Source organism: Trachinotus anak, unplaced genomic scaffold, assembly GCF_046630095.1.
Source record: "Trachinotus anak isolate AG129_WGS33_773 ecotype Australia unplaced genomic scaffold, CSIRO_AGI_Tana_v1 ptg000034l, whole genome shotgun sequence".
NCBI classification, from domain to species: Eukaryota; Metazoa; Chordata; class Actinopteri; order Carangiformes; family Carangidae; genus Trachinotus; species Trachinotus anak.
In genome coordinates this window covers 3,245,882-3,378,801 of record NW_027273885.1, presented here as the reverse complement: position 1 = coordinate 3,378,801, position 132,920 = coordinate 3,245,882, and the positions used below count along the sequence as shown (strand labels likewise).

Sequence of the window (132,920 nt, the reverse complement as noted above, 5' to 3'; positions counted from 1 at the left end):
CTAATTCTTAAGACTTTCAGTCATCCAGTCATCTGCCAACGCAAACAGGAAGACGTGTCAAAGAAAACACCTTGATAGTGTGATTTCAAAACATAAATCAAGACGTCACAGAGAGTCAGTCTCATGTTTGAACGAGCCCTCGAGCCAAGTGTCGGTAAACGTCACGACAGCGGACGAGGTAATCTCTGTCTGGCACTGAATCTGTAACACTGCTGGCTACACCTGTCTGTAAAAGAAACAACACCTCTACAACTGCATTTTAGTCTTTATAAGACTGGTTTTATTTGCGTGCATACAAAATTATAAATAACAGTCCTCTCAAGATGGCGGAACAAGGTGTGGATTTAAGATCTCTGCATATTAAACCTTGTGATCCTCTTTTACATTAATGTAAACACATCAAAGTCTGACTTGAGTCTTGTGCTGTCCTTCTCCTCCTATGGTGACAATCATGTTTGTCAAAATGCCCATTTGCATTTTCATGCATTTTAACCGACTTCTTACCTAATGCTGACGGTTGTTGTTGTTTACCAACCTCCATGAAACTAAACAGTAAGTAATACACATTTAATGGTTTTCAGTGCAAAGAGCTCCAGTATGAATGGGGCCCAGTTTGACACTTGAACCTAGTTTCAGATTTACTGTAGTCTGTGTGGACACGGCAGACAGAAACCAGACTCCAGATTAATGCTCATGTCTGCTGGATGAGTCACACAACTGTTTTCTGACACATTCATTATATGTCGGATGATGTGTCAGCGTTGTGTTTACCACGTTTCATTGTCCCTAAGTGGTTAAAAAAAAAACCAATTAATACTTTTTTCGTTGCTTGTTTTTGTGAGCAATATCACTGTGTTATCATTATGTGAATCATTAAATTATAGTTTTAAAATTGAATTAAGGTTGCTTGCAGTGAATTAAACTATTCCTCATTTTCCTTGGGGCACCCTGAAAGTCCCTGTAAATCCCCTGTGTAGGTCCTTATAGACCCCACTTCGAGAACCAGTGCTTTCCAGCAACAGTGAGTCAGCAGGTGATGTGGTATGACCTGCATGAATCAGAGTGGTATGAAATGAAATACTTCAGCTGTCAGCACAATACGTCTCTCCATCTGTCTCTGCACAGCCTCCCATAATCCACGCTGATCTTTTTCACTGTTTTGACAATGACCACATATGTTTTACTTCTCCGGCTCTGGCTCCCCTCTGTGCAGAGCTGAGGTTGTAAACGTCCAGTGCGATTACTGCAGAGGAGAGGTCACACACTTTTCTTCTCATCTGCTCCTCAACCAGTAAAACTATTTGTTGATATTGCAGAGACATTTACAAACACGCTTCTTCCTCTGAGCAGGGAGGTTGCCTCAAATGATTAAGTGCGGATTCAGTCACCTGGTGGGCTGGAAGACATGCAGGGTTTGTGATATATTGCACACTTGCAGACTAATATATATCACAGTTGATAAAGGCCAAACATCTGCAAAAAGTAAAGAACAAGAACAGACGAAAGCAGCTCTTTCCTTACTGATACCTTTGGATCTGAGGGTCCTGAAGACTATAAAAAATAACCAGCAGAAAATAGCCAATGTGAATTCACCAGTCAATAAAGTTCTCGCACCCATGCTTCAAAAACAAACTGGCATCCACCACAGCACTTGTTTTCTGAAGTTAAAGGCACTAAATGTAAGCTATGCTAACGCTACAAAGCCAACATTAGCATTAACAGCTATTTACTTACCAGTCTAGAAGAAATGTTGTGAGTTCAGCATCAAACTTTATTGCTTTACTTCCCAAAGAGTTGTCTCCAGCAGTGGAAAGCAACCCTCTTGTTTTGCCTCTGCTTCTATCACGCTGAAGTTAGCATGCTAACTAGCTAGCCCTGGCCTGGTTGGACTGTCTCGTCACTTTACGACACCGAGTCGCTGAAGCGTCCGGGCTGCCGGGAAGAAGCAGCTGCTCAGAGGACGTATTATAACCTCTCGTCTTGTAAACACAGCGATGGCTGGTAAGTAAACAGCTGTTGATGCTAACGTTAGCAATGTAGCAAAACTTACAAATAGCTCCTTTAAACAATCAGTCATTCGTTAGAATACAAAAAATCATAGATACCATTAAAATTTATATTATTCCACAACTTTTTCAAGTATATCTATTGTGTATCTACAATTATATCCATTTGAGTCAAGAGAGCAAAAGACTTTTATTACTTTATATTTATTTATTTGCTGCTCAAACTACAACTTATGGACCAAACTAATAACAAAATATGGTGAATAATGCTCTGCTATATTTATCGTCTGTTTACTTTCCTGGCAACATCCAATATCAATTTCTTGTGATACTCTGATAGTTTCCTATACTCATCATAACAGAAGTTTTATTGCCCTGCTTCTCATTGTGTTCGAACATTACAACAGGGAAACAAAACCGAAAGAAAAATGACAGATGTAATCAGCCCCAACACAGATCTCTGGCTGTGATAAGGGCCTTCAGGTGCACGAAACGTTGCACAATAAGTCAAAACAAGGACAGACAAACGGCGGTTGAATGGATGACACATTCTGATGTAATGATGGTTCTCACACAGCTCTATCTCTGTGGCTTTAACGGGAAAACATGACGACTGCGTGATACAGTTCATAAAATGTCAACACACAGAGACAAAACAAATCCAGTGCACCTTTATGCATTCGTAGGAAAATGGGATTATTCAATATACAGTACATGCATCTCAAAATATCCTCTATAAATCCCCAACAATGACTGTTGCACCAGCTTTAGTGTCGTAAATGTAAATATATTGTGTACATTTTGAGTTGTCATTGAACTGACTTACAGCTGCTTTGGGTATCATATTAGATTTTTAAATTTACACCAGGAAACATGGAAATGTCAGATGCAAATCTTTATTCAAATCTGTTTTTTAGCAAAAAGCAGGAGCTCACCAACACGTTTTCTGTCTCCTTCTGGCTCTTCAGAAAGGTCACCAGTGCTTTTAATTTCAACACATTTTTTGCAGCTGGCAACATGAAAGCAGAATTGAGTGCCGCACTTAATTGGATAATGTTTGATAAATGCTCATTAGGGAATATGCTGTTTAAAATTAAGCTGTTAATTATAGGTATGTTAGTATGAACATAGTGAAACTGTATAGCTAAAAATGTCAAACCTAACCACACACCCCCTTAATCTCTCCTCTGTCATCATCCACATTCCCCTATACAGTATCTAATGGGGTTAGAGTTTGTACACACACACATACACACACACACACACTTATATATACATAGTCAAACAATACCCTTCCTGCGTCAGCTTTATCCTCATTTCACCAAAATTCACACACACACACACACACACACACACACACACACACACACTGACTGCTGGTTACAGACTGTAAACATTAACAAGAGGGCTCTGAGTTCACCCACAGAGAACAGTGTACGTCACCACCACTTTAAACAGAACGCAAATATGTCTGCATTCCCTCAAACTCCCATAAACACACACACACACACACTTGCAGATGCATCCATTACATCCAAACCCTGCAAACTGATCTTAGTCTAAACATGAAATGAGTCAGGCAGCGTGTGGGTTTGTTTAAAATGACACTACTGCAGATAATCATTCAATTATTCATTCAGTGATTAGACTTAATACAGTTTCATGGTGTTCAGGATATAAAGTTCACTTCTGAGATGATTTTAATTATGTAACCTGTGAATGTACATTTACTTATGGACTATACTTAATATATTTATGGTATTAATTAAGTATGGCAGCCCCCAAAGGACAAAGCACATAAATGAGAGAAGGAACAAACATTAAGGGAAACATGCTCCAAATAGAAAAATGCAACAAATATAAAAAGTCATGCAGCAACGTTACAGATGCTTTTCCATATGCATCATACTTAATGTTGATAATCATTTTTTTCAGGTGAGAAAGTAACATAAACTTTAAATGTGCTGCATTTGATCGTATGATTAAAAACTGAAAAGACTAATTGCATGAAGAAGATTATAAAAGAACCTGTATATTACACATAGTCACTTCGTCTGTTATTGATATAAAAATACTGATTTGTGAATGCAGAACTGTTGCCTATAATGAAGTGTTACAATATTGTTGAATTAAACTTTTACTTATTGGTAAAGGATCTGAATACTTCCTATAATGCATTCATGACAACTTGCTTAAGGTAGTTTATTCAGATGCTCAGTATCGTAGGAGAGTTGTTCAATGGCGTCTCTCACTGTGACTCACTCATATATCTAAATTCAGTGGAAAACTTTCAGTGACATACAGTAGCTTCAGTTTTGCCTTTGTGAGGTATGATGTCCAACAAACAAGCTGAAAACAGCCATGAGGGTGATTTATTTATCGTGACAGTACATATGAGCTGCATGCATGCATGATTTTTTAATGACATTTTGATACTGTTTTCTGTCCTGGTTGCTGCTTTTGGAAAAAGCTCTCTACCCCTGAATGTTTTCCAGCATTCTAGTGTGAGATAATACAAACCTTATGCATTTTTGGAGGCACTATTCCAACAAATTCTTGCCTTCACAGTATGAAATCAACAAGTCCTCCAAGGTAATGTCAGCAACATCTGCAACCAACCTGCAAGAAAACACAGACAAGTTTAAAGGACGACTTAAGGATTTGTTTATTTGCAGGAGTATTCAAACGCTCACTGACGGACTAGCACGCCGCGTTCAACATTAACACACGCCACGGCTGAGTAATTAACATTCAGACACATTCAGCTTTCCTACAAAATTATAGAAATCATTAATCTTATAATTAATTGATGACAATGTATAATTATATAAACTGGTTTCTCAAGAGATGCATGACATTTCTAACAATAACATAACCAAGGGTAACGAAATACAACTACCAGCACCTCTAAGCTAATTATATAATACATCATATATCCTGTACGTAACCCCCCATAAAACTAAAACTTGTACTTTTTACACTTTTGTTTATATTCAGATTAAACATGATTCCTCCTGTTTCCCTCTGCCTCTTGTCTTTATGCTGCACGTCATCTAATTACCTCTAAATATGAAATTGGTGTTGATCTTTTCATCAAACTCTCAGCAAGCAAGAAAATAAACATATTCCCCAAAATATTCCTTTAATTAAAAAAGACTGCAAAGCCTTGCTAGAAACCAGATGCCATGTTTTGTCTTTGTAAAACGATAGACCTTGTAAAATGAAAGATTTTTCTATTTATGGCCACCTCTCTCTGCACTTTCCCAGGGCACCCAGCCAGGTCATTCCTCTTTACATCAGTGTTTAACTCACACTCTGTAAATTCAGAGCAGCTTGGCTCTGATGTCTCTGCCTGGAGACCAACAGTGAGACACAATAGCACGCAGCAGATCGTACCAGGCAGTAACGTTGTATGTGTCGTCAGGCTGACAGACTGGCTACCTGCTGGCTTTGATCCCAGGCCGCTGACACACAGCGCTGTTCCTGTCTGTCAGCGTTAGCAGACATCACGTTTCACCCTGAAAACAGGCCTAAAAACATCATCCAGCTCGCTTCGTCTTTCACCCCCACCACATGACATCAGAGTTTCCATGGGAACCTGTCACGTCTAAACACGGCCACAGGGACGGCAGCCAAGTCATGATGTCACTGACGCTTCAAAGCTCAACTTTAATTACCTGCATGTGGGGCTGAGAGAGCAAAAGAGAAAGAAATGTATTGTTGTTCTGTGCAATTAATATAAATTAGCTGCTATTGTGTCACGGTTGGACTGACTCCTATTAAGTTCCACAAGTGTGGCGAAGTAGAGTCAGTGCCAACAAGGCCACCCAGTCTTTTGAACTGAATTGACTGAAGTGGATAAAGAGGAGGATAATGTCAGTGTAAAGTCCTTTTAAAACCTCAAACACAATAACAAGCTGTGACAGTGTTAAAACGATCATTTGCTAACGCCCAACCCAATCAAAGTTAGGTTTGTTCAGTTAATACCAGTCCCATTTCTAACTGCTGATTGGCTGGGCAGCCTGGTGTGACAGGTAAGACCTCTGCCCTGAGTGACAATGGATAATGTGAGAAAAGAGATAATAATTTCTGCATTAATGATATCATACATTTCTCTGCAAATTTTCTTTTAACCATTTCCAGTTAAAGTAATTTATTTTAGGATATATTACTTATATATTATATTACTTATTTTAGTGATTATAACTATTTATCATTTTAAGATATTATATTTTAGGATGCTGAAACATGGAGTTCCGCTGAACAAAGTTTTGTTGTATTGTTTTATCAGTGCAATGACAATAAAGTATCTATCTATCTATCTATCTATCTATTTTTGCCAAAGGAAACAGGAGATGGATGGATGGATGGATGACCTATTATTTCCACCAGCCCAACCTAAAATTGCAGGCTGAAACTGTCTCTGTGGTGGATGCTGACTTTCTGCGTGGGACAGAGCTTTATGCCGGGAACAGGCAGCCTGTGTTGCATCACTTTCCACACATAGAATTTGCAGGATACGTGAATTTTGGATTTTTTTTCATTATAAATGAATTTCTGGTTTATTTCTGACAGAAAATGTCACTGAAACACCACTGTCTCCACATGCAGCTGCTAAAATGGAGAAAAAAAATATATTTTTCATGTAATCATTTTCATATTCAGGCTAGACATTGAAACTAAAGTGAAAGGTGTCAGTTTATGTAATATTGCTGGTATGTCAGCCGGTGTTTTCCCTGTCTATTTTTCTGGGAGCTGTCACATGAGAAAACTTGGCCAGATGCCGAATCTCTAGATGTATCCATCATGATTGAATTTAATACTCATTTACCAGAACTGTTTTAAAACAAATCAGCTGGAAACATTAAAAAATCAGGTGGTTATGGTTTTAATATTTCAGCATTAGCTTGCACTAGTTAGCTACAGCTGATAAAATCTGCTCTTTGTTGTTTTTGTAGCCAACAGTCATCAGCTAGAAATGAGACGTCTCTTTCTCATCGGTTCAAAAATTACTTCAAGTGATAAATTTGTTTGCCAAACAGCATTTTATGGACCCCGAGAGCCCGAGGAAAAAGCTTCTCTGGCCTCATGGACCCTTTGGGCAGAACTACAAACACTACGTCTGTGAGACACCAGGCGCTGCTCATCACAGGCTGAGAGAGTCTCTGGAGAGGAGGACAGAGGGTGGTTGAAGTATCACAGACAAAGGGAGCTGGAGGAGTGATGACAGAAATTTGAGATGTGAGCTGATCCAGGCAGAGAGCAGGGGAGGAGAAGGTGTCTGATATACATTTTGATAGGGTTAAAGAGCACAACAGGATTAGATTTGTTTACATCAAACAATCACGCAGGGTCACTTATGGAAACTTTCAGAGTCAACATTTGGTTTATTTTCACGGCATCATCCATCTTCAGCCTTCAAACGCACAAAGAATCCTCTGCTCCGCGCTAACGTCTGTTTCACATTAATCGGCCTGCTGCCTCAACTCAAGAAGCTTTATTACTTTATTGTTTTAACAAGAAATGTGGATGAAATTACTGAACACGAACTATGAAGCCTCTCTATTACCACTGTGTGTGGATCATACTGTGCATGTAACTGAAGGCAGCAACGAAATACAAATATTTCCAAGGACCTCTCAGATCGCAGGTCGTCCCAGAGCCACACTATGAAAAGTGCAAAGATGTGATAGGAAAGAAGGGAGGAAGGTGTGAGACAGAGGGAAACAAAACACTTTAAGTTAAGATTTTCCTTAAAGTAAAATAGTTGCACAAACCACCCTTAAATCTTCTCCTTAAGGTTTCCTTAAAATGTTCACTTAAGTATGCAAGACTTTCTCCTTATCTTAGTATTATACTACCAAGGAATCACTTAAATTCAGCTAAACTAAAGGTACCTCAGAGTCTGAGCTCTGAGGCTGAGTTTATGGTGATAAATGAAAATGAACGCATTCCAGGAAGAGCGGGAGAGCGAGAGACTCTGTTAATGACGAGGAATTGATTTTACATCACAGATTTCACCATCTGCTGAACCCCATGAATTTCCCATCAAAACAACAGGATGAGACACTTCTTCTTTAATCTAAATTAGTGATAACTTTTGTATCACTTAGGTATCTCAAGTGCTAATGGCAGCAAATCAACGGTTTCCATGGAAACTGTATAATTTTAGGGCTGTAAAATTATTGTTGCAAATCCCTTAACTTTTTTCCTTTACCAAGGAAACCTTTTGAGAGATTCTGTGCTACACCCTTAAGTAACTTCCTTGGCTAAGGAGAAATTAAACTTTAAGTGTCATGCTTCAGTAGAAAACTTTTAGTGTGTTAGGTGTTTAGTGCAACTGGCACCAGGACTTTAACAGAGGGGGGAGGAGAGGAAGAGATGGAGGCGCCACAGTCTGCAAACTCAGGCCAAGCTCCTGAGATCACCGGCCTCGATAATTACAACCCTGCAACCTCTGCTGCCCTCCGACAAAAACACACATATCGTCCTTCTGAAGAGCTTAATTTCCAATAACTTCACTCACTAACACTCGCACAGCGGGAAGGATTTTGTTAGGATCACAAACAGGGTTGAAAGAGATTAGAGCTTTGCATCATTTATAGTGTATGTAACAGAGCAGACCTGTATCAGCTTGATTTCCAGCACCTATTGTGTGTCTTGTGGGTGTGGTTTTTATGTGCGGGGTGGGGTGAATTGCATGGTGATGGGCCGATGGTGTACAGGTTAGCTTGGATGTGACCTCCAGTCTGCACTAACACACACACACACACACACACACAGTTGCTCATCTCCTCTTGTGTGCAGTGTGGGGGGGGGGGGGGGGGGGTTTGTTATGACGTTCACTGCTGGTTTCCACCACATGGAATCGGCAGAGCAGCAGCTGGGCTTTATGATATATATATATATATATATATTTAAAACTATACAGTCTGTTTTCTTTTTCCCTGCCTCCTTTTACATCAGTTGGTCAATTCTGAACAGGGGATTTTACACATTTCTGCATATTTTATTCCCCATTTCATGACTTTGCACGTCATGGATTTTGTGCTTGTGTGTATGTTTTAATCAGTACCTGACAATGTTGTATGATGACGTCCTTTATGATGTTTTTTAGTAACATTAATATTCTCTTATTTTTTTATTAGGCTTTTGCTCAGCATGCTTTAAAATTATTTCAATAACTCAAAAACTCACCTCTTTACTTTTTTATTAAGGCTTAAATTTGCGCATACTCAAGGGCATGGCCTCTTTAAGTGACAGTGCATGCACGAAGACTCCGGTCCACCTCTTTGCCATTTTTGGATTAGCCAGGATTTAGGGGTGGAGTCAGGCAATGCCAAGATGGCAACAGTGGAGCAGCTCACTCTGAGCTTTGAAACTGCTCTTCACCGAGGCAACTTCCATCTTTATTTACAGTCTATGGTCTGGACATGGCTTGACTGTGAATAGTTTTCATTGGAACTACTTTCTGCCCTAAGAAATAGTCCCTATGAAAACCATTGACAGCATGTTCTGTGGATTATCCAGTTTATCCAGGTTATCTAGTATTTTTGTCCAAGTTCATCTGATTTATATTTAGTGGCTCTTCCCTGAAAGAAGACAGTGAAGCTCTTACACTCACACTGATGCTCCCTCCAGAGAGGAAAGTGATATGAGAGACAGAGAACAGGCGGAGGGAGACACAGTGAATGAGTCTGGACGGGGTGTCCTCTGCGGGATGGCGTCAGGATTAGATAGGTGTGGAAGTGGACATGCCCCTAATGTAAACAGCAGAGAGGACGCTGGGAACTGCTGTGAGGATGTGACCTCAAGAACTGGAACTGGAAGTTAAGAACAAATGGAAAACGAGAGAAGACGCTAAAACACACACACACACACACACACACACACACACACACACACACACACACACACACACACACACACACACAGACCCACACAAAAAAAATGGTTATTTAAACTGCTTAAGTGTAGTGTTGACCAAAGCAAGAATAAACACACAAACATACACACGTATATATGCACACAGTGGGGGACAGACATGCATTTTTCCCAGGAGCCAAACTTTTCAATCAGTGAGCAACTTTGAACGCACAGTGATTACTGATGACTGATTGGTAATCAAGAGTGTGTGTACGTGTGAATGTGTGTGTAAGTTCAAGATGATGTCATTCACACAGACTGAGCCAAAAACATCTCAGTCATATCCATCAATTGTTCTGTCACTGCAATCTACACACACACACACACACACACACACACACACACACACACACACACTGTTACCTCACAACATTACCAGATCAGCCCTTTGCTTGGCAGTAAGACCCTGATTCAGCATTACATCACCCTTTCCTCGTCCAGGCCCTGCAGCCAAACACACACACACACACACAATCAACCACACACATTCATGCATACATACATGAACAAAGCTAATTAGCAGAGTTATTATACAACATCCATCAAGCCGAGCTATTTTTACTCAAAGCTAAAGTTTGGAAAGATGACATCATTTGTAGTTTTATCAGGAAGACTTTTCATGTGAACATTTTCCTGTATTTAATTTTATATCATGTCAAGAATGAACTTTGAGCCTCAGATTGGAAAACAACTTGAACAACAAATCAGAGAAAAACTTTTGCATTTCCATGATAACTGACCAAACCGCATCTCAAGGCTAAGGATGAACTTTGAAGCTTTCATACCCTCACTTTTTCTTTAATTCACTTTAACCAATCAGATTTTGCCTCATCCTCTGTTAACCAATCATGTTGTTGTTGTCCCAGTTAAATGTCTTGCTCTCTGGCACCTGAGTGATCAAACCCACCTCCATCTTCACCTCCACCACCTGTTTATTTATATAAAGTGAATCATTTCTCAGAGTATGTGGGATAGTTGGCATTATGAACTAACCAGTGATGGGGGTAAAAAAAAAGCCTGGAGCCTCTTGTATGTGACGGAGATGATTATTATTGTATCCATCACCTGAACATCACCATGCAAACCATGCATCAGTGCAAGATTATTTGTTTTTTCAAGTAGCTTTTGATCCCATGCACCTCTCAAAAAAAGTTCAAAGTGCTGCTTGACACAGAGTAACCTTGATTTTTGGAGAAAATCGTAGAAAGCTACTGGCTAGCTCGCAAGCACTGACACGACCACAGAGAGAACTGTTGCCAGTGTTGCCTGATTTGTTCACTGTGAGTGGATCTTTGCCATCAGGCTCTGAAGGAAGAGCTGAAACATGTCGCTCGTGCCAATGTTATAAAAGATCTTTCTCATATACTTTTATTGGAGTTTTTTTTTAAATTATTTTACTTTTATGTGCTAAGTGTGTGGTCATAACCACGGAGCCATACTTTTACTGTAGGTGTGTTTAAAAAAGGCAACACTGCATTTGCCACCACTGCATTTGGTAAAAACACAAGGTCAAGTGTTTACTCTCAAATAAAAGCAAAAAAAAAAAAAAAAGGCCCCAACACTACTCAAACAAACCACCATCAAATGAATGACATGTTATTTATTATATTCACGATTCTACCACTATAGATATTAGAATCCATAGTGTAGTACTGATCAGTTTTACAATATTTATCATATCAAAAGTTACACTGATAACCTGACGTGTAATTTTTTTTTAACATCTGATTAAAAAAACTATAATATATCTAATAGTAAGCTAATGTGTGACCACAAAATAAAAACATTGTTTAAAAAAACATGAGCACAGTGTCTGTAACCCTCTGTGGTGATATATTAATATTTGTCTCATCTTTAGTTTCTATGTGTCTGTCCTCCTGTAAAAGACAAGCTTTTGTTGCTAGGCGACATCTAGTGGCCGTAGTAATTACGCCAGGACCGACGGGAAAAGTGCGGTGACGTAATTTATAGCGCGACTGTGGTTTCTATTATCCATGACCGTTTGTTATTATTATTGTAACCATGACAACATGAGGAAGTACTTATCTTAACCTAACTCACCAACTTTTCCTAAACCTAACCAACCCATGAGATATTATATGATAAGATGTCTTGACCTGTGCGGTTCCTCAGGTAGCAGGACTGTTTGGCTGCTTCAAATATGGCGGTCGCTCTTTATCTCTGTGTCTCTCAGTCTGTACATTTCATTCCCATCTTCACCTGAACTCCTCAGGTGTGGCTCCAGCTGTAAAACACGCTGTCTCTAGGAAACAGCGCCTTTACTGTCCACTACCTGCTTATTACCAAGACAGCTGAGACATAAAAATGATGAAGTGACATTTCCTTCTGCTACAGTAAATATCACCCTGGTGACAGGCTGAACATGTGACTCCTGCAGGTGACTTTTACCTTGTGTAACACTCATTTCCTGCAGTATATTGACGTTAATGTATTTTATGACACTTACACTGGGATCTGCACAGCTCTTAAGTTCGTCTAAATGTTTTGTCAATGTTGAACATAAAACTCTGTGGGTATTTCCATGTGCTGGAAACCCTGAATCACATTGGATCACATCACTTTGTATCTCTGTGAGGATAATTCAGTCCAGTGACTCATGGTGGGATCTGTAAACTCTGGAGGTTTAAACATTTCTGGATCAACCCTTCAGTGACCCGCTGTTCTGTGCAGGCTGCTCTCTGAGTTAAACCTCATCTTAATGAGGAAGAGGAGAGGACAGAGGACATATACAGACTGGACAAAGCTCTGCAGTCTGTTGTGTAATAATGTAAATGATGTTGTGGGGCCATTTGCAGCATCTGCTTTTGTTTCCTTTGACCTTTTTAAACCTTCTATCAGTTAATGTTACAATTAATGTCAGTGCTTTGGCAAAGCATGTAAACCATGATGTAAGCTGTTAAATTCACTTAACACAGTATTGAAAAGCATTAACCAAAGCCAAGGTGGGAGTAAGGCTACATCCAGATGTTTTCACATGACTGTTTCAGCTCTGTATCAGAAACGATGTCATTCCATACTAACACACCTGAAAACGCACACATACATGACCATTCACATACAGATTGTCTATGCTGCAGTTGATTAGATGCACAAATAACTACAAACAAGGAACAGCAAAGACAGTTGTAGCGTTAAAAATCAGAATTTAGCTGCACAATTTAACACTAGTAAATCATTATTCATGTTGCTTTCAGCACTGGTAGTCGGGGCTGAGACAGTCAGGCTTCAAAAACAAAATGTAACTTCTCAACATAAAGAAAAATGCTAATATTTAATTTTCAAAAAAGTCAAGTTCATTCAAGTCATCTGTCTCAAGTCTAAGTCTTGAGTCTAAGTATTAAACAGAGACCACATGAACCAGCTGAAGAGTTCAATGAAATGAGATAAACAGGAAAGAGCAGAGGAGACAAACATGGAAGAGGAGGAGGAGAAATGAAACAAACATGTCAGTAGCAGAAAACACGGATTAACTTTTCTCATTAACCAAAACAAGTGTCACAAAACTCAGTGTCTGTCTGTTCCATCTTCTCGCAGCACAAATGAGGTCACTCAGGAGGAGTTTTATCAGGACCCTGGAGAGCCAATAAATCAGGAGTGTGTTGTCTTTGTACTGTGCATATAGCTGTGTGTGTGTGTGTGTGTGTGTGTGTGTGTGTGTGTGTGTGTGTGTGCAACACAGACACAGACATGCAGAGAGAAAGCGTAACGATTGTATTTCCCTGAACGTCCCTTTTCACTGTTTAACAGTCTGGGAATCTGTCCTGCTGACCTTTCCCGTGTTACGCTGTACACACGCGCACACACACACACACACACACACACATCTGGCCTCCTCATTACAAATTAAAACTGAGCCTAATCCCGGTGTCAGCGGGGCCCACGGTGCGGTTGGAACATGCAGTGTCACCACAGAGCCTTGAACCTTGAGTTATTTAAATCATCTCTCAGTATGGATTCATCCTGAATACCAACTAATCATATAATCATAAAATCACTGATGGATTCTGCTGAAGGAATAGTTGGACGTCTGCTTTTAAATTATAGTGTGCAGCATGTGGAGAGATCCGTCTTTCAACCTCGTCTTTTTCTGGACATCAGTCATCCTGCTGACGAGGCAGCTTTGGTGATTTAATCAAAGAAATCTTGCATTTAGGGACGTCATGGAATAATATACACATATATATTTATGCCAGCGTTCACTTATTCACACACACAGACATAATAAGAGGTAAGTTGGAGAAGAGGTTCCTTATGTCCAGAATTGTCCTGAGGTGTAGTTGCTGTTTTCAGCTGGACCAGAGAAAGACCTGGTTTGGTCTTATTGAGCTGGAAGAGCCGACACATCGCTCGGTCAGGGCCCGTTTAGTCTTGTTTTTCAGCGTGCAGCATGAATGAGGAGCTACAGTTACTAACAGAGCTACAGTTACTAACAGCAGGAGGTGGTTGGTGGAGGTGGCGAGCCTACGAAGCCTTTAGGTAAGGTGCAGGAAAGATGGTGGTTTTGCTTAAATGTAAAGAAGAATGTTGTAACTTTGTCTTTATTAAACCAGACCAGGATCTTTCCATAACCTTTACCAAGTCTCTGTGAGTCTAAACTGAACCATAAAGACTTTAATTTACTGGAGTCACGACAAGTGGCTGCACAAAAGTTGCACAGCCTCTGTTTAAACACACAATACGTAACTTCTGCCACTAGAGGTCTCTGAGTCAAAACGATAACAAAAGATGGTGTTTTGGTGTGAAGTACTGTGGGATCATGGGAGTTGTTGTTGTCTCCTCCAGACCAGGTGAATATAACCAGTGAAAACAATGAATAAAGTAGTGTCACATTTAAAGTCAGTGCTTCAGTGATGCTGTACTGCCCTAACCTTTGTTTAGATTGTTTCTCTGATAACTTATGATCCTGACGTTCAGGTGGTTTTTACCAGCAGCCGAATTATCCACAGAAGTCTCCTCCTCTCCACAATAAATGGACCAGGGGATTAAAACTAGTAGAATCATTGAATAAAGCAGTTTCACTTCAAAAATCAGTCTTTCACCAATGCTGTTTGGTGAACACAGGATGTGTCAGAGCGGCTGGGAGCTGAGCTGCCTAACATTTGTTTAACTTTTTTTTCTGAAACAGCCCTTTACCATGATTAAAAATCACAGATTTATCCGGTTGGAGAATTGATGGAAACATTGGGAATAATGTAAGAACACAACACAAAAATGATCTATAACATAGGTCTGGTCATTTTTAGACATTTTCATTTGAAAAAGTTACATTATTCTAACTTGAGTCCAGCTATACTTTCTGCTTTGAGGAACACAAACACAGGTCAATCACTTCCACTTGACCTCGGAAAGATCCAGTGTCCCCTCAGAGTCTGAGGGCCACACCGAGAGCAGCTCAGAGTTCAGTTTTCAAATGTTCCTGACCAACATGAGGACGAACCTGTTACTGTGTTGACATCAACAAACAACACTTTACACAGCGGAGCGCGGTATCCATGGATCCTCTTCATCATCTGACTTATTACCTTTCCCCTCAGTGGACGCCAGCATCTTTGAACTATCCATGACACACTGAAACCTGGCTCTACCCTGAGAGTGTTTACACCCTCTGTGTGTGTGTGTGTGTGTGTGTGTGTGTGTGTGTGTGTGCAGCTGGAAGCAACTGTTACAGAGGCATGACACATAATGAAGACATTTTAAACTCCACTGAGGAGTGAAGTGGGGTAGTCAAGCTGGCACACACACACACACACACACACACACACACACACACACACACACACTCTCTCTCTCCTGTCTCTGAAGGCCACTATCAATTACAGTTATTCCCCTTTAGTTTCCATGTAAACACAAACAGAGAGAGAAATAAAAGATAAAAATACTCAGTGTCATTAATCTCGAAACAATTCCTTCACTATCACGTCCCGATTTGTTGCTCAATGAGTCGCCAGTGCGTCAACACATACATTTAATTGCGCTACACAAACACATACACAATCTTTTTTGGCAACAGCTTCCCCCAAAACACAACCAGGACGTTCCCCTGTGAGCTGATTAGGTTATTTTCACGATGCTCTCTGCATAGCTATGCAATGACACAAGCTCATTTTTTTACGATCTGACTTAAATGTAGTTTGCTGCACCATATAAATCATATTTCACTCTCTCTCTCTCTCTGTTATGCAACTGAGATGTTCCAACATGAAAACCCACAGCGTCCGTGGCTGCTGGCGGATGGTAGCACATCGTCAGCCAGGCCAGAAACTGGATGCATGAGCTCATCGCCTCCAAGCTGCTGCATGTACTTTTTTTATGACTTGGTGAGACTTCATGCAACCTGACCTCACCTGGCAGGGTGGAGAGTTGAGTCTGAACATAAAACGAGAGAGTCAAGGTCTGTCAGCAAGAATGGTGATGGAAATTAGCTACTTTGCTTTTCCAAACACCCTTTGTGTTGGGAATCAGTCCGGTGTTATTCCTAATCTGTCACAACAGCTCAGGAGAGCAGAGCCAGACGGCTGGACCGCCATTACAGCTGTTTATTATTCAAAGATCATAAGGACCACCGCGCTATTAGCTCCGAGACGAAGTCAAGAGAGGGAGACAGGAGAGTGAGCGGTGAAGAAGAAATAAAAGTGAAGTATTTGTGGTGAGGAGGAGGAAGGAAAGAGGAGATGAGGGAGAGAAAAGGAGCCACAACACACACAACCTAGACAGTGAATTTTCCATTCGCTCTACATGAAGTTTTACATTGTGTGTGCAGTAGTTAAGTGTGTGGCCAGTGGTTCAGTCACAGAGGTTTGTGAGCGACACACACACACACACACACACACATACACACATACACACACACATTTATAGGACATTCCCTGCTCTTGACATGAAATTTCCACTGAGTTTAAGTTACCAGTGTATCTGTGGGAGCACAGCAGGATCAGTCTGCTAACCTTATACACGCACTGTGACACTTAGGCAGTGCCCTCATATCAGCTGACTGCAAGAGAGGGGCGTAACTCTAAAGCTGTGTCCCAGTTCAGGGGCCGCATCCTAAGAGGGCGATATCTACAAAGGTGTGGCCCTTTGTAGCCGTCTACTGTCCTCAGCTCAACCTTGTTGTCCAAATATGATTTCTTCTGGTTTCAAAAAACCCAGATGGCGACAGACAAATTACAAAGTGGAGGCTTCAAAACAGCCACTTGTCTGCAGACTGTAAGAGAGGAGCGTAACTTTAAAGCTGTGTCCGAGTTCAGAGGACGCTGTCTATGAAAGTGTGGCCCTTTGTAAGCATCATAGACTGCGAATGCCAAACTGATATGATCTGGTCTACGAAGGATTTTCTCCTTGTGTTACCAGCTGTGCCCACCTTTAATGTTGCGTTACAACATGTAACTTTTTTTACAAAAACTTGAGATTTTAAGGACTTGGTTTTTAACATCTTAACCGTTTACTATTGAACTGAGTTCAAACACAACACTTACATTTAAAAGCTAATCCTCAGGCTCTCTGTCGCTGTTGTTTGCTTTTATAACCGGCACACAATGAATCTTGGGATAGGCTGGGTCACAAAGGATCAGAAAACATCAACAACACAAGGGAAGTGTTTCCAGGGGACACTAAAAAGTGATGAACCTGCTGGGACGCGCTTGTTGTTCAATGATTTGTGGATCTTTAAGTTAAAAGCACTGAACGAGTGAACATAGATGTATCATAATATTATAATTAGGGCTGTCAGGATAAGTGCGTTAATCGCGATGAGATTAAGGATTAAGGATTCTTTTTTTAATCGCTTTCCGCCAAAGATGATTTATTTTCCACCGTCCAGAACACAACGTTCTAGAATCTTTGGCTGCCACTATTTTGACCCTTTGAGGCACCCTTACTTGTTGTCTAGGCGCCACAGACACTTCCTACAAAGATTTTACATGGCGGAGCAAGATATTTAAAGGCAGGTCATGTCTATGGGAACAAAAAGTGTTTAAATTGTTTAAGTCGTTGGTGAAGATCGAATGAGTTGGAAAATAAAAATATAATTTACCCAGAGCTCGTCTTCGACATCTTCATAATTACACGTCAGACATGCTAATGTTAGCTTGTAGTTCAGACAGACTGACGGTGATGTGTTGTCAAGCAAGAGAAAACAGTTCTGAAATGTAAAATAATAGAACTTTATTCGTGATAAAACATGCGATTAATTAATTATAATTATAACTAATTATAATACATTAATGCAAGTGCGTAGCAGCCAGGTTCATCACTTTTTGGTGTCCCCTGGAAACACTTGCGTGATGTTGTGAGTATTTGCACCTCGTGTTGTCAGACTGATGAAGATGTTTCTGAATTTATTTGTGTTTTGTGTTTTCTGACGTTGTTCTGAGCTCTCAGGGCCACAGCTGTTGGATGGATTGCCACAACACTCCCCAGTCCAGATGACTTTGGTGATTCCCTGATTTTTCCTCTTAGCGCCACCCTGAGGTTTCTGGCTGAAACTTCCACCACATCTACAGTGATATCATCTGATCTCCAGCACCAGTCCCGGCCTGCCCCCCGTCAAACAAACCAGCTTATCATCTTATGATCATCTGACTGGATAATTACACAGAACTGATAAAACATGCAGTGTCTCAACATTCATCTGTTTCTCTGAAACAATCACTTGTGACAGACAGATCCTGTAGTTAGTCTGTTCATGTTGCTGACCTGAGGCTGCCTGCTTGCATTGGTCTGTTTCTCTGCCTAATAAAGCGAAGCCTTCCCAGCAGAACTGTAAACCTCTGTTCAAATGTCAGGACCAAACCAGACCCTCAGAGACCTGATTGTTTTTTTAAGGCTGAAACCAATATAGAGGCATTTTCCACTGAAGCTGCCACGGCCAAGGTCTCTGCTGATTTTACTGTTTTTTAATTAGGCAGTTTTCATGCCAAATATAGTATTCAGTGTTTCCCAGGGTCAAAAAGCCCCTGAAATAGCATGTGAGGAAGAATAGAGTTATATCATCTGTGATGGGCAAGTCAGTCTTAGACGTATTCTGCTTGTTGAATAGCATCAAGTTTCTTTTTTTTGGATTAGTAGGCATTTTGTATATTTACATCCTGTAGCTTTGCTGAACAGGTCTCCACACAGCACTTTTCCCAGTAATGCTGTGTCATTTTCATCATGTACAGTGAGAGTGTTCAACCATCAGATCAGATTGTACGGCAGAAACCCAAAGACAATAGACCTTTAAAAACGACTCTATCGAAGGCGTTTTTGGCCTCCACCTTGCATTTTACATTATCTATCAACAAACCACTCATTTATTTATTCATGGTAATTTTACTGTGGTGTCTCAAATTGCTCCACTTGAATCTTATCTTAAAATAGTGATGGTATCTGCTCGGGCAACCATCAGTGTTGATCCTGGAACTGATTGTTAGCGTGTGTCTGTGTCTTTAGAAGGCCTCTTGGTTTTTTCTCTCTTCTGTTTGGTCATGGCATTTCTTCAAAGAACATCAAAAGTAACGTCTGTTTCTTTAATTAATTTCCTTTCTTCCCTCTCTAACTCTTTCTTTTTCTTGCCCTCTGTGCCTGGGAGACAGGTTTAGTGCTGCTCTACTCTGTTTGTCTTCTCTGAACATTTGTGATAAAATCTGGGCCACACATGCACACACACACTCTTACGCCTCAGGGTGCACGGTGCTGGTGGCACACACACAAACACACATCTGGAATCAGTCTAAGGAAAAGTCTTTTTATCCCTGTAGAAGGCCTCAGACCTGACTGACCAGTGGAGCTGCACTGTAAATCCCAATTTGCTCACTCAACTTAAAGGTTTATTGGAAACGGCTTGCACACAAAACTTTTAGTTTAGTGCAGTAACATGAAAGTTATGAAAAGAACTGTATCATATGACCCGTTATCTCGAAGTTTGTCAGTTCAACAGAACAAAACACAAAAGTTTTTTGAGCATTTAATTCTACATCATATTAACCGGTATCTTGTACCTCTTATCAGGTCTGATCTAGATTTTAAATTGAATATAAAGTTTAATATTTGAAACACACATTTTACGGCACCACAGCGTCATTCATTGTCATAGAGCAAACTGAGGTGATTCCCTCTGGTTTCTAAGTTTAGAGGAGAGAGCTGCATGTTCATAAATATTGACCAAAGTATTCTGGAGCACAGGAAGAACAAATGTGAATCCTTAAAAAAGGGTTGTGTTCAGTACATAAAGTTTTTATGTCATTTTAACAGCCCTTAACATTTGTGTGGACCTTACAATAAAATCTTGTGGCACAGATGGATTGGGGTTTACATTGTTCCCTCTCTGTGGACATAAGTGGACTCTGTGGACTGTGGAGTTCCTCATCATCAGGCCGCTTTAAAGCTTTAAAGAGATTTTTAGACGTCGGCTGGAAGTTTTACAAGAAGCTTTGCTTTTACTTGTATTTATGCAGAGTTGAGTGGATGGACAAGAAACAGGATTAATTGGACAAAACACTTCCTCCATTGTTTCACCTCAGTCCAAAGTTTCACTTAGAAACAAACATTTTTTCTTACTTCTTCAGTCACATGTTGACAAAACTGTAAAAACTGCTGCATAATATAATACTTTTTCAAATCAATGTACCAGTAATAATAATAATAATAATCTTTGTTATCTTTATTTATTATTTTTATTTATCAATTAAAAAGTGCTTCAAACAAGGCAACAACTTCAAAACAAGCAAATCATACAAACAAAGCCTGTAATAAGGAAATAAAACAAAGAAAACCAATGATAGTGTCACCAGCTAAAGAGCAAACTACAAAAATCAAGTCAAATCAGGAAAAGCTCTGTGATAAAAGTTTGTTCTAAGAAGAGATTTAAAAGAGGACGCTGATTCTGCTGACCTGATTTCTCCGTCCACAGCTGAGCTGCCCGAGGATCTCACGCTACATCCTGGCTCATGTGCAACCAAGAGAGGTTAAGAGCTTTAAAACAGATCTTAAAACCAATTCTAAAACACACTGGGGGCCAATGAAAGGAGGCTAAAATTGGCATGATGTGGTTACTTCTCTTGGATCTTATTAAAAGTCTGGCGGCTGAGTTCAGTACAGTCTGGAGCTAGTTGACAGACTCAGGTGAAGAAGCTGTTGGAACGAGGTGGAGGCCTGAGGAGACGAAGGTGTGTAAACTGGTCTCTGGGTCTTTGGAATAATTCTAAGATGATAAAAACAAGACTGCACAGGTTTAGAGGTGCGGGGCAGTTACCATCAGACCAGAAGTCAAGATCCAAGAACAGGTTTGATGTGTTCCAGCAGAGAACCAGCAGAGAACCAGGATTTGTTTTGCTCCGTGCTGGGAACCAATCACGACGATCTCTGTTTAGCTTGAGTTTAGCTGCAGAACAATTTGTGACACCCAGTTTTTGACATCACACAGGCCGTCATGTAGTGAACTCAGCCTTCCAGGATCAGCGGCTCTGACAGGCAGATACATCCGAGTGTCATCAGCATAAAATCGAAAGGAAACACCTTGTCTATGGATAACATGTCCCGGGGGAAACATGCACAGAAAACATCAGAGACCATCTTGATGTCTATAGCTCAGACCACACCCATTTTCAATGTAGTCTTCATTTTGTGCTCAGCTACACATTTGTAAAGTTTCCTGACTGTATCTTGCACAGTTGTGACGTGACAAAATCTTTCCACAGACATATTAACACCTGCCGAGTGCTTAAAGCCACCTCTGAGGTAGTTCCAGTACAGTAGGTTTCTTCAGAACCACATTTTGTTGTACTGTCACAACTGAGACTAAATTTTTATTTCCTACACAGTCCCTCAGTCTGTTGGAGAACAAGGATTCAGCACAAACCCGTCACCAGCAGCCATTAAAAGATCACTAGTCCCCCAAGAAGTGTGGTCTCAGTGATATGATGCTAATGAAAACCAGACCAAAAACTTTCAAAAATATTAATGTGTAATCACAACAGCATATTTACAAAAAGTTTTTACAATACCTGGTATGTTATATTTATAGGATTATGGTTATTGCCCTATGACATTGTTCAAGAATAAATCAACCAGTTTTCTGACATTTGAGATTCACCCCAGTTTTATTTCTTCAAAGGTTTTCTGTGGAGTTTTCTTCATAATAAACGGTGTTTCTCTGTAAAACACACTGTGTTCATCCTTGAGGTCTGACAAACATGTTGAAAGTATTTACTTCCTCCTAAAACATTCACAAGGCAGATTTTTAAAGTATTTTAAATGGTTAGTTCATTATCTACATCCATGTTTGCTCGCTCGCGGTTTTCTTCTTCTTCACTGGTTTTGTTAAGGCATTGCTTCCCATCGCCACACATCACCGCCCCCTGCTGATCACTGGAGTAGTGTGTCGGCCATGTGTGTGCGCTTGCATGTGTGCATGTGCATCACTGTGTGCATGCATGACGCAACAAGACGTGAAGACATAGCTCCATAGCTCCATATTGCCACTACTAGTCTAAAGCTCCACAAGCTACCTTTAAACCGCTCCTGTTACATTATCACCAGTGTAGTAATGTGTATCTCATTGTACCTCAGCATCAAAATCAAAGACAAAATCATAGTGACAACCAAAAAAAAAAAAAAAAAAACCCATTCAGTTTCACAGAAACCCAAACTCACCTTTTAAAATGAACAAAAATCAAACATCTAAGACATTCTGAAATAAAAAATGAATGAGGGAGGAGTGAGGGAGGACGTCTGCCTTCACTGGTGCTCGTGTGTTGGGCTCAGGCCACCAAGGCTCTCAGTATGGTTTTTTCTGCTCAGACACACAAACAGGCAGAAATACAGAGATTAAATATTTGTTTGCACTGATGGTGATGGTAAAACACAACAATTTTATTTTCATATCATCTTACCTGCACTGTCTTTTTTCTTGCTGTGGAGAAAATAAATGATAATTACTCTCTGGGGCATGAACATATCCAAACATCTGATCATGTTCTTTTCCCTGGTTATGAATTAAAACTAAATGAGTAAATTCCTCATTAAGTAGTCATACTCCTGGATCATCATTTTAACATCCTGTTTGTGTGAAGGTCTCCACACTCACCTGAGTGCAGGTAACTCAGCAACACATACAGAGCGACCAGCAGTGTGACCATAATGACACCAACAAAGAGGGTAAAACCCAGGCTGCCCGGCTCTGAGCAGAGAAAAGAGACACAGGAAGACGTCAGGTGTTGGTTCTGTTCCTCTGCTGCCACCGTGTGGTAGCTCGTGTTGCTACAGTGCAGTTACTGTGCCTTGGTTTTCCCCTCTCACCTTCAACAGTCAGGATGAAGCTCTTTTTGATCGGCACTCTCAGGGACCGGTGGGAGACGCTGCATGTATACTGTTTCCCCGAGTCCTTGAGCTGAGCCTTGAGGTAGAAGAAAGCCGACAGTGAGTAGGTCTGGTCGTTGTTGTGCTTGTGGCTGGACAGCAGAACGTTCTGGAGCTGCTTGGGGAGAGGAGCGCCGACCCTCTGGCCTGACTTCGCCGAGTCCTGCTCGTACCAAACTATCTCCACATCCAGAGGGAAATAGTTGTCTGCGTCGCAAATGACCTTCTGCTCCCCGTCCTCCTGCAGTACGAGAGTGGGTCCAATGTTGAGAGAGACGCGGGGGGGCTCTGAGGAGAGGAGGGGATGAAATCAAATAAAATTTTAAAGGGAATTTCAGCAAGAGGTTTCTCTTATAAGTCTGACTCCTCATGAGGTTGCCATTAGCCGAGTGTGCAGGATCAATATCAATATATGACAGAGTTTCTTCTTCGTTTTAAAAGTGATGGTGGTTCAGATATTTGCCAACCATTTTCTGGTTTCAGCTTCTCAAAAATGAGAAACATTTTTGGTTATTTGTCACTGTAAACTGAATATTTTTTCATTTTGAATGACAAAACATTTAAGTTATGGTGCATTTTACACAGTTTTCTGAGATTAATCATTCAATTGAAAGAATATTTGTAAGGTTCAGTGATGATGAAAATAAGCTCAGTTTAATGTACATGAGCCAAGAGGTCTGCTCAGATGAAGGAGGAGAAAAGGAATTCGATATTAGGAAAATGCAATTTCTTCATTTACTTAAGTTAAATTAGATCATTAAAACTTTTCAGTATGAAGCTACAACCAGCAGCCAGTTAGCTTAGCTTAGCATAGAAAATGGAAACAGGGAAGAACAGCTAGCCCGGGACTATTTCTTGGCCAGGAGCAGTGCCTCCGTTCTGTGGTCAACGTGAGGTTGCCAGGCAACAGATGTAGCGTGGAGGTCGCTGCTCTCAGTGCAGAAATAGTAAAGCTGTTTCTACATGTTTCTAGTCTCCATGCTAAGCTAAGCTAAGCTAACAATCTCCTGGCTACAGTTTCATATTCAGATATGAGTACGGTATCAACCCTTTGATTTAACTGAAATGAACATTGTTTCCAAAATGTTGACTTATTGTTTAAAAGATTAAAAACCTTGGTTTGATTTTCATCCTCATCATAAATCTTTTATCTAAGGAATTTAGCTTAATTGGTTCAGTATTAAGATTCACACTTGAATTTTGTAATAGTTTGACTAATGTAATAGTCTGCACAGATAATAAATAATAAATAAATAAATATTTAAAAAATAATTTAAAAAAACAAATTCAGAGACAGCTAGATGTCTAAGAAAAGAGACCTCTGAGGCTTTATGGATTTACCACAGATTTCACCACCTAGTCTGAAGTCCTCAGTCATACTGGCTGACCCCAAGTAAAGGTCAAGGGCCAAGCTTTGATGTTTAAGAGGAAATGTCTGCCTAGTGAGCTCACATTCTGAAAATGTCTCTCTTTATTTTATATACGTAAAGTATCAAAATTACATTTTGCATAGTATAATTTTATGCCCTGATCCACAACTCTCCCTCACCTTGGATATGCAGATTTATATCCAGACTGGTGAACAGTGGATTCACTGTCACTGAGCAAATGTACGTCCCTTCACTGCTCATCTTGGTGAAGGGGAGGGTATAGGTGGCATCCCCGCCTGCAAGGCTCTTCATCCCAACCCCAGACCCCTCGGTTTGCCCTGAGCGGCTGTTATGGCTAAAGAGTTTGTTTCTCTCCCCACGATGTTGAAAGTGCCACTCCACGGTGATGTTTGGACCTTTGTGGTCAAGAGCAAACTGGCAGTGAAACTTTTGTTGGGCTCTCAGTCCTGCTGTCACTGATGGAGTCTGTGTTTTAACGACCATGGCAACTGTGCAAACAGATGTGACAAAACAGAGGCAGGTGAGACAGAGATACACTTTAGTTAAACTGTAATATGAGACTGATATTACTGAGTGTTACCTGTTGTTGTGAGTATCTCTCTGTCCTCGATGACAGGCCAGCTGCGGTAGTCCTGCTGTCCTGTGGGGGCTTGGTCAGAAGACTGTCTGAGGAAGCCAGTGACGGTGAGCAGGCCCTGGCTGTGTTTGAGATTGCAGGTGAACCAGCGGTTGTACTCCTGGACCCCATGGACAGGCCAGCGGACATGGATGCCCTCTGTACTGTACCTACGCAGCTCACACTCCAGCTGCTCTGCCTCCACCCCCTTCACATACCGCCGCAGGTCCAGCTTAGATCCTAGAGGAGAACAAAATAGAATCCTATGGAATCCAAAATAATAGAACAGTTCTCAGTCTGTTAATGGAACAGGCTACAGGTCTTACCACCCGTGACCAGGAAAGTGACGGCTTGTGGGTTAACAGGAGCATCTCCTATTTGACCAAACTGCAGCATGGCCTCTCTGTGGATGAGCTGAGTCTCAGTGTGACCCTCTGCATTCGTAAACACATTCTCATCAATGAACTGACAGGGCAGCCATGACATCTGATCGACACACAGGACACCTGAGAGACACGCAATGAGTCAGTTTAGTCAGCGGACATTAATATGTGATCAGTATTATGTATTAAAGCATAGTAAATTACAGTATAGTACAGGATAGTATATTACAGTATAGTGTAGTATAGTATAGTATAGCATAATATAGGATATGATAGTATAAGATAGGATAGTATAGCATAGTATATTACAGTATAGTATGGTACAATATAGCATTGTAAATTACAGTATAGTATAATAGGCTATAGCATAGTATATTATAGTATAGTACAGTATAATATAGCATTGTATATTATAGTACAATATACCATAGTATATTACAGAATAGTATAGCATTATATAGCATAGTATATTATAGTATAGTACAGTATAATATAGCATAGTATATTACAGTATAGTATAGCATAGTATATTACAGTATAGTATAGTATAGCATAGTATATTACAGTATAGTATAGTATAGTATAGCATAGTATATTACAGTATAGTATAGCATAGTATATTACAGAATTGTATAGTATAGCATAGTATATTACAGTAGAGTATAGTATAGTATAGCATAGTATATTACAGAGTAGTATAGTTTAGCATAGTATATTACAGTATAGTATAGTATAGTATAGTGTAGCACAGTATATTACAGAGTAGTATAGTATAGCATAGTATATTACAGTATAGTATAGCATAGTATATTTCAGTATAGTATAGTGTAGTATAGTGTAGCACAGTATATTACGGAGTAGTATAGTGAAGTAGGACGGTAAGGTGCAGTATAATAAGCACACTGCAGTACTAATGTAAAGCAGTCGGCTCAGTCGTGCTGAACAGACATATACAAGCACCAAAAACGCCGCAGTCTGTAACTTACCTGCACACAGGTACAAGCATATAAGTATCTTTAAGATTAAACCCATGTTTATTCATGGGTAGAAATCCCCTCGTTGGTCGCTTGGTTCAGACACTTTCACTTTCACTTTCCAGGAAGAAAAACTCGCTTCGCTTTGCAGGCACCTCCTATCACGTGGTGAAGGAATAAAATATCACAGACTAAATATTTTAAAATGTGTATAAAGTTTATTACGAATTTCTTCATGATAGACTGTGTCTGTGCCCTAAATATATTGCGTTATTGATAAATTCGGTGACAAGGTGCATTATTTGTTACACATAAAATCAGGAAAATAAAGACGAAGCACATATTTCCTTGTTGTAACTTAAATGTATGTAAAGTTCAACAATGAACGAGTGTTATTGTCACTGTTCTTTAACACACCAACCAGTTCTCGGTTCGTCCTGCGGCTGCGCTGTGGGTACTTCCGGTGACGTAACAGCAGCGGGTCCCTCTTGTTTTCTGACTCGTTGACGCGGAACAGCGGAAGCGCTTTATACGAAACTGTTGACATGCAGCTAAAAACTTGAGGAAACCTCCTCAGACTGACGGACTTTATCTACTGAACGGACTCGGTTACTGTACATGTGAAGTAACAGTGGTTTATTTGACTAAACTGACTCGAAGCATCGGCCACGAATGGGCATTGAAAACGGGACTGAAATAAGCTAACGACTTTAGCTACATTCAGCAGCTAAGCTGTAACATTAATGATGGACAAAGGTAACGTAACTGTTTGTATAATATAATTCTGAAATACAAATCATTTTCCTATGTGTACAACATGATTTTAAAGTTAATTAAAGTGTTTCATAGTTTTATATTAAAGTTAAGCTTTTTAGTAATATATATGAAATTGCCCTTAATTCGGCTTGATTCGCGAAAACTAATTTAATTGCACAAAATATCAGCAATTCAAACTGTTTCAGGCTGCAGGGTTTATTATAGTGATAAAAAAATTGTGAGGTTGACAGGAAAACCATAGTCAAACATTGACAATCTATGGAGGTAGATTTTGTTTTGTGAATTAGACCAATGCCAAAATAAAAAAGGAGTTTTTAATATCAGATGCATATTTTCACAGATAAGAAAAAACATTAAACCAGATATTTTTAGCATTTACAGTAGACTATTATTTAAAGTTTTGTACTAATACATGTTTGGAGCTGAAACATTTAATGATTAATCAACAGAAAATACAAATAAAAAAACCCCCAACTATTTTGACAATTGATTAATTGTTTCAATATGATAATGTAGATGCTTTCATTTGTCATATTTGATAGTAAACGAACATGTTTGGGTTTTGAATGTTAGCCAGATAAAAGAGGGAATTTGTTGATGCCACCTTGGGGTGTAGGACAATACAGTAGTTTTTAAAAAATCTTTTAATCAGAACATTCATCAATAATGAAAATCATTAGTTGGAGGACTAGTTGTGTTAACCCAGTTGTGCATGTCTTATCTGTAGGAGTTAATAAAGATTCAGAATTGGATGATTGGCAGTGCATGGATTTTGAACCAGCTCTTTTATGCTTTCAGATTCGGCAGTTCTTCAGGGTGCCTTCCTCCTGGCCAACAAGCTGTGTCTCCCCTCATCCCTGTCCTCCCTTCAGAAAGCTGACTGGAGCAGGGTGGGACATCCAGTCGTGGAGGCGGTCAGAGAAATCTGTGGAGAGGGTGAACTCAGTCATCATCCTGACACTGTGGCTGTCTGCTGGAAACAGAAGATAGTTTGTGTTGTGTGGTTAAAACTGTTGTGCAGACAGGCTGGAGAGGATGTAGAGGCATCATGGAGGGAGAACCCTTTCTTCCCTCTGCAGAATGGCCTCCCTGAGGTCAACCATGTTGTCCTGCTGGAGCTGGTGAAGTCCATGGCAGCTGCAGATATTTTTGCCAATTTCCTTCTTTGTCTTCCCCAGTCTCAGATCTGTATTGAGCTTGAAACGCTAATACAATATGTGAAAAGCAGCCCTACTAGAGAGGAGGATGTCCGACTTTTTCTGGAGGTGTGGTGGGAACTGTGGAAGGGAAGAATCGAACAGAAAGCAGGAGGAGAGGAAAGCATGGAGGCAATGTTTGCCAACCAGTTTGCTCGTCTGTCCTCTAAGTCCTCCAGTGTGTCCCCTCAGGCTGCCAAGAGGTTAAAGCTAGACACATCAGATCAACTGGCACCATCACCAGCCTCTGATGTCCTGCACATTCTCCTTCACGCACTTAAAGACATGAAAGATCACGTAACCTCAACAGATGTCTGTCTCCAAGCCCTCTCCATTTCCCTTGATTCTCTTTACACAACCTTGCTAATAGACCAAGAGGTCACACTCCCAGTGAAAGAGAAGCTGCAGACGTTGTCTAAAGTCGTCAGCACCAGAGAAAAGAACGATGAGAAGCTGAGCCCTGAACTTATTCAGGAGACACAGAGAGACTTGCGTGCCTCTCACACACCATCTCAGTTTCAACCCAGCAGGGTGAAGCTGGGCGAAGCCTTGAAGATGATAACAGACCTCACACAGTTTTGGCTCAGCAGTGGGCTCCTGAAAGTGTATGACGATGCTGATCTTAGTTACTCTGCGTTTAAACTAGAACAAAGTGTCCAGAGAGTCCTGACAGCTCACAAGGAAGCAGATCTGCCTGAAATAGATGCTGAAGAGACTGAGAAGAATATACTCAGAGATGTGCTGAAGTCACTGGCTTTCCCCGACGTACACACAACCCCCGAGGTGGATGCAAAGGTGACTATGATCATCATAAGTCACCGCCTGGAAGACTATCAGGACTTTGCTGTGTTATTTGCCAATGAGAAGAGCTGGGCCTCCTGTGATGAGCGCTGGCTGGAGTGTCTGGAAAAGAACCAAGCGGCCTTCCAGCAGCACGATACGCTGCTCAGCCTCGCCTCCACCCTCATGACTAAACTCCACAGCAGGAGCTCGAACGTGAGCCAGTGCAGGAAGCTGATGAAAGTTATTGCCGACATTTTCTCAGCACTTTCGTTAGAAGACAAGAACAAATCGTTGGCTGCCATGTTGAGATTGTCCCCCAGAGGGTTTTTTGGGCATTCTGTTCCCTCCGCTGTGACTGATGGGTTTGAGCAGGAGCTCAACATGGCATTTAACTGCATCATCCAGGGAGGGGGTGGAGCATCAGCAGCAGTGTCGCAGGGCAATCTGAACACAGCGGCCTCTTTAGTGGCGAGGGTGGCTTTTCAGAACCCAGAGGCCGCTTTGAGGTCGTGTTCTCACTCAGCTATTTTCAACAAGGGGGCTTTCTCTCTGATGGCTAAGATCCTTCAGCAGCTGCCTGGACTCAGAGGACCGAAGGGAAGAACAGATGAAGCTGAATGTAATGGAGAAGAAAGAAAAGAGGCAAAGGAAAATACAAATGAAGGGAGGGATGCTCTGAGCGGGAGCAGCCTGCTCTGCACGTGTCTGCAGGAGATGATCAAGAACAAATCACTGTTGGCCGGTGAGAAAGAGCAGCTCCTCAAGTTCCTGGGTCTCCTGATGATGCCAGTCATAGCAGTGGAAGGAGAAGAAAGGAGGCAGTGTTTTCTGCCCCCTCAGGACGTCGTGAACATCTTTGTCCTGCCGAACCTTTCCACTATGGGTGAGTGTCCTTTGATATTCATGCTCTAAACTTTGTGAACTGCGAAAAAAATATGAATTAGTGCAGTTTTAAGAATTGCTTATCAAAAATATTTGTTGATATTTTGTGTTGAAGTAAAGAAAGCCATTTGTATTTTCCCTCCAGGTCACAGTTCCTGTGATATAGAACTGAGTGTACAACTTCTCCACGCTGCGTTGTGTGTGGATGTCCAGGATCCAGCCTCTTCTCCACACTGGGTGTTGGACTGCTCTCCCTTTCCCCTGCTGTACGTCCTGGCTCAGCTGCACAACCAGGCTCTCAGGTTTGTATAAGAACCTTTAATTCAGATTCACTTACCTGCTGTTATTATATTGTTTTGTTTCCTGACCAGTTCATCTTTTTTAGTAAGTCCCATGAAGTTTCATGTTAACTGTCACCTGCCTTTGATTTCAACTCTCTGCTAGGTTCTGGGAGCAGCCACCAGAAGGCGCTGTCCACCACTGGTCCATGGACACCAAGGAGCTGCTGGTGATGGTGCTGGCCACACTGGGGCAGGTGGTGGGTGCAGAGGTGGCAGCCGCCCCCAGCAGCTGGTCCAGAGCTCTTTTCTGGCTCTACAACAAGATGGAGGAGCTGGACTGGACAGTCAGGTTCCACCTGAAGCCCGTGTGGGGAGAGCACTTTAAAAATGAAGTTCCTTCATCACTGCTGACCGTGTGTGATTTACCAGAGCAGGTAAAAACTAGGGGATGAATTGACAATAATATGATCTGCAAGTATTTTGATAATCAAATAATAATTTCAGTCATCTTTTTAAGCGAAAATGTCAAATATTCTAATTCCAGCTTCTCAGTCGTGAGGATTTGAAGCCATTTTGTATTTTTTACGATTGTAAACTGAATATCTTTGGGTTTCTGACTGTTGATTGGACAAAACAAGCCTTTTAAAAATGTCACACTGGACTCTTTAACTCTTTTCACAACTTTAACAATTAATTGATCAATCAAGAAAATAAGAGATGAGTCACTAACTGGAGTGCTGCAATAAAAACCCGGATACTGATAAATATAAAGACCTTATCCAGGTTTCTGATCAGTCTCTGTCACGTGTGCAGACGATGTAATGATCAACGTGCTAAAGCAGTGGGAAAGTCAAACTGTGGTAATGCAGAGCATGATGTATTGTTGCTGTTGTTTTCCATGATTTGTGATCAGATGGAGATTCTGTACCTGCAGAGCAGTCGGTGCTCCCGAGTTCAGACAGAGTTCAGTGAGTGTCTGAGATGTTAAAGAATCGAGTCACAGTTACACATAAGCACAAAGTGGCTCAGTTGTTTCACATAAGACAAAGACACCCCCCTCCCACCCCCACCCCCCCAGCAGGATTAATAACAGCAACAAATGGTCACAGTGGATTTGTTACTGATTGATCCAAAGAATCTGCGTCATTTGTTCTTGTTTCTGTTTCATTCTGAACCAAACTGAACCGACCGTGTCTCTCTGGACCTGGTCTTCCTCTGCAGGAGTGGTCCGGTTTGGACCTGCCTCAGTACGGCCAAGGCAGCGGCCTTTTGGCCTGGATGGAGTGCTGCTCTATATCGGACTCCTTGCAGTCCACCATGTTGTCCTGCCTCTCTCTGGACCAGCGCCGGCCCGACCACGTCAGCATGTTCAGCAAAGGCCTGCTGGTGGCTCTGACCCAGACTCTGCCCTGGTGCTCCGTCTCCCAGTGGTCCCGGCTGCTGGGAGTCCTGAGAGAACTGATCAGCTCCGGTCGGCTCCACGTCCCCTTCTCGCTCGAGTATGTGGACTTTCTGCCCCTCCTGGATCTGAGGAGGTTTTCCTGTGAGCTCCGCCTGTCGGTTCTCCTGCTTCGAGTCCTTCAGCTGCTCTGCGGGTCCAGCTGCTCGCACTGGCTGTCAGCAGACGGCTGGGCGCACGTCGGCAGGTTATACGCCCACGCTGTGAGGGAGGTGATGAACTCAGTAAGAGCCAAGCTGCCTCTTCCATCATCTGGTACTTGGACTGTCTCTGCCTCAACGCCTCCTAAAGCATTTCGAGACTCAAATCCTCCCTGCTCCTCAGTCAGAGCCTCCAAAATGTCCAGAGACTCTCTAACAGAGGCAGAAACCTCTGCTCTGAAATCAGAGGAGTCACTAATGGAAGAGGAGGTGGAGGCAGTTCCCAGCCAGGAAGTCCTGTTTGTTCTCAGCCAGCTCTTCTGCCATGTCCAGCACATCCAGGTAGGAATTAACAGTTGGATCCTGATTGGCTGGAAGCTGTGAATGAACCTCTAGTAACCAGACGCCTGTGACGTGTGTGTGTCTTCATTAATGTGCTGGTAAAAGATAAGTCAAAGCTAAAACACCAATATTTTAGAGTTAAGATGCCAGTAGAAGATATTTTGATTAATTTTGATGATATTTTGATGTTAAAAGGTTCCCAAAGGTCTCTCACAGTGTGTTGGAATAAACTAATCTGGATTAAAGTCTCAGTGGTGAATTTTGCTTCTCCCAGGTGATGATGCCAGGAGGCCAGTGTGAACCGCTGTTCCTGTCCAGTCTGGAAATCCTCAGCCACTACGAGGCCATCATGGCCACCTTTCCAGAGAGCAGCAGTCCGCTGGAGAGCGACAACACCCGACACTTCTTCACCACCATCACAGACAACCTGGAGAACCAGGAAATGAAGGCCGTGCTGCAGCAGAAGATCGCCCAGCTCGTGTCTGCAGACGCACACTGATCTTTCTTGATGCTCAAAATTCTTTCTGTAAATTTTGATCAGGGACATAATTCACTCCTCAGTGCTCTTACCTGTACTCAGCTGATTTATGGAGTTATTACAAAGTGATGTGTCGGAAATCTGAGTGAATAAAAAAACAAAATCACAGCAAACATCGTTTTGTGCCTCAGTCATCTTCATTTCTACTCTGAAGTGAAAGTGTGAGAGGTTCTTCACCAGGACACGGAGGCTGAGATGACGTGCTAATTTGCAATTTAATCACAAATTGATCTCCTGTACTCCTGCACATGAGCCCTTCGCCCTTTGACCCCGTCACCACCGTCATCAAACCCTTCAGAAGGACAAGATTACTGTCAACACATCATTTAATAATTCTTCTCATTTTAACTAAAACAAAACAGGCGGAGTCATCATAGATTAAGTAAAGAGGGGAAAAGAAAAGAATTGTGCAACAGAGCAGTATCGAGGTCAGTAGGATCAGGAGTTCATGAGCCATGAGTCTGACTCGTGCTGAGTTCAAGTGCTCTTGAGAAATATAGGATCTTCCACTCAGTTATAAGCAGTTCATTCTGCAGCTCTGTCACAGAGAGAAATAAAACACTTGTTCCTGTCAAATATGGAGCAAAGAAATTACTTCAGATTCAAATACAACATCCTGATTTTCCATTTTTTTCTTTTTTTCAGTGTCATGTCTCAGACAGGAACTCGATGACTCTGTAACACACACTTCCTGAACTTTTTCTACTCTCTGCTGGACGTATTTGTGATAAATATCAGTTGTGGTTTCTGAGCCCAGTTGGCTCGTTTCCTGAGTAAATAACATGAAAATCAAAATCAATCCCTGGGCTGAATGTTGACCTTATCTCTGCTCCTAGTTCTGACCATTGAGACGATGTTAGAACAATGACCACAGACATATCACAGTCTCCAGCACTGACTCTGTTCAGGTTTGTCACTTCTGTTAACTTCATGTGAACTTCTTTCTCTTCTAATGTGGAAAAACCTGTTTGATTGTAAAGTTGAGTCCTGAACATCAATTCTGTTCATACACATCAGACTCTCTCTCAAAGTTATGTCTCCAATGAAAATATCTGAACAAATCCTCTTTCTCTCAATAATATTTTTTTGAATTTTCCTTTATTGGACTTTATTATTCAGAATCAAATGCTCCTTTCTACTCTTCTCTATAACAGTCTCCCAACCAGGTAAAGCCATTCAACCTTTGTCTTCAGGCAGCTGCAATGTTTGCAATCTAATCTTGGTTTTTACTTTTCCAAAAAAACGCTAAAATCCTTGTTTTCCATTCAGTGAATTGTTTGAGAGGTGATTCAACGGGTAATGACCGGAAAAGTAGAAGCAGTGTGGGTGGTACATTCATCTTGATGCATCTGTTCAATTATAAACATTCAGCGGCAACAGCACCCACCTGCTGAAATCTGCTTTCACACCAACTGTGCTGGGAATAAAAGGCAGCAGATATAATTTAATAGTTTTATTCATTAAGAGGAGTCAAAACTTTATTTATACAAAAATATCCTCTGGAAAATAAAATAATTAAATCAACAACATTTTAAACAAAGTGACAGCGGACAAACAAATCTGCAATTCAAACATTAATGTCAAAATTCACAGATAAAAGCCACAAACTGATGTAGTGCAAAGCAAACAGAGAAATACACTGAGAATAAAGTCCAATATTTATGAGGAGAAAAAAAAAGCCTTAATATATTATGAGAAAATAAATTTGTAATGTTATGCAAAAAAACGCATTTCCCAAAAAAAACACAATAATTTGAAAATGTCAAATTTTCGCAATTTTACAAGAAAAAAAGTCAAGATTTGAGAAATAATGCTGAGAAAATGGTGAAATCATTTGAAGTCATAGCATTTAAGAAAAAAAAAGATTATTTAAAAATTACAAGAAAAAAAGTCAACAAGTCTGAAAATTTATGGAAAAAAGATTTGGAGAAATTATTTTAAAAATTTGTTTTTCTTGTAAAATTACGACTGAAAATATGAGTTTTTCTCAGAACAAATAAAATTTTGCCACTTTTTTCTCTGAGTATCTGACTTTTTCCTCAATGAATTAAAATTTTATTCTAAAAGTTTGTTTTTTTTAAAAGACTGTCAGAGATTTCAAGGGTTTCCCCTCGAACGCAGTTGTGTCTTTGATCTCAGTGTCTGACCAGGTCATTTTTAGACTCTTCAGTGTGTCTTCGGCCCGAGTCCTTTCCCGCTCATCTGTCTCAGGTAGAGTCTCTTCGCTTTCCTCAGCAGCAGGATGAACCAGTGTAGCTGCGGAGCCAGGATCACCAGGTTTCCCACGTTGCAGTGCAGAGGCAGATGGAAGGGCACTCTGTGCAGCGGAATCCCAAACTGCCGGCCGTACATCCAGTACATGAAGGGGAAGATCAGGATCCGGCAAATGAAGAAGCTCAGGAGGACGATGATGCCGTTGATCCTGTGCAGCCTGGTGTTGTCGAGGCCCAGCTGCACGTCAGGGGCGAAACACAAGAGACACAGAATTTAACCAAGACGTGGAAGAACTGGAAGAAAGGTTTTGTGTAAAAACACATCACATTCAACACAATACTGCAACAGAAAAGACACGTCTATTTGTTCTGATGCATTTACCAAAATAAAACTTAAATTCATAAATATGTAAGAGTGAAATACTGAGACAGAGTCAGTGTCCCCCCGACAAAGTTAGAACAACCTCTGCCTCAGATTTATGATTCTATACCTGTTCAACTCTAAATAAAGCCTGTTTTTTTTAATTTATTTTACTTTAATGCCTCTGGTGCAGGCTCATAGCCACTGAGGACACAAAGGTCATGTCCTCAAATGTTTTTGTAATTTTAGGCTGCGTTGCACCTTTATTTTTAGAACATTTTAATACAGTTTCCATTAATTTTTAATGAACAATTAACAATGCAAAAATGACCAAACAGGGAAGCTCAGCAGGAATAAAGTGCAGCATAAATTACTTAAAAATCTTCTGACTTTGGCTGATCTCAAACACTTTTAAAGCAGCCAGTTTGTAAAACTAGAACAGAGCTGAACTCTGACGGTCTTGGTCGTGATCCTGGGACACGAGAGCAGCGGGTGCAGATGTGGGGGTTTACCTGGATCAGGATCTTTCCTATAGAGACGAAAGGGGTGCTGAACTCTGTGGTGAACATGCAGCCGATAAAGAAATCACCCAGTCCTCTTCTGAAGAACTGCGAATCAGACGCACAGCTCGGTCAGGCAGATTCTGTCACCAAACACAAGCAGACACCGAGAGCCCCTCGTGTTCTTACCAGAGTAATGGGCATGAAAACGAGGAGCAGCGCCAGGTGGTGCAGGACCAACGTCCAGTCCTTGACCAGGAACGCCCTCACTGTCTGAAGAGAGTGGCCGCTGGCTTGACCTCTGACCCTCTGATTAAAAAAGTGGCTCAGGTACATGGCATAGATGTCGTGGGCCATGTAGGGAGCTCCGAACGAAGCAAACCCATTGACCAGCCAGTGACTGTGGTCAGACAGCAAACATTTTCACACATTAACAACATCAAACCTTTAGATTACATCTGACACCTGGTTTTACAGCGGGGCTATCTCACCTGTCAGTCATGACGTCGCTGCATGACGTCACGACTCTTACTCCAGCTGCAGTAGCCAGAGACGCATGAATGGCGGAAACCAGCCTGCAAAGGGAAAAAAGATCAACATGTCATGCAGATAATTACACGAAACTCCATTGAAATGTGTTGTATTTTAATGGTTGCTCTGCCTTTTAGCAGCAATGCTTGCATAATAAAACATTAGTTAAGTAGTTAATCCACGCAGAGGTCGTGTTTGGTGCAATCGGGCGACATATTTTATACATTTGACCAAACAACTGCGTAAAAATCCAACTTTTTGAGTAGGTTCATACGGTTTATTACCGCCCACAGCATGTACTTGGCGGAAGAGAATGAGGACTATTTTCTTTACTAAAGGAGAAACTGGCCTATTGTATGAAAGCCGAATTAACTAACGTTTTATAATAACTCATAACAGTCAGTAAACCTCTACAACATATGTCAGTTCAAGGATTAGAAAGACAACGTTAAACTGCTTCATATCTTAAGGGAGTTCGGCGAAGTGAACGGCGCTGACCTCTCACTGACACAAACCACGTCCGCATCACTCCAGTGTGTAAAAGTTGATTTGAGTATTTTCCTGAGCCCGTAGAAAAGTCCCGGAAACGCCACTGCTCCACATGCCAAGGCCGTCAACATGATCTCAGCACGACGTCAACCAGTCAACAAACCAGTCAGAAACCAGTCAGAAACCAGCCAGAGACCAGAGACCAGCCAGGCCGAGAGAGCGGCTGCAGGACGGAGCATAACGTCGGCTGGCTGCAGAACTTCCTCTTCATAAGGTTCAGTTGCATTTACAGGGATTTTATTGGTCGGAGGAGACGCGCTGTAAGCCAATAGCAATGATTGACCTTAAGTAACCTGTGATTGTTTTCGTGTTAAATGCAAGAATGAGTCCTGCAACTTGTCTTTGATCCAAATGTTTATTCACGCATTCACACACGATAGAGACACACACTCATGATGAGCACACTCAGCCTGATCCTGCATATTTTCACCGTATTATCAACATATATTCATATATATATTCAAACATTCGCAAACATTTATTTGCCATTCACATATATGGAATGTGTATATACATTAGTAGAGATACGTATATTTGTACACATACACACACACACACACACACACACATATACACATATGGGCTGCACACCATTAATTTAGATATAATAGAAATTGCAGTATGGCCAAATGCAATATCCAAATCACAGGAGCTGCAATTGCTATTGTGTTTTGATAAAGTGCATTCATCATTTTTATATATTTGAATTATATATATATATATATATATATATATATATATATATATATATATATATATATATATATATATATATATATATATAATAAATGTAAATTAATGTAGTTTGTTGTGTGTTATTCATTTGTGATGCAGTGTGTGTTTAAATATTACACCTTCTATATCTTTGTTTACATTTTTACATCTTTTGTCCTTATGCTGTGATGATCACAGTGAAATATAAATTGTACAACATTATTTCACGGATTTCGTAATGCACCTCCAGCAGAGGCCGAAATATCCTGACTTTTAGTTCCTTGCATGGGAACTAACTGCTACAGCCTCTCCACCACCTCCAGCAGCTGCCTGACTTCAGTCTCGTCTCCTGTATGAAACACATGATGCCTGTGGCTGCATCTGTCCAGCAGCCACTGAAGCTTCTTCCCTTTCTTCTCTATGTGCTCCTCTATCGTCTTTCCTCTCAGCTCCTCTTCATAGGTGAACAACACCACAGTGCTTCTCCAGACGTTGTTCCCCAGAACGCTGAGGTAGGTCTCCACAGCTCTCCTGTCTTTCTCCCTGAACGAGTCCACCGGCACAGCCAGCAGGAACGCCACTCTGCTTCCCACAGGACAGAGCGACAGGCTCTGTCTCATCTCCGTCCTGACCTGATCAGGATTGGACAGATTGAACAGACTCCACCCGGGGGTGTCCACCACTGTGACAGCCCACCCTGACACTTCCCCGTGGCCTACAGAGCACCTGGTGGTCTTAGTGTTGGTCTGAAACTCTTCTCTGTCCAGGATCAAGTTGCCTGCTGAGCTCTTCCCTGATCTTCTCCTTCCCAGTAAGATGAGGCCGAGCGCAGGTTTAAAACCAGCTGGCCTCGCTGGGACTCCTGCAGTTACACACAGTGCAGAAGTTTTCACATTTTACACAACTCATGCATATTATATTACAGTTCTTTTCTTGCTGATTGTGGAAAAAAGTTCCTTCTTACCTCTGGACATTCGCTGCCATCCTGAGGATATCCGCTGCCTTCGACTTGGCCTCCCATCATGCACATCGCCCATCACTGTCATTTCTATCACCTCTCGTCTCCCCCGCCACCTCCTCTCCTCCCTCAGGCTCACCTCTCGTCTCAGCTGGGTGTACATCCTGTTCTGGATTTCTCTGGGACGCTCGTTAGCTTCCATCATCTTCCGGATCTTCAAAAAGAGCTCTGTAACCTGAGCCTGCGAGGCCCCGGACTGGTTGGACATAACCTGAAACCTGTTCCCACATCGCTCCAGCAGCCAGAGGAGAATCTGACCTTGTCGCCTTATGTGCTCCTGGATGGACACGCCTCCTGCAGCACAAATAACCTCACTGGTTGACAGAATGAGTGACCGGAGGTGATCATTCCCTAAATATATAATGATATATATAATATAAAATATAAAAATAAAATTATAAATTAAATAAAATTATATAATAAATATTAAGGCTGTCAATCGATTAAAAATATCAACGAATTAATTGCACATTTTGAAATGAATTAATTTTATTTTTCCTCTAAAGACTAAAGCTTCTTCTAGAGCATATTTAAATGTAAAATAAATCACCAAATTAATGAGGGTGTGTATTTCAAACACCACTGTTTAATAGCATCTTAACACAAAACTACACACAGAGCTATGTCGTTTCAAAGAGAAAGCAAAGGCTCATAAAGTGACACTTGATTTCAAAATCAAGGCTCAACTCAGATAATGTTGTGCCTCAGAAAGTGTCCATAGAAACAAAAAATAACCAGGTTTCTATCGGAGGTTTTGCATTCAGGTGATATTGTGATGAATGAAAACTAAATTCAGCTTTACAAACTGTGCAAATTACTTTTGTTTTCAAAATAGTTCCGTCGAGCAGCTTTTAGATTGAAATTTTCCGCCTAAAACTCCGTCACCGCTCGTTTCCGGCTGCAGGGAGGAGCCTCACGGCTTCCGGGTCAGAGGTCAACGCCGACGCAGGAAGTAAACAAAACTGCGGTGGCGTTCATTTATTTTAACGCGTTAAGTATTTTGAAACTAATCGCAATGATTAACGCGTTCATTGTGACAGCCCTAATAAATATATAACGAGAATCGTTTAAATTCATTTGTTCTAGGGATGGCGGTGTCCAGACTGAAATACTTTATATAAACAAACGGATTTTTTCACACATTCGTGTTACACATGATTCATTTTGGCGACTCTGACTTTTCCCTGTCGCCGCTGTAACTTTAACGTTTGTGTTTCAGCATCATCAGGTCAACGAGCAACAGTCCCATCGGCCTCAGCTGTGCTAATTAGCTAATGTTAGCATGAACTGAGATGTTAACATGATATCTGGTAAGCTGAATCCATGCTAACATTACATTAGCACTGGTTACAACAGAGGCTCTCCCTCTCGCTTAATAATCAACTAATCAACCAAATAAATCAACAAGAGACTAATCAGGCCCATAAGGAGCTGTAGGACAATAAAATGATGCATCGCTACACATTTGGGTTTTAGTGGGTCATGAATATTAAGCAGGTCAAACTTTATCTTGGGAGCACCTGAGGCTTGCAGGCCCCACGCTGGGAACCACAGAGCAAAGATACTGACACATGGACCCCAGGGAGACGAGAGACCACTGTGTGGGAGCTAAAGAGTCCGAATAAAGAACTACAGAAACATGCCAGTTTACCTAACTTGTCTCCATGCGTGAAGAGGATCAAGGCTCGCTGCCAGATGGGGGTTTGGAGCAGTCTGAGTTGGGCCTCCATGTCCTTCCACACATCCTGGCTGAAGATGGTGGTGGTGGGCAGCGCCAGCAGGACGACATCAGGTTGTGCTTGGCAGAGGGTCAGACCTCTGTGGAGCTCCTGGGACACCCGGTGTGGAGTGGTGGCGCGGGACAGCCACCCGGGGGTGTCCACCACTGTCACCTGGTGGATCAGATTCAGTCGAGGTCAGAAAAGACTTGAGATTCATTTATGAAGACTCAGGTGTAAACTTGTACCTGTTTTCCGAAGACGATGCCAGTCTCCTTGGAGCTGCGAGTTGTGTTCTTGTGAAAGGCTCGTCTGCCCAGGATGGTGTTTCCTGCTGAGCTCTTCCCACTGTCTTTCTCTCCCAGTAACAGAACCACCACAGGGGACAGGCTCAGCTCTGAATGTAAAAAACATTCATTATGTTGCATCCACTCATGCTCAAACACAGGGGTCTGTCTAGTCTGTTAAAAAGAACGTACCATGTAAGGCTGCCATATAGAGATTCCTGCTTTTTAATTACAGAAGCAATTCTGAGAAAATAAATCCTCATTGAGAATCTGTGTCAAAGCTTCAGGCTGAAAACTCCCAACAAGCTTCTTTACTTCGTCCGTGATCCCAGGTCTGAGTTTACTTCCTTCTGAACCGAATAAATCCGTGAATAAAGCACCTGATTCACGCGTGTCCCAGCTGAGTCAGACCACAGGATTAGTTCAGTGGTAGTCTCAAAGTTCACTGAGAAGTGGCTTCGCTCAATAAAACGACTCATGTGACTGCTTGTGGCAGGAAAACAAAGAGTATTATTAGACATATATGATCTTGTACTGAGTCGATCAGATATTAAACCAGCAGGCAGGTTTGACCCGATGGCCGAGTGGTTAGGGCGAGTACCACATGAGCGCAGAGTCTCTGGTTCAACTCCCAACCGACCCAACTCTTTCCTGCGTGTCATTTCCCCTCTCTGCCCCTTTGCTGTCACTCTCTACTGTCCTATCCAGTAAAGGCATGAATGCCCAAAAGCTACAGATAAAAACAAGCAGCAAAATCAGTCCCAAATTCAAACTGTATCAAATGTTGTTGTGTTTTGACATGAACAAGAAAATCACGACCACGCCCACTTAGAAGACAGGAAATACCTTTACATACAATTAACACTGCCTGTACTGCGTTACCCTCTGTTTATATCTATGTTTGAAGCCACAAGTCATTGGGCTGTTGCCATCTTGACTTTTTGAAACCAGAAGAAACCATATTTGGACGAGGAGGTGGAGCTGAGGAGGAGTGAGGGGTGGATCTGACCTGGCCTATACTGAAACCCTTTCAAGGGCTCTAAATGGGACCATCGTTTAAATCATGTTTTAAGACTTTAAACTATTGATTGAGACCTTAAACTCATTAGGAAAACGTTTACTGAGATAATAAATCAAGTGAGAAGTAGTAGTCTATTTTCCCATAGACTTCAATACAATCAGACTCTTTTTACAACCAGTGGAGTCGACCCCTGATGGTCAGTAGATAGATGCAGGTTTAAGGCACTTTTCAGACCCAGAGCCCACGTCCAGTTTTATACAGTCTACTGTTCTAATTCGAGGACTGAAGGACAGACACCTCAACCAGAATTAATGTTGTAATTCACGTCACACTGAGCTCCCACACAGCGAAGGTCTGACTCATTTAATCTGCACATACGTGTGTTGGGATCATTGGGGTCAGCGGGGTCAGTCCAGAGGGCACAGTTCAAAGAAGCACATACTGGTAACTGACCTCATTGCTCTACATTTCAGGATTAAGCACTGTCTCCAGTTTTCATCACATCAGTGCAATGATATGATGGATGTTCCTCCCTGAACATGAACTAATCCATATCGAGATGCTGTATTACCGCATAGATGATGGATTAGGTTCCATGTGTGTTGTCTTAATCGAATATGTCTGACTGGATGGATCCCTCCATCGTGATGTGGGCACCTCCAGAGCGTCGGCCTATTCCTGGCTGCTGGCATCAGCTCACGCTCTGGGGCCGCGGAGCTCGGACCACAGAAATAGGCCACGTACGGATAATGGAGCAGCAGGAAGTAGGCCAGGCCGGCACACTTCCATAATGATTACTGAGCGGAGATCCATCACAACAAAATGGTATGTGTCTGCGTTAAGCTGGTAAGAGAGCAGTTTGAACTGTCAGCAGGCAAGATGAAGTATATCACTGGAGTGTGATTTTACTGCGGTTCCATAACAACACATTCGGCAGACGGATGTGTTACTTAATCAGCTTAAGACTTCATTTTCTACCACAGTGAGAAGAACTTGGATATTTCATGAAAGAGATGTCTCTGCTTTGAAAACGCAGGACATCACAACCTACACCCATCAACATCTGGATCTGTTCACACCACACCCACATAGCCCTGATAAAGCAGAGTTTTTGACTGTTAAACTCTTAATTAATAATATTTACTGTGGCCTATTTCCTCAATAATATTTAATATTATAGAAAATACTTAAAGGTCCCATATTTGACACTTTTTCTTTGTTTTATTTGAAGTGTTGATCTCCATAATAAGATATATTTGTGGTTTAAGAACCAAAAACCATCTCAGTGTAGTTTTACATCTCCTCTCTCAGGCTTCTCTCTGGAGCTCTAGTAACAACAGGTCAGTCAGCCAATCAGAAGAGAGGATCTGAGTCTCTCTTCTGATTGGCTGACTGTTTTCTGAGTGATCCAATAAAAATATGTCAGATTTCAGGTAAACACTCAGAGAAACCAAATCCTGCAAGGTTGGATGGTGGGTCCGGGTGGGCAGGGCTTGGGGCATGGCTGAGACTGGTGACTGCTTTGTTGTGACATCACAAAGTTCCAGGAGTCCTGACGGCTGGTTTTAAGGCTCAGTTTCTGAATACAGGCTGTGTGCATTCCTCTGTGGACTGAGGCTTTGATACTTTCACAGTATTAATATAGAACCTAGACCTGCTTTATAATCACAAACACATGGACATCTACCTTTATACAATATGGGACGTTTAAGATCTTTTAATTGGTGGAAAAATATACTAAGGCAGCTGAATAAAAGCAACCTGAAATGTTAAAATGTGAAATTATATTGCTGTGTAAAATGTTGAAATCAAACTATCAATATAAACTCATAAAAGACAGCTCTAAAAACTACATCCACATAATACATTACACACCTATTTCCATAGTACTCATAAGTAAACTGAACTTCAACATACAGTATTGTCATTGCACATCTGCTATTCTTCACCTGTCCACTAGTCACCACTGTAGTTTCCCCTTTACCACAATCTGTTCGTGACCATGTCTCAGTTAATCCTTCAGTTAGGACAAAAAAAGACAGAGACTCAAAGTAAAACCACTGTTTTGTTGACTTTTATTCATATATATATATATATATATTTATATACTCATGTGTTTGACTGCCACTGTTAAAAAGTGTGACTCATCACATTATCACCTGTAAGCATAAATAATAACTTTTTTTTCTCTCTTGAAACCTGGTTAATAAACCAACTGAAAACAGTTATGGGTCATTTTCAGCACCATTGAATAGTACATTCTCTATATTGCATCAGAATATAAAAATATACAGATATAGTGTTTTTTTTTCTTCTTTAAAACATTCTTTCCGTGTTGTTCAATGGCATGAAACAAGAGAGGAAGAAAAGACCTCATACTGACGATGAGGATTGTTACCGTTATTATCGTCTATTTAATTAATCCTTAGCAGATCCGCGCTGGACGGTCCATTCATCCATTCACAGCACTTTTAAAACATCAGTAGCAGCCACACGTGGGAGAAACAAAATTAAATAAAACACAAGTTAGAGGGTCGTCCTCTGAAACATGTAACGCTCACAGTGCCACTGGCCTCCCAACCACTACGAGAAAGAAAGAGAGTGAAGAAGATGCTAACAGAGACATGGGAGTGTTGTGGTGCAGTGGAAGGGAGAGCCATGAAAACCAAGCAGGCCGTGGGCTGTAAGCTCTTCATAACCGTGACCAGTTCTGTTACAGTCGCACTCTAAGCAGTTTATTCACAGTCCAAAGTGGTGGTGATGATCATGATTCTCATGGTGCTGGGGTAATAACCACTCAACCCCCCCCACCCCCCCCACCCCCCCAAAAAAAACATAAAAACATAAACATAAATTCAAAGCAGAAAAAAAAAGTCAAAAAATGCAACAAGTCAGTTTTAATGGTTTGAGGCAAACGAGAAGATCGAGACTTGAAGAGAAAGAAGCGAAGGCGCAGTCAGGAGAGTTCGGTTTGCAGTGCATAGAGAGGGACTTCTGAGATGGAGACAGATTCACCGGCTGGTCGGTCAGACGGGATTATTGCCCTGTGTCAGCCTGGCACACTTACACACACAAACACGCGCACACACATGGTAAACACACACCTCCACCCAGAATGAGCTAGACATGAGCGTAAAGACAGAGAGAGAAAGGGAGCAGGGCAGGTTGAGCAGGTTCCTGTGGTTTCCAGAGTGTTCTCCTCTCTAGCTCTCTCTACTTAGAGAAGCAGCCTCCAGGCTGGTAGAGGTGTGTGCCTTCGTGTGTGTGTGTGTGTGTGTGTGTGTGTGTGTGATATATGTCCAAATATAAGTCCAAAACAGGCCTAGCTCCACCAACACTCTCATCTTCCATCCATCTGTCCGTCCGTCCGTCAGTCAGAGCGGTGCTGCGGCCCGTCGTCCTCCAGGAGGCTTCACATCCGCGAGGAGGAAGCCAGCTCGTAGAACAAGACGTAGGCGTCACTGCTGCGCACTTGGCTGGAGGACATTGGCGTTACTCTGAAACAGAAAGAGAGGGGAGGTAGGTCACATGGTGAGAGAGTGACTATCCAAGCCACGTATAAAAACTACAGGCTACTTCTGACCCTGATGGGAGTCACTGATGTCGTATATTTGTTATTTTCACAGTGATATCAGTTTGGACACTTGTACAACACAGATGTATTTTTAAATCCATACATGCTAATTCTGTATAAATGCTACATACTAATCTGTTTTAGCAGTTAGCACACAAAAATAAACATACTTAAACATTCTGTATTAACAGGAACTGTGACTTTAAAGAATCACTGTCAGCAAAAAGTGTCATCAACACCACAATGTCATTTTTTTTTCCTCAGCTGTGAGGAGTTCCTAACAGCTGCCTTTGTGCAAGGCATTGTGGGAGAATAGTGCTGTATAATTTATAACCTGGAAACGAGCACTTTTTAACCAACACAATTCCAATGAAAAATGTTTTAGAAGTATTTATGAGTGTACAGCTGATCCAACCCCAGAGCCAGAAAGTGAAGATGAAATTTAAATTCACTCTGCATTAATCAAGTGTACAGTTTTAAAATAGTTGTGCAGCTTGTGTGTTATTTCATGATGTAAACTACAGGAACAAACTCTGATGTCTTGATCGGTTGAGCGCTCAAACCCACCTGGAGTCATTAAAGGTGTACCATTCTCCCGAGCTGGGGTTGCGACAGTAAGCTGTGTAGTGACCGCCCATCGTGGTGCCTGAGTGGTTGGACACTGCATACAGGTTGTACACTGCATTTACTGCAACAGAACACAAACACAAACAAACTTTATTTTATGAAAACATGAATCTCTGAGGTATTATACATTTAAACGGAAGCAGTGACATTGTAATATTTATAATAATTAATAAAATAATTATAAATAATAATAAATAAACCTGTTATTTTATTCTTGTTAGGATGGTGAAAAACAACTTTTAAAGCAAAGTGAATGGGATGTGGACCACACTGCATTTATCTAAAAATACTTATAAATCATGTTCATTACAAACAGACCTGTATCTTAAAATCTACTCACTGCTGTTTTCGGAGGCAAACTCCCGCAGGTCGAGATCCTTCATGGGGAAATTAACAAAGGTGGACAGTTTGCTGGTTCTTCGTGCCTCAGAGAAGCGTTTCAGGTCTGGACAGGAGGGGGAGTCAAGGACCAACTGCTCTGTAGCTTTCAATACATTAAGACAACATTTTGTTGGACTACATACAAGGTTTCTCACTGGGAGTCGTCAAAATATCCTCAGTCACTGAAGCTTTAAAATTAGACATCAGTCAACAATTAATTCGACAAAGAAGTTACAAGCTCAGATAATCATTTGGTCATTTGATTATTTTCATTTCTTTATCATGTGACGTCAGAGCTACCCTTCAATAACTGCTTTTACGAGTGAGTCATTTCCATTCTGTATGGAAGCTAATGTGAACTGACTCTTTGTATGATTGTATTTCCTCTGACTGCTCATTTATAATCCAATAGAAAATAATGCACAGTACTTATGCTCTGGCAAATCTCATAGTAATGCTTGAACTACAGTAAATCCATAAACCACACACACACTTTCCCTCTGACACTAACACACTCTCCCAGCTGTGGTCTTGCTGCAGATGCATCAATGAACCCATCAGCATCAGACACTGCTGTCCAGAGGAAAGGATACGCAGCACTAAGATCTTGGGGAACTTCTGTATTGTGAACTTCTTTGTGCATCTCCTGCGGGCTTTACACCTGTAGCAGGTCTGTAGAGGAAACACAGAGACGGGTCAGTCACTGTTCACAAGGGGCTGGTTTCAGTCCAGCAGCAGGGTGCAGGACCTCTATGATCAAATGATTTCTATGGAGTAAAACATTCATGCTAAATGCTATGCTAAATGTCCTACGTGTGTATTCTTCTAAACAAACAGAAGCGTAAACTGACTTCAGGAAGGACCCCCCCCTCCAGCTGGTTCTCCTGCTGGATACCTACCGGCTTCTCGTCACCATCCAGGACGTCTTCTTTGGTGAAGAGTCGCATGCAGTCCATCAAGCTCACCTCACCGTGGCCCTTCTGGACACAAACATAGATGCATTGACATTAGCATGCACACAGGCACCACACACACACACACACACACACACACACACACACACACACACACACACACACACACGAAAAGCAAAGCACAAACAGAGACAGGGAGGAAACAGAAGCTCGTGTTAAGAGCTGTGAGAGAAAAGAAACAAACCACTGAAACACACAAACGGAAAGTCACAGTGTTGACATTTGTGTCTGTTGACCTTCTGGAACATGTTATGTAAAGGTGACCAACATCCACTTGTCTGTGTGTGTGTGTGTGTGTGTGTGTGTGTGTGTGTGTGCGTGTGTGTTTCCTAACCTTGGCGATAGGTAGAGAGAGATCCCAGAAGGGGTCAAAGACAGTGGAGCAGAAGCCACAGTGGCTGCAGGTCAGAGAACTCTTCAGCTGTCCTACGAACAGGTCTGCAGGAGCAGGAGACATGAGGTCAGATAAAAAGATGACAGATCACTGGATCAATTGACAGGCTGTGAAATATATGAAATAAATCAATCTCCTGATTGTGTTCTGTTTTTTTCTTCATGCTGAAAATCTTTACTTAGGCTGCCTGCAGCCTGTCAGGTCAAACTACACTTGAGTTTGATAAATAAAATAATTTCTTTCAAAGTCAAATGTTATTGCAGGAGTCTAAGTGTCCATTTCAGGGCAGGGTAAGAAAAAAAAGGTAGATTTTGAAGTGTGTTCTACTCACCGACCACCTTACTGTCTTCTCTCTCCAGGTATTTACTCCACATCTTCTTCCCTTTCTCTTCATCCCTGAACACGAACGGAGAGAAAACATTAAACTGTCTAGTTTTGATTATTAAAACAGTTCAGAGAGAGTGAGAGGATGACCTGAGAAGACATACTGTCCTGACACAGTAAATGGCCTGACACGGTGATGGATTATGGACCTGACCTACTTTATTCCAAACCTCTAGGAGACAGAATGTGGGATTAGTGGGTTATAAAGACACTTTTCAAAAACAAAGTCTCCCCTGAAACACATTTTCAAGCTGTAAATAAATATTTATTTCTCCACTGTTTTTAGTTTTCAGGCACAGTGGGCCTGTTTTGAGGGTAATGCTGAAATTTGCAGAGATTAACGCTGACCCTTAAACAAGCTGCTGTTAGATAACTGATAATTATCTCCAAGAAGAATTGGAGCATCAAGCTGATCTGGGCCCCAGAGACGCAACAACTCCACACAGGAGGTGAAACTGTCGCACACAGCCTAAAATGAAAGCTTAATGATGTGGCCCTGTTTACCTGATCAATACCAGTGCAGCGTATTTATATTCATGTAAAACTCCACAATATTCCAGGTCTAGCACACACAAATTTCCCTGTTTAGGACAAACCTGCATTCAGTTTGTTTCGGTCTTGTTTAGGTCTGGCTGCTGTTCAGCAAAGTGTCAGTGCAGGTACACACACACACACACACGCACACACACACACAGTCTGAGAGGCAGATTACTTACGGCAAATGGTCAAAGTCCTCCACTGTGCCTCTCGGCCTGACAGTGACCCTGTTGACCTCGTTGTGCAGTCCGTCCAGGAGGAAACGCAGGAACTCCTGAGCGTCCTGTTGGCTGCAGGACACACACACACACACACACAAACACACACTGAATTTATCAGCCACTATAACTGTATTCTGTCAGTTCTCAGGTAAAGGCAAAATTCAGAGTTCTTAAAAAATGTATAGAGAGTAGTAAAACTTACTTGTATCCCACAAATCTGGGAGCATATCTCTGGATCTGAGTTTTGAATTCAGATGGGCTCACTGCCTCACTGCTGGACGACGTCCACATGGTCTGTATCAGCTTGGCAAATTCTATCAACACAAACACTCGAGTAACTCACACGCTGAGATACAAAATGCACTTGGCTAATTCTCCAACTGTAACTAAGTGTTCAGGTTTTTTGGTGAACTGAAGGTGCCCCCTCAGTTTCCTATGTCTGCACATTTTCATTCAGAACCAAACACTTAAACGACCTATAAAATAAAACGTTCTCACTTTCAGACCTGCATAATAAGAACTAGTTTGCCTGTTTTCCTAACACGTGTTCTGAGAGATGCAAATTTAATCCAGGGATAAAGAGGGAATGAGTGTGTTCATTGTGAGCAGCTGTGAGGAGTGTTCAGTGTGGACTCTAGGGGGCCTGTGTAACACATCTCTCACCTTCCATGAGGGCTGTGTTGGTGCGGCTGTTGTTGTTAAGGTCTCTGCGGTGCGAGTTGTGCAGGCAGTAGTCTCGCAGGCTGTGTGTGTTGCTGAGACACTGCAGGATACTGTTCATGAAACACTGAGGAAAAACAACAACACAAACAGTTCAACTCCCTTACAGATAAAAAAACATTGAGTTCAATAAAAGACTGGCTTCACACTCAGAGTTAACTGTTGTGTATTTTGTTATTTTTGCAGAGTTATATCTTATCTGTCTTTAATGTGTTTGTCATATACATAATGAAATATGTCTATTTCCGCATTATTTACATTGTTGCATCCTTACAATCTATTTAAAACTATACTGGACCTGCTTGTTGCCCGGCTGGTTTGCACAGATTCCACACTGTAGCTGAGTGACACCCTGTAGTCATGCATGTCCACCTCAAGACTTTTGATTGATAAATCTTTAATACATTAACTTAAACCAGCGATTTTGGTCTATTTCACTACAATAAGCAGATGTGGAGATTCCTTCATACATCCAGACCAGGTTTTAAAGACTGTGATCTGCATCATGTGTCAGCTTTGCCTCTAAAACTTAAAAATACTCCTGACAGCTGACAGATTATATAACAGTCTGTCTTTTGGTTATAGACTATGTAGATCTGAAAATGATCAAATTCATTTTTCAAGACTTTCAAGCCACGGTGAAAGAACTTGTGGGTAATTACTGGGTTTGAAGAACTATTGCACAAATACACACATGTTGTCAAAGACTCCACTGTCTGTGTGTACACTGCTCCCGCCACATGTCCACGCGAGACACGTGCAGATTGGTAAGATCAAACCAGTCAGAGAGAGAACGAGTCCTCGCTGGTCCAGAGTTCAGAGCTCTCTGATTAGATGACACTACACACACACTGACAGCCTGCTGCCTGGCAGACACTCTGCTGGGAGGACCACCACTCTGGTGTGGACTCCACCAGGTACCGACAAACTGCTGTAACTGCGTTTAGGGACTTTAGTGTAAAGAATAAAACGTCGTTGTTGCAGAATGTGTGGTTCTGGACAGATGTGATTCTGTGTTGCTGTTGTACTCACAGTGTTTCCTAGGTTCTTCAGTCCCACCAGGCCTTGGGCACTCTTTGAATTCTGAAAGAGAAAGGACACGACATTCAGATGAAACTAATCCAATTTATGATTTTCTTACATGACACATAGAGTTATTTATTTAAATTCACCTAAGAATAAAGAAATCTTGTACCACACTTTCCCAACCATCATTTACAGAGAAAATGTTTATTCAGAGTCTGGTTTATACTCTGCGACCGTGTGAAAGGTAAATTAACATTGAATGGTCATTTCACATTCTATATAAAGCCTACAGCATGTTTTTAAAGGACTGTTGAATTATGATGTAGTGACTTTTATCTCCTGTTGTTTTACCCATATGTTAATGTGTATAAATAATATAACTTTTAGCCTCTGTTTGCTTGAATTAATTCATTGATTATTGTATATTTGAACTGGACATAAAAATCCAAACAGAATTCAAGATGATTTTTAAAGTCTTTTTTTTCTGGATATTTCTGTTGTAGTTTGAGATTTTCAACATTTCCCAAAATGCTGAACTGACAGAAATGATGGGAACTATTTCTGATTGTAGTATTTGCAGAATCTCCAACTTTAAAAACTTACTTCAAAATATTTGAAGTATATGAATAATGTAATATAATTATGATTACAGAAAACGGAAAACATGTTCTTCATCTTCTCTGCTTTATGGGCATGACAGTTTAAGAAAAAAAAATATTGGCAAGGCATCAAAATACAATTTCCAAAAATACTAAATACAAAATGCAACAAATGACAACATGATCGATGTACATGTATAAATTCATTCTATATCCACAGTCTATTATTTGTGTGTCACTGTCCCTCAGGTTGTGTGATGTGGATGAAACTTGTTTCACCTCTGTTCTAACACAGACACACACTCATCGCTGTGTTTCTGTTTTTGTGTGCAGTTTTCCACTGAATGACCCAGCGCTGTCTCGTACGTGGCCACCAGCTGTTTTCAGGCTGAGTTTGTACCTTCATAGTTTTTACCCCAGGAAGCTGGAGTGATACAGATGTGATCTGTCTACACTGCAGCTGAATGTGTGTGGAGTCTGTCTAGGAATGACACACACACACACACACACACACACACACCCACACACACACACACACACACACACACACACACACACACACACACACTGGGGGTTTTTCCTGGTGAGCATCATCTTCAGAGAGGAACTTGTTTTTGTTATCTCGCAGTCAGTTCCTCTCTTGGTAATCACTCCCAGATGGCAGAGATCTGATCAACAACAGCAGATAACATGGACTCACGGTGCCTTCAGGATTATCTACGCTGATGCTTTTACTGTTGCAAATTCTCTCTGTATGAGAAACACAACACAACACAATAGCTCTGCAAAATACAACAGATGGCAAAGAATATTATCACGCTTTCCAAATCTTAAAATGGTACAAAATGCTTTGCAGAACTTATGTCATCACTTGCCGTGGTTAACTTTCATTACATAAGTTGAGTGGTTATATAATTGAGTAGCTAGAGGAAGAAGAAACAAAGGAGATGGGGGTGGATAAGGAATGCACTTGTGCCCTCAACTAAGATGCAGAGGCAGCAAAGACAATTACGCTTTAGAAAACACAAGCTATGCCAAATTTTCTTTTCATATCACTCTACCTACTAAAGTCACTGAACCAAATTCAACCTGTCATCTTGAAAATATTTTTGACAATGGAGCAATAATTATGAATTTATGCTGTTGGAGTTACACTCACACTGATAAAAATGAGCTTTTCATTACTGATCAATGTGTCAGTCATTATTATATATGCTATAAAATGTCAAAAAAAAGTGAAAAATGCAGTCACAATTTTACAGGGAACCAGCAGATTTTTCAAACTGCTTGTCTGTCTGACAAACAGTCCACAGTGATGTAGAACAGAGAGCAGCCAAATTTCACACGTGGCCACTTCTAACCAGTAAATGTATGGCAATTTTCTTTCACTTAAAGCAGCTTTGATGTTTCTTTTTTCGTCCCCGCCAGCTCCTGAGGGAAATATCTGTCTCGTTACCTGCTAAATGCTCCACTAATTCACCAGCTAATTGTTAACTTCATCCCCTTTATCTCTCTGAGACTGAACCAAAACACTAAATTTGCATCCTGCAAACCAAAGCAATGACCCAACAGACACTGAAAGGCTCTGTAGGGCTGAGGAGGAGTGCAGAGTTAGATGACACTTCTTCTTGTTAATATAAAAATATTAATAGCGCAGCTTTAAAAGTTTGTCTGTGGTATAATCTTTCACTGTCGTTTCAGCTCTAAACAGACGCTTCAGTTGCTCTGCAGGTTCAGAGGAAGGACACTGAACGTGACAGCACAAATCAAAGCGAGCAGTCCTGTCCCGAGCTCTGCTGCTGGCCTTCTGGAGTTCACATGATTGGAAGCGTGTTCGCCTTTTCATCAGTAACGTGAGCCTGCAGCTTATCTTGTTATGAGTACTGATACAGGAAGGGCTTTTTACTATTATATAAATACACCTCTGCCATCTGTCTCTAATTCAGCAGAAAGAGAGCATCAGTACAGCAAAAAAAGTACAGTTTAATTATCTGTAGTTTATCTAATCCTCCTTCCTGTAAATTCCCCTGCAGTGAATGAAGTCCTTCCTTGGCCATGACCTCGTAACATAAACACACAAACTGACACTTCACAGCTTCATCTCAGCGATGACTCCATTATGACAGGATGCAGGACATTGAATTTTCTTTCATAACACACACACACACACGCATACACACACATACGCACGTACACACACTCTCTCTCTTCCCCAGCTGCTGGAATGTATATGTGTGACTTTGCTGCACTCTGCTGAGTAATGCCACTGCTGGGCCCAAAAATAGCATCTATGCTTTTAATAACACCTGCTTGTCCACTCGCTATTGGCTGATGCTTCGGCCGGCCAGGCAGACGTCATGGTGATGAAACAACGTCCCGGCCCTGTCTCCATAGCAACGCTATTCTTATATATTTTTGCGGAATGCAAACGGCAGAGGACATAGTGACATCACTGTGACGGCATGGAGAGATTGTGCGTGCGTGTGAGTGTGTGAGTCAGTGTGTGACAGAGTTGAGAGTGAGAGGAGCTGCCTGTGAATGACTTGGAGCAGATGTGACTTTAGACAGGGAATATTTTTAGACTGAAGCTGAAAACAGCCAATATTGTGTCCTGATATCCCCTAATTTGATCCCACAATAACTAAAGCTTGACTCACCGTTTCAATATTTTACTCTTGTTTAAGGGCAGCAATGAGGGCGTTGTGGGACACGACAGCTCTCCACTAAAAGCCACTGATGGCATTATTTTTGGTGAGTTAGCAGCTCCGTATGGCAGAGTGATGCAGCTTCTATTGCAGCTTTTAAAAACTGTTGAGGAAAATCTTCCACACCACAGCAGAGGAATGTCTCCACTCAGTTATTACACAAATGTGTGAGAAACAATAAAATGGTTCAATTTCCCAAAATAGCTAGTATATAAATGTACCAGTTTCTGTTATTTAACCCTACTACCTCCATTCATTTGACTGTGTACAATCCAAGGTTTTAAAGCAGTGTGTCAAACAGGATCCTGTGTGTGTGTGTGTGTGTGTGTGTGTGTGTGTGTGATGATCCATGAATCACTGGCTCAAGCTATGATCCCAGCCTGTAGCATGACGGTAATGACAGCTCACTCTGTTTTTCCACATGAGCAGTTAAAACCAGCACAGAGCAGCGAGTAGTGACAACGTGTGCAGACATTACTCCAAAAATTCAAGTAAGAAGTTTAACATTAAAACAAAACTGCTAGATGTTGAGTTAGGAGGCTGTATTTCAATCATGTGATGATTTAGAAACTTCTCACAATCTCTCTCTACTATCAGCAACCAGGATGTCTATGAATATAATATTTCCTGCCACAGTTTTGGCTTCCATAAATTTTCATATAAAAGTAATAATAATGTTTTCAGAACTTCACATTAAAGGTCTCCTGTAACCGGGAGGCTGCAAGACTTAATGTGAAAATCATGGAGGAAGTGCTGAGTTTCGTTACACACTCCTGTTTGCCAAAATTTAGCAATATTTCAATCAGAATCTGATGATACTTGTTATTTGGCAACTGTCAACCACATCTGATCAAACCACACCCACAAAGTCCTGACGAAGCAGATTGGCTGAGTTTTTTTTTCTCCAAATGTTACTTTAATTGTTGCTTATTCAGTCTAATATAAGTTATATAAGTTTTCAGGGGTTTTAACACAACACTAAAGGTTCAAAAAGGTCTTTCCCACACTGATTGTGTAACACTAAAAAAAAAACTAACTGAACTTGAACTTTTGACAGTAACAGCAGCAGCCTGTGACAATCAAATCGCCTCAGTGTTAAGTACCACCATAATGTTATTTTAACTAAGCATGACCGTTCACAACCCACCACCAATACTCTTAAGCTTTTCCGTGCAGCTGAGTACTTAGACCCCATGACTGAGGTATCACATGCTCCTGTGATACAGTCCCACCTTTTTTCTCGCCTGTTAGAACCCGACCACTTTCCCACTGTCTACATTACCAAACAAAAATCAAAATCAAAACATCATCCTATAAGATTTTTGTTGTAACCATGGTGACACTTTTAGCCAGGATATATCGACCCAAGGTAACTGACATTAGAGCGGAGCAGGGAGGCGGCTACTGATTAATTGAACCAGTTATTTAATCATATAACAATATAATAAGATGGTCTAATAATTAACTACCTCACTACTTTACAGAACACATTCATAAATCATCGTAAAAAAATCACAGGATGCCAGAAAAACGCTTCAATCACATGAGGGAACATACATCCACTGTTTCCAGTTGTTCCATGTGAGCAGACGGATACATACTGTACACAAAAGAGGCAGCCCAGGGGGATCATTTTGTATAAATGCTCCATTCATAAATGTCAGAAGAAGCTCAGGCAGCTAGCGAGCTACTTTTGAAACCCTACTCCTTCGAGACTAAAAAGCATCACGGACAGAGAGGCCACGTTAAAAAGCATTCCAGAGGGGCAGGTTGAACTGCTTCCCTAGAGCTGGGAATTAGAGACAACGGAAATGTCCCTTTGGCTTGTACCCAGCTTGGTGGAAGTAAAATCTGTCCATCCACTGTGCTCAGTTAATTCAAAGATGTAGGACTCCTGGCCTGAGGGATGGGGGGTGCTGCTGCTGGAGCAGAGGAAATGGGTCAGAGCAAGGTGAGGAGAAATAATCCCTGACTCTGGCTCTGCTCTCCGGATCTACTTAATAGGAAAACAGAGGAAAACAACAACAAACTAGAATAAGAAAAATTAAGATTTTAACTCTACAACTTTGCTCCTGGGACAAATCTTCATCTCACCACTTGATTAACTTTGTCCCGCAGCAGGGAGATTAAACTGTCTAACACGCACTCTGTGTTTACGTCAAGCATAATCTATGGAATCCAGTGTAACACATGCCTGACATTTTTTCATTTACAAAAAGCACAGGTTTAACTGACTGAAGGGTGTTCAGGACAACATTCTGAGGAAATAGCTGTGTGGTAATAATAAACTGAAGGTTAAAGACAACACTAATCAAGCCTGAATCATTTCTAAAAGCTACAGTGGCTCGTGAAATTAGAAGTATTGTGAATTTTGAGAAGCATTACATCTTCTTCCTGTTGGAGCTGAAGGGAACATTAGGCCTAACCTTTCAACAACAATCTACCTCAAACAACCTGCAGTGCTGCACACACCTGTAGCTGCTCCTTAGTAATCTAAACCTTGTGGAGATGAAGTGGGAAAATAACAAGCTCAGAGTACAAGTGACACAGCCTAACAAAATCCCAGAGGGAAGCTCAGGCCAAACTACAAATGAGTGCACAGGAGGATTCTGAAAACCCACTTTTTTACTTCTATATACTTACTGCTCGTTGATGGGGTTTAATATGCTGACTGCAGGACTGAAGCTCATAATATTTTATACTATCTTTAAATGACATTAGAAGTGGGGAATATGGACAAATTCAGCTGTCATGGTGCATGTAATCTTATACCACAATATCTACTGTACATGTAGTGTGATAATGTACATTTTTGGAGAATGGCTAAAACAACACGCTAATAATGACTCAATCTATTTCATCACAGTGATGCAAACATCATAAAAAAATGATATGTTGATATATGATATGTTCAGATCAGGGCATCCAAAGGATGGGGCCCCTGAATTGGGACACAGCTTAATACACCAGTATGTGTGATAATTTTGGAGGATGGAGTTACATTATACATACAAGTGTTTCTGTTATTTAGCCTATCCTGATTGATATAAATGAGGAGAGTGTATTTATATTGTCTTGAAGTACAGAATGACAATGATTGTTAGAGCCCTTAAAAATCATCAACCAATATCTGAACCACAGGCGACTAAAACCCTCCAACGAAACAACAAGTAAAATAAACACAACACTCCTGCAAACTACTGGGAGTGCAAAATGCTAAATCAAAATCAATGTGGATGACTAATGTCTAATTGCAGTATTGGCAGTGCTGTAATAACATGCTGCCCAACACCGAAGCAATAACAAGTGCCACTTTCCCCCTCTGCTCTGTCTGCGTCTCTGGGGCTGTAAACTAAACTTCACACCAGCAGCAGCAGCAGCAGCAGCAGGATGCCTGGGTCCACCTGGCAGTGCAGAATGCCAACTGCTGATTGGCTAGAAAAGCAGCATGAGCGAGAGAGAGCTGCAGAACAGTCTGTTCTGACCTGTCTCTGTGTTTGGCAGACCATCATAAACAATCTCTCTCTCTCTCATTCCCTCTCTCTCTCTCTCTCTCTCTCTCTCTCTGACTTTCCTCTTTTGCTACTGTTGAGTTTCTCCCATGTGAGAGGAAAGTGACATGTTTGTGTGAGTGAACACTGATACAGAGAGAGAGGCAGGTTTTTATTTCCTCTGACATAAAGCACAGAAGGAAGAAATCAGTCATCACATCTTGTTGACGTGACGTGGAGCCACAGCTCATCTCATACACACACACACACACACACACACACACACACACACACACACACACACACACTTACATGCAAACAAGTGAACAGTGAGATCCTCTTACTGAGAAGAATGGTTGTCTTTCTGAGAAATACAAATAAATATAGCCTATGATTCTATGAGCTCACACCTTGGTTGCATTTCATTGGAGCAAAGGCTGTGAGAGGACGCTCTTCACACACTGTCTTCACCCACCAGGGGTCTCATGCTAAAACCCAACATTGTTTAGATAACAGCTAGAGAGCATGTGGCCATAAAGCAGTGCACTGGCTTCTTATATAACAGCCCTGTTCATCTTCACACATCTCTAGTGGGAGGTTTTTCTCTGCCAGGAAAAAAAATGTACACTCAGTGTTAGAAATGTTGCTACAAGCTTAAGAGGCTTGTGTTTACGTTATACTGAAGCCTGGGCCTCTGGGTCTATATCGCCACACTGGATGATCACACCATAGGCCTCAATAAGTACACTGAAGACAACCAGGTACAGTGTCTTCACCTCAGAATTTCACACTGTAGAAATACCACACCTGATCCCATGAAAGATCTGCAGCCAAGTTTTTCCAACAGAGGTGAAAACCAACATGATAAGCTCAGCTTCTAAAATGAACCCTCACCAAACACCACAAGCTGATCATATTTATCTATGGCTGAAAAGTCAATAAGGATAACATCACATGTTGGAGAAGAATGGCTTAGTTATAATAATATATCACACATAGGTTAGACCACATAAGTAACTAACTTACTAATATGAATGCTTTACCTGACCCTAAAAACATCAAACAACACTGAAATCAATATATTTCAAAGAAAGACTTAATTATTTAGGCTACTAATGGTTTGCTTTGTCTGCCACTAGCAGGACAGACAAGTTGTTCTTCTGAATTAATGATTATTTTCATTACAGATCCATTTGTTGATAATTTTTTTAGATTAGAGAAAATATGAAAAAATAGATGAAAATTCTCATCAAGTCCCCAGAGTCCAAACAGACATCTCATATTTCATTACATAAACATGCCATGTTAGGTTTTAGCAACATTCTGTATTATTTTATTAAATTTACTATTATTATTATTATGATGATTATCAAGTTAACTGTAATCATGAAAATATATTATTTGAAGTGGCTTCACAATGCATAACAGCATAAAATAACTGACTGTACTGCAGTGACAACTTTGCTACCCCTGCCACATCATGATATATACTGAAGTTACAAGGTGTGACAATTTCCAAAATGTAATATCTTATCACAGGCATCATAACGTAATTATATTGCTGTATTTCGTGTTTCAGGTATGACTAAGTGCTGCTTAACAGCCGTTCAAAGTTTTACTTGTCACATGCAAAGGTACAGTAAGCAACTGTCTGACTTGGCAGCAGAAGAAAAAATAAAAATATATATTATGTATTATATCATGAAAAATATTGCATATGGCGAGAAATATGGTGATATTCAATATTATAGAATATCGGCCCAAGCCTATTATCAACGAATCAATCAATTTCAGAATGAATTTGAATACACAGAGCTATCATAGAGGATGACTTAGAAAGAAGCCAGTAGAAGGCAACCTTTGAGCTTACAGCTATCGGTGCTGGTGAGCTGAGCCTGGTTTTCTCACATAACACAAATTCACACAGACACACACAGACAGAAAGACAGAGCACGTTTCTTTGTCATGTATGTGGTCGGCTGTAGAGAGGGAGGAGAGTAAGACAAATAATGAGCAGGGGGGCGGACAAGGACAGGACAGGAGGAGCAGGTGGATGATGACAACAAAACAGAGCGCGTGCCAAGCTTCCAGGCCTGGCCGGCACTAAAGTGTATTCTAATGTGATTTCTCATTACATAACTGAATCTGGCACACAGCAGCTTGGGAACACATATATACAAAAGACAGATAAAAAATGACAGCAGCAAGGCGATAACAAAAGTCATTCCTCCTCTTCCTCTCATATCAGGACAAATATGCAGCTGACAAGTAGGCTTTTAAATCTCACTTTTACCCAACAAGACATGTAATTTTAACCTCCATATATCCATACAATGTATGACAGCTTTAAGGCAAAGAATACATATCAGAATTGAACTGTGAACATAGTCGATTATTGGTTTGCTGCAATGAGTCATTTACTAGATGTGGGCAAATCACTGCCGCACACTTCTGGTATCATTTATGTAGTGAATGTCACAGATCACAGAAATCGTTGTGTGGGAGGATTTACCAGCATAAGATGTTCAGTAAAATCTGCCACCCTTTACTTTTTGGCTACTAGTCCACCTGTTTTTTTTTTCAGCTGAGTTTTTATGTCCTGTGCTTATGTAAAATTTAAAGAGCCTTTTCCACCCTGACAACAACAGAGTGCAGGAGGAATCATTCTCAACCTTTAACCTCTGGAGACACTTGAACTTGAACACTGTAAAATGTAAAACTATTTAAATGAACAGAAAACTTAAACGGCAACTTTCAGTAAAAAGTATTACCATATTTAATTTGTCTAAAGGGCGAAATGGCTAACAGGCCGATGGTATCCTGTACATTATGTACTCAGATCTACATTCATGTGTATATGAGGCTATATACATATGGAGACAGCCAGAGGCGATATACATATCCTAGATAGTCCAGTGCATAAAGAAAGCCGTATCAGAATGGGATATTTCTTGACTTATTTCCATTATGGGCCCACTCTGGGATACATAAGAGCAGTGTAGTAAGAGCAGCTGTAAAGTATGTGGGGGATTAAACGGTGGTTATATAACCAGTGACCTGCCAGTGCAGGCCTACTGATCCTGGCACAGCAGAGTACAGCGGCTTAAGAGAGCGGCTTACTTCTGCAAATGACTCACTTCAACGTTCAACTGACATCATCTTTCACAAAATACATAACACGTTTATAAAGATAAACATCTGTGTCCTTTTTATACTGACAGAAAGCCTCATTTCTGCCCGCAAGGAGCCATAACTCGTTCTTTCAGTTCAGAGACATTCACCTGGTAACATTTCTAACAGTATAAAGTGATGACCTTTAAATAAATTCAATATAAAAAAGCAGTAAAGCAGCACATCCTCTATGTTTTCTCCTTGCTGTGCGCCCCCCCTGCGTGCTACGAGCCGCCGCGGAGTGTTTTGGTGAGATCAGATAATGGACACACACACGCACCAGTTTCTGTTACTGAGAAACTGCTGCTCGGTACATTTTACATCAGTACCTGCCATTCACAAAGCGTCGTACGAGTTTTACAGCTCTGACAATAAGAAAGTAATTATACAAAAATGAAGATCAAATTGCCTGATTTTTGAATGGACTTTGGTTTTACGTTCTCTTCGAGGAGGAGATGAAGGATTGTAGCGGGCACTCTCTCGTTCTTACCTTGGCTTGGTTTATCAGGAGCCCTACGAAAGTTGAAACCAGCACCGACCCAGACATGCTGCCTTTTCTCCGCATCTCCTGCTTCAGGAACGGGAACGCTGCGGCCGGCGGCTCCTCAGGTACGGTCACCGTGTAGGACTGTCGCATGCTCGGCATGCTGGCGGAGGACTGGAGCCGACTCCCGGGGCGGGTTATTCAGACGAGGGCGCAGGTTTTCTGAGCGCTCCGGCTCTTTGGCTGTTGAGCCGTGTTCTGTTGCAGGAATTAGACGTTTCACTCCGTGTCTGACAGGCTCCTCGCCTGTTGTCAGTCATTCATTCATATAACGGTACCAACCTCACAAATCACGCCGAACAGAAGACCTGTGGCTTTCCCTTTAAACGACTCTACTTACAGTTTAATAGCCCTAAGGAGAGCGACACACGCAGGTAAAACTGATAATAAACGACAAAAGAGCAGCAGACTCCTGAAACATCCCACCAGGTGTGGAACAACGCGCTCGTCCAGTCCATACAGTGGGTCTGTAAGTGGCAATAAATGTACACGGTGCTCCCAATCCGTTTTACAGGAGCGGAGCTCCGCCCCTTTTGGTTCGGGTAGAAGTCAGCCTCCAACCAACGTCAGCGGCCGCCTCCAGCCGCGCTGCCCACGTCAGAGCTCATCCTTCTCCACGCTGCTGTGACAATCTGAAGGACTAACGCTGTGGTGCAAGGAGACTGCTCATCTCCATAATAATAGTGACAGAAAACTAACCGATATTGTCCTGGCCTTGATTTATATACCACAACATTTTCTATTAGATGCAATGTAACAGCTTTAATGGCTGGATGAAGACTCACTGCAGAATAAATGTGACATGTGAGTGTGAGTTTACTACAATCTGTCACACAGGTTCTAAATTTAGGATCTGCAGCTCTAAAAGGAATCTTTAATGAGGTTCCGGTGATTCAACAGCAACACAAAGAGCTGGGGCTAGGTAGTAGTTTCACTCTGTCACAATAAAAGGATGGAAAAAAAAGTCAAACCCAGATTTCACCAACATTACCCACGTATAGTCTTTGTCAGCCCCCGTGTAGGCAGGTACGCTTGTCAGAAGTAAAATCAACAATACAGATCATCCATGTGGGGTTTATAGATTTAAAGCCAGTGTTGTTAAAATCTTTCACTTTCTTAAAAAAAGAATATGTTGTTACCTTGACAACAGAGACAAGAAAAGCCTGTACTAACTAACGCTAAGTAAACCGTCCATGTCAATTTCATACTGCGCAATAGGCTATGTAGAAATGTGTTTAAAACATCCAATTTAATATGACCAATTATGAAGATCTCCTTTTTTTATCATATCTTTTAGCTTTTTATTATTTTAAACTTGCATTAACTGTTTTCTTGGACACAGCCTGAACATAACATGAGAAACTTGTTAGCATGATTACATTACTTACAAATCCAACGAATGCAGAGCAACATTAGCATTCTTTAAGAGTCATGTTTCCGGCCATCATTCACTCTGCTTTTAGCTCAGCTTTGGTCTCCTCTAACTCCTGATAGATGCTCCACTATGTTCAGCAGCAGTGAGAGCTTTTCCCACTTGAAACAGATGAACTAAACTGCTCTGTAAGGCTAACATTTGTTTGTGGATTTGTAACAAGTGACACTTTGCAGACACACATAGTCATTTGATCTGTTGTTAACATGAAAATACTGAGCAGCTTGAAGGCTGAGTATCCATCTATTTTTAATGATTTACTCAGAAATGAGTAAAAAGGAATAATAAGGAATGGCTGAAGAAACTTAAATTAATGCTGACATTAATCAAAATAACAGACATTACAAAATAAAATAACAACAACAGTAGCAGCAACTAAACTGTCAGATTCATCATCAAGGGAGCCAGCAGTGTGTTGTTGACTGGGCTCACCTCTTAGAGTTTCTATAAATACAATCTGTTGATTGCAAGAGATGGAAGCATAATTTTGGTAAACATGCAGGTGTTGCATCAGTGTTTTTTTCAATTCAATGACCACAGTGTGGTGTTAGACAAAAGTGTGATTAACTCTGACTGACCCAGAGGGACCTGGCAATGTGCTGTTACGTCAGTTTTTAGTAAATGAGGGAGATATTTCGACAGCTTGGACAGCCCAGAATAGACCAGCTGTTTGTCGTGAGAAAGACTTGTTGAGGAAATATGAGGTGTAGGAGGCTGTAGTACTGCCGGTGGTTACACAAGGCTGTTGACTACAGGCACCTGATGGCTCTTTAAGGCCATGATGACAGGTGGTCTGAGGACAGACCCTTAGACACTTTTAAGAGAATATGCAGCTTTTTGTAAGCCATCAATGTACTGGAAGGCCAAAAACTATTACCACTCAATCAAAAGAGGAAAAATATAAAAATGTGCCAGCTCTGCTATCTATCAGTACAGCTCTTTATTTCCTTCTCAGCTACTGACCATGTCAATGCAACATGTATTTCCTAACTTGCCTTTAGAGAGAGAATTATAATTCACATTGTCCTGATTTTGGCTGAACTGACGTCTGCAGTGACAGACGTGCAACATGTCCCCAGCAATAATCTCATGACCCATGCTCAAGCGTGTGTACACAACAAATAGCCAAGAAGCACATTCCATCACCAGGCTCAGCATGTGTGTATATCTGAATGTCTAAATCCTCGCAGTGGAAAACTACAATGTGAGAAGGGGCAGAGAGTCAATGTTTGTGTTCTGATATCTGATGCAAAGAGCTGAGCAGTCTTGTATAAAAATGGGACAAAACCAGTCTCTGAGCAATGTTATCTAGGAGAAGTCAGAGTACAATTACCAAGGGATAGCTGTTCTATTCCCTAAGCTAAATTAGGCACATTAGGCAGACAAGCTCTTCATTCAAGTGTTTAAATTTAACCTCGGTACAACATATTGCTTCGGAGGGTGATGAAAACAATTCACTGTCGCTGATGGGAAACTTAAGCCCTTTATTATAAATTTCTACAAGGTACATAGCATTCTTTAACTTGCTAACACTAATGCTATTGCTGAAATCACCTCATCCGGAGTATGCGGGAGAGTGCAGGAGAGTATGTGGGAGAGCTCCAGAACAGGATGAGGTGTTCTGTGTCACTGTTCCAGAACAGGATGAAGTCTTCTGTACAGTCTCTGGTGAACTGTGTGTCAATCAGTCTCAAGTTGGCTACAAAATCAGTAAGCTAGCAAAAAGATCAAGCTGTTAGCATGTCTAACTGACTGTTTAGCCAATTAAATTAGATGCTGATCTGCTGATTATTAGGAAGTCTGGGTCTGTGGCATGATTTAGACAACTGTGGTCCTCCAAACACCCCACTGAGTGCAATATTAAATTGTTCATTTTTTTCTACAGTATATGTTTACAAATTTCCAACACAGCGTAAACATCTGTATATGAAACCCTATAGAAAAGAGTCAGTGTTCCAGGAATATAAGAACTATTGGCTGTTCTACAAATGCAGGTGTGTGTGCACGTCCCTGCAGATGGACGTTGTGTCAATATCAGTGAAGCGTTTCTGAGATGCAGAGAACTTGCTGTACTTCTTCTGGGCAGGTAACAGGCTGCTAACTTCATTGGAGGGCGGCTGTATGTTCAAGTTCTGGTGTTTTTTTCTCCCTACCCCAACTTTAATGGAATTTTTTAACTGCTTCAATTATTCTTTGTCCTCCTCGATTTAGGGGATAATCATGCTCTAAATTTTGGATCTACAGATACCATAATGTGAGGAATGCAAATAGGAAGTATAATGTTATGTAACCAAATACAATTAATTTGGTAGATATTTAGATACAATTTCAGTTGAAATGATCATTTTTGCATTTAATTTTTACTGAAAAAAAAAATGATGATGTGATTTTTTTGGGTCTTGTACCAAACAAGCATGTTCCCTTACATCTGGAGAATTACTGCAGCACCACAATGCATATGGTGATAACAATGTGCAACAATGTAGTGACACATTTTACCTTTAGTTGGATATTGTACTTGGCCACATGTTGTGATTTCTGTTATATTTCAATTAACTGTGCAGCCCTAGTCTATATTTGTTTACATTTTGGCAAACTGGCACCATTAAAAATACGCTGATTTAGCTATTAATGAACATTTGTAATGTACCTCTGGATATACAGCCACCACTCGATTACTTTGCTACTGAAGAAAACTTAAAAGTATGATGAACGTCTTTTTTCCCTTTGATATCAAAGAAAATGTACTTACACCTATTTGTGATTGACATCAGAGATACATGTAAGAAGCGTAAGTCACACTGAATTTAAAAATATGTATAATATCACGTCTGTGTGTTCAGACTGAGCTGTGACTCAGAGAAGAAGATTTCTGGAGTAAATTGCGTCAGTCGGGCCTCACTGCTGCTGCTCCAGCTGCTGACTGTATTGATAAGTAGGCCAAATCAGTGAGCCAAATTATAATAATAACTCATTTTCCATTGTTTTTAGAACAGCAGCACTCACCTTTCCCTTTATCCTCACACAGTATCTTTGCCTCACACACACTGACAAAATAGTTGTAACTCAAGGTGCACTTACCAGCTTATTTTCAACAATGTACAATGTATACTGTATAATAGGTGTAGCATAGGTAATGAATACTGATCTCCAGGACAACTGAGCAAATTCCCATTGATGATGAAGGTGCTTCAGCTAAGATTATTATCTTATTAAACTACTATTTCTAAGGTCAAGAATAGACTTAAACACTCCATATTTCCTGTGTGGCTGGGACTAAAGAAAACAAAATCTAGTTGTGATTGGGTTTCATCTGCAGTAATGCAATCATTGTACCAGAGTGTGGGAATGAAGAGTAAACTGACCCAGAAAGCAAAGCTCTTGATTTATTCATTTATAGTTTTCATCAATCCTCAGCTATAATAATGAGATTTTTGGTCTTTGGGTGACCAAAAGTGGCCAAGAATCCCAAGCTGTTGGCTAGACTCCCTGTGCATAAGTGTTTAAAGCGTTTTATGCAATACGAGAGAAACCCAGTGCACTGATGCACCAGTGCAGATTTTTCTCAGGTGGTTTGGGTGCCTGATAATAAGGTCTACCAAGCACAAATGAACAGATAGTACATTATGATCCTAGCTGGTGTTTAGGGACTTTCAAAAGAGTGAGAGAAATTCAGTATGAACATCTGGGCTGCTGCACACCCTGCTGCCACCCTGACCCTGACCTAGATACACAGCCAGAAAATAGTTGAGCACATGGATAGACACTGTAAAACTGACATTAAAGCAGTTATATTGCTCTATATGTAAACATTTTAATTTGCAAGTATAAACAATAATAAGGATTTGACAGCAAGATCCCAGTATTGATACTAGTGTCTCCATAGAGTGGTACAACACTGTACCATTGGACACCAGCTTTAGTGTAATGTTAAAATAGCTGTCCTGATAGACATACACATGGCCACACACTGACCCTAAAACCCTCTCAGCCAACAAGACCCATAATAACAGCTTACAGCTACTAAAGTACTGGCCCTTATTTGCCAAATAACAAAGTAAAGCTCCAACTCGTACAGACTGTATTTTTTTTTTCATCAAACCATAAGCTGTCTGACCAAGGTGGCAAATTGAGAGCCAGACAGTCTAAAAATTATGTTGACTCAACAGAAAGTCTGGACACAAAGCCTGAGCAGAGTAGGTTCTGGCACAATCAAGACAGTTTCATTCAGGCATGCCAACCTTCACTTGATGTTTGTTTGCAGGAGCCACAGAGTGTGAGTGAAAGGTTGTCATTGTCTTAAAATTTGAGATGAGGTAACACTGGACCTTGTTTGGACAGGAATAAACAGGGCTGGAATGAGTCTGAGGCCAATACTGAATTTGTAGCAGTCAGATATTCACACGGACTGTAAACAAGCCAGCAGATTTACCCGAAAATGAGAGAACATGTAATGTTGCTAATAATATCTCAATGCACAAAAACAGTCTGAGTGCACACAACTACGGCATGTATGCTAGAATAAAGTTTGGGTAATAATTGCGCAGTTATCTTCCAAATATTATTGACTAACCTGATTTCTCTTTTAACACATCTATTATCATCTTACTGCTTGTGTTTCTTGCACTGTTGGACCTATTTTTAGCAATTGTGAAATCTCAGCAATTATTCTATTGAGTACAGTGTTATCACAACTGACAGGAACTCAGGCCAGAGCTAAAAGAAAAATGTTGTAATAAACGATAGTTTTCTTTTAAGCTGGGTTGGTAAAGCATGTGTTTACACTGTAAGTGACCCAGTTTATGACAACATTAATAACTGTTTGCTATCAAGTTCACAAGCTAGTTCAACAGTTATGTGAAAGACCTGTACATTGACATTGTGTCTGATCAATCTATTGGCAGTGAGCCACTCAAGTCAAAATGCAAGACACCAGCCACCAACAGTCAGTGAACAAGCTGCACCTAATTATTTTATTGTATAAAATGAGGCTTTCCTTTTTTGATTTTGATTGAAAGCAGGTCTAAGTTCTATATTAATACTGTGAAAGTATCAAAGCCTCAGTCCACAGAGAAATGCACACAGCCTGTATTCAGAAACTGAGCCTTAAAACCAGCCATCAGGATGTCTGTAACTTTGTGATGTCACAACAAAACAGTCACAGCCCTCAGTCATGCACCCAGCATGGCCCACAGTCATTGCATTGCTGAGATGGCAACATACAAGACAGAAAAATGTTGAGGAAATGCTGCACAATCATTGGATGTCAACAAGCCAATACATCATTGCACAGCCTTCCCAAGGATAGTAATATTAGACACCAATTGCTAAAGTTAGTTTTTTCTGAAATATTCAGACAATTCAGACCAAATCTGACCTTCTGCTCATCTTATTTCAGCTCTGACTGACCATCACCATTTGCATTTACAGGGGAGTTTTTACCAGCTACAGCTGTGGTTGGCCTGGCCATAAGTCACTCAGAAAACAGTTAGCCAATCAGAAGAAACGCTCTGAGAGCAACACAAAATACCCCGTTCTTGCTAAAACTCCAGAAACAAGGAGATGTAAAACTACACTGAGATGGTTTTTGGAATTTAAAACCACAGATATATTTCTTATGGATACCAACAATTCACACACACAAGAAAAATTTAAAATATGGGACGTTTGAAATTTGATAAGGAATCCAAAGAAACACATAAGCTGCTTGATATGGTGTGAGAGTAACGGTAACAATGAGACAGTATAGAGGAAGACAGACACTGTCAATCTAATGCTTAGTTAAGTCATGAAAATTCTTACATCATATGTTTTTTACCTATTCTGGTATGATTTGAATGTTATGCATGAGAAGCAGGAAAAACAAGGGTGATGATAGTCATGTTAACCAGCTTGCCTTACTCATAAACATGGCACAAGATGAACTGGACCATGAGGCACCAGCAGCTGCTATTTTTGTGTTGTAAGCTTCTGAGAAACTATCAGGATTGGGTTTACCTTACTTTGCCAATGCTATTTCAAGATACATTTCAACACTGGCATAACTGAGTTTAAACATTCATATAACAAGAGGAGAGTAAGCATTGATTTTTCTGGTAATTCTGTTGGACTGATATCGCCACATTCGCTGGATACTGGGAGATTGGAAAAACGAGAACACCAACAAACAAACCCACACATTACATTTTAGATATTGAGACTGGATAAAGTACGAAGAAGGTGTGGGAGAATACTGGTACATAGCTGAAGCTGTAAACCTGCTGTATATCTGCTGCAGTGTGTTCAATAAAACTTTGGAAGGAGAATAAAGAGGTGGTTATCTTCACAGGAAAACAGGGAGCAACTGGGATGAAAGAGGCGATCAATCTGGGGTAGAGGGATATGTAGTTGTTTATACACCAAACATGACCAGTGACCAGACAGCTGGAGTTTGGGTTGAGCAATATAACTGTCTCTAAAAAGGCATTACTTATGAAATGTCAGTGTGTTCCTGATTTGTCCAAGCTGCTCCTACCATTGTATCAGGAAGTGATACAGTACAGCTTAAAATACACAATATAATTAAAGTTAAGTTAATGAACTGGGCACTGCTGTTGATCATTTTGTAGTTAAATTCAAAGTGAGGTAACACTGGTAAAAATGTCATAAATCAATTTTGTGAACAAACACTAATAAACAGAGCTGAATTAGATCTGATTAGAATGGCAGAAAATAAGAGGCCATTACTTCGACAATCAATTAATTGCAAAAAAGCATTTTTAAAAGCAACAGGATAAAATTCTGTTGTTCCATCTTCACTTGTGAAGGATTATTCATCTTGTAAGTTATTAAAGTAAATATCTTTGGGTTTTGGACTGTAAGTCACACAAAACAGGAGACTTTAAAATGTCAACATGGGCCCCAGAAACATGTGATGGGCTTTTCATTGCTATTTCCTAGGCATGTATAGACCAAATGATTAATCATTTAATCGAGAAAGCAATCTGTAGATTAATCAATAATGAAAATGATTGATACTGGCAGCTCTAATAATAAACATCATGCTGAAATTTCTTGACATTTACTGCTGGGTGAAGGTGGATTCCTATGATGAATAGAAAGATTCCTTCCTCTGTTACTTTCATCAGCTTCAGTGTCAAGAAAACAAAGCACCACTCCATGGTGTTGCTGAGCTAACGTGACATGAGCAGAGTTCACGAAGTGGTCACAGACACTGTCACTGTGTGACGCTCATCACATGAGATCATTCCCAATGTTTCCCCCAAAAAATGTGTCAGACATCAGGCACACCCACAGCACACACCCACTCCATATCATTGTCACACTGTGAGGATTTCTGGTGACACATGTTATATGCACATATGCAGGCCAGCACATACGCACAACTTTGACTTAGCTTTACAAACACACCATCACACAGTATAACCATACAATCATATGGAGCTAATGGTTGTTTTCTTATTTTTACTGACTAAAAGTTCAACAGAGTCAGATGAGAAGAGTGATAGTTCCCTCATGTCTGAATGTTAAATGTGTAGCTGGAGCCAGTTTAGCATAAAGACTGGAAACAGCTCGTCTCCACTGTCTGCCTGGCAACTGCTCTCTGTCTAGAAATAGTCTGTCTGCCATATAACCCACCCTAAAATGGTGATGATGGCTCGATTAGCAAAATGACAAGATATTTTATATCAATCAACTAATCCATTAAAGTGAGACATTGGAATTTTTAAAGAAAATGTAACATATACCTCCCCTGACAAAATAGAAGGTGAGTTCATAGCAGTAAAATTCACTTTCTCAGTTCAACACACTGACAGGTGTTGCTGTTACAAGCCTGATATGATCTGTTATGAGCTGTAGCTTATGGTGGCTAATGCTTACAAATGTCAGCAAACTTTTGAAAGATGTGTGTGGACACAACATCACTGAGTTATTTGACCGATGTGACTATCTCTTATTCTCCTCTCCTCTATTCTCTGCTACAGTACGCTAAATTTATATTGTCCCATAACTGACACTTGTAATTGCTGTTTAGTAAAAAGTTGCACAGTCTTTTGTCAGTTCTCCACATTAATACTATGTAAACATAACACAATATCAAACTCAGGACCCTCAGTGTGGCTGCTTTCAGCCTGGGCACAGGCTTTATCAGTGCAGACGCCCAGCTCTGGGGGGAGCGGGTGATTAAATGTGCCTGGACTAACAGAGGCCTGAGGTTAATTAACAGGACAAACAGACCAGCTGGTGACATCCAGCCATGAACTTCTCTGCCTGTGTGTGATGGGTAAGTGTTGATTACTTGACAGGTTGAAACTTGCCTGTTCCACTGCAGGAAACGGTCAGATGTACTTCACTGTCTCTAAATTCCCCAAAATAAACAATGATTTTTTATTAGTGACCAAGATGTTTTGACATGAGGTCGTATGAATTATGAATGAATGAATTTGGTCGTATGCATGGTCATGGCTCATGGTCCATGAGTATGTGGAATATAAACAGCCTCCTTGTGTTTTACATATATATATATATATATATATATATATATATATATATATATATGTGTGTGTGTACATGTTCAAATTAACGTTTCTAGCCAACAACAAGGAATTCTTTTCATCCAGTATTTAATTTTTAGTTTTAGTACAACACCCCTTTGTTATTCAATCGATCATTCAGTAGTCTTGTGGTGATGATGTGATCTTCATCTTTGTCTCAGGAGAGCCAAGGATTTTGTAATGTGTAGCTCGTGTTAGGTCACATTTATCTGTTTCTGAAGGGCAGCTTGTACGAGCTAAACAGGAGCACCTGACTGATTAGAAAATGTACAGTTGACTTTCATTTTTTTCAGGCATACGTATGATGACAGCAGCCCCACCACAAGACCAGTCAGCCAATACTGTTAAACCTCCCGTACTCTAGATGCCGGAGTCATTCAAGTGCACAGAGCAAGTACATGTCATAAGAGTAACAACACACTGCGCAAATCGTCATCTAACATAAATACTTTTTTCTGTGCTAACCTGGGTCACAGCACACTGTCGAGTACTAAATCCTGGCTAAACGATATGCAAAAACATCATATTGCAATTATTTCGGCAATTATTGCAATATGAGTTACAATTTCACAATGCTATTACATGATACAATGCTTATTTTTGCATTTTCACTGAAAAAAATATGAAAATGTGATTTTTGTTGGGGCTTGTACCAAGCATGCATGTTTCTTTACGTATGGAGAATGTGATTTGTAGCCCGGGTCGTCTTTGTAGCAACACAGTGCTTCATTTATGGTCTGTTGTGACACATTTATCAAAACAATTGCTGCTCCTGTGATTTGGATATTGCAGTTGGTCATATTGCAATTTTGAGAATTTTTCAAAGAATGGCAAAATTTAAACAAATTGTTCAATGTGATTTTTCTCAGGTGGTTGCTGGTTTTAAAGACCCTGCACAACTATGGTGAACTCACACAACTGATTTTCATTAATCTGGCTGATTAGACCTCGTCTTTGGACTGTGTGTGTGTGTGTGTGTGTGTGTGTGTGTGTGATGACCTCACATAACTCTCAGTATAGCGCCTGGTGCTGTTGTTTTGGGTAGAAATTAACAATTATTTTTTATAATCAATGAATTATTTCTTATTTCTATTATCATGTTCTTGATTACCTAGTTAGTTGTGTTGTCTGTAAAAAAAATCAAAAATAAAAGGCTACCATTACACCTCTCCAGAGCCCATGGTGATGTTTCTTGTTTGTCTGACCAACAGACTAAAAACCAAAAGTATTCAACTACCCAAACATGAACTTCATTATAACAATTTTCTCAGTCCACTAACTGTTTAATTTCTATTTTTGGATTTATATTATCAAGTAATGCTATTATACATTATTACACGTGCACAATCTTTAGCTATATTGCTGTTACATCACAAGTCCACCTATAAAAACATGTCCATAACAACTATGATAACTTTGACACACATGTTCTTTTTTAAGGGAATGGCTTCCTTTTAAAGTAGTGACCAATCAGGAAAATTAATAAATACAGTTGTTCATATTAACATGCTCAACTACATTCTTTACTTGAGGTGAAGTCATAAAGCACTGTGATTCATAAAAACTCATCTGAGAGTGCATGGTAATGTCTTTGTTAATAAACCAGTGGTAGTCACAACAATAAGAGTGTAATATAATGAACAAGATGTGCAACAGAATTCATGCTGAATGTCCCATTCAGTGTAATATTATAATGAATGTATGTTTGAGCCTAAGATTATATGTTAAGAATGAACAGGTTCACAACTACCTGAAATGTGCAGAAAAGCACTTTCAAGCAAAGAGTTACCAAATTTCTCCCTAACTCTCTCCTCCACCCTCCTCCACTCGTGGGAACAGGTTATGAGGACTAATCCTGAGGGGAAGTGGGTCAGTTCTGTTTTCTGACCTGCATAGATGGAGCTCAGTTCATTAATACTGACCTGAGAGATGAGGCCAGTGGCCTGCAGACCCAGCTCATCATAGCCCTGTGGCTCATTCAGAGAGGTGTAAGCTGACTAATTACTGGGTAGGAACAGGTCAGGTATCCACGCTCAGAGCTCATTTGCCACATAAGCATAGAACTACTTACATACACAGAAATAATGACCTCCAGTTTGTTTTTGATAGTTTCTTACTATGTTAGGAGAAAATAAGAAATACTGTAACTGTCAGTTTTACTGCAGAGCACAGGTTACTTAAGAACCTGTTAATGCATGTGAAAGAGTGTGACACACCTGGTGTATTAGTGTACAGCAGGACTTCATGTGCACAGAAATTAATTTGAGCAATAGTGCCCCCACTTGGTAGAAAACAGTACTCTGAGAAGCCACAGAGAATTGTGAGGCTTTTTGATGTGAGAAACTCGAGGAATGAGACTAGTGTGACTCTGCAGTGACGAATGCAGCTTTGATGCCACTCAGCCTCACTCAGCCCCAGGACACTGATCCCCTCTGGAGCAGTACATTCCCAACAAAAGCAGCAAGCTTCAAGTCAGCATGTGTAAGAACAGAGGACATTCTCTTACCATGGAGTCCCTGGTAGGGGAATTGGACAGCCTGCTACTGCTCGGCTCCCACGTTGAAGAGCTGTATGCTCTGCTGCTGCTGCTGCTGCTGCTGAAGGCCTCCTGGGTGGAGCTCCGCGAGAGGGCCTCCTGAGTAGAACTCCGCGACAGGCCGGAGTAGCCTGTGCGTGAGCTCGTGCCATAAGAGTCGGACACATCGCTGGTTCGACTACGGTAGCTCCGCAGGGCACTGGTGGAAGAGGACGGGATGGAGGAAGAGGAGGTGTCGTTGAAGCCCAGAGAGGCCAGATCCCTGCTCAAGTCACTCTGAGATACAGATTTTCGTCGGTTGAGTGAGATGCTGGAGGCCACCGGTGAAGAGGAGAGGTAGCTGGACTTAGCCGAAGACGAAGAGTAGGAACTGTACCCTGTGTAGGCCGACCCCCCACTCAGCCCTGACCCTCCATAGCTCTTGACAGGGGTTCTGCTGAGGCTCTCACTCCGACGGCTGCTGCTGCTGCTTCCGAGGATGTCGCTGCGCGGGATGGTTCGACCCCGGTCACGGTCGGGGTCTGAGGAGGTGCTGTAGTTGCGGCTGCGGGCGGTAGAGCTGCTCAGATAGCTGGAGGAGGAGTAACCTGAGGAAGAGGAGGTGGGGGACTTGTAGGAGGACAGCCTGTCCCGCTCGCTGTATGAGCTAAGGCCCGGTGTCAGGGAGGAGCCGTAGGAGCTGTAGTGGCTGGTGTATGAGGGGCCAGCGTAGCGCTTGGCGGTGGAGGAGACGCGGGACATGCTGCTGCTGCTGCTGGTTTCTCAGCCACAGGGAGGCGGAGCCTCTGGAAGACTGCATCGACTACGGCAAAGAGACATAAGTATTAGTTCATTAGCAACAATCAAATCTGTAATTACATTACAGCAACAATGTGGGCAGGAGTTAGGGCATCATTTATCTTGCTTCACTGAGAATCTGGTTCTTAAGACACAAAATTATCCAAGACTTTGCATCACTGACTGTGAAACTTCCACCTTTATGGAATAATACCATGAAAATACCACACACTGTCTTACACTGATGTCCACTGTCAGTGTCAGCAGTCTTTCGCGTTTTAACCCAATCATTACAAATCACATTTCCTTCACATCACTGTGATGCTTTCTGCTATAATGTTACAGGCTTCAGCGTATTTGTCTCCAGACTTGACAGAACATTATGTCTCGTTTAACAAACTTTACAGATCAGATGTCATTTCTTTGTTGTATGTACTGTAATACAAATTCCATGGCTGCAGTTTTTAATGTGGTTAAACTGCCAGAAACCTAAAACAACATCGAGTGGAGTCAAGCACAACTTTGTCAAAGGAAACGTCTTTGGACCTTGGACACTGATGGACTTAATGAAGAGTTTGATATGAACATTTTCTTATAATCTTTGCTTGTACTGTGCTGCTCTGTTTTGATGATAATGGATGATCAGTTATTTATGATGATTTGACAAATTTATGATGTTTTTTTTCAGTTCATTCTGCTTTGACTTGTTATTTAACAGACGTTTTACTTTTTTACACTTCTGTTACACCTCTGACTGGAATGTTGTGTTATGGTCTGAGCATGTTTTCAGATAATGCTCTATGTGTGTGTGTATTTGTGTGTCTTGCATTCAATTCTGGCTTCATGGAGGTTTTAGTTTTCAGTTTGTGTTTAAGCTGTTTTATTGAGGTGTTGATTCAAGTGTGTAATCATTATGGAAAATGTAGTTTGCAGCCTACCCTCACTGATACAAATGGGTTGGACAAAATAACAGAAATACTATGTATAACAGAAAATGGAGTGTATACTCTGCATGTATTTGGCATGTCTCTAACAAGTGTTTGTGACAGAACCTTTATATAACAAATTGGGTGCAGTGGAGACAAATGTGCATATGTTATTTTTTTGTTGTTTTTAAAAAAAAATCTTTTTATTGCTGTTATTGTGGTGGGTTTGAAAAGTTTTGGTAAAAAAGCCTTTTAAATAAACTTAAAATTGGTGGAATGGCCCTTTAAAGAATAAAATCTATCTAGAGCCCAGTGACATAAAAGCTAATACATTATAGTCTGTACTATCTATCTATTGGCTTTTATGGTGCACAGTTGGTTACCCCAGCCTGAGGTTCAACAAGTGTAGCAGATAGATGGCTATAAGAGGAATATTATACCATGAACCCACATCACATAACTCTGAGGAGCATGATACACTTTGCTGGGGAGACAGATCTGTAGTGACACAATTAGCAGTAGCTGGTATGTTTGCTGATGCACTATTTAGGTGTGATGTGCTGAAGGAAGGCACAGCATCTTCTGTTGTTATGTTATTTTGTCATCTCAAATTGCAAATCCCCTCTCTTGCAGGGAAACCAGCACCACACTTCCTCTGTTTCTCGGAATAGTGTGCATCTCCCACAGCTATAAAGGGAGAGTCCAGCTGGGTGTTTGAGGTAAAGTAAGGCAGGCAGCACAGTGTGTTCCTGTGGCAGAGAGAGGCTCTTGTTCACATACACAGCACCGTTTGAATAAATAAAAGTATCTGGTGTTGCTGATCCGTGTTGAGTTTAGTCCGGGAGGCTCCTATTTCTTTAATCTGTCTATCTCCCCTCTTTTCTCTCTCTCTTCCTGCTCCCTATACTCCCTTGCTCTCTCTCTCTTCCTCCTCAGCACTCTGCCTTCTCTCCAAGTGTACCTACTTCTCCTCCTTCTGGGTCTCTATCGCTTTCTCCCTCTGCCTCTTTCTCTCTCTGTGACCACAGGTTTATCAATAATTCAGCATATGGATCTGGAGTAGGCAGACAGGCAGCATGCTGAAGACAGGCAAATACACACTGCTGGCCAAAATACACAGAGGCAGGCCTGGCAGCTGTGGCAATTCAGTTGAGTACTGCTAAGCCAGCCAAGCTAATAGCACCAATAGCCTGGCCTTGCTCTAAGTCAGCCAGCTAAAGCCAGGCTCGGTGCATGTACGAGGTTTGTTTCTATCATTTGGCAGCAGTGGTGTTTGGAGGGTTATTTTGGTTTTGGCGCTGTAGCGCACATGGCAACAGTAAAACATAGAAGATGTATCTCTCATGTCACCAATAGTTTTCTAATGGGATGAAGCCTGGGACTGGATTGCAAGACAGTTAACCCCCAAACATCCTCGTCTTCAAGACTAGAGATGATCAGTACATGAAGCCTGAATCAGTGGCTTCCTTCACTGCTGGATGAAATACAGACAATCAACTGTGAGCTCAGCTTTGATGTACATCATTCCACTTACAGCTACAAACATGAGAACCTGATGTAATAACGCTGATTACTGATATGGGTTGCTAAGCTACTACCTTTATTCTCAGTGCTCATATAGGCCCAGCTCTGTGCTGAGAAGAACCAGCTTGATCCAGCATCGGACTCACTCACTTAAAAATGCAAGACTGAACCGAAGAAAGTCAGAGGCAGCACAGTGATGTCACAATGTCCAGTTAGATTAAAAAACCCTGAAAACCTATTTTCTCAACAGACTGATGTGGTACTTACACAGCCACGTACGTTTCTCCCAACGTTATCACAGTTTTTTGTTTTTTTTTTGTCAGTGCAGTGTTTTGTCAGTTTTTTCATTTGTTTGAATAATCATTTCAAAATATTCAAACTTCAAAGTATTTACTTTTTTGTTCTTTTCTGAAGATCTTTGACATTTGAAGATATCTCCTTCGAGTCTGGGAAACTGAGATGGACATTTTTCACTGTTTTCTGACATTTTGTAAATAAAATCAATAAATAACATAATCACTGAATCTAGAAAATTATAGAGAGAATAATCTGTGATTAAAATAAATAAGCAAAATAATTGCTAGTTGCAGCCTTAGATGAATCAACAGTACGTATGTTGGTTAAAAAGCTTGAAAAACAAATTAAGGTACATTATTCTTATGAAAAATGTTTATGTTATGTATTTGCTGATCATCATCAATTTTTTGAAATATCAACATTAGCAGTGGCCACAAAAGTCAGTCAGTCTAATGTTTTCTTAAATGCTTTCACATTGCCTTCAACATTCAGATTTCCTTGATCCATAACATTTGTATTAAAAATAATTAAGTTATGTTTTGTATATTAGTAAAAGGTGTATCTATGCTTACAAAGGGCTCATTATCTGCGTGAAATAGATAATTATAAACTCCAGTAAAATACTGAGCTACCTCAACCCTAACTTTCTATCCAGATATTCAGATTAAAATCACATTTCCTATGAATTTCAGCTGGTCATTTGCTGCCTGAATGCTGGGGGAACACAACAAACACTATCTTCAAAGCTTGTATCTCTGACTTTGATTAAGGCAAAACTTCATCGCTGCAAATTTCACAAACTTACAAGGCTGCAGCTCACACACACTAGCTCAAACTTACACTGTGTGACTCCACACACTGTATAAACACAAAGATGATATCCTGGACGATCTGTGGTACAATGAGTGTGTTTTCTCAAAAAAAGTTGAGTAAGATCCAATATAAACCCGGTATAAACATGGCTGTTCACTAAATCAATCGCTCTCAAATGAAAGGTCAGTAATACCCAGACAAAGACAAATTCTTATCAAATTAGGTCTCTGGTTTTCTTCATTTATTTTTTATCATTTGTTTATTTTGGGTTCAGTAACCTCATAGAATGTTACATCTCTCAAATAAAGTCTATGTGTCTTTTAAACCCTTGCCTGCACCACCTCGGCCATGGTTGAACCAAACCCTGCCTCATGTATGCATCTCTCTGTACCCTCACAGCTGTATCACAGCCAAAGAGCCAGGGCAGCTGAGAGAAACAAGCTCGGGCTGGCCGGGTGGGCGAGCTGCTGAGAGTGAAGTGCAAACAACGAGTCACACCAGTGGGAGTAACACCACACAACACAGACACACAGGATTGATAAGGTGATAGCAACTATGGATTTCACTTCTGAGAAGCGATGTCTCCACGGAAACAACAAATGCACAAGCACAAGAATGTGCCACTCTCACAAACACACACACAAATGCACTCTGGCTACTCTGCATTTTCAGCCTCCCCTGAGGTTGTGTTAACCAGTAGTTACCATAGCTACCGTGGCAACAAGCTGCATTTGTTTGCTTCCTACCGACGCATAAAGAGCTTAAAAGTAGCACCCGGACATATTCCACAGCCAATTTACACTCAGTATCAGAGCTGCAGCCTGGTGGCTGTGTAATGCTCTGTATTCCCTTCCCTCCTTCAGAGAACCACAGAGGAAATGAAAACTGCCTAACAATCCTCTGCGCTGTGGAAAATTGATACAACAGGATTAGATAAAATCAAATATGAAAAGTTAGAGGAAAACAGGAATAAAAATATGTCAGTGTGAAAATACAAAATTCCACTGTTATGAATGAGCTGGTTTGTTCACCCAACGTCTACTAAATCTGTAAGAAGAAAGCTGTCAACACAGTGGCAGAAGTGATGTGAGTGTGCATGAGCGCAGTGGAAGAAAAGATTTTAGCAGCTGACTGTTGGCAATTCTTGGCAAAGAGCTGGAGAGATGAGGTTTCACTTAATGGGCAGGTTTCAGAAAACCAAGCTAAAAACCTTTAAGGAGCTTCACTTTCACTACTTGGAAGAGGATTCAAGAACAACTTATAGACAAAAAGCGAAAAAAACAAGAAATAAAAACAAGAATACTGAGAAAACACCCGTGACTAGTGGTTAAAGTAACAAGTCACACTGGCAGAACTTTACAATACACATCTTCTCTGTCCATTCACAAGTGTCAAACCAGCAGAACCAAAGCTCACCTGAATGTTAATTACTTTTGACTTTAAAGCTGCAGCGTTCATTTTTTTTATTTCAAGGATGGAATAAATAACTGTGTAATGTGAAATGGTTTGCTTGTGGTAATAAATCCAGGGTCTTAGCAAGTGTCTTTCAAGCCCAGAGGCCTGCTGGGCCTAAACTGAACCCCAGCCAGCTGTAAGAGTCAGGGAATTTGGGGCAGCTTGGTTGGAAACAGAGATAAAATGGTTCGAAAGATCACCGACATGTGTTGGTTAAGGTTAAAATGTGAGCACAATATAGGAAAACAGCAGGTTGAGGTTAGCACCTGTCAGGTTAATGCTGTTAGAATAAGAAATCTCACTGCATCGAATTCCATAGTTTTCACTCAGCAGCCCTCTCTGTGTGCCTGTCATTCAGGGTGCACTTCAGAACACATGAGAGCGTGCTGCATATGTGTGTTCAGGCTCACTTCACCAACCCTTCCCCAACCAACTTTACAACTTTTCTGGCTGAAATCCTGAAACCCACAGATAAATATCACCTGACTCTGCAGTTACCTTCTATTAGGTAGCTATCTTATGCTCATCGTTTTGGTTTTACGGCTCATAACTTTATTGTTTTGGTTCTCTTTTACCACTCTCTCCACCCTGCTGAATACTGGACTCATCAGGCATGTGGCAAAAACAAATTACCTTTAATTTGAAGGGGCTGAAACTAGAAACTAAAAAAGAGAGAGAGAAATGAGGAGAATGTAGTTTTAAGACTTAAAGGTGGCAGGTATAATGGAAAAAAACATTAAAAATACTAATATTGAGAAAACATTTATAAGAAACCCTTTAATTTATGTATCTTTTATATATAAATGTTTATATATAAATGTATGTTTTCTTTGGGTGTATACTTTTGATTTGTATTGGGTCTATCATCTCACTGAAATATGCCTCTGTTGATAATCCATTATTATAATCAGACAGTGAGTCAGATCTCTTACAGCTCATATTGTTCTCCCAGGTCTCTTATGGCTTAATAGAGAGCAGAGCCGATCTGAAGTGCGTTAAGAGAGTATGTGTGATGACGCAGGATGCCACGGCCGCCATACTCCGGGGTGACATTGCATTAATGTGACATCAGCATCAACGCTCTCTTGTAACCTGGAGTGAGAGTTTGTGTCTGTGTGTGGGTGTGTGGGTGTGCTGTGCTATAGTAACTGGTTAGCTCAGTCTCAGCTGAGTCAGTGCAGTTTTGACGTGAGTGCTGTGAATCTATGTAAAAAAAAGTTCAGATTCAGCTGTTACCACAGAGACAGAAACAGGACACATGTCATCAAATACATGTGCAACAAGTGGCTTAATATTTCACCCCAGGTTGACCACATTACAGTATATCTGTGGCGAGTCAGTAAGGACTGTTGATCACAAATATTGAACTGATTACTTTTCTGAAAGTGGACAATTCTTCTACCAGCAACCAAAGTCCATGTAGCACATTTAATCTCAAGCCAATAACATTGACAAAGCGTGAAAATCACATTAAGCTGCTATTTCATTTCACTACATTCATTCAGCCCGACAACCTGCACATCCTGACCTCACCATTTGGAGCGCAGGTTTGTGTCGCCCTGACCAATCAGGAGTAAGTCATATATCTAGCCTACAGACGGATTATTTTCAGATCCCACAGAATCTGCGGTGGCCGTTAGGAGCTCTTAACATTTTTCCTATTGATCAGGGAAAAAAGTTGATTCAAGAGTCAACCTATAAAAATACCTATCTTGATTTCATCCATGCTTCTCGCCATTTTTGAGACCGTGTTTTAATGCCTCCGCGTTGGCGACAGCTGTGACTTGAGGTGTTATGTTTGTGGGTTGTCCATACGCACGTCCTTCTGTCGCATTCTCATAAACACCATGTCTCAGTAACGCATTGAGGGAACTTCTTCAAATTCGTCACAAACATCCACTTGGACTCAAGGATGAACTGATTAGATTTTAGTGGTCAAAGGTCAAAGGCCAAGGTCACCATGACTTCATGTCTGTCCCATTCTTCTGAACACAATATATGAGAAAAGGCCTGAGGGGGTTTAATAACATCTGGAGAATATCTGGCTCTTTTGTGACACCAGCTAGTCACCAACCTTTTCTGTTGTTTGGTGTTGGGCAGTTACTGTAGCACGAACAAAGCAGCTACCGGCTGCTGCTGGAAACAATGTGCGCGTGAGACTGAACCAAAACAGTAATGTTGAGAGCTGAATTTGGTGATAATTCTCCAGGGGTTCATCACTACAAGCAACCCCTTCTACTTTACACATATTTATTTCATTCATTAACACAATAATACTGATTAGTTCAACTTTCAGTCAAATTACCATTAGTGAATTACTTTTATGAGCATTACAACTGAAATTCTTAAATGAAGATTTTAAAATACCATTCAGTGACTTTTGCTAAAATATAGAAAAAAGTATTTGAACATTTGTAATAGAGGAAGGTAGTAATCACTTTGATTTGTGGCTTTTTTGCTTCTCTATACCAACACAAAGTCACCTGGATATAAATCAAAACAGCTGTAGAGGCAGATATGAACTCTTTCCGCCAGGAAAAAACTCTACCATAACGCAGACACAGTGGGGGGAACTAACATGGGGGCTTTAAGGAGGTCTCTGGGCTGTGCTTGGTTTGGCTTAGCCTTACAGGTGGCTATATATACTCTGAAATGTGAGCAGATAAGAGACGGCCAATGTCCATGAGAGCCACCCTGACGCCTCTGACCCCTTCTCTCTTTGCCTGTTGCCAAGCATATTAAAATTAGTCTTGACTACTTGTTTATTCTGACAAGCTGTTGTTGGACCTACCCCAGTCTTCCCAGGCTAGCAGGTTAAATTCCATTCAGCACTTTTGTTCTGCCCTCAGCCCACTCTAGTATGTTACAGTACAATCCTGTATATAGTTACAGATAGACAAAAGAAAAGGAGGGACTGAAGTAAAGGAATCCACAGTGCTGGCACAAGAATACTCAGAGTGCAAAAGAAAACCACAAAATTAAAAGTAGCAACTAAAAAACATCTGGTTCATAAAAATGCAATGAAAGAAGCGATTTAATATCAATGATTTTGCTTGTCCTCGTGCCTCAGGCAGTGCCTCCCAAATCTCTAGGGCTCTGACTGAAACAGCTCAGTCACCTTTCATTTTCCATCCTTGAACATACTTTATTAAACTCCCTGAAATAGGTCACATCCCCAAACGCTGCATTCAAAGGTAGAAACTGAGGAGAATACTGATTATATTTCATATTTCATACTCAAATGCATTTTCTGTTATGAGGAAATTCCCTTCAGCACTTACCATTACAATTCTTCACTTCAAAAACCAAGTTTCTATAATGTGAAAACCTGGTGAGAAGCAACCAATTAGCATTTATTATTACCACCATCTGTTGGTGAGTCACACAGGAGGCCATAATAGCAGCAGTAACCTCAGAGAGGAATGAATCTTCAGGCTACAGTGATTGATGCTCCAGTCTATGCAGCTGGCCGGTGTAATTCTTTATTCACTGAGGTAATCATTTGGTCAATTAGACACATTATCATGTGAAACACCTATCAGTCTCTGCCAGTCCACAGAGTGATGCTGTGAGATGCATTAGTTGCACAGAAGTGGCTTAAAACGTTACCTCACACTTGTGGAATAGTTTAACTTTTCACCACACTCTATGTTCATCCATTCACAAAGTCAATCAGCACCAGTGCTGCTATAGCATCACTGATGATGTCACTCATTTTTACGCTTTTCTTTATTTTCTGTCAGTGTTACAGTGTTGGATCTCCATTTGAAACGTAAAGTTTTATATGATGACTTAAACATAGAAGTAAAAGTCCCTGTGAGACAAAAGCTCAGGTGTCAGTCTGCTATGATGCTAGCTTTCCAACATTTTTCATATCTTCTGCCAGCTCATCACAGATTTCTGTGTACGGTCATCTGTTCTGACCACAGTTCGTTCAACCAAAACAGTCTACTTCAATAGTATTAGAGGCATTTAATGTACCGCAGCAAACAAATAACCAAACTGTGCAGGTTTAGTATGCAGTTGTTTTCCAACAGCAGAATAACTTTTTACTAGCAAAGTTAGCTTTCGCATTTTCTGTCAGCAGAGGTTTTTTCATTTCAGCTGGGATTTTAGTGCATTTCCCACAAGCAATATGAATTTTGTATATACATATTGTGATTGAAGGATTAAATCCACTGTTATGTCACATAATGAGCAGGTAATGGGCGTAATATTTACACACCAGAGATGTCCTGCTGTAATCTTTGCTGCTGTGGATGTTCGTGCTGTTCACTCTCATTTTCTGAGTCAGATTCAGGTTCAAACATGTACGGATGGATTTGATAAGCTGCCATTTCCAAATAATTATGTTAATTAGGCCAGTCACAAGAAAACAGGCTTTCAGGATGCCTCTAAAGACCTTAGACAATGTGTCAGGTGCTGTCCCACCAAATGTTTTCTGTCTCCACAAATGATAATGTTTTATTATCATCTCCTTTTTTTCTTTGTGCACAGGATGTTTCTTGGCAACAAAGTGTTACTTTGATAGCTCTCATCATTGTTATTACTGTCTCTCTTTTATAGCAATAACTCTATAAAGTAGATTCAATTGAAAACCATCAGAACAATATCACAATATATTGGCAGGTGGTAGTTTTAACTGTATTGTCACACACAGTGACTCAGATTTAATTGCTCAAAATGTTAAACTCTCTCTTCTCATTATGCATGCCAAACTACATTTTGAGCTTCATATGAAATCATCTGCTTAGTCCTGCTTCCAGAATCACCTTCCGAATTTAGTCATTTCTGTGAGTCATTGTTAAACTGATATAATACATAACTTATTTTTATAACTTTTTCTGACTCTCTTTGTTAAAGGGGCTGGTAAACTCTTTTATGATACATCTGAACCATGCACAGTGATGTAAAACTCAACAGGAATGCAGTATGAAGTACATCTACTCTGGGATACCGCAGACTGTCAGCTGGGACAGTGTGTGTGTGTCATGGCATGTGTGTAGTTACCTGCCGTAGTTGTAGCTGTGTGTCAGTCCCTGCAGACTGTGATAGGTCTGTGGCAGCTCATCGTACTGTTGCTACCCCACAGTGCACACACAGATACAGGCTTCCTGGCACCGAATACTCCTGCAGAAACACACAGACACGTTACACATCATAACATTCAACACAAAGGATGACACAATGAAAAAGCAACATGAAAAAACTTACAGCTTACAGGTTGCAGCTTTAAAACAATCTATTTGGTCAGAAAATCCCTGCCTGGGGATAGCAAATGCAGCACAAGAGAATTATCATGTTGTCTATACAGTGTAAACTCCATCTTTAAAAGCTATGTTATGTGTCTCTCCCAGAACTTGTTTCAATACTCATGTCTTACAATCACAACCAGCAATCACTCTCTATATATTTTCACTACAAACACCGAATCCATGCATATCAACTGGTGTTATACCCTACCCTGCAAAGCTGTTCTCAGTCCTTCCACTCAAGCTACAAAAATCCAGAGCTTTCTGAAACGTTATCCCCTACTCTCTATCATCGTCTCCTCGTGAAGACGAACCCTACAGCTGAGGAAACAGCCCTCACCATACACACTCATCTGACAAGCAGGTACCTAAGAGAAGAAAGGGGAGGAAGAGTGGCAGTTAAGTTGGTTTGTAAGAGGCTCACCCTTGTTGTTCTGAGCGACCAGGCCAATAGACAGAAAGCAATGGGGTGCTACTTGGGAGGCTGTGGCCCCAGAGTGTGAGAGGATAGTATGAGCACAGCGAACCAGAATGCCACAGCTCAAGTTACACAGCCGGTAAATATAGCAGACGCCTATGACCTCTACAGGTCACTCAACACTTAGTGGCGTTCCAATGTGCTCTTAAAGGACTAGCATTAAGGCTTTTTATAAGCCAAGCTTGGTAAGCGTCTAGTCCACCACACTGCTGTAGAGAGCAGATCGGCTGCCTTCACAGAAATTAAAGTCTGAAATCATGATTCATCCGCAGGCATCTCTGACTTCACCCATTAACAGTGCCACTGTATCATGGCATAGATGCTGCATCTGCTGTTATACTGTTGGCTTCAGCTGCTCTGAAATTTTACATCTCAAAGTGAACTACTTCAGCTCTTTCTTGCTTATTGCCCTCTACATGTAGTTTTAATTTCTTCAAAATCAAAGTCTTATTCTATTCCGTATTCTGACTGTATTTTATACAGTCAATCTGTGGTTTATACACATGTATATCATATAGTTGCAATACTGGTGTAAGAGAAACATAACAGTAAACTACCAAGTAAAATCGAGTGCTTCCTAGCACAGTAAAATGGTTGAGGTATATGTGCAAGACAATGGAAAAAGACAGACGTAGTACTGTGGTGGACGGTCTCTGTGAGGGGGATAGCGTTACATGACTCTGAGAGGAGATGGGACGACACTAGCACAGAAGCCATAGTTGATGCACTGCAGTGTGGCCGTTTCTATATGCTCCTTCATATTCTTTTTTTTTTTTTTTAGGCAAATATCAGTGCATTTTTATTTTCATAACGTTAAATCACATGTGATTAGATAACCACTCAGACCCCAGGAGCGTAATGGAAGCGGAGCAGGTTTGACAGTGGACTGTCCGTGAAGGGGGCGGAGAGGGGATTCAGGCAGCGCAAACTTACCGTCCCTCAAGTCCCTCTGAACTGCGAGATGGCGAATTGCAAAGTTAATAATACATCGTTTATTAACAAACCCGCACGGTTGTGTCGTCCGTGTAAACTCAGTGAACGTCCCGCATCGATTACTAGTGAACTTGCTATCTAGCTAGCTAATTCAACTGTATCCGTGTAGCCAAGGCAGCAGCAGCAGCGCGTTCACAGCCCGCCCCGCCGAGCTGGAGTGTGAGCAGACCGAGGCACCGTTTAACGGCTCACCACACATTTCACGGGAAACAGCACAGCTAGGACCTTCACACTTGCTAACACACCATTTCTCCCTTAGACATAGCTATAGCCGATAGAATATGCAAGAATTAATTCGACAAAATCTAAACTTTTACGGTTGGTTCAGCCGTTATTCTTCCCCCAGAGCACACAGGACAGTTTGTGTAGCTTAACGGTCTTAAAATTTGAAATTATACTGAATTAAAGAGCTGCTTCGCAATTACACTTTTGCCGAATATTTAGTTGGCTCATTATGACTTATAAAATGTGTTAAATAGTGTTCAGTAAGATATATATTTGTTCCCGACAAGCAAAGGCAACGCAATATTGGCAGAGTTTAGCAGGGGTTTGGCTTGTGCTTGTATCCACAGGGGAGAACAGCACACATCAGTGCGGTGCTGGTGCACAGTGACTGGATTCACTCACCCCACAGTTGGAGATCGCCCCGATCCACACGGACGGAGAAACGCCCCCAAAAAGTGTCTTTCGAGCGGGTTTGCGCCGCTTTTTAAACCATCACTGAAGTCGCTGTGAAGGATAGCGGATATTACTGGACCAAAGACTCACAGCGCCGCGGGCTTTAATCAAGGCTCCGCTGGTATTCAGCCATATTTTCTGTCCTCTCGCAGTTGTAGAGTTTCAGCGACCGAGTAACGGTTCTTTTCGCTTTAACGCTGACGTCAGTCCGGTAACAGAGCTCATTTCTGATTGGTTCATGCCTCTCCGTGAGCGTCACCGTCCCGCCTCCTACACCGTCGTCATGGCGATGAACGTAAACATCAGCGATGTCTTTCATTGAAAAAATGCTACGTTCACGCCTGTGGGAAAGAGTGAAACCGGTTTCTCACCCCAGCTTTGTGGTTGTGGGCTTTGTGGTACTGATGTGTGAAAATACAGATGGGATTGATTTATTATCACTTTTCTTTAACACGTTTGTAATGTTTTGAACGTCCAACACAGTAAAACAAGAAAAATGGTTACTAATGAGGAATTTGACCTTTTAAAAATACTGTTATAGAAATAATGAGAATGACATTATTTTGTCAATTTGACACTATTTGATATGTTTATGTGCAGTCATTAGTGTATTCAACATGAATCTCTTACACTACCCAAGTTCATTATATGAACATATTTTCCTGTATTAATGGTTAGTTGGATCAAATTATTATTATTATTATTATTAGTGAATTTACCTATAGGGATAAATGAAGTATTTCTTAACTTATCTTATCTTAATAAGTTATGTCTAAGACTAATTCTTTTATGTGGTCCGAGTTCCAGCGATCAAGTAGTCATTCATGCTGGAGTGTGTGAGCAACTGCATCAAGGTGAATGAGTCATAGAATAATACTGCAGTACAACCGTCTCTACCATGAACCACATCCAGACCCCTGATGCAAAGCTGCTGTTGAATGAAACAAAGTGTCACACACTGAGGAGGGAGACCGCCATTTATTACCATTCAGTGATTAATCTTTCTCTACATATATTAACACAAGAAAGATTACTCATTCTGTTCCATTTAATACTTCATATAGGTTCCTACAAAAAAATGATTATGCCTAAATGCCAAAGATTATGAACAGTCCAATGTTACATATAGTTGAGTGAACTGATTAGCTTAAATACTGGTGTACAAATCTGAGCGAGGATGAATCCTAGGGCATCCTGCACATTCAGTCCAACCAAAATCTATAACACTATAATCAAAGACAAATATAACCTTCTAAGATCCACCTGAGCTCTTGATGCACTACTTTAGAGGCAGATGATGACTCCAGCAGTGTATTTAGGGATAAATCCAGAGTAGCAGTGTCCATTTAAATTTGCAGGTTTCCATTCAAACAGGATGTGAAGTACCAAAGCTGCCAGATGTCTGGCATTATGTGTTGAGTATTTAAATTAAAAAAAAGGAAATATGGATCTTTTGATTTTTTCAATGTATGAATATTCTGCATTTCAGTAGGTAAGCCCCAAATCTGACATTAAAGGTATGGTATCAGTTCATCACCATTAGAAAGGTTGCTCAGAATTTCAACTAAATTTTCTGCTTCTCATTTGTTCAGTTGCTTCCTATAATATGAACAGACCACACTGGTTTAGAGAGGGACGTATTGGTTATACCTGACTGAATTTAAAGGAAAAATCCACCCTCAGTTAATCTTGTATTTTGTCAAGGCTGCTTAATTAATTATTTCTTTTGTTAAATGACTTTTGAAACCCCCAAAGACTTCTTTGAACTTAAAGCAATAGTTTGGTATTTTTGGAAATATGCATATTCACTACATATGAAGCTACACCAGCAGCTGGTTAGCTTAGTTTAGCTTTAAACAGGTAAAATAACAGTTAGCTTGGCTCTGTGCGAAAACATCAGTCCATGATCTCACATTTGTGCAGATTAAATAAATGAGATATAACATGTTAATTAGCGTATTTTGTTACCTTGGGACAGAGCAATACAAGTTGTTATCAGTCTTTATGCTAAGGTAAGCTAAGCTAACTGTCTCCTGGCTGTAGCTTCAAATTTTGGCGCACAAACGTGTGAGTGGTATTGATCTTCTCGTCCAACTCTCAGCGAAAAAAAAGCCTATTCCCCAAAATGTCAAAGTATTTTTAAATGTCTTTAAATTTATCTCTTTATCATAAATAAACTGGAAGAAAACGATGAGAGTGATAGCGATGATGACAGTAAATCCAGAATCTTCACAAGGGACAGTGACCTCCGACTATCTGTGCTGCTGTCTATTGAAGCTACTGCTGGTGGAATTATTACTGTACCTCTGCCTCCGATATGGGAGTCTCCCTGAAGGATTGTTGACTGGTAGATAAAAGGCAGCTCTACAAGGCCTCACAGTTTGATTCTTTGATACCACAACCTGATGCTCACTGCTGATGGTTTAGCTGAATAATATCTCATGTTGTCTATCTGACCTGTAACGAAACCACCACAAACACAACAGAATGAACAAACAAAAAGTACATAGGCAATAGTTGATGAAGTTGGGTGGAATTTTCCTTTAAAGGCCCTGAAAACCTATTTTCTTAATCAGCCTCTTACTGCAGAGTGATGAGGTCCTTGTTCTGAGTTCTTCTCACTGGTTTGACTGGGTGAGTCTCAGTGGTGGAAAAAGTGATGTCACATATTTGGACCAAATAAGATTTGATGTGATGACATTTGGGGTTGTTTGTTTATGTAGCCAGGCCACTTTCAATCAGCTCTGATCAACCCACACTCACACAGTCCAGATGAAGCAGATCAGCTGAGTTTTTCCCTGTTAAACTCAGAATAAATAGTAACTACAGATGTTTTTAATCCTAACTTCAACTTTGTTGCTTTATTAGTTGTGATTCTTTAATATTACAGAGAAATACTTAAAATCTGAAATTCAATTTTCAGGGGCTTTAAGGGCTTTAAAATGGCTTAGCCAATATTTTTGGCTTGTAGCAGTAAGCAACAGACACAATAATAATAATAACATCATGACAAAATCCTCATAAAAAAAAAAAAAAAAAACAAAACTGGGTGAATTCAACACGTGAACAATAAATTTACATCAAGACTTAAAATATTTTCCTCTGTCTTAATGTAAAACAAAGCTCCATCAAGTGCATTACTCCTCGCAAACACATAAAATCAATAAATAACATGCATACCATTATAATCACACACCCTGCAAACAGTTGCATACTGCATGTTCTCACACCGATTAGCACAGACACAATAACTCCACACTTCAGTCCAGACTCAGATGTTGGTGCCCAGCACTGCACTGCTGCCTCTGTGCTGGTGTCTATGGCTGTGGTTCATGCTACACTAACATTTACTCAGCACTACTGGGATCAACTGGGGAAACTGGTTTCAGTTTTCTAACTCCTCATCTGACCTGCTCATTGCTACACCTTCATATCAGCTCCTCACTAGGCAAATTATATCACACCCCCTAATGTTCAAGTAGAGCAGTGGTGTAACACTAGTAATAGTAAATAATAATAGTGTTGGAAATGTATATACTTGAAATGTTGATACTTTTGAAGGGTAACAACAGTGTTAAAAAGAGGCCAAAGCACACTGAGCTCAACTTTCTATCAACAGTGAATGAACTGAAGCTATAGCCCAACACATATTTGTTTCAATCAGCTACTGAAGGTGAACAGTTAATTTTGTGGCTCGGCATGTCAGCTGTTTCTTTAGCTGTAACACTGTGTCAGGAATCCACTACTCTTCTAAGCTTGCTATAGGAAAAAATACAATAGCACCAAACATCTAACATCAATGCTCCTCTTATACAAGGTGGAGGCTGCATATTCAAATCAATACATACTGTATGTGTTCCACATTACAACAATAATATCCTCTTGAGCTATCTTTGGTGGGAGTACTTCTGTGCAGAATGGTCTGAAATGTAAAATACACTAATGTGTAGGAGATGAAACACTAATGTAGAGGATTAATAGAAGAATAATGTGCTGTTTAAATGCAATTTAGTATTGTACTTCTATAGTGTTGGGGGACTCACAGGAGATAGTTTTCTTTTTGCCAAGATATTCTGTATGGGTCAAAAAGCAGAAAAAGGGAAACACTGATTCCCACATTCCCATAATGCAGCTGGATCGCATAAATATCTGGATCTTTTACAAAGTACTCCACTACCTGTAACACAGGCTGTCTGGTCATAGTTTTGAGTCTCAAACCCCTTTAAAGATGCCCATGAATACATTATACTGAGATCTGGGTCTGTTCAAGTATCATTACGGATTATACACTTAGAAAATTATAAATAAGCATTTAAATGTCCATAAAACAAGATCATATGCAAGTAATGAAAGAAATTATCCACTGATAACTGATGGCTATTCTCTTAAATGCACAATTATAATAATCTGCAACAAAAGATGTAAAGTTACATCACCGTGTGCACAAAATCAGGAGAACTACTGAAACCATGTTGCTACTGTATTTCATTAAAATGGCCTTAAACACACAGGAGTTAATGAAAAACTCACACACTCTGCCCAGAATGTGTTCAACTGAAGATGGTTGAAATACAAACAATGATATTTCAATTGTAGATATTATGTTTTTATACTGCTCCTACGCAAAACGTGTACCAAGAGATTGTCTTTTAGGTAACCTGGTGTGTGTGCGTGTGTGTGTGTGTGTGCATGTGTGTGCATGTGTGTGTGTGTCACCTCATGTAGTGAGGTTCATGTTTAGCTAAGACACAGATGAAGCCTGTAGGGGGCAGCACACAACAGCTGCTTTGTGGTAACCTGTGTGGGGACGTGTGTGTTTACATGTGTGCACGCTGTATGTGTGTTGTGACAAGAAACCCAGTAACATTAGACATGAACCTTTAGATAAACTTTATACTGAGCTATTTGTCATAAACTGGTATAATTTTCCTTTTTTATACAACCTTCTTGTTTACAGTCTCCCTTCACTCACTTACTTCACTTACATGTTTGACCTTCACTGTGCAGAGTTTGACACTAGAAAACTGTTTTCATTTTCATCCGCTGAAGGGGCACAATCGCTCTGTTCTCACTTTAAATCTCAGTTTAACACGTGTACGTACGAGATGGTTTTGTGACATCACAACTAGCGTGGAAGGCAATCATGGTCCAGTACGCAACTTACACGAGTGTGAAGTGGAAACCTGAAGCCTCCAGTGCACAAGCACATACACAGGAGATGTTTTGTATCCAGTTTAGAATGAACAATATTTGCATATTCATAAATTCTGGATTTTTGCTATTTTTAAGACAATTAATAATAATATGTTATTAAGAGCAAAGTGTTTATATATGTCTAAAACATGTCTGGAGGGGACCTATAAGGCAGTGGTTCTTAAACTGTGGGGGAGGGGCTGCCTGAGGGGTATAGATCTGCCACAGGGGAGGCGGGGCTTCGATGACCAGGGGAAATTATAGAGGGAAACTAGGTTGAATGAATATGATTTATGCTGGGAAAATAAACGAGCAAGAGTTTGCTGACATTTATGTCACTAAAATTTAACATGGATCCTTTTTTATAAGTTGCTTCCCCAGTCATTAGCCCCTTTTATGCAGGCCTTTATTTGCTTCTGTATAAAAGGTATGAATGTTGGGGGTCACTGTTGTTCCACCTTTAAGCAGATGCCGACGCTGTTGTATTACATGTCACGCCTCTGATTCCTGAATGCCGGCGTGCTATGTTAAATCACACACTGGAGCAGCCCTAAGTCAGGTTCGTTTGGTTCAGTGTAAACAAGCAAAGGTGGCATAATGAGGGGCCTCCTTAATGACAACATACCAGGATCTGTGTTTCAATAACTGATAAAAACTGTGGGGTGGATGAGTGTGAACTGTTGTAGGGGGACATGTCAGAAAAAGGTTGAGAACCACTGCTATAATGATTTAAAACACTGACTGTGGTCATGTACAGAAAGAATCCCTTTGCTCTTTGACTCTGTGTATTGTGCCAAACACTTTAAATGTGATGTATCATCGTCTAAAGTTGCCAATTATCCACAGAAATACAAAGGAAAACACCAACTCACGCCAAAATGGATTCTAGGCAGGACGTCTCCTTTCACAGACACTGCTCTTCCTGATATTCTGCCTGCAGTGAAAGTGCCGATGAGAACAGCAGCCCCTCTCCGTTCAGCAGCTTCACCAATAATCAAGGTAGCTTTTGCAACAAGTTGGCAAGCCAGTGGTGTTGGATACTTGCCTATGCAGGTGCAATGGTACATGCTGTGTACTAAGAGATCTGCAGCAAAGCTTTGCTGGTATAGCAGCGCCCTCCCCTCCACTTAAGCTGCAAGCTGACTGCGAGTTGCCCTCTCAGCCTGTTCTCCACTGTGACAGATTTGTGCATTAACTCCAGTGGATCCCCTCACATAAAGCTGAAATAAATAAACACACAACACTCTCCAGACTGACTGCTTCTCCAGCCAGAGCCTCCCAGCAGCCCACTGCAGTCCACTGGACTGGTTCACATCACTTTTAACTTTTCTTGTTTTACTTTCTCACCATTCCAACAACTGGGCCGCTGATGCTGTTCCATATGCGTTTTCCAATAATTTTGCAATGTCAGTTAACCAATAAATAAATAATCCAATGAATCAATCAATCAGGGAGTCACTCTAATCAGCCAGTTTGATACCCGCTCTTCATTTGGTCTTGGGTACCACCAGTATTTCATCACCGTCTTGGATGCTGTAGGAGTGGAGAGCCCGGGTGTTGTACTTCATTTCCTCTGGACCGAAGGCGCTACACTTGTCGATGTAGTAGAGCCTCATGCTGTTGGTGGACAGCTGCACCACTGTCGTCAGCTGCTTCTTCAGCTCGGCTACTGTCTGGTCCAAACGGATGTTCAGCTGACACAAGGAGAAACAGTTTCTACATTTTAGGCATTAAATGGACTCTCACTTCACTCAGACCAAGCGTCACAGTCAGGTATTTTCAAATTCTGCACATGGTGGCTGTTAGAAGACAGGTACGCTTACACTGATGGTAAAATGCAAACATTTCCCCTGCCATGAATTAAACTGCACTTACACACCTTTTAATTGAAAATCTCTTTCCAGTCTTCGTAGCGTTCATCTAAATATGTCATAGTTAACAACAGGGAACACAGTGTCACACAAACCTCTCAGCGTGGAAGGTTTATCTCCACTGCTGCTGGCTAAAAGTTCATATGATGAAAGAAGAACTGGACACTTTTATCTGGAGTGGTGCTGACACCAATACTAAAGATAATTGTCTTAAGTTTCAAAGTCCCAAAATGGTTTCCAGGACAGCCAACATGTTATCACCTTTGGTTTTGCCCCTGAAGTTATTCTGCAGAACTCATTAAATGCTTAACACACCTGTTCCACTTTCTCTTCACAGTGAACCTCCACCTGGGCACGGCAGCGGGGTCGGAGGTCAATCTCGGCAAGCGGTTCCAGCTTCCCATACTTGGTTACCAGGGAGTGATATCTGAGGAGGTAAAGAGCAGGTTCAGTCTCAGCAGCACACACACACATACAAACACAACCAGTGCAGGTCGAGAGCAGACAGTGGGGACAGTGCACCTGTAAGGCAGCTCCTCCTCAGGGTAGTCTAAGTGGTAACGGATGAAGAACCGCTCTGCGTCTTCTCTCTCACTATCACTCACAACGCTGCCGTTCAGCAGTGATATTGCAGGAAGCCTGAGGAGAAGCAGTTACAGTAACTGACAGATATCTGCGACACTGTATGAATCTTCAACGCACCAGATTATCGACTTCAACAATTCAGACGCCCAAACTGAGATGCACGTCACTCAAATGTCATTGGGAAAAACAAAACAAAAACTCCACTCTGCTGCGGAGGAGGTCGTGTGTCACTGACGGGACTCACTGTGCTATCATGAGGCTGCGTCGCTCTGCATTGGTGTAGGTCTGCAGTAAGGGAATGCCCTGCAGCCGCACTTCCTCCAACTTGGGAAAGAAGTTCAGCTTCTCAATGTCTTCCCATCGATTTAGACCTGAGTGCACATTGACAAGTCATGCATATGTATATATAAACACACACACACACACATATACATATATATGTACTATTTTGCATGTATTTGACAGTGTTGCCTGAAGCGGTTGGAACCTGTTTGTGTAGGTGTCATGCTGTGATAGTATCCTACTTCAACTGAGTGGTGGCGATCAATAAACAGCCAGACAGCCCACGCCACTTAGTTCACTTCCTTAGCCTTCTTGCTTTTTATGGTTGTAAAAAGAACTTTCTGCCCTAATTCCATCTTCCCCCATTTAGCAAATACAGAGAGAGAGAGAGAGAGAGAGAGAGAGAGAGAGAGAGAGAGAGAGCTGAAACCATAAACAGCTGTTTATGTCAGTAAATAATGCTTTGTTTGTGATGACAGTCTTGTTTAGTTTCAACAGCTCGCACCTGAGCTCCAGTAAAAACACACCAGTGAGCCACACCCATATATATTTTGACTCAGTCGCACACACACTGTCCTGCTGCTGTAAATACTCTACAGAGCACCAAATGTGTATCAATCCACTGCTGAAAATAGTGCCCGATCATGTGGCGTTTACTTCGGTTTGAATATCATTCGTTAAAAACTATGGAGTAATTTGGAAATTACAGTTTCTTTCTTGACCCACAGACACGATACAGACAAATGAATTTCTGGTTTTGTTCCTTCCATTGTAACTGTTGAAAATATACAGTAATCCTTTCAGTGTGTCCTACGTTGTAACCTTTGGATCCTTATCAGGGCACTTGACATTGTCTCAGTCTGCAGGCAGAATATGTTTTTGTTTTAATAAAGATAATCTGAGACAAAAGAAGGATGTTTTTTTCTGCCTCAGACGCAGACGCATTGAAGTAATTTTGAACAGGTCTTCTGATATCGTTTCTGTTCCCTCTACTCTCCACAGAACTTAAAAATAGATTTGCCACTGATACGGTCCAAAATAGAAACAATTCCTCAGATAAAAGCAGAGCAGGAGAGGAATCTGTTGTAACACTCTACAAATAACATAAAGCGTTTAGGATACAGTGACATGTTGCTTGTGCTAATTTAATCAGCTGTCAAGTTATCACATACTAATGCTGATACTATAACTTGGTTTCCTGTGTGCTGAAAAATCAGGAGCAAGTCAGTGTTTGAATGAATGAATTTAAACCGTCATTGGAGACTAAACCACCGAGCAAACAGCCGGGCCTCCTGACCTGAGTTGTGCAGGTTAATGCTGCGGAGGTGGGGGAAGAGCCGTTGCAGGATGTCTTTGTTGTCCTGAATGGAAGCCAAGTTGTTGTTGGCCATGACCAGAGTGTCCAGGCTGGGGAACATGGAGCCAAACTTGCGGACCTCGGCCCAGTCCTGGAGGCTGTTGTCGGTGATGTGAAGCAGGCGCAGGGAGGGGCAGGCCACGCTAGAGGCACTCACACTACTGTACTCATTAAGGCACAGGAACAACTCCTCCAGCCTGCAGGAGGAGAAAGGAGGACACAGGGTGAAGAGGAGGGGACCAGTTTGGACCTTCTGAGGACTATTTTTTAACAGGAAGTAGCTCCTTAACAACCTTTTAGCCCTCTATTCCTCCACTTATAATGTACATACAATATATATTCTTTAGTAAACAACTAAATAACCCTCCAAATACACATAATTCTTACAGTATAAAACAAGCTTACATGGTTTTAGGCAGCAGGTCTGCTGCTGGTTATGGTTTCCTCCTTTAGTCTCAGGGTGCTGATGTTGTTTAGATATGGACGGAGATTTTAAAAGAGTGAGTTTGATATAAAAACTCTCTTCTCTGCCTCTCAACTGTCTGGACAGATTAATGAATATTTTATAATAAATACTTTATACTTAAACAAATGTATACTCATGTAATACTCATATTATACTTTATATATAAAAGGTTATATTTAATGTTCTACAACACTGTCTATTTTTTGTTCTATTATTTTTTATTTATCTATTTTTAAAATTATTTATCATATATATTCTTATATTCTTGTATTTCATCTTGTAAACTAACATTGTACATATTTTCTATTATTTTTAGTTTTCTTAGAAATCCATAAAGGCTTATTTTATTTGATCTTAAATACATATTAGTTCTCTATGTTCTGTCTATGCTAAAAAAAACAAATAAACAAAAAAAACATGAATTGGATTTGTTCACACCATGGTCTGCGGATTATTCAGGGACAATATTTCTGGACTACTGAGAAAATAATTTTAAAAAATAAATAAATAAATAATATATATATATATATATATATATATATATGCCTGCTTGGAATTAAATCAAACTTATTCTTGAGCCTCAGCAGCTCCGATGTAACGTGACTCTTCTTCTTACTCAGATGTCTCCCGAGTGAGCAGCAGCACAGTGTCCCAGGACACCTGAGTGTTATTGAGGACGAGGCGTCGGACCCGGGAAAAGGCTTCGGCACACTGTGGCTCCAGGGTCATTCCTGCCAGGGGGTTGGAGCTCAGGTTCAGGAACTCCAGGTTTGGGATGTTGGACACAATTTTACTGATCTGAAAACAAGATAATAATGTAAGTTTTTACATTTTGTCCTTCATAAGGTCACAACATTTAAAAAACATTTATTCACACAGAACCAGAAGATGGACTTGACTGGTGGACAACAGCACTTACAGGACGAGTCTGGTATTCTAGACTCTGTGTATTCTGTGTTTTACTTTTTGTCAACAAGCTCCACAAACAGACAGTGCACCGTCTGTCCCTCAGCTTTCTGACAGCCATACCCTGTCTGTGCCACTCTGATCAAGGCACACTGGTTCCAACTGAAGACATAAATCTTTAAAAACAGCTGAGCAGTAGATGGGCACCTTCGTTTTTAACAACCGTCACTCAAACAGGAGGAAATGGTGTTTTTTTTACGGGGGGGGGGGGACTATTTTAAGATGCAGATTAATACACATTTCATGTGCGAGTGAGTATCTCTGGCAGCAGGATAGTGTGTGTGAGCCCAAATCATGAAGGAACATGTCAACCAGCGCAAGAGTGTGACTCTTGATGTGTTTTTCACATAGACTGTAATTAAAGATGGACGTAGCCTCAGTGACGTCACTTCCTGAAGAGCTGTTTTGAAGCTCAGAGCGAGCTGCTCCGCCGTCATCATCTAGTGTCTGACTCTGTCTAACTCCTGGCTAATCCAAAAAGCGGTCACGCTCTAAATTATGCAGAACTTTAAGCCTTAATAAAATTTAACAGGTGAGATAAAAACTACACGTACAGTTGTCATGAAGGAGGAAATTAGCTTTAGAGATCAAAACTGTGTTTTGTACCAGGCTGTAAACATGATTATTTCATGTTTATTGGAGTCTATGGGGACTGACTCACTGTTGGAACCTGACTCTAGTGGTCATTAGAGGAACTGCAGTGTTGGCTTCATTTTGCCTCTTGGTTTTTAATAGCCATTGGCAACAATGGAGCTCTATATACTTCAATGAAGTGGAATAATTTCAGAATGAAGTATTGTAATAATCTCAGAAACTGCACCTCATGCCAGTCCTGCAGCTTGTTATGGGACAGGTCCAGCTCCATGACGTGGGCACAGAAAGCAGCGATCTCAGCCTGGTCTCCTGCCCTGCTGATCCCACAGCTGTTCAACACCAGTATACTGGGCAGGTTCAGACGGTCTGGAGGTGAAGTTGGAGGAGAAAGTTGGGTAAAGTGGCCTTATGATTAAATGTAATGAGTCAAATAAAGCTGTGATTTATTAAAACAGAAAATTCACAAATGTAAATTAATATGCAACAGACAAGGAGGAGATAGGAGTCAAAAATTCCTCCAGGGCATGATTGAAGTTCCAGGAAGTCTGGTAAGAGAAGACAGGATGCAGTCTTGTACTTATGGGTCCAATTTTTTTCACCATAAAAAGACCATAATGCATTGCAGTCAAAAGACATGGGCTGAGTCAAAATGTCCAGACTGACTGAGCCTGTTCCCAGGAAGTCTGCAAGTACTGAGGGCAAATCCACATCTCCTCAAGTCTACAAGGGGCCTCAACCAGACTTCCTGTGGACCACAGAGTCAGCTTGAAGTGCAGACTCTGCTTGGAAGATTGACCTTAGTTTATAGTAATATCGATGTGGATGTAACAATACAAAGCTTGAGACTCAAGAAGGCTCAAAGCTGTAACAGAGGCTTCTTCAAAGTACTGAATGAAGGGTCTGAATACTTTTGGAAATGAGAGATTTAATTTAATAAATTTGCAAAAATATTAAAAAATCATATTTTCACTTTGAATTATTGACACTGGTGGAAAAAAATGTCAGTTTTTACCTTAAAATTAAATATGCAACATGATAAAATGTGAGGTCTGAAAACTTCCTGAAGCCACTGCAGATGGAGCGAGCCCTGGCCGATCCTGTGGCGGCTGCAGTGAGGTCATTTGGAAGTGACATGTCCATATCCATCTGTTAGTGTGACGAAGCCTGGAGTTTTCACAGCTCACCTTTCATAGGGGAACCTTGAGGGCACACGGTGGGCACGACCACCATCCCCATACCAGTTCCTCTGCGGTACGGGAAGTTCTCCGGGCTGTACTTTTCACTGATCACCTCCACAAAGGTGCGACCATCTTTATCCTCCGGTGGCTCCATGGCTCCGTCCCGCTGAACAGCCTCCACCTCAGCTGGTCAGCAGCGTGGGAAAGAGACAGACGTCCACAGTGATTGGCTGTGAGCTCGCACAGGTTTGCACCACGCACCACAGAGACCAAAGCACTGCAGCACGTTAGTGCATCCAAGCACGTTTGTTACCTCAACATTTTATATGGAAAGGACAGAAGAGTCCAGACTAGAGCTGCAGCTAATGATCATTTTCTTTATCAATCAATCTACCAATTATTTTCTCAAATAACCAACGACTTATTTTGGCTTTAAAACATCAGTAATAGTGAAAAATGCCCATCACAAATGACTTTAATAATTAATCGATTCGGAAAACAGTTGCAGACTTTTCTTCTGCCGATCAACAAATCAATTAATGCATTTTTCTGGAACTTTGTCTTTGGAGTTAAAACTTTAGGGGCACTGCATCACATTTTAAATAATATACTTCATTTTGACTGTTTTTACACCAACAAACTAATTACATCAATAAAAGATTCATGGTTTACAAAACAAAACAAAACAAAAAGGCCAGACTGGCCTACGTTGTTGGTTGAAAGCCAGACTAAAGGCACATTTCTCATAGTTTCCATGTATACCACTGTTTTCTTTCAAAAGAGAGAGATCCACACAAAAACTACCACATCTAACAGGAACCAAAACATTTGCTTTTTCATCATATAATGTAATGAGGGTCACTGCTGCCACAGCTTTATCTCAACTCTACATTTAAAAAAGACTTTTTAAAGTTAAAGAGTTTCACAGTTTTACCATTTTTTTGAAAAAAAATATACAAGGAATTAAGTCACAGTGAGAAATTAGACAGTTTGTCTAAAGATTTGAAATCTAAATGTGGAAAGTCTCATTTCATCTGAACTGCAAGAACTTGAGTATCAAGCTATAACTGATCAGTTTGACATTAGCTGGTGAAACTTGTGTCCTCAGAGGGAGCTGTGTGAAGTCTGATAAATGTCCTCCAGTGATGTCACTTGAGTCGGGGTTATTTGGGTCTGAAGATTAAAAACATCTGGAGGTGTGAGGTGGGACAGATGTGAGCTTACCAGACCTCTGTTTCCCGCTTCTCATCTCTGTCTGAGGCCAGCAAAATGAGGCTACGTTAGCAGCTACTAGCATAACACACCAGAATCTCTGACAACTGTCAGTGGTGGAATGGAATTGTGGGTAATGTAGGTGCCAGGTTTTGACAAAGAAGAAGAAAATGTGAAATAATAAAGATGATATTTCTTCTTTTTTTTTGCTTACAAGGAGCACAGTGCAAAATCTGTGTTTAAACCGAATCTCTTTTTAAGTTTACAGCTTCAGGTGATGATTATTTTCATTACTGATCCATTAATCTACTAGTTTTTTTGATTGTTTAGTTAAAATGTCAGAGAATAGTAAAGTAAAATAATAAAAAGCCGGATGTGATGTCGAGGAAAAAAGTAAACAAGCAGCAAATACTCACAACAAAGAGGCTGGAACCAGAGTGTACCCGGCATTTCTGCTTCACAACTGAATTCACCAACTAATCGACTGTTGAAACTGTTGTAAATTAATTTTCAGACCATATTTCATTACTAAATAATTTCATTTTCTCACGTCCGGTCAGGACAAATTAGCCGTCCAAACAAAAACATATGATCCAAGAAGAACAAAACACTCTCACGTCCACTTCAGAGGAACATACAGGAACAGCTGATGGCCCAAAGCTGTCTGGCCTGATAAATGTCTGCACGTCTTTTTAAGAGACTCACAAAATGATAATGAAAGCAGGGAGGGACACGAGGAGGTGTCCTCAGCTCTTTATCAGCAGACAACAGAGACACCGTCCCATTTAAATATTCCTGAATTAGCCTAAAGCAGAGAAACGTGAAAGCTGATCTTTATGCTGAACTTGAGAGAAAAATAAAGTGAAGAGGTTCCTTTTGACCCGACTGATCGCTTAAGTTTCTATAATTAAAATGACGAGTGTCTGCATGAGTTTTAAAACGCTCGGATGGCAGAGCCTCGCTGTGGAATCTGCTGCAGGGAAGCATAAATTATGTAGTGGTTTTGCTGAAATAAAAAAATAAGAGGATCTTGTTACAATATCTTATTTGACAAAAATGGGCTGCAGTAAATTGTGGTAACACATGAAAGCAATTTGTCACGTTCATCTAAAAAATCTGGTTATTTGCTTTGATGCTGCAGTTTTTTTTTCCTTTACAGACATTAGACAAATAAAATACAAATACAACACATATATTAGGTGTCTGACCCGGTATCCTGTTTGAGAGAAGACATATCGGCTTTTTTAATACTGTCTCTGTGATCTCCAACTGTACATGGCTGTAGTTCAAAGATAAGACAGAAAGCGTCTTACCTGAAGAGACGTCTCCTTTGATTTGACCACGATCACTGCTCACTGTCTTCTTCTCTTTCTGTACTGATGATGGCCTGTCAGAGAAATCAGGGGAGGCCTGATTCAGTTTGTATTTGTTCATTCATTTTAAGTGCAAATGATGTCATAACTTTTTCTGAAAGCCGTCTGTCTGGGAGATGGAAGATAACCCATCTACGGCACTGAGAGTGTTGTCTTACTCCAGAGTGGCTGCTCAGCTCACAGACGTCCCCAGAAGAAATGCTGGTGCCTCTTTGGTCAGTTGTCAGGATTTGGTCTGTGCAGGCCAGGAAAGGGAGGACTTGGGAGGCGCTCACCACATGATCCTGGAGAACAAACAAGGTCAAAGATCGGTTTCTGCACAGTTATTGAACTGCCAATATCAACAGAATCAAGAGAACATGGAGCAGTGTCAACTGTGGCAGCCAGACTGCCTTCACCACACAGACACAAACCAGACAGAGGAGTTTCCCCACAACAGTTACGTTAATTCAACAATTATCTGTCACTGACAATATAAATATGATCAATGGTTGATGTTTTTGAGGATGAACTACGCTGCGCCGAACGCCGTTAACAACTTTGACAATTTAGTATTTCTTCACCTGAGGGTAAAAGTTCACATTTCACAGTCCGTAAATATAATGGAAGCGATTAAATACGATGTTCTCGTAAATTCGGCATAATCTTTTTGACAAGGCAGTACTTATATAATCTCGATTTCAACTGTGATTTACCCGCAGTCTCTCGGGGGACCCTCAATCATCTGTGTGAATAATGATCGTGGCAACAACAGACGAACCGATTTTAAAAGTTGGTATTTTACTGCAATAAGTTCTACTTTTTCTACTAGATTCAACCCGATTTAATGTGTAACTCTTGGTGATTCCAACAGGATATTAAGTGGTGCTGTTACTTTACACATCGACCGATACGGCACAGGCATCTATAAAATGACATATTTTGGAATGAAGTTAGGCTGTTTTACGGGGGGCACGAAATGCCAAACGCCCTTGGTAAAACCTCATTATTTTATACTTCCTTGCTCATCAGTAAAGGTACACAACTGTGTTTTTATAAAATAGGCCAACATGCAATTTTGCATCAAGTTCTTAGAAATTCGGCGTGTGTCTTTTTGACATAGCAAAAACTATTTTGACAAAATTTCAACTTTTATACGTGCCTTACCAGGTCCTGCCCCTCACCAAGTAACATCGATTTAGTGGAAAAACGACCCTGGCAACAACAGACAGACCCATGCGAAAAGTTGATTTTTTTACTGCTATATCCTCTGCTTTTTCTACAAGATTTATGCCGAGTTAATGTGTAACTCTTAGTGACCAATAAAACGTTTTATTATGGCACTGTTACGACATACATAGGCCGATAAGGCACAGAAATCATAGACTTTACAGATTTGTGAAGGGAGTTTGGTTATTTTTTATTTGAACGCACGGAGCTAAACCGTACTCACAATAACAACACTTTGTCAATTAAACCTGCAGCTACAGAGAGAAGTTTATAATGTGGAAATAATAGGTGCAGACTGCCTGTTGTTGACAGCCGAGCAGTGTCCAGACTAGACCCAGCATCAGTGAGACTGACCCCGGCAGCAGCTTGATGCAGCCGGCGGTGGATACGGATGGCAACGATATAAATATACTCAGTTATCACAAGCCAATGACAACACGCTTAGAGACCGTGTCAACAACTCATGAAATAGCATGTTATCTTTCTACATACCTTCAATGTCTACTTTGAATCTCCCTTGTTGATGAAAACAACCAGCTGTCATTTTGCTCACCCCTACATCCCGGAAGTGACGTCGCTCGATAGCAGAAAACGAGTTTCCCCCTTTTTCAATTTAATTACTTCCTTTTAAGTATCAAACATTTTAAGTTACAGCATTTGCAGTTTTTTTTTTCTGAGCCTGTTTTCTGCTTTTCAATCAAACTGTACAAAAGGTTAAAAAAACTAAAACAAAACAAAAAACACTTGAGGTGCCCCTGAAGAAGAAAGCCCATGATGTCACTGTGTTGCTGATGATGAAGATGATTTGTCTTGTGTTGGTTCATGTGGTTTGTCAGACACTGCAGATGTCTTATGCCCTCATTAGTATGTTGATAGACCTTATAGGAAAGAGCAGGTGTAACTAATAACACGAGTGATGTTGTTCCATGATAAGGTTCAGATCCCCACTATTGTATATACACATACTAATGTCTAACTTTAACGCTTCACAGTATCATTGAAGGTCCAACATTGTATAAAGGTAGATGTCCATGTGTTTGTGATTATAAAGCAGGTCTAGGTTCTATATTAATACTGTGAAAGTATCAAAGCCTCAGTCCACAGAGAAATGCACACAGCCTGTATTCAGAAACTGAGCCTTAAAACCAGCCGTCAGGACTTCTGTAACTTTGTGATGTCACACGAAAGCAGTCACCACCCTCAGCCACGCCCCAAGCCCCGGTCAGCTGGACCCACCCTCCAACCCTGCAGGATTTGGTTTCTCTGAGTGTTTACCTGAAATCTGCTCTATTTTATTAGATCACTCAGAAAACAGTCAGCCAATCAGAAGAGAGACTCAGAGCCTGGATGTCATCCTGAGAGGAGTTAATAGATATTTCTCTTCTGATTGGCTGACTGACCTGTTGTTACTAGAGCTCCAGAGAGAAGCCTGAGAGAGGAGATGTAAAACTACACTGAGATGGTTTTTGGTTCTTAACACTACAAATATATCTTCTTATGGAGATCAACACGTCAAATTAAAAACACAAGAAAAGTGTGAAATATGGGACCTTTATGTGTTACAGTTAGACATTACTACGTCAAGTCAAATGTTTGTGAAAAAAAGGCCTAATGTGAATTTCCTACTGTGGTCCTAAACCAATAACAACCTGTGATCAATGATTTTGACACTCAAACTTGTATTTGTGTTTGTTACTGACACTGCAGTATTTAGAAAGAAACTCCTCACAGGTGGGTAAATGCATTATTAAAGGACAGCATCAATTACACAAACTGAAGCTTTGTCAACAGTAAATCCAGTGGAAAAAAAATAATAATTATGAAGTAAAAATAGACTAATCTGACTTTGTGTTTTGAGGAAGGAAAAAGTGAGAGAGCAAAATTCAGCAAAAGAGCCAAATGTGGAGAGAGTGCAGAGCCACACAAAACCCACAATCACATTTTGTCACGTTTATGAAATGGTGCCACAAACACTTGCACACATCACCACTAAACATGCACAGTTAATTTTAAGGGGCTGTGGCAGTGGACACACTTAACCTGCTCTTACTATCGTGGCTCCTCAGCTGCTCTCTCCCTCTCAGCTCGGACTTTCTCTCCATCACTCTGTGCACTAGAGCCCTCTACTGGTTGTGTGTCGTCCTGTGAGGAGTTAACAGATATTTTACTCTTAGAAATATAAACTACCAGTGTCTACAAAGTGCACAAGAACTTTTGATAGATATTTCACTCATTAAGATTCAGTTTTTGGCTGCTGCTTTGAGACAGTTCTATCTACCCTTAGTATCCAGTTTTTATCCTGTTGTGCAGGTTATGACTTGAAGGCAGATGTGGACACAGGGAGCAGTGAATGATTGATCTTCACAGTGTCAGAAGAGTCAGCGATGAGCTTGTAATTTGGATTTTATTACCCACACCATACTAACACAGAGTAGCCAGCCTCAGCGCTTCGTGGCATGTTGACATGATTGTATCACATCATTTCTGCAGATCTGTCAACTGCACATTCATGCTGCGAATCTCCAGCTCCACCACAAGTTAAAATTTCTTCTGTAAATGTAACAGCTGTGGTGTAGATCTGTGTCCAGGTGGGGGCAGCACCAGTGCACAGTCTGAAGACAAGGTAACGTGACAATAAGGAAGAGCGGGACTAAGATTAATTTGGGATTAGTTTAAATTTATCAATTGTTTCTTGTGTTCTAGCTGGCATTTATATTTCCTCCTTTTGTCAGCTGCAACTTTTAAATTTGCTTCAACAAGGCAACTATCAACTCAAGTGTTCAAAGCAGAGTTTGTGTTGGGAGGATTTGTGAAACCGTGGCCTCCTCCGAGAGGCAGGTTTACCTGGATTACGTTGGTGATTAATACATCAGTCCATGTCCCAGTTCACGCAGCAAAGTCATCCACATAACTTCATCAACCTGCTTCTTGGAGCAAGCCCTGATTATACTCTCTGAGTAAACGCCACAACAATAACATCATATTAGAGTTGTGTTCCTGCCTCTCTGATGACGAGCCCAGTTTCCTCTGACTTCAACTCTGGTTTATTTTCCACCGGCCTTAATATGTAGATTTAGCTGCTGGCTGCTCAACTTTCTTTGTTAGCTAGTCGTTTACTTCTGCTCTCTGCTGACAGATTAACACAGCACCCAGAGAAGCTAAGGAAAGCTAAGGAAGGAAAACTAAAAGAGGCTTCATTTGATAAACACTTGATTAAAGATGGACTTATAAATATTTTATTATTATTATTTATTAACAACGGATCAAATGAAGATGTTTAATGTGTAAACCTGACACAATTATCACTGTTTTAGTTTTATAGCCGCAGCTTTAATGTTTCAGTCTCTGATCAACTTCCTTTCCAGCAGCTGTAGGTAGGACTCAGTATCCTTAAAATATCACTTTGATACCAATTCCCACTGATACTTTAGACATTTAGCAGACAAAGCAGACATTTAATTATATTATGATTATTGTTTATTACTAATTGTACTGGAATCACAGAGAACACATCAGTCTTCAAGCTGCAAATGAAAAGAAACAACATCAAGAGATTAAGCTTTATTTTACATCCAGTAATGTATTAAATATAGTTTAGAGACTTTTCATAATAAAAATTAACATTTTAAAGTTAATCTCAGAAAGGAGTTTGAGGTGTCAGCGACCTCTGTAGGTTAGAGGAAATATTTAAAATCTTTTTTGTTATGAAATGAATTTTGTAAAGTAATGCTCCTGCATTAAACAGGGACACCATGTTATTCCAGACTGTTACCTGCTGCACAAGGGTAGATGTAGTCTGTCTCAGCCTGGTCACCTGAGAGGAAAAGAAGGAGAATTAGAGAAACCAAGAGAGACTGAACAAACAAAACAGTGAAAACTTCCTTTGGTCAACATGTTCCTGTTTCTTGTGGCCTGTCCTCTGCTGGAGATTTCCCCAGAAACATCCCCTTTTTTAATGATGAATAAAAAACAGGCTGGAGGGCAGCAGAGGTCTGACACTGTGGCTGGCTGCTCATCACTCTTCTCCTACTACTAATTACCTGTGCACTATGTTTTAGGCTTCTGCTTAACCTGCTGATTTAAGTCAATCTTTCACCACAGGTTATTACAGTAGGACCGTTACCGTGGTCAAAATACATGAAACTGGAACCCAAACCCAATTTTTCATTTCATAGATAAATACATTAGATATTTTAATGATGCATTGACCACTGAACTGGAAATATTCCTGATTTTCATTGAAGAAATCAGATCACATTAGGTTGTTGTGAAAACTGACACGGTAATGACACAAATTGAATAATTAAAATGAACATAAAAATACTATATTTGCTAAACTTTGATTTGATTTGATTGGAACCAGGATGATAAAATACTGTATTTCTTTCTGCAAACTGCAGTCTGTGTTCATTTAATTTGATCACATTTATCAAACGTATGAGTTTAATTTGTAGGATTTGATTGTCTAGTTTTACGATGTGCAGGAGTTCTGAGTATCAGTTTTACTTGGCTGGTAGTAGTCATAGATCTTGACCACGGCTGGCTTCAGGTTCTGCACTGGGAGCTCCTGTATGAGCTCTAAGCTGTGGTTGATGGCTGTGTCCTTTGGTAACTGTTGGAAGAAGAAACAGACAAAAACCATCAGTAACAAATCTGAAGACACCATCTATTGATCCCCACTGTGAATTCCTCTCACCTCCCGAATGTACACCATGACGTGGTCTTGCTTTTGTTCAACGCGGTCCACCAGCATTGCACGGCCGAGCTGCGAGGAGACGACACTCAGCTTCATCGACGGATGGAAACAAATCTTTTTCTACTGAGCTCAAAGTTTTTCTGACAACTCACTCACCCGTTTCAGAGACTCTGGTTCTGGGACAAAGCCAGAAAGTACTTTGATATCCAGGATCACCATGTTTGTCGTGGTCTCCTTTCCACTATATCTGTAACAGAACCATAACAATCTGAGTCCTTCACACCTTGCACAGTTGTAGTAGTTGTATCACTAGAGACTCTTGTTTTAATCTGAGGTTTTTCCAGGGTTTCATCTCACAGCTCATGAGTATTTAGTTCTGGTATCTGCAGAGGATCAACTGCAGTGTTCCTCTCTGACTGAGGGTGGAGCTGCTGGTTGGTGACTTACAAGGAGATGAAGTTCAGAGTGAGTCTGGGTCTGAGAGATTTGCTGGTGCAGTTGGCCTCAGGCTTTACTTTGACACTGAGAGTGGTGACATCAGAAGGAGTTGGGATGTTGAAGTGAAGAGAAACCTGGGAAACAGGTTTTAATATAAAAAGAACAACAATCTGAGGAATTTGTTTTCACGTGTTGGTGACTGTAGTTGTGCGTTGCCGTTTGAAAGTGACAAAATTACAAAACGAGGTTTCCACCAGCTGGAGGGGCGACGAAGAGGAGGATGAAATATTTTTAAATTAATTTTAGACACACCATCTTCCATGTTCTACCATGAGTTATTGCATATAATTTAGTGACAACACAAAAATATAGATGATGCCAAATCATCTTCATCGCCCCCTGCTGATGTAGATGTTGACATAAACCCCGCCCCCACCATGTCAGCAGATGGGACATGGGCCATGTTCATGTCAAACAAATGTCTCCATAAGATGGTTTCTGAAATTTTAATTTGCTCTATTACACTGATATTTGTTCAAGTGGTAATTTAGGTTTTAAATAATTACTTAATGGTTTAAAAAGGGGGTGTGATGTCATGATTGACAGCTGTGATTGATTTGCAGTTGAGTTGGGTGGGTGTATGGGTGGGATTCTGATAATGCAGTTCTCATATTCTGGATATTTTGGCTTCATTTTTGTACAGTGGGAGAAAGTGGAGACGTGTTGTCCATTTTAGATACATATATTATTGTATATATAATATTATTATTATATTTGGCTTTGTGTTGACATGGCACAGAACAGAAGTTAACTGAAGCTGAATAAGTTGGAATAAACTCAAATATCATTAAATTTAGGGGGAATGAAGGGCTCAGTCCCCTTGAGAGTGACAGTGGATGTCTGGGCTCGGGCATCAATGGGACCAGAAATAGTCCTGAACCTGATCATATGTCCACTGACCTGCACTGAAGTACATGCACTTCCCTTCACCTCCAGGCTGTACTTTCCTGTCACGTTGGGCAGCGTCCGCTCCTGGTAGAGTAGCTTGTTGTTTTGGTTCACATCAAATGTCAGCTGGCCACTGGGGGACTGGACCGTCACTGTGCTTGAACCCTCTGGACTGAACACCAGAGTGGAGTAAAGAGCCAGAGCCTGAAGAGCCACCACTGTGTCCTAACACACACACACACACACACACACACACACACACACACACACACACACACACACACACAATGACACAAGATAAGTAAAACAAGACAAGGTCAAAATCTAGTTTATGGCTGCACCAGACAGAGTATCTTTCTGTTTTTTTTCACTTATTTTTTTCAGGCTTTTAGAGAGATGGGAAAATTGGGGAGAGAGCCAGAGAGGATGAGCCACAGCAAAGGGCCACAGGCCGGATTTGAATGTGGGCCACCACAGAAGGGACTAAACTTAGCTGCACAAACATACAGCCTTTCTGGGATTGTTTTCACTCTGTTATATGTGAGGTTTTGAATTATGTAATCCCTCGATCTTGTGTAGTTTTATACCTGGGACATTTGGAAGAAAGTGTGCATAGAGAAGACCATTATCTGGTCAGGATTCTCCTTGCAGCCAGACAGAAATGCAACGGCTGGCCATCATAGATGATATCCAAGTGATGGAGAATCTCACATTTAGACTAAAAATGAAGGAAGAAAGTTTTACTAAAGGCTGGAGAAAGTGGTTAATATATAAATCAAGAACGGGCCTAATTTGACAATCACTCAATGTAAATAGAATATAGCTATGTTTCTCCTCACAGGCTCTGTTCATTGTTTGTTTTTGTTTTGTTTTTTTAATCTTTCTTTTTCCTGATGTATAATTTAATTGTGAAACCAATAATTGGGATTCTTTATACTTTAAAAAATCACTGGGTAATCTGGTTGACTTCTTTCTGTAAAATGTTGTTTTAAGTTTTAAGTACTAAAATAAAAATTAAAACTGAAAAAAAATGTATTGATACACAGCAGGTTGAATCCACTGTGTTGTTTTTAGAATATATATTTATACCTATTTCCGATACAGATGTCAACCAGGGGCGTTACAGTTCATAGCTGACACATTAACGGAGTGTGGCAAACACTTAAAAAACAGTAGAAAGCTACATTAAATACATGATTTGTCATATATGGGGAATAACACTGCTGTGGTTCTGAATGTGTCGGTCATCACTGAAATTAAATGTTAAGTTATTAGTTCACACAGTCATATAAAGTGAAGCCACAGACATTTAGGATCGTATTTGTCCCAGAGGAGAAGACTGTTTATGTCCAAGTCCAGTACCTGTGTGGAGGAGAAGCCTCCATAATGGTTCTGCTGGCCCGTCAACCACCTGACGATGCCAGAGGCGTAGCCCAGGTCTTCAGCAGTGGGGGAGGCACTGAGTTTAGCCAGCAGCACATAGGAGCTGATCTCCACAGACAGAGAGGCTGAAGTATCTGTGGCTGTCTGAGCCCAGTGGAGGAGACCCCCTAAAAACAGCCACCAACAAACAAACAGGCACCAGGTAAGAAGCTGCAGTCGCAGTAACTGAAGCCAGATGATTTCCTGCAGGAGGACGGCTCACCTTGTTTTACTGCAACTGTGTCCAGGTGCTGCAGAAGGTAAGCACGGGCCTCCATGTCTCCTGCCAGGGTGAAGGCGTACGCCATCAGAGCTGTAGTGTAGGTGTTGCTGAGGTCATTGATGGACTCCCTGAGGCAAGACAGGCTCCGTCTCATCACAGGTTCCTGTAACATGATTAAAACATGATTTGATCAGGAAATAACCTTTAAAATGATCATTATAATCTCAGGATTCTACTGACAGAAAATTCTATTTTATCATATCATTCTTTTTTCAGAGACAAAACACAAACACATGAAATATAAACTCAACAATTTTCAACACTATGAATATGGAGTCTACTGCATCCCACTAGTTAATATGCTAATATTACCCAGATATACCCATTGTTTACACCAAACTTGTCCTGGTTATTATTTTGGTAATTACATGGTATTAATTAATTATTACCTCACTATAACCGAGCTGTAATGTAAAGTGCTTCCAATACTTTTAATACTTTGTATTTTGCTGTTAATGCATATTTACTTTAACTTAAGTAAAATGTTTTGACAACCTCTGGTCATTATCCCACATTAATCACCACACTCTGCACACTGTAGTTATCCAACACACACTCTCTCACCAGGCAGAGGGCAGTCCACCACAACACAAGCTTTTACTAATCAGGAGGATACAGAGAGGCTAAGTGAGTGTGTGTGTGTGTGTGTGTGTGTGTGTGTGTGTGTGTGTACAGTAAACACACAATGAGCAGATGGTGACATCACAAACAGGTGAGATTAATTAGGCGCAATGATCTAGATCAGAGAGTTACAGGTGCACTGAAATGAAATCAATCAGCATGAGATATTTACAGAGAGTCAGAGTAACTACTCACAGTAACAGACATATTCATCTCCAGGAAGGCAGCAGTGATGTAAGCACTGAGCGTCACTTCATCTGACACACCACCCTGCAGAGACACCACCATCACCGCACCTCTGCCGTTAGTTATCACTGATCTGCATGGTCACTTCTTCACTTTCAATAATCATCAGTCATTTTCATACTAACTGTGCAGGTGCTGTCAGCTCACCTTCATTCTGTTGTTGAAGAGTTTTCCTGACTTTCGGAAACAGCCATTGCTTTGTTGTTTACTTTCCAGCCACATCTTTGACTGTTGGATCTTTTCCGGGTCGATGTAGATGAAAGACTGAGCTTTGGCAAAACATCTCATCACAAAAGCAGTCAGCCTGAAAATACCACAGCAAAGTTAGACAATAACTGACACGGTGACACGAGCAGAAGCTCTTTCTGTTATGCCTCAGTGATACTTCAATGTCACCAGACTTGTCTTTACATTAGTGGTATTACTGCCATCACTATATGAGCCTTCGTTGTAGGAACTTGGCTTTAAGTTGAATATTTGCCTAGTGGAGATTCTGCAATACTAGATGGATATTATATCAGGTCATATTGTCCTTAAATAATACAGTCCTCCACAAAGTAAATGTATTTACAGTGGCTTCATAAAGAATTCAGACCTTGTGTTGTAGATTTATTTTAAATGGATAAAATTGCCATTTTTATTCATCAGTATACACTCAGTCACCCAAAAGTATTCAAAGCCCTTTGGCAGCAAATACCGCTTTGAGTGTTGGGTAATTATTAGACATGCAGTGTGAATTGTGACACAGCTGTCATCTAAACTATGTCTAATCAGTTCAGTTTGCCACAGGTGGACTCCATCCAAGATGTAGCCTCAAGGATAATTAAAGCAAAAGGGAAGTACCTGACTATATCAAAAAGACTGTCAAAACAAAAAGTCTTTTGAAAATGTGAGATATCAGTTTTTCAATTTCCTAAAAACTTTTTTTATTTGTCATCATGGATTATTGAGTGCAGATTCAGGGGATTGAATTTAATTAAATCTTCATCTTAATGAAGAGGACTGTTCTCACCAAGTGTTTCCTTCTCCTGTCCCAAATGTGCTGTAAGCACCATCACTGTGTTTGTAGTTCAGCTGTCTCTGGTAGCCTGTGCAAGAACAAAAACATGTTTTTTAGAGCTGTGATGTTCACACATTTTCAGATTTGAAAGTTTTTCATATTAAGGTAATAACTTGATTGAACTTTAACATGAACTGAGCTCTGTTTACAATCTCATTCTGTAGCTTGTTTGGGCAAAACTCTTCAAACCTCTTGTGCTCTACTACTGAAAATGGTTGGGGATTCATTAAATCACATACAAAACTAGACTGCTGCAGAATAACCACACACTTATGCATACATCAGACAGTTTTTATGAGAGATGGCCTGCTTTCCAAATTGTGTTGGATTTTTTAAATAGTTTTTTTTATTGATTACTGGTCATGACAAGTTTTGGAAAAGTAAAGCTCATCATTAGAACCCATCCTCACTAAGCCTCCAGACCAGTCAAGAACAAACTATTGTCACTTGATAATCTCTTTTTTATCCTTGTGGTGCAAACATACAAATGTCCTTACTGCAAATGTTGTAATATGTTTTCAAAATGTACTTCATTCAATTAAAGTAAAATCGGGGAAAAAGTCAAAATCAGAAATATTGTTACCAAACTGAACTTCGTCACAGCTTGATGGTGATGCAAGAGGTAGAATAAAGATCATGGCAGGTTTGAGTGTCTGAGTTTCTTTCTGCAATATAAAGCTAACAGAGACTCACCACTGGTCAGGAAGTTGGTGGCCTTTTCCTTGATGGCTGGGGTCAGCTGCTGTGTGTTTTGCAGGTACTCGAGGATGTAGATGTTGGGAGCCAGGAGCGCCATGTTCTGCTCCCCACATCCATACGGCATCTTCAGCAGCCCATCCAGGTTTTTCATGGCTCGGCCCAGAATGTCACCTGCACAGAAACACACACTCACTAAGACTGAACATGTGATTGACCTGACTTTAGATTTCAAATGGATTTAGAAAGACACATGTGCACAAAGAAAAGTCAGAGCAGTCATATGTTTTGCACAAAAGCAACATTTTAAGAATATAATGTGATTGTTTAAAGCTAGCATGCTAATGAGCAACAATAGAGCGTCAGACACATAACAGATACATTTATTTACAGAAAATGACCCTTTTTTGTTTAGTTTGAAGGACTTGTTAGACTTCAAGGACTTCACGTTTACCCAGGACTGATACTGAAGCACGGGCTGATCCATCAATCACATTCTCAGGGAGCTGTAAGTCTATTTCCTCTGTCAAAGCCTCTCCTGTGCACAGACAGAGAACAGTCATCATACAGAGAGAGACTCAAGAAGCTGTCAGGACTGAAACAAACACGTCATTTAGATTTAATGGATGGTCGATGGCAACTCGTCAGAAAACTGAAATACAATGGAATCAACCATATGTACCTTTTGGACAGAGCAGCCAGTTGTAGGTCTTTGTCATCTCCGTTCCTTCAGCCTGGGAGAGAAGGAATAATGTGAGTTTTCTTGTATTAAAGGAAAATAAATAATGTTTATGCACCAACCTTTACTATGAGAGATCGTGTGACCACATCGATACGACCTCTGTCTGGCACGCTCACGATCTCATTGTCACATGAAGCTTGGGACGCCACAGCCTCAGCAGCCACAGTCACATTAACAACCCCTAAAAAAGATCAGTAAATAGTGCGTGAAAACTGATTTTAATTTTTTTTTTCAAATCCTGGAGATTCTGGGACAAAACAACAGTTTTCCTTAATTCTTCTTTGCTGCTCTAAAACAGTGAATTCAACAGGAAGTTGCAATGTGCAGCCACTGTTTCAGAGCAGTGGAGAAGAACTGATTCTGGTCGACAGCGCAACATTAGCTATTAGCAAAACGTCAACAATTCGTCAACATGTTACACTGGAAATTCTCACCAGTAAAAAGACAACATGTCTGGTTTGTCAGGCTTTAATTTAGAGGGGTGGCACAAGTGTTAGACAACTAATGCAGATTCATTTTTTTAATGACTGACAGTCAGATTAGATAATAAAAGAGAGATTCTATGACATTCATGTATCTCTTCATGTTTCACAAAGTTAACCTGAGCTTTACAACAATGACAACAATCACATAAGTATTACACAGCTGGTAATTGTTTGGGTATTTTTTGCTTTTATTTTGATTTTATTTTGATAGCCACAGTGAGAGAGATACAGGAAATTCAGAGGGAGAGGGGATGATATGCAGTAAAGGGCCACAGCTCGGACTCGAACCCAAGCCACTGTGGTTAGGACAAAGCCTTAATGGTACGTGCGCTACCAGCTGAGCCACCAGGGAGCCCTGTCATTTTTTTTATGCTTTGGTATCGGATTAGTAGTCAGGAAGGAAAAAATGGTATTGGGACATCTCTAATTATAACCATCTGAATATAGGATTTATTGTAGAGCCGTAGTTTTAGCCAGGTGTACCTAATAAACTGACAATTGACTATAGTAAAGAGAAGAGGACCTAGGATGGTGCCTTGAGGTACCCCAGATGTTACATTAGTATATTAAATGCTGCAATGATGTCAAGTTGTAGGAGTACAGAGGCGCCATTAGGGTCAATAGCAACAAAAAGATTATTTGTCACCCTGTCCAGGGCAGTTTTACTGCAGTGAGCGTGGAGTCTAAATTAAAATTGCCAGTGAGTGACTCATCAATAATAAGAATGTCAGGAGCTGGGAGTCAATATGAAAACACAGATACAGGATCAACAGAACAGGTTGGGTTTGATGGAGGATGAAGGATAACTGATTTTAATTTTGCTGGGGTTGTCTGTCCTGGCAGTGTGTAAACATTTTATCTGACAACACCAGTGTGGATAAAATCTGATCCTCACCTAAGGATGAAGGGGCCATGGTCCAGCTGAGGGTCTTGCGCTCATTGCCACACAAACAGGATGTGTACTGGTCACCTGAGAGGGGGGTGAGGGTGTAATCTAAGGAGGGTGTTGGAGTCACAGTGACCTGTTCAACCAAGACATCAATATACTTCATAACTGAAGATTCACCCCATGTAACCAAAAGGTTATTTAAGAACAAATTTCATACATTTTATGTGTTTTTGGCCAAAGCCTGAGAAGAATGAAGCCAATTAATTTGAAAAACAGAAATGTTTGTCACAGTATTGTATGTGTACAAAAACATTACCATGATGCAGCTGGACAGGTAGTTGAAGGTGGTTGCCTTCAGTTCAAAGTGCTCCCCCCGGATGATGGAGTAGGGCAGGGTGAGCTCCAGGAAGAAGGGCTGGAAGACAGTGATTTCTTTACGAGGAGCCAAACCAAAACCCTGAGGGGACAAACAGAAAGCCTCCGTCTCCCAGGTGGTGATGGTGTCTGGGACGGTGAAGGACACATCCTTTGTGCCAGAGTCTCTGGATCAACAGATACACACAGACACATAATGTCAGGAAGTAATTCATTCTTTTTAAAGGAAATCAGGCATTATTTGTTATGCTGAATAAACAACATTAATGATTTATACAGCTGAGAAAATCTGTTTACAATAATCAAAATGGACCCCCATACAGCCGTCTTGAAGGAGGAAATTAGCTCTAGAGACCAAAACTGTTTTTGTACCACGCTGTAAACATTATTTCTGCTGTAAAGTTGGACATTTTAACATGGGAGTCTATGGGGACCGACTCACTGTTGGAGCTAGACTCTAGTGGTCATTATAAGAGTTGCATTTTTAGAACTTGTGTTGGCTTCAATTTTCGGCCACAAGGTTGCCACTTGATTTTTTTTGTCAATTCCCACTTGTTTTTTCTACAGTGAGCTATCAGATGAAAGCAAAATGCTTGTTAAAAATTACATTACAAAAAAAGAACCACACTCTAGTACAAAAGGTAAAACCTTGTTTATGCGTGTAAATCTACAAACGATATCATGTGAGAAGTCTTGTGACAGAGCTCACCCAATGTTTACCAGGTCCCATATCCAGGTCTCAGGGAAAAAAGTGCGGACTGTTTGTATTGGCGGACTAGAAGAATCCTCCATCTCCACGCCTCCAAAAAACTGCGTTTTTGGTTTAACTTCTCCCTCTCTGGACAAAAAGATGGGGCTGTGCAGTTTAAACATAACTGAAAAGACACCACACAATATTCTACTAAAGGCAAAAGTCAAAAATCACAAAGTGAAATGAATGAAAACATGAAACAAACAAACAAACAACCTCTGCTGCTATGTTTACGCATGGTTCTTCGTTCAGGTATGAGGCATGGAGCCGCTGGAATCAACAAATTAGTTGCCATCTTCAGTCCTACACTCTAGAAAATCCAACAACATACACACATCACAAGAAAGTTAATCACATGGTCAACAACAAACAGTGTCTTAGTATTCTTTAATATTGAAAATGTTGCATAAGAATGACCTGGAAAACACTAGAAGCATCATCTCTCTTGACAGGACGTAGAAAAAAGTGCATTCCCCTATCGAAGCATTCTTTATGATCTAGGACCTCTGATGGAACAGGAGATGCTTTTCTGGCAGGCAACAGGTCAAATATCTGAAAAGAAAGCTGAAGTTTAGGATATAAGCTGACAAAGGTTTGTTGTTTTATGAAGTGCTTACAGTTGAGGTACCTTTGGCTCAGCCTAGTGTACTTGCTAAAGGAGACCCACATGTACTGCGTATGAACAGAATAACACAGTGCTTCACAATTGGGTGAAAAAAGCAGTGAACACAGTTTGTACAACTGGCAGAGGGAGAAAATGGAGACAGAATAAAACACAGAGACAAGATACAACTGCTGAAATCATCGGCAATAACAGTGAGAGAGATTCTTCATTCAGTCATCGTTGTTTTTCTGGAGTAATGGTGTCCTGAGTGTAGAATACAGTCACTGTGAGTGAGTTTCTCTGTTCTCTGTTTTCATAACTGGGCTGGAAATGTGGGATGTTCGTGGATTTGAGCCTCTCCTGTTAAACCGTTTCCCGCCTTCATTCAGTTGTCCCTCTTGTTGTGTGTTTAGCGGTTGCTTCCGCTTGGCTCCGTAACCCCTTGTTGACTGAGAATGTGAAGGAGGTCGGGGGGAGTTGCTGTTGAACGGAGGCTAGAGGTGTAGCTGACGCAGCGTTTGCTTTGGTCTGAGATGTTGGTGGTCTAGTGCGACATCTAGTGGCAGTGACGATCGTTTACAGAACCTTTAAGCTTCTTCTCATATAAAAACTTAACATTTAACTTTGTGTGGGTTGTCCAAAGATGTTTTTAACAGCATCTGCTGTTCTCGACAGTTACCGGAGCCAGCAGTAGTTGTAATAGGTCATGTGTATGCTCATTATCTGGTTTAAACTTGAAACAAACATGGAAAAAAAAAAAAATATCAAAAATAAACAGATTTATTTGTTTGTTTCTGTCAATGTATAATCCAACCATCAACCATGTTCATGAGAGCTGAGGAATGACTGGAAGACTCAGACTGAGACAAGATGAATTTCATCCAATTTCACCCACCTGAGCTCAGCCTGAGAGATGAGGTGAAGAGCTCAGAGTTGCTTGTTGTTGTATGTTGTTGAATTAGTAGGCAGCTGGTTGATTGCAGCAGTTACCTTGTCTGCATTCAGAGTCTTCCCCGGCTCCTTGATGAGGACGCTCTGGTCGACGGCGCTCACTCCACAAAGAGAGTCGGGCTGGGCCGTCACTTGCATGGTGGTCTCCTCTCCTGGGACGGCTGAGGACGGAGAAAACTCCAGCGACACCTGACACACAGACAAATTTATCTCATCAGTCTGACAGAAATGTGTAACGTGCTTCAGCTTCTTTGTCTTTTATGCCTTCATGAGATAGCACCAGTAGAGAGATGACAGGAAAAGAGGGCGATGCAACAAAGGTCTGCAGCCAGAACTGCATCTCAACTAAGCCATGGGTGCAGGTGCAACCTGTGCTTTAACATCTTTTACACTGAAACATCTCAAGATTGATTTTTAATTCAGTCAATGACCTTTTCATTGAACTGATGTCATTACATATGGAACATGTTATTTATCCCCTTGCTTCCTGCGGAGTGAGAACATAATCCCAGTTCGAAACAGTTTTAGCGTTGTTTTCACATTAACTCAGCCGTGCCTGTACGCTGGATTTACATGATTAGAGTTATAAATACACTTATAAATGAGAGCAAAGGAATGTTTTGCCATGTAGATTTAGTAAAGAAGAATGCATGAATATCTTCTTAAGCCAGGACCTGAATAAATAATAATGAGGCATTGGAAACAAAAATGAGCACAGATCATGACAAAGGCTTGTTTTATCCCATGCACCGTGCTATAGTCAAGGACAACTGATGCAGCGTCTGGGATGCCTAAAGACACCCTGACAAAAAGACTCGTGTCAGATTTTTTTTTTTTCTCATCAAGTTTGGCTGAGGCCTGATATTTGATTAAATCAAATATCGTGATATTTCCTGCCATGTGCAATATTTTTCATAATGTATCAAAACAAAAAAAAATACAAACTGCTGCTGAGCCTGTCCCTCATTTCACTGCTTTGCTTACTGAACATTGTACTTTGGCTTGTGACAAATAAAACCTTCAGCTGCTGTTAAGTGGCAGCATCACTTATACCTGAGACATAAAATGATTAATTACATAGAATTATATCTTTTTTGTGATTAATACTTTATTCTTTTCAAGATAAACAAAACATATGCAATTATTTCAATCAGAAATGACTTGAAACATCAAAATGGAATAATAAGGAAACTACAATGAACATGACCACAGAAAAAAATAAACAGAAGATAAGGATTGCATACTGAGATGATGACATGAAAAAAAAGGCCAACATGACTGTGATGTGTAGGATGCTTAAAAGGATGCTTGTAAACTGGTATTCCAACCAAATGTACTTTTGTACTTTATGTAATTTGACAGACAACCAGCCTGGTTTTGATAAAACATGTCCTGGCTTACATCAGGCTGCATATTGACCCTCTACATCACCAACTCCTCTATACTACATGTGACTTGTCTTCTTCCAATACTGACCTTGTGACTGAAGCATTTCTCAATGTCGAAGTCAGCACTGCTGGCGATCACTTTTTCACTGGGGAGGACGGCGTAAGCCACGACCTGGATGTTTGGCGCCACCTCTGGAGACACTTCCAACTGAAAGGACACCTCACCCTGACTCACTGGAAATAACAAAGCAGATGTTATGAACAACAATCATCAACCACACACCTCCATATATCAGCTGGTGTTTGCTCACCTAACTGATCCTGCACTTCAGCCTTTTTAAATCCTTGCATGACGATGGCTCCTCTTGACAAGACCTGGAGGATTTGAGAGAAAATAATTGTTATTGTTCCTTCACTTTAACAAGAAGTTGCAAATATTCTTTGCTTTTGTGTGTGTGTGTGTGTGTGTGTGTGTGTGTGTGGTTTTTCTTTGTCATGTTTGTTAAAATATTACTGAGAAATGATTCACCCATCACTCACCAGATACATCACATCCACAGAGCCCTGTTTCTCTCCCACTACAGTGTATCGGATGGAGATCTTCTCTTCTCTGTCGCAGGGAAGTGGTTTATCCTTGTTCTTCACCTCCAGGGAGCTGAGTGTTTTAGTATCAGGAGTAGGAATCTGGGCCAGAGACACTTTATGATGTCCAATCTCATAGAATAGAGTCTGATGCCTCTGGAAGCTTGGCTCCAGTGTGCTGCTTACCTAGATTTTAGAAAAGAAACATTGTAAATGAGATAGAAGCAAGCTTTGGAAAAAAGAGAACATCTTTTCATATTAGTTCATGTTCCAGTGTTTTATTACAGTAAGTTACACAAGATCCTTGTTTTCCATCCTTTACATTACACTCAGTAATCTAGATGAATTGAATTATGTTTTATTGTGTTTTTAATATAGACACACATCAGAAATTGCAGAGTGCCTTTAAAGTTGATCAAATTTAGTTTTTTCTGGCCTTGAATAGTTTAACTTCTAAACTTGCTGTTTCAGTAGTTTTGGCATCCATCTAAGTTTCTGTCATATTTTATGTTGTATTGTACATGAACTTGGTCAATAACTACTGAAGATACTCTTTTACTAGGTGGAATAATTAAGTCATAGTTTTTGTTTTTAAAAGTTACTTTTAATTAAGTTGTTGCCACAGGAAAATGTTTTTGGTTTGTTATATTTTTGAAATCTGAGAGGGCAGTGGTTTTCAGTCTGGTACAAAATTAGTGTTTTTTTGATAGCCTACCAATGGATCAAATCAGTTCTCCTCAGCTCTACAGGAGGAAAAAAAAACACATTTGTTGTGTTTTTCAGCTACAACCATACAGTTTTGCCCTCTCATTGCTCTCACCAGCATTTTTCTTGCTAGCAGGTTGTTACGTGCCAGAGTAGTGTGTGTGTGTCTTTGGCCCCTCCCCTTTTCTCCAGCAGGTGAACCAGCACAGCTGTACCTGATTTGGCAATCAGAGCCTGGAGTATAAGGAGCATGGAGGAGGCCTAGTCAGGGGCCAGTGGGCCAGATGGCAGTGTGAGGCTGTGTGTGAGAGCTAGCGAGTGGTAACGGCTCTGCGATCATCGTTCATCATTGGCCAGTGGGCCAGTTTGTGTGTGCACCAGATACTACGTGTTACTCCCTGTGGCTGGGAGGGTGTTCTCGGTTTCTACTTACTATTTCCTGTTTGTCGCTTCTTCCTGTTTCCTTTTCCAGGTTTTACCGGCTTCGCCCGTTTTCCGGAGCTCGCTTTGTGTGGCCGTAAAGGTTCTTTTGGTTAACGTATTTAATTTATAATAAATTGGCTTATTTGACCTGATTATTGTTTCCCAGTTATTCCTTCTCCCCGGTTTTATTTAACATTGTTACTCCCCACTCCCCTGGACCACTTGGGGACGTAACACAGGTCGAGAAACTGATCATATGCTACCTGCCCAGCACCAACTGTAAGACAGCAGTTGGAAACAAGCTTGTAAACATATTGGAGGACTTATGAAGAAGAGTTGGTAGAGAAGGAGAATGATGATAAAAGGAAAGGGAACACTGGACCTACACCCATCAAGTGGCCAGAAACATGTTCAGCATATCAACCTTACAAGATGATTATATGTCTGTGTTGTGTTTACAGCTTGTTGCTCAGCCCTCTAGTAATTTAGATTTAAGGACTTGATATTCACTGTGTGAGCTCACCCTGTTGTTATTAGTAGTTAATTGTTGTTGTGGTGTAAGGACCAAATTTAGCACAGTTATCTAGGTAAAGTTTGCAAACTATACAATTATCAATTTTCTGGTCCACTTCCAAGATTTATGGAGGAGAAACTTGAACAAACACCTGGTTGGATGGCTTTTGGTTTGCATTATCATCTTCGTGGATTACAGCCTGTAGTTTCAGTGCGAACTCTTACTCACATACAGGTTGATGTCCCCTTCGAGGCTGGATGTGTTTAATGAAAAAGCAGCGATACCATCACTGTCAGTTCTGAGGCTCTGTAGCAGACGTCCTGAATATCTACCCTCAGATAGGTAGACCAACATGTCAGGAATGGGTGTATTATTGAAGTGAACTGCTTTAACCTGTTGGAAACCCAAAGTCGCTGTTAGGCAGTTGCACATGGTTTGAGTTCCAGTGTGTACAGACTGACACTTAAGAAGCAAAGACAATATTTTGGACTTACTTTTCCCTCCACATTCGATCCTTTGTGATAAATCTTAGGTGTGTCAGTAAAGGACAGTGTCCCGAGTCGATAAGAAAGGCCAATACGCTTTTCTTGTGAAAATGAAATACCTGTAAGAAAGCCTCATTGTTACTGTACAACCATTTGTTTAAATACATAAAATAATCTTTTTGAAAAGACAATATCCAAAGACTTACCAGTCCCCTCCTCTTCCACTTTGGCAAAGAAATCCAGTTTCTTTTGCAGCGCATGTTGTTTAAACTTTGTGAAAGTGGACATCTCAATGTTGAAAGTAGCACAGCCTGTCTTGTCTGTCTATAAGATAATAAGACTGTGATTACCAATTAAAGTATACAGGTGTACACTGGAAATTATATATATATATATATATATATATATATAAAGTGTGTGTGTGTGTACAAATGTATAGACTAATTTATTTATTTATATGTGCTTTAGTTTTCAATAAAATATCTGTGTAGCTCAGTGAACATGGGCTTTACACTGTACGACGCTGTACCACTTATCATGTTCCACAAATGTTCATTTCAATTTATTTAGAATTTAACACTATTGTTTGCAGAACAGTTGATATCGTTAGTTTTTTCCATACAAGAGGAGTTCAGTTTAGTCAGGTTTACACTGGCACCTCTACCATTTACAGGTTTAGCTAGATATTTTCTGTGTTTATTCATTACTTTTAGTTAACTATCAAATTGTCTTTCCAGCACTTTTCATTTCAACTTTTTGTGAATTACCATGAACAATTCTAACCATTTATTTTTTTACCTATTTCAACTATTTATCCATTATCATTAGCTAATGATTTCAACGTTTTAAACACTTTTCGCCAGATATTTCCAGTACTTTTAACTAATGATTTTAACTGTTTATCCAGTACTTTTAGTTAACTATTATAACCCAGTACCTTTAAGTATTTATCATAGCTATTTATACTTTTAGCTAACTGTCATGACTTTTAGCCAACTATTACAGCTATTTACTTAGCGTTTAGCTCACTATTATGACTGTTTACTTTTAGATAATGTTTTCAAGTATTTATACATTACTTAAAAAATATAAACAAAAACATAATAATATGACACATTACCATTAACATAATGATCTTCTGTCGGTCAGTCTGTAACCATTACATTTAGTTAGCTACGCTAATTGTTTGTCGAATATTTTTAGCTAACTCAGCTGTTTCCCTCCTTCAGAGAACGCGGTCTACGAAGGTTTGGTCCTTCGTGGCTGCCGTAGACCGCGAAGGCCGAACTGAAATGACCATGGATGTATTATAAGACCTTATATAATGATTATATTATATTATATATATTATTGTAAGGTCTTATAATACATCCATGGAAATGACACAGTCTCGTCTACGCTTTGCGTCACTGTGCCCGCCCTTTACGTTCGCGACGCAAAATGCGGCTCCTGTCGCCTAGCAACGTTGACAACAAGGTTTAAGGCCCTTGGTTAAAACCAAGGATGTAATACAAGAGCAGCATGGCACCGATTAACAATCCTGTTTTTATATCTTTAATTCACTGAGCTGCTTCACTGAGCTGCTCCACAGTCTTTGCAGGTACACGCCTGTAACATCTTTAGAGTGAACGTATGATTTTTACATTAGTGAACATCACACAACAACAACAGTGTATGTTATCAGGTCAGCTATAGTATGAACTTATACTAAAAGGTATCAGAGAATGATGCAGGCGTTTGAGACTTAGGTGTAATTTTCACAAATATGTCAAATCTAACTTAGTATTAAATGTGTACAGCATGTTACACACACACACACACACACACACACACACACACACACACACACACACACACTGTAGTGGTCTATGTAAGGCCTGTGTGTGTATATGTTTCAGCAGACACATGTGACTGTTGCTATAGTTACTCTACCTGCTTTGTCTCCTTGTAGCATAGAGCATCTGGAGCACGGAGCATCTGGCCCCTCCAACTACTGATAAGGCGCTTGGAAACATGGCAAACTTTCACTTCAACACTGCTTGGCACAGGTTGTCCATATGTATATCTGATTAGACGCAAAACAAGACAAAACAAAACAAAACAAAAACATAATAAATTGAAAATGATTTGTTCACTCACCAAACTGAGCGTTATTTGTCATTTGTCGAGAAAGGTTCTTACTTCGGACACACTTCAGCTTTGAGTTCCTCCTGTCCAAAGCTTACTTCATCGGGCGTATTTATTTTCATGTCAAATTTAGGCAAAACTGGGAAAAGGTGTCATTGTCAGCATCGTCGCTTAAATCCAAATCACGAGAGGTTAAAATGGAACAATGACTTACCATATTTCTCCACCTTGAAGTTGTGAGAGTTTCTCTTTCCGTCAACTGACACAAAAATGTGGTAAGTTCCTTCACGGGCCTCAGAGTTCAAGGAGTAAGAAAGCTGCAATATTTTTCCATTTGAGTTTTCATTTAGCCACTGTCCAATCCTGTTGTTGTTAGAATCCTGTTAGATAAAAGAAATGCATCATAATTTTTAAAGATCAAAAACCTAAATGTCTCATTTACTAATGTATTTTGACCCTTTGTTGTATCCTTGAGATGTATATAGAACTTGTTTGGAGTCCACTTGTGGCAAATGTATTATATTGTTTATATATGAACCTTAAAATGTAACTTTCAGTCTACACAGTTTGTTAAAGTGTGGCGTTTTAGACTCACCTGAATTTCGATGACATTGTACTGCAAGAGAAGGAGAGAGAAATCACTGATGCATTCGTGATGAACTGGCTATGCTCTGATGTTTTCCCCTCAGCAAACAGCTATTTAGACAAGTCCAAGACTGTCCATGGAGACCAAGGCTCCCAATCCTTCTTATATTTATATATATTCGTTATTTAAATATGTTTAACAAGCATTAACATAAAACCTTTCTCCTCACTATGTCTTGCTAAGGACTGGGTTTTTGTAAAAACATACAATGTCAAGTCAATTTTATACACAGCACCAATCATAACAGAAGTTGTCTCAGGACCAACATCCCCCCATGAACAAGCACTTAGTGCCAGTGGCAAGGTTCCCTTTAGTTTTTAAAATGATAGTTTCTAGTTTCTTTACATTTGATTCTGTGCTACAAAATGACACCAAACTAGTGTGGATCGTGGTCGATATATTTATCACAAAGTCAGCACGGACGGGTTGACCTGAAGGAGTCCTGGTTGGTCATTTAACCCAGGGATCCATCAGGAGGTGATACTCTGGTTCACTGGGGCTCAAATTAAAACCTGCACCGTTATCACTCAGTATCACTAATACTTCAAATCTAAAAGAAAGGAGAGACTGTTCAAACACTCACCAGCTGACTGGCAGGTCTCAACCTGGTGTCCAGTGTAATGACTCTGAAATGCACTGAGAGAAATCCAGAGATTAAAAAAAATAAATAAAATACCCTTTAAAATACTCAGTTAATCAAAAACAACGTGGCCCAGCAGTAGTGTACAACATTGTAGATAAGATCAAAGTTACCTGTTTGTCCAGGGAGGTAGATTGGTTTATCTGTCTGGACGAATGTCATTGGTTTATAGACTTTGATCATGACTTTCCTGAGTTCTTTAGAGTAAAATGTGTCTCCTCGGACCTCCACCTCAAACTGCTGCACCTCTTGATTCTGCACTAAAGGAGCCTGTAAGATAAAGATATTGTATAGAAACCAGGAAAAAGCACGAACTCTTACTGAAGAAGGCAAAACCAAACAGGTAAAAAAAAAAAAAAAGGAAAAGTGGAAATGAGAAAATGAATCTCAGGAGCTGACCTTAAAGTGAGTGCAGGCATGAAACACTTCACTGGACGTTCGTTCAAGAAGGGTTGTGTTCCTCCCTTGTGAGATCAGAGTGACGGTCATGACCAGAGTCTCGTTGGGCTGCAGGAGACTCACACAGAATTTGGTTTCAGCTCCAGCTTCAAGAACTGCAGGAACAGCTACCATGTACTGTCTGTAGACACAGAAACATTCAGCAAACAAAGAATTCAGCAAAACAGCATGATCTCACATTTACTGAAACGTGTTCTCGACTACATGCTATTGCAAGTTTTTGAGACAGTCCAGGTAAACTTACGGCTTTGCCACCGTCCCACCCACACACATCCAACTCAGGCAGAAAAACAGTTTCCATGTTCTTATCTGTCCCCCAGAAAGACCCATGACTGACTGAGATGACTCTCAGAGCCAGCCTCTGTTAACTCTGCCACAAATCCACCCTCCTTTATCACCCACCGTTATCACACAAACACACTTGTTTTTAAATATCCCTGAAATCAATCATTTATAGACCAAACCAAAATCCTGACATGATCTCACACATCCTGATGGATGCATCTAAGCTGTTAATTTAGAGGATAATCAACAGTCTCATTTATTTTATACCGTGGTTGTTGAAAGGATTTGTGGATTTGGTCTGACTGAGATCAGTCTGGCCTTCCTGTTGGGTAAAATGTATAGAAATTATATTGGTATGGCACTTTTTAACTGCATACAGGTGGTGTTTTAAAGCAAAGCCTTGTTAAATCTTGAATCTTTATTGTTTACAACTGAAACGTGTAATGGGTGTGACCTGTGGGTTTCCGGATACTTGTGACTGGGTTGTGCTTCCAATTAACTGTTACCTTCATCTTGGCAAATAAAGTGTATTTATTACATGTATCCTCATCCCTAAAGAAGGCAGGTTAATAACCAAACATATTATTTATGACACACCGGGCAAGAGGGAGCAGGAGAGTAGGAAGGAGAGAGAGGTCATTGGTAACTGCTGATGCTAAAGCTAAATAAACTAGCGGATCTGAATAGCATGAATCAATGGAAACACCAACAATCATGAGACAATGTGCTTGACGCAACAGGTCAGCACACCAATAAAAGCACTCTTAAGAAATTAAGGGTTTGTGTCCACTGAAACACCAGAGGGCTTTTAATCTGAAATGTTTAAAGGAAGTTTTAGGTTTTTATTAATGCCTAACATAGCAACTTTAACAGGAGCAGATCAAATCAAGGCTTTTTACCAAAATAGCACAATGACAAATTACAATACATATCAAACAGAGGGAGTTAGAAGAAAAGACCTGTTACCTTCAGATGTCGAGGTATATAAAGGTCCAACCAAAAAGGCTCTAAATCTACCAACAAATGAGCTAAGTTGGCAACTGGTGGAAACTATTTGTGTCAATCAATTTTGATAAAGCAACGGCCAATGGGGAAAGTCCAACTCATGCAGTATTCGGTGGATACTGGTGGATTTGGTCCATCTGTCACCCAGACATTCACTTTTGGAGGACTGGCTCTGCTCTCTGGTTGCAGTCCAACCAAAAGTTACAGCGACTGCAACTTTACACAAATTCATCTCCTGCTCTAACCACACAAACTCTTCATTATTAGGACTGATACCAGAAAGACAATGAATAAGATTTCTTCCATGCAGTTGATGTATTAATGCAACAGTAACTCCAGCTATGGAAAAGTGCCCTTTAAACTGTGTGGGATGTTTGGTTTCACCAAATAAAGTGGTTACCCTGACTGTCAAGCTAAAAGTAGATTATGATCTAGTAAACAAACCTATTTGGTCATCCTCAAACAAGGACACACACTAAAGTACAACACCCACATCTGTTAAATATTTGTGCATTGCTGCTCTCAAGGACAGTGACAGACACACCTTAAAGGGCAGCAATGTCCATATGTCCCATATTTTGCACGTGTTTTATTTGAAGTAAGATGAAATATTTGTGTCTTTGTATCAACGTAGTGCCGCAATTGTAAATATCGATAAAAGTCATGTTTTTCTAATGAATGAGTTCTTTTAAGTGTTTCAAAACTGAGCAATTTTCCATCTTTCATTACTCTGCATAAGGCTGTTATTCCTTTAATTACCCAGTCCTTGAATCTTGAGTCTGATTTATTAGGTGTAAACTCTGACTCGTAAGCACACCATTTGAGGGCTATAATATCATTCTCGAGTTTAAGTTCCTTTATGATAGTTTTCCATGTTTTAAGGGTCCATTTCACCCATGGGTTATCAATGTTGTTTATGTGGGTTTGTATATTGCTATCAGCTAAGACTGCCTGTATGGGGATGGGGGGCGTTTTTTCTTCTATGTTTTTCCATTGTGCAGTATATGAGGGATTACACCAGCATATCACTGCTCTCATCTGTGCTGCAAAATAATAATATCTAAGATTAGGTAAACCCCAACCTCCCTTCTGTTTATTTAACTGTAAGGTTTTGAGACGGACCCTTGGTCTTTTGCCTTGCCATATATACCTAGATAGCATTTTATCCCACACATTAAACTGGTTTTGGTTAATCTCAATTGGCAGGGTTTGAAATAAGTTTAAAAGTCTAGGCAGTATATTTATTTTAATAGACTCAATTCTTGAACTAAGGCTGAAGAAAGGGATTAAGTTCCATCTTGCTATGTCTTCCTTAATTTTCTTTTGTATGGGTAGATAATTGTATTCTGGATTTGTATTGGATCTTTTGGTAAATTGATGCCTAGGTATTTAAAAAATTTTGTTTGCCATGTCAGGGGGTAACTACTTTTGATTTTTTCTGGTGGGTTATAGTTAAATGAGAGTAACTGGGTTTTACTTATATTGATTTTGTACCCTGATAATTGGCCATACTGTTCAAATGATTGCATCAACTTAGGAAGAGAGTATGTTGGGTGTCCAAGATAAATTAAAATGTCATCCGCATAGCAGGCCAGCTTGTATTCCGTCCCTTTAATAGTGATTCCTTTCATGTCTTCATTTTGTCTAATATACTGGGCTAGTGGTTCCAAATATAATGCAAAGAGTAAGGGTGACCATGCACAACCCTGCCTAGTGCCCCTTTCCAGGGTAAAACTATTTGACAAATATCCATTGATCTTAATCCTAGCAGTAGGATTATCATATAGTGCCTGTATGGTTTTAATAACTGTATCATGGAAGCCAAATCTATGGAGAGCTCTGTAAAGAAAATTCCAGTTGACCGAGTCGAAGGCCTTTTCGGCGTCGACGCTCATCACCACTGCTTTAATTTTATTTTTTGTATATGATCCATAATGTGTAGTGTCTTTCGTATGTTGTCTTGTGTTTGGCGTTGGTGTATGAAACCCGTTTGATCATTATGTATCAATGTTGGTAGAAATTCTTCTAATTGTTTGGCCATGATAGAGGTAAACAGTTTATAGTCTATATTGAGAACAGAAATTGGCCTATAAGATCCACATTCCATTTTATCCTTGCCTTCTTTTGGTACGGCTGAAATGATTGCCTCCTTCCAGCTAGGTGGCGTTTGTGCCTGTTTTAAGGCCCAATTTAGTGTGGGAAGTAGGACAGGAATTAGTTCTTTTTTAAATTCTTTGTACCACTCTGATGTGTAACCGTCAGATCCTGGTGACTTACTTAATTTAAGCCTGCTGATTGCAGTCTTTAATTCTTCTTCAGTTATATCTGTGGTCATTATTTTGTTTTGTTCTTCATCTAGAGTGGGTAGGTCTAAGGAGTTCAGAAAATTGTCAGTTTGGGTTACACTCTTACCAGAGGCTTCAGTATATAGGGTTTTATAAAATACTTCAAAGGCCTCCTGAATTTCATTTAGTTTATTTTTTATTGTGTTTGTTCTTGGGTCCTTAATTTTATGAATTGTATTTTCGGCTATCTTTTTTTTCAGCTTCCAAGCTAATATTTTCATAGATTTAGATCCACTTTCATAATGTCTCTGTTTCAGAAACATTAAGTTTTTCTTGATTTTTTGTGTGGCTAGATTATTGATTTCATTCCTGATGTTTCTGATTTCTCTTAATGTATCCTGTGCCAGGTCCAATTTATGTTTTCTTTCTAATTCCTTTAGTTTGTTTTTTAAGTCCTCAAATTTTTTGTTCCTCTTTTTTTTATTAAATGAGGATATAGAAATAATTTTCCCTCTTAGAACAGCCTTCAAAGTATCCCACAACATTGGAGGTGAGACCTCTCCTGTATCATTGAACTCTAAAAAGAGACCAATTTCTGATTTAATTTGTGCCTTAAAAGGCGGGTCATTCAGCAGACTTGAGTTCAGTTTCCATGTATTATTTTTTGGCCTCAGATTAAAATCAACAGATAAGTAGATTGGTGTATGGTCACTTAAATCTATTGTCCCGATCTCACAGGTGTGTATTTTATCTTTATCCTTCCCAACAATTTCTAAAAGGTTTCATTCCTAATTTTTACATGTGATTTTATTTCATACGTACATATATGTCATATCTGAAAATTCAACACAAACATATCTTACAGCTGGATGTGGGATAGCTTGTATATATCAAACAATAATTCTGAGGTAACAACAATCATATCTGGGATTTTTAAAAGCAAACTCAACACCTACCTTTGTACTCTGGCTTTTCATTGAATTTTACTTGCCTATTTATTTATACATTTCAGGCTTTTCCTTTTATACCCTACTTTTTATTTCTAGTTATTTATTATGTTTCTGCTTTTTATTCACTACTATTTATTCTACTCTCTTGTAAGTTGCCTTGGGTGAAAGCGTCTGCATAATGAGTAAATGTCAATGCATTCCTGGTTTTACATTTCACCAGAAACATCACTTCAAACTTTATATTTTCTTTGTCTTTATCTCTATTTTACTCTAACACTATGCCTTCTTATATCTAGTTTTACTTATTACAGTACATTTCCTCAGTTTTAGTATTTCATTATTTTATCTAACTTTATTTTCCTGTCTTCTATGTTTCCTCAATGCAAATTTATGAGATTCCTCAGTATCTGTTATTGTCTTAGTTTTATTGTTTTTATTTCAAGCTTAAGTCAGTTAAAGCTGTATATGTGGATGGGGAATTGTTTTTTCTGTAAAGCACTTTGTGTTTCATTGTCATTGTCATTCAAAAGCACTTTTTTCAGCTTTTCAATATATTTCAGCACAAAGCTGACCTGCACATTTTTTTTCTGGTATGTGGATGAAGTGCATGTGATAAATACACAACTGCTGAAACTGCAAAGCTGCACTAACAAAAGGATGAAACACTGGACACACGTAGTTAAACACCAGACCAGTTTTTAGTGGGACATTCCCATCACATTACTTTATTTTCCATTATGCATTAGATTCAGACACATTAAGACACATACAAGCGAGGGTTGACTGTTGGTTTGTGCGTGTCTGTCTACAAAAACAGACAAGATGTTTCACAAGGTTCACAGAACGTGTCTTTAATAAAAATGCAGGTGTTTTAAAATATATTGGTAACCATGACAACCGGAGGACTGACCACACTTCTCTCTTCAAGCTGCAAAAGAATAAAAAGATATAATCCACCATGAGGACTTACAGTCTACAGTATGTTACACACATACATGAGCGGAAAATGTGACCAGTTTAAGACATTATTGTTTTTCATGGTTTATATTTTTCAGCCATGAATCAGTTTTTTAAGAAATATTGTTGTGTTCTTGCAGATTGTTACCTGTAACACAAGGGTAGCTGTATTGTGTCTCTGCCTGGTCACCTGAGAGGAAAAAGAAGAAAAAGAGAGGGACTTTTTTTTTTTTTTTTAAATAAAACCAAACTTTCTTCATGTGTCCAACACATGAAAACCTGTAGTACTCAGCATTACAATTCTGACACTGCTCAGTTTTCTCTGTGAAAGGGTTTAGAGTGTGTGTATGTGTTCTAGTATTATTTTTACTTGGCTGGTAGTAGTCATAGATCTTGACCACGGCTGGCTTCAGGTTCTGCACTGGGAGCTCCTGTATGAGCTCTAAGCTGTGTTTGATGGCTGCGTCCTTTGGTAACTGTTGGAAGAAGAAACAGACAAACACCATCAGTAACAAATCTGAAGACACCATCTATTGATCCCCACTGTGAATTCCTCTCACCTCCCGAATGTACACCATGACGTGGTCTTGCTTTTGTTCAACGCGGTCCACCAGCATTGCACGGCCGAGCTGCGAGGAGACGACACTCAGCTTCATCGACAGAAGAAAACAAATCTTTTTCTACTGAGCTCAAAGTTTTTCTGACAACTCACTCACCCGTTTCAGAGACTCTGGTTCTGGGACAAAGCCAGAAAGTACTTTGATATCCAGGATCACCATGTTTGTAGTGGTCTCCTCTCCACTGTATCTGTAACAGAACCAAAAATGTGATGGTACACACCTTCACCCTGTTCTTCACAGCTCAGCTAGATATATGCATGGATGTTTTTAATCTGTTACTTTGGGGGGTTTGTTTACAGATAGAATATGTTTGAGCTGGGCAGAAACTAC

At 40.5% G+C, this 132,920-nt stretch overlaps 8 protein-coding genes across 18 annotated transcripts in view; 1 reads left to right on the top strand and 7 right to left on the bottom strand.

Moving 5' to 3' along the window:
* Positions 1–22,011: 22,011 nt before the first annotated feature.
* On the bottom strand, positions 22,012–26,940 carry dhrs13b.2 (dehydrogenase/reductase (SDR family) member 13b.2). Its single transcript, XM_071471579.1, has 8 exons — positions 26,665–26,940; positions 25,622–25,801; positions 25,260–25,535; positions 24,838–25,167; positions 23,229–23,576; positions 23,017–23,109; positions 22,823–22,842; positions 22,012–22,722 (listed from the first exon to the last, which is right to left on the bottom strand). The coding sequence occupies exons 1-8, from the start codon at positions 26,708–26,710 to the stop codon at positions 22,708–22,710; spliced, it is 1,308 nt and encodes a 435-aa protein (XP_071327680.1). The 5' UTR covers positions 26,711–26,940; the 3' UTR covers positions 22,012–22,707.
* Positions 26,941–27,137: 197 nt separating this feature from the next.
* On the top strand, positions 27,138–33,168 carry gemin4 (gem (nuclear organelle) associated protein 4). The gene is made up of 6 exons (XM_071471578.1): positions 27,138–27,408; positions 28,228–30,291; positions 30,436–30,592; positions 30,735–31,005; positions 31,793–32,512; positions 32,787–33,168. The coding sequence occupies exons 1-6, from the start codon at positions 27,396–27,398 to the stop codon at positions 33,009–33,011; spliced, it is 3,450 nt and encodes a 1,149-aa protein (XP_071327679.1). The 5' UTR covers positions 27,138–27,395; the 3' UTR covers positions 33,012–33,168.
* Positions 33,169–34,490: 1,322 nt separating this feature from the next.
* LOC139614381 (TLC domain-containing protein 3A-like) lies at positions 34,491–37,411 on the bottom strand. Its single transcript, XM_071471580.1, has 5 exons — positions 37,154–37,411; positions 36,616–36,699; positions 36,314–36,524; positions 36,137–36,232; positions 34,491–35,501 (listed from the first exon to the last, which is right to left on the bottom strand). The coding sequence occupies exons 1-5, from the start codon at positions 37,273–37,275 to the stop codon at positions 35,217–35,219; spliced, it is 798 nt and encodes a 265-aa protein (XP_071327681.1). The 5' UTR covers positions 37,276–37,411; the 3' UTR covers positions 34,491–35,216.
* Positions 37,412–37,964: 553 nt separating this feature from the next.
* On the bottom strand, positions 37,965–41,471 carry LOC139614378 (GTPase IMAP family member 8-like). Its single transcript, XM_071471577.1, has 5 exons — positions 41,134–41,471; positions 40,903–41,051; positions 40,588–40,828; positions 38,883–39,230; positions 37,965–38,780 (listed from the first exon to the last, which is right to left on the bottom strand). The coding sequence occupies exons 1-5, from the start codon at positions 41,147–41,149 to the stop codon at positions 38,218–38,220; spliced, it is 1,317 nt and encodes a 438-aa protein (XP_071327678.1). The 5' UTR covers positions 41,150–41,471; the 3' UTR covers positions 37,965–38,217.
* A 2,549-nt stretch (positions 41,472–44,020) lies between these two features.
* On the bottom strand, positions 44,021–87,213 carry usp2a (ubiquitin specific peptidase 2a). Of its 7 annotated transcripts, XM_071471714.1 has the most exons (15): positions 86,976–87,213; positions 85,089–85,245; positions 84,636–84,755; positions 73,804–74,635; positions 50,807–50,857; positions 49,718–49,841; positions 49,257–49,368; positions 49,013–49,123; positions 48,244–48,308; positions 47,853–47,956; positions 47,444–47,524; positions 47,138–47,216; positions 46,504–46,608; positions 46,104–46,224; positions 44,021–45,459 (listed from the first exon to the last, which is right to left on the bottom strand). In XM_071471714.1, the coding sequence occupies exons 4-15, from the start codon at positions 74,572–74,574 to the stop codon at positions 45,375–45,377; spliced, it is 1,809 nt and encodes a 602-aa protein (XP_071327815.1). In that variant the 5' UTR covers positions 74,575–74,635; positions 84,636–84,755; positions 85,089–85,245; positions 86,976–87,213; the 3' UTR covers positions 44,021–45,374. The 7 variants fall into 7 exon arrangements, with proteins under 7 accessions (XP_071327815.1, XP_071327814.1, XP_071327818.1 ...); XM_071471713.1 differs by lacking the exon at positions 85,089–85,245; XM_071471717.1 differs by lacking the exon at positions 85,089–85,245 and having other exon boundaries at positions 47,444–47,521; positions 86,976–87,212.
* Positions 87,214–87,985: 772 nt separating this feature from the next.
* On the bottom strand, positions 87,986–103,910 carry tbcela (tubulin folding cofactor E-like a). Of its 4 annotated transcripts, none has more exons than XM_071471722.1 (12): positions 103,805–103,910; positions 102,262–102,387; positions 102,044–102,117; positions 101,147–101,736; positions 99,525–99,704; positions 98,567–98,706; positions 97,397–97,578; positions 96,255–96,511; positions 94,920–95,046; positions 94,613–94,729; positions 94,406–94,517; positions 87,986–93,913 (listed from the first exon to the last, which is right to left on the bottom strand). In XM_071471722.1, the coding sequence occupies exons 4-12, from the start codon at positions 101,178–101,180 to the stop codon at positions 93,707–93,709; spliced, it is 1,356 nt and encodes a 451-aa protein (XP_071327823.1). In that variant the 5' UTR covers positions 101,181–101,736; positions 102,044–102,117; positions 102,262–102,387; positions 103,805–103,910; the 3' UTR covers positions 87,986–93,706. The 4 variants fall into 4 exon arrangements, with proteins under 4 accessions (XP_071327823.1, XP_071327824.1, XP_071327825.1 ...); XM_071471723.1 differs by lacking the exon at positions 103,805–103,910 and adding an exon at positions 103,250–103,400; XM_071471724.1 differs by lacking the exon at positions 101,147–101,736.
* Positions 103,911–106,771: 2,861 nt separating this feature from the next.
* LOC139614443 (alpha-2-macroglobulin-like) lies at positions 106,772–126,886 on the bottom strand. Its single transcript, XM_071471712.1, has 36 exons — positions 126,733–126,886; positions 126,429–126,609; positions 126,143–126,299; positions 125,973–126,025; positions 125,339–125,359; positions 124,958–125,123; positions 124,798–124,882; positions 124,549–124,681; positions 122,823–122,940; positions 122,626–122,735; positions 122,360–122,524; positions 120,448–120,675; positions 120,219–120,282; positions 119,996–120,141; positions 118,559–118,708; positions 117,382–117,516; positions 117,181–117,274; positions 116,923–117,088; positions 116,155–116,380; positions 115,845–115,971; positions 114,524–114,645; positions 114,405–114,456; positions 114,177–114,260; positions 113,720–113,896; positions 112,979–113,054; positions 112,114–112,270; positions 111,916–111,990; positions 111,040–111,202; positions 110,757–110,944; positions 109,407–109,619; positions 108,456–108,580; positions 108,165–108,255; positions 108,009–108,077; positions 107,819–107,924; positions 107,085–107,126; positions 106,772–106,836 (listed from the first exon to the last, which is right to left on the bottom strand). The coding sequence occupies exons 1-36, from the start codon at positions 126,816–126,818 to the stop codon at positions 106,832–106,834; spliced, it is 4,356 nt and encodes a 1,451-aa protein (XP_071327813.1). The 5' UTR covers positions 126,819–126,886; the 3' UTR covers positions 106,772–106,831.
* Positions 126,887–131,708: 4,822 nt separating this feature from the next.
* LOC139614441 (alpha-2-macroglobulin-like) overlaps positions 131,709–132,920 on the bottom strand; it is a 16,734-nt gene continuing 15,522 nt past the window's right edge. For both annotated transcript variants that reach the window (XM_071471709.1, XM_071471710.1), the window contains exons 32-36: positions 132,687–132,777; positions 132,531–132,599; positions 132,341–132,446; positions 132,119–132,160; positions 131,709–131,941 (exon numbers count right to left, since the gene is read on the bottom strand). In XM_071471709.1, the coding sequence (XP_071327810.1) occupies positions 131,937–131,941; positions 132,119–132,160; positions 132,341–132,446; positions 132,531–132,599; positions 132,687–132,777 (313 nt within the window). In that variant the 3' untranslated portion in view covers positions 131,709–131,936. The remainder of the gene's footprint in view (positions 131,942–132,118; positions 132,161–132,340; positions 132,447–132,530; positions 132,600–132,686; positions 132,778–132,920) is intronic.

Bases quoted from the DNA above. Each gene is read 5' to 3' on its own strand.
- LOC139614443 (XM_071471712.1), bottom strand. From the start codon at position 126,818: ATGGGTCTTTCTGGGGGACAGATAAGAACATGGAAACTGTTTTTCTGC. The intron at 114,261-114,404 runs GTACATATGGTT...GTCTGTGCACAG, and splicing joins CTGGCTGCTCTGTCCAAAAG to GAGAGGCTTTGACAGAGGAA. The intron at 108,078-108,164 runs GTGAGTGAGTTG...GTCTCCTCGCAG, and splicing joins AACCAGAGTCTCTGAAACGG to CTCGGCCGTGCAATGCTGGT.
- tbcela (XM_071471721.1), bottom strand. From the start codon at position 100,815: ATGCTAGTAGCTGCTAACGTAGCCTCATTTTGCTGGCCTCAGACAGAG. The intron at 96,512-97,396 runs GTAAGAAGAAGA...CTCCTCCTGCAG, and splicing joins CTCACTCGGGAGACATCTGA to GCTGGAGGAGTTGTTCCTGT. The intron at 94,518-94,612 runs GTGCACTGTCCC...TTACCTCCTCAG, and splicing joins GAGGAGGAGCTGCCTTACAG to ATATCACTCCCTGGTAACCA.
- LOC139614381 (XM_071471580.1), bottom strand. From the start codon at position 37,275: ATGTTGACGGCCTTGGCATGTGGAGCAGTGGCGTTTCCGGGACTTTTC. The intron at 36,700-37,153 runs GTCAGCGCCGTT...TTCCCTTTGCAG, and splicing joins GTGGTTTGTGTCAGTGAGAG to GCTGGTTTCCGCCATTCATG. The intron at 36,233-36,313 runs GTAAGAACACGA...TCTGATTCGCAG, and splicing joins TTTTCATGCCCATTACTCTG to TTCTTCAGAAGAGGACTGGG.
- LOC139614378 (XM_071471577.1), bottom strand. The intron at 40,829-40,902 runs GTACAAGTTTAC...CTGATCCACCAG, and splicing joins GCATCGTCTTCGGAAAACAG to GTGACAGTGGTGGACACCCC. The intron at 38,781-38,882 runs GTAAGAAGGAAC...GTGTAACTGCAG, and splicing joins ATGGCAGCGAATGTCCAGAG to GAGTCCCAGCGAGGCCAGCT.
- usp2a (XM_071471714.1), bottom strand. From the start codon at position 74,574: ATGTCCCGCGTCTCCTCCACCGCCAAGCGCTACGCTGGCCCCTCATAC. The intron at 47,525-47,852 runs GTTAGGAAACAC...GTTTGTGTCCAG, and splicing joins TCTCTCTACCTATCGCCAAG to AAGGGCCACGGTGAGGTGAG. The intron at 46,609-47,137 runs GTATCCTTTCCT...CCTCCTGTCCAG, and splicing joins CCCCAAGATCTTAGTGCTGC to ACCTGAAACGCTTCTCTGAG.
- dhrs13b.2 (XM_071471579.1), bottom strand. From the start codon at position 26,710: ATGGGTTTAATCTTAAAGATACTTATATGCTTGTACCTGTGTGCAG. The intron at 25,536-25,621 runs GTAAGACCTGTA...GTTCTCCTCTAG, and splicing joins CACTTTCCTGGTCACGGGTG to GATCTAAGCTGGACCTGCGG. The intron at 23,577-24,837 runs GTGAGGGAGAGT...TCCTCTCCTCAG, and splicing joins TATAAATCTGCATATCCAAG to AGCCCCCCCGCGTCTCTCTC.
- gemin4 (XM_071471578.1), top strand. The intron at 30,292-30,435 runs GTGAGTGTCCTT...TTTTCCCTCCAG, and splicing joins GCCGAACCTTTCCACTATGG to GTCACAGTTCCTGTGATATA. The intron at 32,513-32,786 runs GTAGGAATTAAC...TGCTTCTCCCAG, and splicing joins GCCATGTCCAGCACATCCAG to GTGATGATGCCAGGAGGCCA.